The sequence below is a fragment of the Dendrobates tinctorius genome, unplaced genomic scaffold (genome assembly GCF_039654945.1).
Source record: "Dendrobates tinctorius isolate UK_male_01 unplaced genomic scaffold, ASM3965494v1 ptg000237l, whole genome shotgun sequence".
NCBI lineage: Eukaryota > Metazoa > Chordata > Amphibia > Anura > Dendrobatidae > Dendrobates > Dendrobates tinctorius.
This window is the reverse complement of record NW_027361904.1, coordinates 3,499,563-3,643,741: the sequence shown is the minus strand read 5'-3', so window position 1 is coordinate 3,643,741 and position 144,179 is coordinate 3,499,563. Positions and strand designations below refer to the sequence as shown.

The window sequence follows — 144,179 nt, the reverse complement described above, 5'->3', positions numbered from 1 at the left end:
ATGCATACCAGGATAGGGGGGTGAGGGGACCATGCATACCAGGATAGGGGGGTGAGGGGACCATGCATACCAGGATAGGGGGTGAGGGGACCATGCATACCAGGATTGGGGGGTGAGGGGACCATGCATACCAGGATTGGGGGGTGAGGGGACCATGCATACCAGGATAGGGGGGTGAGGGGACCATGCATACCAGGATAGGGGGGTGAGGGGAGCATGCATACCAGGATAGGGGGTGAGGGGACCATGCATACCAGGATTGGGGGGTGAGGGGACCATGCATACCAGGATAGGGGGGTGAGGGGAGCATGCATACCAGGATAGGGGGTGAGGGGACCATGCATACCAGGATAGGGGGTGAGGGGACCATGCATACCAGGATAGGGGGTGAGGGGACCATGCATACCAGGATAGGGGGTGAGGGGACCATGCATACCAGGATAGGGGGGGAGGGGACCATGCATACCAGGATAGGGGGTGAGGGGACCATGCATACCAGGATAGGGGGTGAGGGGACCATGCATACCAGGATAGGAGGGTGGCAGAACATACCAGGATGGGAGACCATATGCCAATAAAAGTGCTCGCCACCTGGGCGTAGAACGGGTTCATAGCTAGTGTATAATATAACACTGTAAGCGTCACTCTGTCCGAAGCCTTTATAGACTGGGCAAGCGCGACGCACCTGCGCAGTCTGGCTCCAGACAGAGTGGCGCACCCCCCTCGAGATCACGGTTGACACATTCCCCCCAGGATATCGCAATATGCGTAAGCACTGAATGCATACCGCGATCTCCGGCACAACACCTTACTGATTCGGTGTTGCCGTGGGGTCTTGCGTCTGGCGGTGATGACAGGAGAGGGCGGGTTGTTGGGCCGGAATCGGCGAATGCGCAGTCCACGCTTTCTGGCGCCATTTTGTAGAAGACACAAAATGGCGCCAGAAAGAAGAATGTGCAGGTGCCAATTCCGGCCCAACAACCCGCACAAAAGATTACCGATCGGGTATTCACCGTGAAGTCATTAGAGGGCGGGTTGTGGCGCCATGCATACCAGGATAGGGGGGTTAGAGGACCATGCATACCAGGATGAGGAATGGGGTGCCATGCATACCAGGATAGGGGGGTGAGAGGACCATGCATACCAGGATAGGGGGTGAGGGGACCATGCATACCAGGATTGGGGGGTGAGGGGACCATGCATACCAGGATTGGGGGGTGAGGGGACCATGCATACCAGGATTGGGGGGGTGAGGGGACCATGCATACCAGGATTGGGGGGGGTGAGGACCATGCATACCAGGATTGGGGGGTGAGAGGACCATGCATACCAGGATAGGGGGGTGAGAGGACCATGCACACCAGGATTGGGGGGTGAGGGGACCATGCATACCAGGATTGGGGGGTGAGGGGACCATGCATACCAGGATAGGGGGTGAGGGGACCATGCATACCAGGATTGGGGGGGGTGAGGGGACCATGCATACCAGGATAAGGGGGCGAGGGGACCATGCATACCAGGATAGGGGGGTGAGAGGACCATGCATACCAGGATAGGGGGGTGAGAGGACCATGCATACCAGGATAGGGGGTGAGAGGACCATGCATAACAGGATTGGGGGGTGAGGGGACCATGCATACCAGGATAGGGGGGTGAGGGGACCATGCATACCAGGATAGGCGGGTGAGGGGACCATGCATACCAGGATTGGGGGGGTGTGAGGGGACCATGCATACCAGGATTGAGGTGTGAGAGGACCATGCATACCAGGATAGGGGGGCGAGGGGACCATGCATACCAGGATAGGGGGGTGAGAGGACCATGCATACCAGGATAGGGGGTGAGAGGACCATGCATAACAGGATTGGGGGGTGAGGGGACCATGCATACCAGGATAGGGGGGTGAGGGGACCATGCATACCAGGATAGGCGGGTGAGGGGACCATGCATACCAGGATTGGGGGGGTGTGAGGGGACCATGCATACCAGGATTGAGGTGTGAGAGGACCATGCATACCAGGATAGGGGGGCGAGGGGACCATGCATACCAGGATAGGGGGGTGAGAGGACCATGCATACCAGGATAGGGGGTGAGAGGACCATGCCTAACAGGATTGGGGGGTGAGGGGACCATGCATACCAGGATAGGGGGTGAGGGGACCATGCATACCAGGATTGGAGGGGTGAGGGGACCATGCATACCAGGATTGAGGTGTGAGAGGACCATGCATACCAGGATAGGGGGGCGAGGGGACCATGCATACCAGGATAGGGGGGTGAGAGGACCATGCATACCAGGATAGGGGGTGAGAGGACCATGCATACCAGGATAGCGGATGAGGGGACCATGCATACCAGGATAGGGGGGTGAGGGGACCATGCATACCAGGATAGGGGGGTGAGGGGACCATGCATACCAGGATAAGGGGGTGAGGGGACCATGCACACCAGGATTGGGGGGTGAGAGGACCATGCAGACCAGGATGAAGAATGGGGTGCCATGCATACCAGGATTGGGGGGGTTGAGGGTACCATGCATACCAGGATAGGAGGGTGGCAGAACATACCAGGATGGGAGACCATATGCCAATAAAAGTGCTCGCCACCTGGGCGTAGAACGGGTTCATAGCTAGTGTATAATATAACACTGTAAGCGTCACTCTGTCCGAAGCCTTTATAGACTGGGCAAGCGCGACGCACCTGCGCAGTCTGGCTCCAGACAGAGTGGCGCACCCCCCTCGAGATCACGGTTGACACATTCCCCCCAGGATATCGCAGTATGCGTAAGCACTGAATGCATACCGCGATCTCCGGCACAACACCTTACTGATTCGGTGTTGCCGTGGGGTCTTGCGTCTGGCGGTGATGACAGGAGAGGGCGGGTTGTTGGGCCGGAATCGGCGAATGCGCAGTCCACGCTTTCTGGCGCCATTTTGTAGAAGACACAAAATGGCGCCAGAAAGAGGAATGTGCAGGTGCCAATTCCAGCCCAACAACCCGCACAAAAGATTACCGATCGGGTATTCACCGTGAAGTCATTAGAGGGCGGGTTGTGGCGCCATGCATACCAGGATAAGGGGGTTAGAGGACCATGCATACCAGGATGAGGAATGGGGTGCCATGCATACCAGGATTGGGGGGGGTGAGGGGACCATATATACCAGAATAGGGATGAGAGGACAATGCATACCAGGATTGGGAGATGAGGGGTACCATGCTTACCAGGATAGGAGGGTGAGGGGACCATGCATACCAGGATTGGGGATGAGGGGAATATACATCTGTAACGGGGTCTACCAAGCTGGGGTACCTCTTTCAGTACCACCCCATGTTTTCGGAGGTCCGCTCTGCGTTGGCTGGAGTCTGAATGAAGGACGCTGGCTGGAATTCCTTGGTTACATGGGCGCATATAAAAGATCACTGCTTCTCCATGTATTTCCAGTCTGACAACACTTTACTCACAGGACACAGAATATATCACACAGATACAGAGGGCAGGCCAATAGAAAAGCGGCAGGCCAGACATGCATTACAAAAGCCGCAGGTGGCCGGAGCCTGCCGATGTTTACTGTGGAAATTACAAAGGTGGGGGAAGGACGGACCAAAGGAGAATATCGTGTCCCCTCTGCCCGGGGCGCAGCCTGTGGGCTGATGCATTAGGGACATGCATCTCACATAGAACCTATTATACATACATATAACTGCACAACATATTCTGGGTGCTGAGCGGTTCTGTAACACGTAACACGGCTCCCCTTTTCAGCGACGCGATCGGCATACACAGTCTGATCCTCAACGGATCGGTTTGGGGATGACCGAAGTTTATGGGGTTGGTACAAGTTCCGTTTGTCGACTTAGTCCATCGGCGTTACCGTTTTGTTTGCCGGGTCTGTGGTGGATGGTGAAGTCCAGAGGTTGTAGGGCTAAACTCCACCGCAGCAATCTGGCGTTGTCTCCGGAGACCCGATTAAGCCAGACTAGGGGATTATGGTCCACTAGGAGGGAAAACTGTCGTCCATACAAATATGGTTGCAACTTCTTGAGTGCCCATACTACCGCCAGGCACTCCTTCTCGATGGCTGCATAGCTTACTTCACGGGGCAGTAGTTTCCGACTCAGGTAAGCTACCGGGTGTTCTTGGCCGTCCAGCCCGACTTGGCTCAGTACTGCCCCCAATCCAAACATAGAAGCGTCTGTGTGAACAAGGAAACGTTTAGTTGGATCAGGTGCGACCAATACAGGGGTATTGGTGAGGGCGTCCTTTAGTTGGCGGAAGGCTTCCTCACACTCTGAGGTCCAGGTTACCTGGCGGGGTTGATTCTTGTGGGTCAGATCAGTGAGGGGCTTGGCTACGCTGCTGTAATTGGGAACGAATTTCCTGTAATACCCCGCTGTCCCTAGAAACGCCATGACCTGGGTTTTAGTGCGTGGGATGGGCCACTTGGCTATGGCCTCAATCTTGGCTGGTTCTAGTCGCTGTTTCCCACTTCCCACCCAATGCCCTAAATACTGAACCTCTGCTTTGCCCACGTGACACTTGTTTGGGTTCAGGGTGATTCCAGCCTGGTGGATCCTGTCCAATACTGTTTCTAGGTGATTTAGATGCTCTTCCCATGTCGCACTGTAGATGGCGATGTCGTCCAGGTAGGCACAAGCATAGTCCTGGAGACCATCCAGAAGCCGGTCAGCCAGCCTTTGGAAGGTCGCCGGGGCATTCTTCATCCCGAATGGCATAACTCGAAACTGGAATAAGCCGAACGGGGTGACAAATGCCGACTTGGGAATAGCGTCAGGACTAAGGGGAATCTGCCAGTAGCCTTTGCATAGATCGATGGTGGTCAAATACTTTGCCCCTGCCAGCCGGTCTAACAACTCATCCACAAGCGGCATGGGATATGCATCTGTCACTGTTTTCTCATTGAGCCTACGATAGTCTACACAAAACCGTGTAGTCCCATCCTTCTTGGGCACTATCACTACAGGGGATGCCCAGGGACTATCTGACTTTTTAATGACCCCTAAACGCAGCATCTCTTGTATCTCTTGTCGCATCCCCTCTCGTACAAACTCAGGGACGCGGAAGGGGTTTTGTCGCAGGGGGGTCTGATCCTGGGTCTCAACCTTGTGTTGTGCCAGGCGAGTGTACCCTGGTGTCCCCGAAAACATCCTCTGTCGCAGCCTCAACAACGCCTCCGCCTGCTGTCTCTCCCGGGGGCCTAGGTCTTCACCCAAGTGTACCTGGTCCCATGTTTTAGACTGAGTCCTTTCCCCTAAGACATCTGGCAAGGGAAGTCCGGCTAAATCCTCTGCTTCAGGTGCACAGATGGCCACTACCTCTTCAGGGCGCTCCCGGTAGGGCTTCAGCATATTCACGTGGAACATGCGGATAACCCTGGGGTTGTCACAATCGGCGACATTATAGGTTGTGTCGGCTATTTTCCCGTCTACCTGGTAGGGCCCCTGCCATGCAGCTTGAAACTTATTCTGCTTAGTGGGCCCTAACACCAGGACCTTCTGTCCTATTTCCAAAGTGCGCTCTCTGGCCCTCCGATCGTACCATATGCGCTGGTGCCGCTGGGTCGCCTGCATGTTCTCACGTACAGCCTGGGTCAGCTCCTGTAGGCGGTCCCGGAATTCCAGCACATAGGGTACAATAGGTACCCCTTCAATGAGGCCCTCCCCTTCCCCGTGTTCCAGCACTAAGTCTAGGGGTCCCCTTACCTGTCTCCCGTATACCAGCTCGAACAGGGAGAACCCCGTGGATTCTTGGGGCACCTCCCGATAGGCAAACAGGAGGTGTGGCAAGAATTTCTCCCAGTCCCTGTATGTCCTGGTAAAAGTCCCAATGAGCTGTTTTAATGTCCCGTTAAAGCGTTCACACAACCCACTGGTTTGTGGGTGGTACGGGGAGCTTCTAATGGACTTTACGCCGCACAGTTTCCACAGTTGGTTGGTCACCTCTGCTGTAAACTGGGTATCCTGGTCCGAGATAATCTCCCGGGGAAATCCAACCCGTGAGAACACCTGGAGCAGGGCGGCCGCCACCGTCTCTGCCAGTATGTTAGGTAACGCAACCGCCTCTGGCTACCGTGTGGCATAATCTACCACTGTCAATATATACTTTTTCCCTGACGAACTGGGTTTGGCTAACGGCCCTATCAGATCGACCGCTACTCGGCTAAATTGTTCCTCCACAATGGGGAGGGGGCATAATTTGGCCTTGCATCGATCCTCCCTCTTGCCAATGCGCTGGCAACTGTCAGAGGTCTGGCAGTACTGACGAACATCATAGGTTACCCCCGGCCAAAAGAAGTTTTGTTTCAGACGATGCCTGGTGCGACTGACGCCGAAGTGCCCGGCCAAGGGTATATCATGAGAGATTCGCAGTAACTCCTGCCTATACTTCTTGGGAACTACCAGCTGTTGTTTTATAGTGGGGCTCGTCCCTGTGTGGTGCTGCTCTGTGATCCGGTAGAGGAGTCCCTGCTGCCATACAAACAGTTCCCCTTCCAGTACTCCTCTCCCCTCCTGTGCCTTCCCACGATATCCCTCCAATGAAGGATCCTCAAGTAACTCCCTCTTAAATTCATCTGGGGTGGCCCAAGAAATGTGTCTGGCAATGGGAATACGTGTAGGGCTGGGATGTCTTACCTGGGCCTCCTCTGAGTGTGATTCCGCCTCCGCAGCTCAAGCTTGTCTCCGGGTGGTCACAGGACATGTCTCAGCCAGAGGGGCCACCGAGAATGCAGACAACATGGGCCCGAAGTCATTTCCCAGCAAGACATCTGCAGGCAAATCCTCCATCAAGTCGACCTCAACAAAGCCATCCCCGACTCCCCAGTTCAGGTGAATCCTGGCAGTGGGCAGTCAATGTATGGCTCCCCCTGCTACACGGACTGCCACTGTCCGGTCCGTCTTCTCTTGGTCCCGGACGAGATGAGGCTTCACAAGGGTCAAAGTTGCTCCGGAATCTCTTTGTCCCTGCATACGTTTCCCGTTAACCCACACGACCTGTCGATGCTGTTGTCGATTATCTGCCTGGGCTGCCTGCACGGGGTCTACTTCATGCAGCACTTCCTCCAACTCTTCCACCCCTTGGTTAGTCGTAGCCCCCAATGCCGGGTCAGCTTCACCTTGGTAGCAGTGTACAGCAGCCCGGCTGAAGGTAGCTGTTCCCGTCTTTAGCCACTGGGTATGCTGAGTCCGGTTGGGACATTGTCTTTGCAGGTGGTCCATCTGACGGCAGGTGTGGCATCGCGCCCCAGGGGGACTGTGGTAGGCCAGGTTTCTAGCTGGTCCCCCTACAATCTTCGGTGGTTTGGGGCCCTCCAGGTCCATGGGCGGGCCCCTAGTGACCATCTTTGATCCGGACAACTGCGGCCTCCTGGCATCATGATGTTCATCGACCAGACGAGTGGCTTCCTCAAGAGACGTTGGACGCCTGTCCCAAAGCCATTCCTGTGTCTCGGGGGTTAGTCCATTAAAGAATCGTTCTAACAAGAAGAGCTGGAGACGTCCTCCTTAGTGGTTGCTTGGCTCCCTTGTACCCACTGTAGCAGTGACCGCCGTAATTTACAGGCCCATTCAGCGTGGGTATCGGTTACGCATTTTATAAATCCGCGGAACTTTTGGCGGTAGGCCTCTGGTGTCAGCGCATACCGGGCCAAGATCACTTCTTTGATCCACTCATAGTCCATACAGTCCTCATCAGGTACCGTGCGATAGGCGTCCACTGTTCGGCCTGTCATCTTGCTGGCCATAATCTGAACCCGTTCCTCCGGCTTTACTTTATGAAGGGCACACTGCCGCTCAAAGTCCTGCAGAAAGCCATCAATGTCTTCCTCTGCCTCCCCCAACTGTCGGAAGGCATTATACTGGATCTTTTTGTGGCTTACTGTTGAAGGTACCTGGTCGAAGGCCAGAGCTCCCCCTGCTCGCTGACTCTCCTCTCTCCGCTCTGCCATCTCCATCTTGGCCAGCTCCACTTTGGTCCGCTCTGCCATCTCCATCTTGGCTAGCTCTATCCTGGTCCGCTCGGCCATCTTTTCCTTCAGATCAGTACGCACATCAGCCATCACCTCTCGTATGATCTCTACCGCAGGGTTTGGGCCATAGAACGCCAATCTGTTCTTTACCTTCCTCTGGAATTCGGTCTCCTCCACGTTCCCATTGGGGGGCGCTGCACTGTCGTGTTCCATGATGTCTGCTATCAAATCCGCTTTTGTTTTGTTGCTGGCGATCAACCCTCGGGCTTCCACCAGATCTTTTAATGTAGTCCTCTTTAACTTCTGGTAGTTGTTTTCCATTCATTCCTTTCCTCCTGTAGAAGGGGTATCATATCCCGCCCCTGCCACCAGTGTAACGGGGTCTACCCAGGCTGGGGTACCTCTTTCAGTACCACCCCGTGTTTTCGGAGGTCCGCTCTGCGTTGGCTGGAGTCTGAGTGAATGACGATGGCTGGAATTCCTTGGTTACATGGGCGCATATAAAAGATCACTGCTTCTCCATGTATTTCCAGTCTGACAACACTTTACTCACAGGAAACAGAATATATCACACAGATACAGAGGGCTGGCCAATAGAAAAGCGGCAGGCCAGACATGCATTACAAAAGCCGCAGGTGGCCGGAGCCTGCCGATATTTACTGAGGGAATTACAAAGGTGGGGGGAGGGCGGACCAAAGGAGAATATCGTGTCCCCTCTGCCCAGGGGCGCAGCCTGTGGGCTGATGCATTAGGGACATGCATCTCCCATGGAACCTATTATACATACATATAACTGCACAACATATTCTGGGTGCTGAGTGGTTCTGTAACACGTAACAACATCCCACGATACAGATGAGGGGGGACCATTCATACCAGGATTGGGGGGTGAGGGAACTATGCATACCATGATTGGGGGGGTGAGGTGACCATGCATACCAGGATTGGGGGTGAGGTGACCACGCATACCAGGAATGGGGGGTGAGGGGACCATGCATACCAGGATTGGGGGTGAGGGGTACCATGCATACCAGGATTGTGGATGAGAGGACCATGCATACCAGAATTGGGGGATGAGAGGACCATGCATACCAGGAATGGGAGATGAGGGGTACTGTCAGAGACACCGCACTACACTTGCTCATAGAGCCAGTGCGCGTGTCCTGAGTACAGAAGCAGTGCTAAAAGTTACCTGGGGAGCAGGGCAGTAGAGGTTACAATGCGTGCTTCAAGCTAATAGTGTCAGGGTCCAGTCAGCGCCGGAAAGTAAAGAGGTATAGGACCTGCGGATACTGAAAATGAGCAAGCTGGCACAGGACCTATGGTCATGTGACTGCAAGGGGGCGGGGCTTAGCGTCCTGCTTTCAGATATGACAGGACACCATACAACAACTCGGAGTCAGGCAAAACGGATGTCACAACAGTACGGGCAAACGAGGCACAGGAGGGACAAACAGACGGGTAGTCAGACAAAGCCAAAGGTCATACACGAGGGCGACGTGGTACCAAGGGGACAAGCAGAGAGAAGTCGGGTCACAAGCAGAGAGTCATACACGAGAGGTAGCGCAGTACAAGAGGGTCAGGCAGAACTCGTAACAGGGACAGAACCAGATCAGAACCAAACAAGTTATCAGGCACAAGGCACACGTATACAAGAGGTCACTTAACTCAGCCGAGGACAGGAGTATAACTGACACCGGACCCAGGTCCAGTGAGCACTAAATAGCCTCCTTCTGCCAGAGAGAGGCAGCACAATTAACCCATAGTCTAACCAGGACGGGTAAAAGCAAAATCCCGTCCTGGATCATGACAGTACCCTCCTCTCAATGGGGGGCCACCGGACCCCCAGGTCTCTCAGGGTACTTGGTGTGAAAGTTTCGGATCAACCGATCCGCATGAACTGATCGAGCAGGAACCCACGAGCGTTCCTCCGGACCGTAGCCTTTCCAATATATCAGATACTGAAGGGCACGACGAACCAACCTGGAGTCGACAATTCGTTCCACCTCGTACTCAGCCTGCCCGTCTACCACATCTGGTGGTGGGGAAGATGAGGATCCCTCCCCACCGGACCTCACAGGTTTCAAAAGGGCCTTATGGAAAACATTAGGGATCCATAGAGATGGCGGGAGACTCAACCGAAAAGCCACCGGGTTAACTGCTTCGGTAATTTCATAGGGACCTATAAACTTGGGTCCAAGCTTCGCAGAGGGGACCTTGAGCCTTATATTTTTGGTGGATAACCATACCTTATCCCCGACCTGAAACACCGGTCCCGCGGATCGTTTTTTGTCCGCAAAAAAATTAAATTTGTCCTGGGCCTTCGTAATGTTATTCTGGACCTCCCGCCATACCTCCCCCAACCGCTGGATCGTCTCATCCGCCCCAGGAAACCTAGAATTCAAACGGGAAAATTCTCCAAAATGAGGATGAAACCCATAATTGCAAAAAAAATGGAGATGTCCCCATAGACTGGTTAATGCGGTTGTTAAATGCAAACTCAGCCAATGGTAACACAGAACACCAATTATCCTGTCAGGCTGAGGTCAAACAACGCAGAATTTGCTCCAGAGACTGATTGGTCCGCTCAGTCTGCCCATTAGTCTCTGGATGGTAGGCGGATGAAAAGGACAGACCAATACCCAACCTCCTACAAAAAGCTCTCCAAAATCTGGACACAAATTGCACTCCCCTATCAGACACCACATTCAAGGGTACCCCATGCAACCGCACCACATGCTCCACAAACAATCTTGGCAATGTTTCCGCATTAGGTAGAGCTGCTAAAGGTACAAAATGTGCCTGCTTACTAAACCTGTCCACTACAACCCAGACCACGGTATTACCCTTGGAGGGGGGAAGGTTGGTGATGAAATCCATGGACAGATGAGTCCATGGTCTCTCAGGAATTGGCAGTGGTACCAATTCCCCGGCCGGCCGGTTATGGGGAGTTTTCGCACGGTCACAAACCTCACACGCAGACACATACTCCCCAACATCAGAGGCTAAAGAAGACCACCAGAATATTCTAGAAATGGCCTTCCGGGTGGCTGAGATCCCTGGATGTCCACCCAGAACTGAGTCATGGAACTCCTGGAGGACCTTGAGGCGAAACTGAGCTGGCACAAAAAGTTTATCCACCGGCTTAGCTGGAGGTGCAAGAGACTGGGCTTCTCGAATCTCCCGTTCCAACACATTAGAAACATCTGCCACCACCACCCCAGGCTGAAGAATGAAGGATGGAGGTTCCGGGGGGGACACCGGATCTAGACTGCGTGACAACGCATCCGCTCTGATATTCTTGGATCCTGGCCGAAAAGTGATCGAGAAGTTGAATCGGGAAAAAAAAAGTGACCATCTAGCCTGTCTGGGAGTCAACCTTTTAGCTGACTCAATGTAAGCTAGGTTTTTGTGGTCCGTGATTACCGTTATAGGATGGACAGCCCCCTCCAAAAAATGCCTCCATTCTTCAAAGGCCAATTTTACGGCCAGAAGTTCCCGATTCCCCACATCATAGTTTCTCTCCGCAGGGGAGAACCTCTTTGAGAAAAAGGCGCAAGGTTTTAAATTGGTCAAAGTGGCGGGTCCCTGGGACAATACTGCCCCCACCCCCACCTCTGAGGCGTCTACCTCAACAATAAATGGTTCAGACGGGTCCGGTTGAATAAGAACCGGGACAGACATGAAACATTTTTTCAAAAACTGAAATACCGCTGCGGTTGACCAATTCTTGATATCGGCCCCCTTTTGAGTCATGTCTGTGAGGGGTTTAACCACCTGTGAGAACCCCCTTATAAATTTACGATAATAATTAGCGAACCCTAGGAAACGCTGCAGAGCCTTCAAATCACAAGGTTGAACCCACTCGACAATGGCCTGCACCTTATTAGGATCCATGCGATACCCTTCAGCAGACACGATGAACCCCAGAAAGGACAGTTCCTGAACAAAAAATAAACATTTTTCAAGTTTAGCAAAGAGACAGTTCTCCCGAAGCCTTTGGAGAACTGCCCGAATATGACCAATGTGAGCCTGTTTATCAGGAGAGTAGATTAAAATGTCATCCAAATACACCACCATAAAACGTCCAATCAAATCAGAGAACACATGATTTATGAAATTTTGGAAGACCGCTGGAGCATTGGTCAGGCCGAAAGGCATAACCAAATTTTCAAACAACCCTTCAGTAGTGAGAAAAGCGGTTTTCCACTCATCTCCGTCCCGGACTCAAATAAGGTTATACGCTCCCCGTAGATCTAATTTCGAAAACCACTTAGCTCCGGACAACTGATTGTATAAATCAGGAATAAGTGGAAGGGGATACGTATTCCTCACAGTTATTTTATTTAACTCACGGAAATCGAGGCATGGGTGCAAACCACCGTCTTTTTTCTTTACAAAAAAGAACCCCGTCGCCACGGGAGAAACAGGACGTATGTGTCCCTTACGGAGACTCTTGGAAATATATTCCTTCATCGCAGCCTGTTCCGGACCCTAGAGGTTATACAAGCGGGCTTTGGGCAATTTAGCACCTGGAACCAGGTCAATGGCACAATCAAATGGGCGGTGTGGTGGTAAAACCTCAGCCTCTTTTTCGGAGAAAACGTCCGTATAATCTATCAGGCACTCCGGAATACCTTCTAGACCCACGGACGACACAGACACAGAAACAAGACATTTCTCAGAGCAATAGGGACCCCATTTAACAATGTCCCGAGATTCCCAATTAATCACAGGATTATGCAGATGTAACCAGGGGAACCCCAACACCAGTCCCGCAGGCAGGTTGTTCATTACAAAACATGAAATACATTCCTGGTGCAAGGAACTCACTTTAAGGAGAAACTCTTCAGTACGAAACATAATGTCATTCTTAACCAGTGGTGTTTTGTCAATAGCAACAATGTGAATCAGAGTCTCCAACCTAACTGTCCCTAACTTACACCTGGCCACCAAGTCGGAGTCAATAAAGTTCAATGAAGAACCGCAATCCACGAAGGCAGAAGTGGACGTGGAGGCACTCCCACAACAAAGTTCCACTTGAAACAACATTTTAGAGAAGGCAGAAAAGGGTACCTGAGAGCCTGGGTGACCTCCACGATAATCACCCGGGCTCAGTCGCTTGTTGGTTAGTGGCCGGGAGGGGCAATCCTTTTTCCAATGTCCAGACTCGCCACTGTGAAAACAGCACTTTCTCACGCGCTGTTGTCTCCTTTCTTCCTCCTTAAGGTCGATGGTTCCCATCTCCGTGATTTTCAATGTAGAACTGACTCCCCTTCCTTGGGAGAATAATGGTGTCTCGGTTTGTATCACTCCCCTTGCCCGTAACCGGCGATCCATCCGGACGGCATGTGTCATAGCTTCCTCCAGGGAATCAGGTGGGGGGTGGCGAGCCAAGGCGTCTTTCAGATGCTCGACAGGCCGCTACGGAACAACCCCCGGAGGGCGGTGTCGTTCCAGCAGACCTCAGCAGCCCAGCATCTGAACTCTGAGCAAAACCACTCGGCTGAGTGCTTCCCCTGGCAAACATTCATCAACATGTCCTCAGCCATACGCATCCAAACAGGTTCATCATAAATAAGCCCCAGGGCTTCAAAAAATGCATCTACAGTCAAACGCTCAGGGGCCGTGGTAGGAAGGGAGAAAGCCCAAGCTTGGGGGGCTCCCCTTAACAGGGACATAATGACCCCCACTCTCTGACTTTCATCCCCAGAAGAGTGTGGTCGTAAGGAAAAAAAAAAGCTTACAGCCCTCCTTGAAAACTCTGAATTCATTTTTATCTCCAGAAAAGGTATCGGGTAATTTAACCGGAGATTCCGGGGAAATTAATGTAACATCCCGAGCCACCAATGTAAGAACCCCCTGCACAGTGACAGCGATCAGCTGCTGAGACTGAGCCAGGACTCTTTGTTCTCCAAGGAGTTTCTGAGACATCTGCGTCAGGTGCTTAACCTATTCAGAAAGAGTATCCATCACACACACAGGTGAATGAGAGCAGAGAGAAAAAAAAAATGGTATGGGTCAGTTATAATGTCAGAGACACCGCACTACACTCGCTCACAGAGCCAGTGCGCGTGTCCTGAGTACAGAAGCAGTGCTAAAAGTTACCTGGGGAGCAGGGCAGCAGAGGTGACCATGCGTGCCTCAAACTATTAGTGTCAGGGTCCAGTCAGCGCCGGAAAGTAAAGAGTCACAGGACCTGCAGACACTGAAAATGAGCAAGCTGGTACAGGACCTATGGTCATGTGGCTGCAAGGGGGCGGGGCTTAGCGTCCTGCTTTCAGATATGACAGGACACCATTCAACAACTCGGAGTCAGGCAAAACGGAGGTCACAACAGTACGGGCAAACGAGGCAAACGAGCCAAAGGTCATACACAAGAGGGCGACGCGGTACCAAGGGGACAAGCAGAGAGAAGTCGGGTCACAAGCAGAGAGTCATACACGAGAGGTAGCGCAGTACAAGAGGGACAGGCAGAACTCGTAACAGGGACAGAACCGGATCAAAACCAAACAAGCAAGATATCAGGCACAAGGCACACGTACGCACAAGGTCAACTAACTCAGCCGAGGGCAGGAGTATAACTGAAACCGGACCCAGGTCCAGTGAGCATTAAATAGCCTCCTTCTGCCAGAGAGAGGCAGCACAATTAATCCATAGTCTAACCAGGACGGGTCAAAGCGAAATCCCGTCCTTGATCATGACAGGTACCATGCATACCAGGAATGGGAGATGAGGGGTACCATGCATACCAGGATAGGAGGGTGAGGGGTACCATGCATACCAGAATTGGTAGGTAAGGGGTGCCATGTATACAAAGATTGGGGATGAGGGGACCATACATCCTACGATAGGGATGAGGGGGGACCATGCATACCAGGATTGGGGGGGTGAGAGGGCCATGCATACCAGGATTGGGGGGGTGAGGTGACCATGCATATCAGGAAAGGGGGGTGAGGGAACCATGCATACCAGGATTGGGGGGGTGAGGTGACCATGCATACCAGGATTGGGGATGAGAGGACCATGCATACCAGGATTGGGGATGAGAGGACCATGCATTCCAGAATTGGTAGGTAAGGGGTGCCATGTATGGTGCAGATATCAGAGTGTTATGAATGAGTCACCGTAGGAGGCAAAAACAGAAATACTAGCTAAGTCCAGAAAACCAGAGAAGTTGGCAGCTATCGGATTGCAGACCCCTGAACCTAACAACAACTAGCAGTAGCCGTGGGGGGTTCCTACGGTTCCCTAGACCCCTCGATCACAGCCGGAGAACTACATAGCCTAAAGACAGAAAGGGAAATCTAGACTGCCCCAGAGCAGACCCCAAAGCAATAGGCAGCCCCAACATATAATGACGGTGAAGCAAGAAGAAAAAACACTCACACAGATAGAAAGATAGGCTGAGCAAATGATGGGGCCCAAGCTAACTAAATAGGACAGAATAGAAAAGCTGCTGTCTGCAATCCGCCAAAACCCTCTCAAAAACAAGAGCCAACAGACTGATAGGGAAAAAAGCCCTGAAGACGCTAGGCTTCAAAAAGACTATATCAGTACTCAGGTATTATCTGAAGACAGAGCAAAAAGGAATTCAGCTCACCCAGCAGGGAAAGGCAGAAATCCAGAAAAACAAGGCAAAACAAAACCAAAACACAAATGCAAAAAGTAGAGCAGAAAACTTAGCTTTTGAGGAGCAGGAATCAGACTGGTCTCAAAGAATCCCTCAGAGTAATCACCCGCAAGGCAGAAGGGCGTCGGCTGCCTTATATCCAGTCAGCAATCCCAGGCACCCAGTCATCATCATTGTGCTCAGGTGCTTTGTAATCAGCCTCACTACCTTCCTTCACCAGAAGAGGGAGTTCATCAGACCTCAATGGTGAAGGGGAAAATGAACTCACAACAGTACCTCTCCCTTGAGGAGGGGTCACCGAACCCTCATCCACGCCACCAGGGCGATCAGGGTGAGCCAGATGAAAGGCACGCACCAATCTTTTGGCATGAATATCAGAGGCAGAGACCCAGGAATTATCCTCCTGACCATAACCCTTCCACTTAACCAAATACTGGAGTCTCCGTCTGGCCAGACGAAAATCCAGTATCTTCTCTACCTCATATTCCATGTTACCTTCAACTAATACAGGGTCCGGAGGTGCCACCCCAGGAACAACTGGTTCAACAAACCTCTTCAACAAGGACTTATGAAACAGGAAGAGCCAAACGAAAAGAGACCGGATTAATAATCTCCAAAATCTTGTAAGGTCCAATAAATCTAGGCTTAAACTTAGGAGAAGCCACCTTCATAGCGATATTTTTTGATGATAACCACACCATATCACCAACCTTAAACTGGGGACCAATGGTCCTATGTCGGTTGGAAAACCGCTGGGCCTTTTCCTGGGAGAGATATAACTTATCCACCACTTGGTCCCAGATCTGGTGCATTCTCTCCACCACAGTGTCAACACCTGGGCAGGCGGAAGGCTACACCTGCCCTGAAGAAAATCGAGGATGAAACCCAAAGTTACAAAAAAAAGGTGACATCAAAGTGGCAGAACTAGCTTTATTATTTAAAGCAAATTCGGCCAAGGGCAAAAATGAAACCCAATCATCCTGATCGGCGGAAATAAAACATCTCAAATACGATTCCAAGGTCTGGTTTGTTCTCTCCGTCTGCCCATTGGTCTGAGGGTGAAAAGCAGAGGAGAAGGACAACTGAATTCCCAGCTTGGAACAGAAAGTCCTCCAAAATCTAGACACAAATTGAACTCCTCTGTCAGATACAATGTTCTCAGGAATCCCGTGCAAGCGAACCACCTGTTGCAAAAACAGGGGCACCAACTCAGAGGAAGATGGCAACTTAGGGAGTGGTACAAGATGAACCATCTTAGAGAACGTATCACAAATCACCCAAATAACAGTCATTCTCTGAGAGACAGGCATATCAGAGATGAAATCCATTGAAATATGGGTCCATGGCCTCCTGGGGACCGGCAAAGGCATCAACAACCCACTAGAGCGAGAACAAGGTTTAGACCGGGAGCAAGTCCCACAGGACTGCACAAAATTCCTGACATCACGAGACAAGGTGGGCCACCAAAAAGACCGACTCACCAGATCTCTAGTACAAAAAATACCTGGATGACCAGCTAATGCAGAGCAATGAACTTCAGACATCACTCTCTTCTTCCACTGGTCAGGAACATACAACTTTCCACTGGGACAACGCTCAGGTTTGTCCTCCTGGAACTCTTCCAGAGCACGTCTCAAATCGGGCGAGATGGCAGAAAGAACTACCCCTTCGCCTAAGATGGTAGCAGGCTTGGTCACCACAGGAGAATCAGCAAAGAAGCTCCTAGAGAGGGCGTCTGCCTTGACATTCTTAGTGCCAGGAAGAAAAGAGACCACAAAATCAAAACGTGTAAAAAACAAGGCCCACCTAGCCTGTCTAGGGTACAAGCGTTTGGCCGACTCCAGGTAAATCAAATTCTTGTGGTCAGTGAGGACCACGACTTGGTGTTTAGCTCCCTCCAACCAATGTCTCCACTCCTCAAATGCCCATTTCATGGCTAACAATTCCCGATTCCCCACATCATAGTTACGTTCAGATGGAGAGAACTTTCGGGAAAAGAAAGCACAGGGATTCATTTTAGATGTTACAGGATCCTTTTGGGACAAAACAGCTCCTGCACCAATCTCAGAAGCGTCCACCTCTACCTGGAACGGGAGTGAGACATCGGGTTGCCGCAAAACCGGGGCAGAAGTGAATCTTCGTTTCAGCTCCTGAAAGGAAGAAACAGCCTCCGGAGACCAATTCAACACATCAGCACCCTTTTTAGTCAGATCAGTCAATGGCTTGGCAATACTAGAAAATTTTGCTATAAATTTCCGATAAAAATTAGCAAAACCCAAAAACTTCTGGAGGGCCTTCAAAGAAGTGGGCTGAACCCAATCATAAATGGCCTGTACCTTGCCCGGGTCCATTTCAATAGTTGACGGAGACAAAATAAATCCCAAAAATGAAATCCTCTGTACCCGAAAAAGGCATTTCGATCCTTTGACATACAGGGAATTCTCCCTCAAGATCTGGAACACAGTCCGAACATGTTCCACATGAGAATCCCAATCCTTGGAGAAGATCAAAATATCATCCAGATAGATAATCAAAAATTTATCCACAAAGTCTCGGAAAATGTCGTTCATGAAGCACTGGAAGACAGAAGGGGCATTAGTGAGCCCAAAAGGCATCACCAGGTACTCAAAATGTCCCTCCGGAGTATTAAACGCCGTCTTCCATTCATCCCCTTGCTTAATGCGGATAAGATTATACGCCCCCCTGAGGTCAAGCTTCGTAAACCAGCAAGCACCTTTTACTCTGGAGAATAGATCCGAAATCAGGGGTACCGGATACTGATATTTAATAGTAATTTTGTTGAGGGCACGATAATCAATACAAGGCCTTAATGAACCATCCTTTTTGGCCACGAAAAAAAAACAGGCACCTAAGGGTGAAGAGGATGGTCTAATATGACCCTTCTCCAACGCCTCCTTAATATAGGATCGCATAGCCTCGTGCTCGGGTACAGATAAATTGAAGAGCCGACCCTTAGGAAATTTACACCCCGGGCTCAGTTCAATTGCACAGTCATAACTCCTATGAGGAGGCAAAGACGCAGACTCATTCTCACTAAATACATCATAAAAGTCCGCCAAATAGTCAGGAACATCATGCGACTGGGGAGAGGTGGAAAAAAATGGAGCCTCACTAAGGGCACACCGACAATCCCAACTCACCACAGACCCAGATTTCCAATCCAAAACTGGATTATGAATTTGCAACCAGGGAAACCCCAGAACAATGGTATCATGCAAATTATGCAACACCAAAAATCTGCAATTTTCTTGATGGTCTGGGGCGACCCGTATTACCACCTGGGTCCAAAACTGAGGTTTATTTTTCGCCAAAGGAGTAGCATCAATCCCCCTCAAAGGGATAGGCGTCCGCAGAGGTGTCATCGGAAATCCACAACGTTTAGCAAAATCCAAGTCCATTAGATTCAGGGCTGCTCCTGAATCCACAAAAGCCTTGGCGGAAAATGTGGACAGGGAGCAGATCAGAGTAATTGCCAGAAGAAACTTAGGTTGAACACCACCCACAGAAAATGTGTGTGCAAAACGTTTCTCTCGTTTAGGACAGACAGAAATAATATGCGAGGTATCTCCACAAAAAAACCACAGCTTATTACGCCTTCTGAACTCCTGACGTTGCTCCCTGGACAAAACTCTATCACATTGCATAGGTTCAGACACTTGTTCAACAGGTGGCAACACCTCTCGTGCAGTCCTGCGTTCACGTAAACGCCGATCAACCTGAATGGCTAATGACATAGAATCGTCAAGACCAGAGGGAACAGGAAATCCCATCATAGTATCTTTTACGGCTTCTGACAAACCCTTCCGAAAGAGAGCTGCCAAGGCATTATCATTCCAGGTAGTAAGGACCGCCCACTTTCTGAATTTTTGACAGTACAATTCTGCAGAATCTCGACCCTGGCTCAATGCCCACAGGGTCTTTTCAGCCTGATCAATAGCATTAGGTTCGTCATAAAACAACCCCAAGGCTTGAAAACATGCGTTCACATTAGTCAGAATAGGGTCATCTGGTTTCAAAGAAAACGCCCAATCCTGGGGATCGCCACGCAGCAAAGAGATGACAATTTTAACCTGCTGCGCGGAGCTCCCTGACGAGTTAGACTTCAAGGCAAAAAATAATTTACAATTATTTTTGAAATTCAAAAATTTAGACCGATCCCCAAAAAACACATCAGGAGTAGGAATCTTTGGTTCAGCAGCATGTGAATGAGCAAGGTAGGTGGAAATTCCCCGCACTTCTGCAGCGAGCTGCTCCACATGATCAGACAATTGCTTTATCTCCATTGAGAGAAAAAAAAATTCCCCCTACGGCCTCAGAGATATAGAGGAAAAAATATACACACTTTTTTTTTTTTTTTACAATTCTTTCCTGCTATTGAGTACCCTAGGATCTGCAGTATGGCGGGTGATTCTGTTATGAATGAGTCACTGTAGGAGGCAAAAACAGAAATACTAGCTAAGTCCAGAAAACCAGAGAAGTTGGCAGCTATTGGATTGCAGACCCCTGAACCTATCAACAACAACTAGCAGTAGCCGTGGGGGGTTCCTACGGTGCCCTAGACCCCTCGATCACAGCCGGAGAACTACATAGCCTAAATACAGAAAGGGAAATCTAGACTGCCCCAGAGCAGACCCCAAAGCAATAGGCAGCCCCCAACATATAATGATGGTGAAGCAAGAAGAAAAACACTCACACAGATAGAAAGATAGGCTGAGCAAATGATGGGGCCCAAGCTAACTAAATAGGACAGAATAGAAAAGCTGCTGTCTGCAATCCGCCAAAACCCTCTCAAAAACAAGAGCCAACAGACTGATAGGGAAAAAAGCCCTGAAGACGCTAGGCTTCAAAAAGACTATATCAGTACTCAGGTATTATCTGAAGACAGAGCAAAAAGGAATTCAGCTCACCCAGCAGGGAAAGGCAAAAATCCAGAAAAACAAGGCAAAACAAAACCAAAACACAAATGCAAAAAGTAGAGCAGAAAACTTAGCTTTTGAGGAGCAGGAATCAGACTGGTCTCCAAGAATCCCTCAGAGTAATCACCCGCAAGGCAGAAGGGCGTCGGCTGCCTTATATCCAGTCAGCAATCCCAGTCACCCAGTCATCATCATTGTGCTCAGGTGCTTTGTAATCAGCCTCACTACCTTCCTTCACCAGAAGAGGGAGTTCATCAGACCTCAATGGTGAAGGGGAAAATGAACTCACAACATCAGAGTTACTCTGTAAGAACCTGGAACATGTCTCCAAGGATTTACTTATAAGGGTGTGTGCACATGTTGCGGATTGCTGTGTGGACTTTTCTGTGCGGAATCTGCATCTCTTGGCAGAATTCGCACGTCTAAATCCGTGCGGATTTTATGCGGATTTATTGTGGATTTTGTGCGGATTCCTATAATGGAATGGGTGTAAAAATGCTGCGGAATCCGCACAAAGAATTGACATGCTGCGGAAAATAAACTGCTGCGTTTCTGCTTGGATTTTTCCGCAGCTTGTGCACAGCGGTTTTTTCCCCCCATAGAATAGCATTGTACTGTAAATCACTTGTGGATCCGCAGCAAATCCACAACGTGTGCACATAGCCTTAGAATAATCAGTGCCGGCAGATGTCACCGCACCGTCTAATGTAGAACACATGGACAAATCTCAGATATTAGAGGAGAACCCAAAACAGCAATACGGACAGGAGTGAGGGCCTGATCCCAGGAGCTACAGTCTGAGAAAATGGCGAAAAAGCCTTCACTAGACCCCTGTACAGCTGTATAATGAGGCCCAGGCTTTATAGTGAAGGGATTGGAGTGATAAAAGTGGGGAAAGGAGCACTTTTTGCAAGAAGAGCCGCTTTTTGAGCCAAAAAAAGCTGGACTGCCCATCACTAATTTCCGGGGCGTGTCATACCAGGAGGGGGCGTGTTCTGACAGCAAAGGCAGGAAGAGAAGCCTCCATTTCGGTTGAACCTAGAGACTGTATGGAATGGAGTCACATGGGGAGGAGTCACATGATCAGGGGCGGAGCTCCAGGTGTCTCAGTGACTGCAGGACTCTGCTGTGCTGGATGATGTCTAGTATTAGGCCGGGGTCACACTAACCGACGCAAAATACGGTCAGTATTTTACATGCGTGATACGGATGAATGGCCCCTAAACAGTGCTCCGTCTGTCATCCGTAATCAAGGTGTGGTCGCGTATTTTGCGCATGTCAGCATCCGTATGTAATCCGTATGCCGAGATTTTCTCGCCGGCTTGCAAAATGGACATATAATGGAGCCCTATGACAGGGGTTCTAACAGAAACGAAATAAGAGATATAGACACATAGAATGTGCATATATATATATATATATATATGTATTCTATGTGTCTATATCTATTCTTTCTTTCTTTATTAAACCTGTCAGTGTGAGTTTACTGTATCGCGCACTGAATTGCCGGCTTTGCTAAAAGACACCTGGTGCGTATTTCTCGCAAGTCACACGTGTGGTCCGTGTGTAATCCGTATTTTTTGCGCACCCATAGACTTGCATTGGCGTATTACGGGCGTAGTACGCTGACAATCGCAGCATGCTGCGATTGGCACGGACCGTAGAATACGGATGAGAAATATACGGCTGTTGGGAGCAAACCCATAGAGAATCATTGGTCCGTGTCTAATGCGTGCTCTTAGCGCCTCTCACTCAGCCGTATTCCTCGCCAGTGTGACCCCGGCCTTATAGAGGAGGATGGAGCGGAGCCGCGTGTGTAATGTGCGCGGAGCGGAGCCGTGTGTGTAATGTGTGCGGAGCGGAGCCGCGTGTGTAATGTGCGCGGAGCGGAGCCACGTGTGTAATGTGTGCGGAGCGGAGCCGTGTGTGTAATGTGTGCGGAACGGAGTCGCGTGTGTAATGTGTGCGGAGCGGAGCCGCGTGTGTAATGTGTGCGGAACGGAGTCGCGTGTGTAATGTGTGCGGAGCGGAGCCGCGTGTGTAATGTGCGCGGAGCGGAGCCGCGTGTGTAATGTGTGCTGAGCGGAGCCGTGTGTGTAATGTGTGCGGAACGGAGTCGCGTGTGTAATGTGTGCGGAGCGGAGCCGCGTGTGTAATGTGCGCGGAGCCGCGTGTGTAATGTGTGCGGAGCGGAGCCGTGTGTGTAATGTGTGCGGAACGGAGTCGCGTGTGTAATGTGTGCGGAGCGGAGCCGCGTGTGTAATGTGTGCGGAGCGGAGCCGTGTGTGTAATGTGTGCGGAGCGGAGCCGTGTGTATAATGTGCGCGGAGCGGAGCCGCGTGTGTAATGTGTGCGGAGCGGAGCCGTGTGTGTAATGTGCGCGGAGCGGAGCCGCGTGTGTACTGTGCGTTGAGCGGAGCCGCGTGTGTAATGTGTGCGGAGCGGAGCCATGTGTGTAATGTGTGCGGAACGGAGTCGCGTGTGTAATGTGTGCATAGCGGAGCCGCGTGTGTAATGTGTGCGGAGCGGAGCCTCATGTGTAATGTGTGCGGAGCGGAGCCTCGTGTGTAATGTGTGCGGAGCGGAGCCACGTGTGTAATGTGCGCGGAGCGGAGCCGTGTGTGTAATGTGTGCGGAGCGGAGCCGTGTGTGTAATGTGTGCGGAGCGGAGCCGCGTGTGTAATGTGCGCGGAGCGGAGCCGCGTGTGTAATGTGTGCGGAGCGGAGCCGTGTGTGTAATGTGTGCGGAACGGAGTCGCGTGTGTAATGTGTGCGGAGCGGAGCCGCGTGTGTAATGTGTGCATAGCGGAGCCGCGTGTGTAATGTGTGCGGAGCGGAGCCTCATGTGTAATGTGTGCGGAGCGGAGCCGCGTGTGTAATGTGCGTGGAGCGGAGCTGCGTGTGTAATATGCGCGAAGCGGAGCTGCGTGTGTAATGTGCACGGAGCCGCGTGTGTAATATGAGCGGAGCCGCGTGTGCAATGTGTGCGGAGCGGAGCCGTGTGTAATGTGCGCGGAGCTGCGTGTGTAATGTGTGTGGAGCGGAGCCGCGTATGTAATGTGTGCGGAGCGAGGCCGCGTATGTAATGTGTGCAGAGTGGAGCTGTGTGTGTCATGTGCACAGAGCCGCGTGTGTAATGTGCGTGGAGCGGAGCCGCATATGTAATGTGTGAGGAGCGGAGCTGCGTGTGTAATGTGTGCAGAGCCGTGTGTGTAATCTGTGAGGAGCGGAGCCGCGTGTGTAATGTGCGTGGAGCGGAGCCGCGTGTTTAATGTGCGTGGAGCGGAGCCACGTGTGTAATGTGCGCTGAGCGGAGCCGCGTGTGTAATGTGCGCGGAGCGGAGCCGTGTGTGTAATATGCGGGGAGCAGAGCCGTGTGTAATGTGTGCGGAGCGGAGCCGTGTATGTAATGTGTGCGGAGCTGCGTGTGTAATGTGCATGGAGCCGCTTGTGTAATGTGTGCGGAGCGGAGCCGCGTGTGTAATGTGCGGAGCGGAGCCGCGTGTGTAATGTGCGCGGAGCGGAGCCGCGTGTGTAATGTGTGCGGAGCGGAGCCGCGTGTGTAATGTGCGCGGAGCGGAGCCGTGTGTGTAATGTGCACGGAGCAGAGGGGCCTACTGAGACTCTGGCCCGAGGCCCATGAAAACCTGGAACCAGCTCTGGGTCCAAATATACCAGTCTGGCTGAACGGAGACGTTTGGTGGGCTCAGTCCTGTGTGTTGGTGACTTGGTGTGGTTGTCCTTGAAGAACATTACGTTGAAGGTTCCTTCTTGGAATCTGGGACCCAGGTTCATCGGTCCATATAAGATTATGGCCGCCATCAGTCCAGTAGCATTTCCCTTTTGCTTTGCGATCCACTTTTAAAGGGAATCTGTCACCCCATTTTAGCCCTATCAGCTGCCGGCACCGCCATCAGGGGCTTATCTACAGCATTCTGTAATGCTGTAGATAAGCCCCCGATGTAACCTGAAAGATAAGAAAAACGAGTTATACTCGGCGGGGGCGGTGGTCGTCCGGTTCGGCGCCTCCCATCTTCATACGATGCCGTCTTCCTTACTTCTGACGCGGCTCCTGCGCAGGCGCACTTTATCTGCTCTGTTGAGGGCAGAGTAAAGTACTGCAGTGCGCAGGCACCCGGAAAGATCAGAGAGATCAGTTAGTCAATGTGGGCATCTCACAGTAACCAATGCACTGAATAACAAATCAAAAACCCTGTCCCAAGCCCACTAATGTATGACCAGATACAGCAGGACTAGACCAAGCACAGAAGCGTTGCGTTGTAATTGTGAAAAGCCTATACGTGTGAGCAAACAGCAGGAACGCGGGATGCAGTGACAAGCAGGAGGCAAATCGAGGGTTAACGGGTATTTAATACAGGTGTTACTCCATGCAGGGAGATAGGTGAAAGAGGGAGTTTGGGATTCAACATAGGAATAAATATTCAACATAATGGTAAACTTAGCAGTCTGATGTTTTCAGAGGGTGGAGGCTTGAAGATCCCATGGTGGCATCGCATACAATGCGTGAAGTCTCTTGCCTGGTCCTGGAGAAACGAGAGGCACTGTCTCCTGACAGCCGTTATGTGTCCTGACTCTCCTGCACGTGGCTTTGCAGTCCTGGAGCAAGGTGTCTGTGGAGGAAACATGACCCGTTCCTCCCACGTCACCAATGTGACGTAACTACACAGGCACAGCCCTCCGGCGCCCCCTTTGTCTCTCAGGTGAGTAAGGGAACTGCACCTAGAGCAAATGGCCGCTGGGGAGGATGTCCTGTTACCCGCTTGGTATTCTAAGATTCGTAATCAGAGTAAAAGCATCAGCCCAAGATTAATTTTATGGTTTAACTGCCTTAAGGGCGCACTAGATAATTACAGAAATATACAGTAAGCTATGCAATGGAATTACAGTGGATTTGCAGTCAGAGTAAAATATAACAATAAGAGTACAAGAATTAGAGATATTAAGCTGGAGGTCAATTTACCAGATTGTAGGTTGCATGTGGGTGCTGGGAGCTCTGCAGCCAGCAGGTACAAGAATCTTAGTTGCCGGACAGACCGCAAAGCACGGGCCACTGCTCCCCTTGGCAGCTGTCTCCAGTTCCTTCTTAGATCATCATCGTCTGTTTTTTTTCGGTGAGAGAGACCCTCTGCCATGGGCTGCTAGTTCTTAAGCACGCTAGGTCCCTCCCCCTGTTAGAGAGTGGGCTAATAATCTCCACCCTGTAGCTCCCTGCAGAACTTATTCCCAATATCTAAGAAAGGGGGTAACTTTCAACAGCATGATCGGATCAGGACATGAGACGTACCAGTGAATGTGGTTTGTTTTGCCTGTCGTGTGGAGAGCAAATATGGCCCCATTGGGTCGCTGTGGAGGGCCAATCTATGTGTCTTAGGCCCCAGAACCCTCACCGCCTCAGGAGTCGCACTGCCAGATGCGCGATTTCCTCAGGGTCACTCGGATATTTTCCATGAGTCCATAACTCGAAAGATGTGCTCATAATCCATGATCCTAGGATGGAGCAGAAGCGGCTGGGAGAGACAATGGATGTGTATTCCTGTGTCTAGCTGACAGGTACAGAGGTACAGTATATTCTAATTGAGGCCCCCAGGCGCCTCCCTACCCCATGCTGACGTGGCTCCTACTCAAGCTTTGAAGTTCTGTTTTGGGCCTTATCTCATTATCATACTAAAAGGCCTGGTTAGGTTATTCAACATTGGAGCCCTATATCCTGCTTTGTTCAATATGCTTACAGGCCCTGGGGGGGTAGGAGCAGTTAACCCCTTCATCGCAGTGTCGATGGAGAAGTAGCCTGCGGGGCCTCTTTGGATGGACAGAGTTCAACGGTGGAGATCGGGTGTACACTGTCTGTCCCTGCGTGATCCCCCTGGTCGAGCCTGCAGCCCACTCCGTATACAGTCAGCGGTGTGGTACGTGAGGGAATGCTCGTGATCGTCGGCGTCTGGAATGGCAGAAAGCAAAACGGCCTGGCATTCTGGTATGGTGCTGCGGGAAGTGAGCAAATCTTCCCCTGCTGCGCACGCTTCCTTCCTGCCAAAGACCTTGTCTTCCCATGCTCAGAGCTTTTTATCCCTGACCCGCCCCCTGCAGTCAGGTGTCCAGGACTGTCCTTGTCAGAAAGTCTCCTGGCAACAAGGGTGACAGACCCAGTAGTTCCGGCCCTGAAAAGAGAGAAGCACTGCCGGATGTATTTCTCGGGATGTTACTGTCCCGGTCCATCTCCCTACGCTCCCCCTCCCCTTTTGCTCGCCATTCCACGGGCGAGTGTTTCAATGAAAAGCATGAACAGTCTTTCTCTTGAACAGTCTGCCGCCAAACAAATTGATCTTGATTGTAGCAACTGGGGGGTATTCCAGCTGTAGTTCGCTCGGAGCGCCTTAAGTCAGAAGGAATAGTTGAGTCTCCTAGAGTGGTTGAGTCTGGTTGCATAACAGCAGGTGAGGGTGTGTCAGTTTCCACCGAGGTAATTTCTTCGAGAACTTCAGGTACTTGTCTTTCCTGTAAATTTCCAGGTGGTTGCTCGAAATCATCTTCCTCTTCACATTCTTCTACAACTGATGGCGAAACTTCGGGAGTATCTGTAGTTTCCTCCTGTTGAACGGGATCCTTGGACAGACAGGGCCGAAGCATATTACGGTGGACCCCTCGAGTAGTGGGATTCTCCTTTTCGTCAAATTGAATCTCATACACTGGGCTTTCAGCTCTAATTTGCCGTCTTATCCGATACAGATTTTTCTCCCACCGGGGTTCCAGTTTGTCCCAAGGGCGTTTTTCCAGCACTAGCACTCGGTCACCCATCTGAAGATCTGTTCCCCGTGGCGGGGCCCGTTCTGCATGCTGCAAGAGCTGGAATTTGGTCTGCACCAGACGATGTAAAGTCTGTAACGGATGGCGATGTTCTCAAACCCAGGTGGACACCCCTGTCAGTGGGTAGTCCTCTTCTGGGTCCAGCTCCAGTTCGGCTATCCCTTTTCCTGCTCGACCAAATAACAAGGTGTAGGGGGTGTACCCGGTGGTTCGGTGCACCCAACTATTGTACACCCACATCAATTCCACAACATACTCCGGCCACCAGGCCTTTTGGTCTTCCTCCAGAGTTTTTAGCATTTGAATTAACGTCCGGTTGAACAGTTTGCATGCTCCATTGCCCTGCGAGTGATATGGCGTGGTACGGGATTTCTCGTTTTGGTACATTCGATGAATTTCTTCCATTACTTCTCCTAGGAAGCGGGCCCCCTCGTCCGAATGAATACGCTTTGGGAACCCGTAAATCTGGATTAAATTTTTGCAGAAGGCATGTGCAGCGGATTCCGCAGTCTGATCTCGAGTAGGGGTCACAACAGCGAACTTCGTGAAGTGGTCCACCATTACTAAACAATGGTCATACCCCTGACAGGCCGGTCCAATGGTCAAATAGTCTGTCATTAACAGTTCTAGCAGGGCAGATGACATGATTGTTTGAATGGTAGCTCTCTGTTCTGGCAGTTTAGCTACTTCACAAGTTCTGCAGAGTCGGCAAACCTCTTCCACCACAGCCTTTAGTTTAGGATGGTAAACAAACCACTGTAACCACTGAAAGGTTTTCTCCAGACCGAAATGTGCACCGCTTTCATGCGCCTCGGTGGCCACCTCAAGTAGTAGTGTTTCTGGGATTACTACCTGCCTGGTGGCTTCCAAGTACTTCTGTAACTGGATTTTATGGTACAACAACCCATTCCTCATTCGGAGGCGTTCCCACTGTCGAAGAATCTGTAGGGTCTCTGATAACAGGGCATTTCTTTCCTCTAGACTGGGAAGTTTCTGGGATGTTACCCATTGTCTCACGAGGGCCAGCTCTGTATCGCATGTACGCCCTAAGGCTGGTTTCACATTTGCGTTTTTTAGCGCTGGAAAAAAACGCATACCTGCGCATGCGTTTTTTCCCCTATATTTAACATGGGTGCGCATACCTGCGCGCTGGTAAGCGCATGTATGCGATTTTCATGCGCTGCGTTTTTTTGGGGTGTGCGTTGGTATTTTCCAGACGCAGCATGTTGCATTTTTTGGCCCTGCAAAAAAGCGCATGCGCACATATGCGCATGTTTTGCGCTAAAAATGGCCATTATAGCCTATGGATGCGCATATGTGCGCACTGGCATGCTCATGTATGCGTTTTTTCGCATATGCGTTTTTTTTTTTAACCATGGAATTTAGGGGTTTGGGTTAGAGTTAGGGTTAGTTAAGGGGGTTTAGGGTTAGGGTCAGGGTCAGGGTTAGGGTTGGGGTTTGGGTCAGGGTTAGGGTTAAGTATGGTTTGGTTAAGGGTTAGGGTCAGGGTTAGGGTCAGGATTAGGGTTAAGTATGGTTTTGTTAAGGGTTAGGGTCAGGGTTAGGGTTAGGGTTAGGGTCAGGGTTAGGGTTAGGGTCAGGGTTAGGGTTAGGGTCAGGGTTAGGGTTAAGTATGGTTTTGTTAAGGATTAGGGTCAGGGTTAGGGTCAGGATTAGGGTTAAGTATGGTTTTGTTAAGGGTTAGGGTCAGGGTTAGGGTTAGGGTTAGGGTCAGGGTTAGGGTTAGGGTTAGGGTTAGGGTTAGGGTCAGGGTTAGGGTTAAAGTATGGTTTTGTTAAGGATTAGGGTCAGGGTTAGGGTCAGGATTAGGGTTAAGTATGGTTTTGTTAAGGGTTAGGGTCAGGGTTAGGGTTAGGGTTAGGGTCAGGGTTAGGGTCAGGGTTAGGGTTAAGTATGGTTTTGTTAAGGATTAGGGTCAGGGTTAGGGTCAGGATTAGGGTTAAGTATGGTTTTGTTAAGGGTTAGGGTCAGGGTTAGGGTTAGGGTTAGGGTCAGGGTTAGGGTTAGGGTTAGGGTTAGGGTCAGGGTTAGGGTTAGGGTTAGGGTCAGGGTTAGGGTTAGGGTTAGGGTTAGTTAGGGTTTAGGGTTTGGGTTAGGGTTAAGTATGATTTGGTTAAGGGTTAGGGTCAGGGTTAGGGTTAGGGTCAGGGTTAGGGTTAGGGTCAGGGTTAGGGTTAGTAAAGTCATGGTTTGGGTAGTGTGAGGGGCCACCTAAAAATGTTGGAAAAAAACGCAAACGCGGTAAAAACGCACTAAAAACGCATACAAACGCGCAAAAACGCTGCGTTTTTTTCCTGCATGTGCATAAAAATGCTTGAAAAAAACGCAGCGTTTGTATGCATTTGTATGCGTTTTTTTAATGCGTTTTTTTGCGGGAAAAACGCGCTGCAAAAAAAAGCAAGTGTGAAACTAGCCTAAGATACGTTCCCGCGCCTGAACTTGTGTCTGCTCCTGCGTCGCCTCCATTGTCCTGACAGGGTCCCAGAACTTGGGGATTCCCTCATCTTTCAACTCCTCATCTCTGTCTTGACCTGATTTCACATGTTTCACCCTAGATAAGGCGTCGGCATGAGTATTTTCAGCCCCTCTTTTATGAGTGATTTTGTACCGAAACGTTGCCATTCTGGCTACCAATTGTTGTCCAGAGCTCCCAGTTTCACGTTTTCCAGGTGGGCCAGTGGATTGTTATCAGTACGCACCAGCAGTTCAGAGCCAGCCAAGTAATCCCGAACCTCTCTGTCATAGCCCACACCAACACCAGCAGCTCCAACTTGAAGGAACTGTAGTTGTTCGGATTTCGTTCGGAATCGTGAAGGGACCGACTTGCATAAGCGATCACCCTCTCTCTCCCATCCTGTATCTGTGACAACACAGCCCCAAGTCCCTGCATGCTTCTGTCAGTGTGGAGAATGAACGGTTGAGAGAAATCCGCGTAAGCCAAGACCGGGGCTTTTGTCAGCGCTCTTTTCAGTTCCTGAAAGGCCTTTTCTTGTTGTTCTCCCCAACAGATGGTCCTATTCTTTGCGCCCAAGGGCACTCCTTTCAAAAGTTCTAGCAGTGGATTTGCTATGCGAGTAAAAATTCTTCATGAAACGCCGGTAGTACCCAGTCAGTCCCAAGAAGACCCGGACGTCTTTCACCGTTTCCGGTGTGGGCCAGTCCTGTACCACAGCAATTTTCCCTCGGGATGGTCTTACTCCTTCAGCAGAGACAACATGGCCCAAGTACTCAATCTGGTTGTGGAATAAGTGACATTTTTGAGGTTTCACCTTTGGTCCATGTCTCTGAAGGCTGCTCAACACCTGCTCCAGTCTGTGTAAATGATTCTCAATGGAAGAGGCGTATACTATAATGTCGTCCAGATAGATTAGAGTGGCATTAAAGTTTAGGTCAACTAAGCACCTTTCCATAAGCCGCTGAAACGTTCCAGGGGCAGTGGCTAATCCAAACGGCATTCGATTGAATTCAAACAAGCACATCGGGAGTATAAAGGCCGTTTTGGGCCGATCTTATTCCGACATTGGTGCTTGCCAGTATCTACTGGCGAGGTCCAAGTGTCACGTGGACCCGTCCTGTGTGACGCGACCCGCAGGCCGGTAACTGTAAACAACAAGATGCGGCACGTGATACAGTCCTGTGTGACACGGCCCGCAGGCCGGTAACTAAAACAACAAGACAAGGGGAAGGGAAAACAGTTACAACGGTGGGCCCTGCGATAGGGAAAGGGGATGTGGAGACCTCCTGCACTCCTCTGAGTCAGTGTCCCTAACGCTCCTAACGTTCCCTATGCCGGTTCCGCACCGGGCGCCGCTCAGGATACCTGTCGCCCTAGCACACCCTACACCTATCTCTTGCTAGGGATCTGGGTGGCGCAGGCACTGGCCCCACCGCTGTACTAATACACGCGAAGGAAAAACACAAACAGGTGAACACCACTTAGGTTTACTCTGTTGCACTTGCTCCTGGCAACAGAGTCCACCACCAGAATGCAGGTCTCCTCCTGAAACGCTGCCACCAAGCTCTGTCAGAGCTACAAGGAAATCCCCTATGACTCCTTCCACACCAGGGCTAAGACAGTGCTGCAAGGAACATTCTCCAGCTCCTTCCTCCACCAAGGATGGTTGAAATGAATATTGTCACCAACGCTGATTGCAACACCTGTGACTCTTTTATAGCAGAGCCAGCAATCACACCTGCATTATAAACATGTACACTTAACTAAAGAAACACAGTGCAATGACGCTTACCACCACTGGGGGCAAACTTAGAACAAACAACACCACAGTGCGATAAACCAAATGGCCACCGGGGGCAAAAACATCTCTAAGCACAGCTTGAGAAAAATAAAAGGTTACCTGTGCTTTTTATCAGTCCTGATCCAGCATGGATCATGACACCAAGGTTGAAAAGAATTTGGCTTTCCCCAACGTCGATAAGGACTCTTCAATTCTGGGTAGCGGGTACGCATCTTTCACAGTACAGGCACTGAGCTTCTGATAGTCCATGCAAAAACGTAGTGTGCCATCCTTCCGCATTAGTAGTATAGGGGCAGGCAACGGACTTTGACTCTCCCGTATGATGCCCGTCTGCAGCATTTGACTAAGCATACTTTTCACCTCTTGGTACAGCTGTGGAGGAATCTGTCAATACCGCTCTCGTATGGGTGCAGTATTTCCCATTGGTATTTCATGGGTTATGGCGGTAGTGCAGCCAAGTCCTTATTGCAGATGGTTATCTGCATCCATACCACTACTGCGACCGGAATGGGCAAGTGATTGGCGACTGCTGTCAACTTTATCACTGGGCCGCATTCGGGCCGCACGGCTTCCGGATAGTGCCGACGGTAATAGGCTTCCAGCATTGTGATTACCTGTGAGCCTGTGTCTACCAGACAATGAACTGCTCGACCAGAGCCTATTAGTTAAACGGACGGCGTTGTTGGGGCCTCCCCCGACAAGGACACTCTCTAGCCAAATGTCCAATCTCCCCACAATTGAAACAGATGGGCGGTCTCTATCGACGGAACATTCTTGTTTCTCGTCATGGGTCCGGACCATCTCTGCTCCCTGATGGGTTCGGGAGGTTTCCAGACTTCTTTACTTCAGCCAACTCCCCTCTTATATCCCGAAGCTCTTTCCACAGTTCTTCCACCCATTGAGGTTCGGTGATCTTATTTACGGTTACCTCTCCGCTCTGGACTTTCCCCTGTTCTTGTTCCCAGGTGCGAGATTCGCTCCCTATCTCAGAAAAGGTCAGACGGGGCTCACCTGCAAGCGCTCCTATAGGGCCTGTTTTGTCAGCACATCCCGCAAGCCCGTCACCAACTGATCCCGCAGCATTACGTCAGTGAGGCCTACACCCATGCCTTCCTTTCTAACAATAGAGTGTAACTCCTGGAGAGCATTCATGTACTGAGTCACCGTCTCCCCCCCACCTCTGCATATGGCTAAAGAGGCGCATCCTCAGCTCCCCTACGTCCGTGGGGTCAGCATGGGTCTCTTCTAAGATTTGCAGCACCTTACTAAAGGTAGTATCCCTGTTATGATTAGGTAACCGAGGAGGATAGCAGGGGAATAGGCTATGCAACCAGATAACCAGAGAGGTTGGTAACTTAGCAGGTTGCAGACCCCTAAACTGACAACACAACTAGAATTAGCTGTGGGACATACCTACGATGCCCTAGACGCCTCGGCACAGCCAAAGAATTAACTAAGCCTAAAGAGAGAAAGGGCAAAGCTAAACTGCCCCGGAGTAGAACCCCAAATGAATAGATAGCCCACGAACATATGTTGTCGGTGAGACAAGATGAGGCACAAAACACAGGTAGAAAATAGAGGAAGCAAATGATGAGGCCCAAACTGTCTAGATAGAACAGGATAGGAAGGGATACTGTCTGCAATCACGCAAAAAAACCCTATGAAAAATTCCAGCATGTCTGATGTGCAAAAATACTGAGGCCACACGACCTCTCCCCCACTAGATCAGAACTCTGGTGTGAACTGGGCGCAAAACAAAAGATACTGATATAACAGGGGGATTCAAAATACTGAAAAGACTGACATAAGCTGTGGCAAATGAAACAGAGTCCAGCACAGGTCCCAGCAGGGAACAAGGCTGAACTCACACCAGCAAGACAGAAATCAGAGAAAAGCAAAAAATGGATCAAATGCAAAAAGATTCAAGCAGACAAATAACTTATCTGAAAGATGCAGGACAAAGCAGGAGGCAAGCAGACTTCCAAAATGCTCAGGTAGAAAAGCAAATCACTGTCAACAACTGAGGGAAGGTTGCTCACTTAAATCTCTCCAGTCTGTAACACCTGACCTCCAATCAATCATCCTCCTCAGGTGATTGACTTCTGTCAGCCAGACCTGCTCCATTACCAGCAGCAACCACCAGAGGGAGCCCAAATTCAGAAGCCAGATCAAAAGTGTTCACAACGTATCCTGCTCTCTGGGGGTTCGTAACATGACTGAGTCTCTGGCCTCCCCATCTAATGCCATTATGGCCACTTCGGTCTACAAATCAAGGGTCATGGGATGCATCCTCATCATCCCTCTAATGTGTTCAGTCCATCGCCACAACATGGTATTTTTCCCCATGAACTTAGGGAGATTGTTCAACATCGCTCCCAGGGAAATAGTGGACCTAGGCCCAACCCCAACCACTTGATTTGCCACCTCCATGCCAGTAGACAGCATCCTGCCGACTACGCCAAATGTGAGCAAACAGCAGGAAATGGGATGCAGTGACAAGCGGGAGGGAAATCAAGGGTTAACGGGTATTTAATACAGGTGTTACTCCACACGGGGAGATAGATAAGTGAAAGAGGGAGTTTGGGATTCAACACGGGTAAATATTCAACAAAAAGGTAAACTTAGCAGTCTGATGTTTTCAGAGAGTGGAGGCTTGCTGATCCCATGGTGGCATCAAAGACGACTTGTGAAGTCTCTTGCCTGGTCCTGGAGAAACGAGAGGCACTGTCTCCTGACAGCCACGATGTGTCCTGACTCTCCTGCACGTGGCTTTGCAGTCCTGGAACAAGGTGTCAATGGAGATGTGACGAGGTCAGCTTACGCTGACGACAAAGGACGTGCAGGGAACAAGACAGGACAATATGTGAATTCAAGGTATCTTCATTAAGGCAAATTCAGGATAACATTAAGTGCAAAATGTGATAACAGGCAAACACAGCAAGGTGCGTGCGTGGCACGCCAAGGTCCATGGCATGGTATGTGCCAGAAAGTAAGCCCGGTTACCGGCAAGGATACGATGGCATCGGACTCCGGACAGCTGGCAAGGATCAGGGCATCAGGCTGCGGACACCAGCTCCGGACATCAGGCCGCAGTCTTCATGCTTACGATCTCTGGCAGTGACGGCAGGTTCCAGGAATCCAGCAGGCAAACCAGGGTACAGGCAAGGAGGCACGACAGATCTCCAGACGTGGTGCGTGTTAGGGAACACGCCGAGGTCCAAGGCAAGATTCCAGGCAGGGTGCGTGCTAGGGGCACACCAGGGTCCAGGGCAAGGTGCGTATGTAGGGGACACGCCAGGTTCAACATGCAAAGTACGGTGCATGTGTAGGGGACACGCCAGGGTTCAAAGTTCAACGTACGAGACAGGGTGCGTGTGTAGAGACACGCCAGGGTTCAAAGTCTAAGGCAAGGTCCTGCGCGTGCCAAGGGACACGCCAGGGTCAGGGTACAAGGCAAGTTCCTGCGCGTGACAAGGTGGCACGCAAGGGTCAGGGTTCAAGACAGAGTCCTGCTCGTGAAGAGGGCACGCCAGGGTCAGTGTTAAAAGCAGAGTCCTGCGTGTGCAGAGGACACGCCAGGGACAGAGTACAGGCTAGGACCTGTGCATGCGAGAGGGCACGACAGGGTACATGACAAGACCTGCGCATACTTTTACAGAAGCACGGGGAGGTATGCCACGGGGCAGGCGAGGGCCTGCGCGTGCTAAGAGAAGCACGGAGAGCACAGTGCAGAGACAGCGTAGGTGCAAGGAAGCACAGAGAGCACGGCTGGGGCACTGACTAGCTGGACGGGCTGCAGCACAAACAGGCGGGTAAGACTCCAGCGAACCCGACTGGGGCATAGCAGGCGACACAGCTGTCACTGACCGACGAGCACGGCTGAGGCACAAGCAGGCGGGCACGGCTAGGGCGGGCACAGCTGAGGCACAAGCAGGAGGCTAGGAAGGCCAGGCGCATGCAAAGGGCACACGGAGAAACAAGGCAAGGCAAAGCAAGAAACAAGGCAAAGCTAGGCAGGGTACGGAACAAAGAGCGGAACGTAGGCAGAAACACAGAGCCAGGTCAAAGTGAGAACAGAGCTAGCAGCGGAGCGTAGGCCGAAACACAGAGCCGGGTCAAGGGAGAACTTTGAGACTAGCGTGGAAATGTGCAAGAGAGCACCAGAGGTACGAGAGGAAGAATGGTGCGTGTGCCAGGAGGCACTACAGAGCACCATAGGTAAGAAAGGAGGAATGGTGCGTGTGCCAGGAGGCACAACAGAGCACCATAGGTAAGAGCAAGGAAGCACAAGCAAAGACAGAGAACGTAGGAAGGACCACAAGGCAAAGCATAGCAAAGGCAAGACATGGCAAAGCAGGCAAGGCAGAGAACATCGGAAGGACTACAAGTCCAAGCATGACACGGACAAAACATGGCGTGAGAGACAACACAAGACAAAAGGCATGAAACAAGAGGCAGAGTACAAGCACAGAGCATGTGCAGAGACGCATTACAGAGCAAAGTGCAGGGGCACAGAATACAGGGAGCGACCGAGCAGACCAAGCAGCTATGCAGGGAAGCAACACGATACTCAGGCCCCGACCATAGGAAGGGATGGTCTGATATAGCACCATAGCACCTGCAGTTCCGGGTCAGGATCAGGGAAGGACTTCCGGTTCATATCCTCCAGGATCATAGAGAGCGTTGCTAGATCAGACTGGGCAGAACCATAGAGAAGGTCACATGATCAGGGCTCCAGGAATACATAGAGGATTGCAGAATCAGACAGTGCTCGAACATAGGAAAGGTCACATGATCAGGGGCTCCAGGAATACAGAGGATTGTAGAATCAGAGCAGAGACGGATGGTTACCTAGCAACGGCGTGCAGCCATGAGGTAAGGTACGCGTGCACACCGCTCCAGGCATCTTGCAGCACGAGACATAACGAGCATGAGAATTCAGTACACGTGGACACCGCTCCAGGAGTCATGCGGCATACCAGACATGGCGGGCATGATAGTTCGGTGCACGTGCACACTGATCCAGGGGTCATGCGGCATAACAGACATGGCGGGCATGACAGGCATAACGGACATGGCGGGCATGACAGGAGAACTAGCCTGCTAGGCCTCTTTGGATGTACAAAGTTCAATGGTGGAGATTGGGAGAATACTGTCCGACCCCACGTGATCCCCCTGGTCGAGCCTGCAGCCCACTCCATATTTAGTCAGCGGTGGGGTACGTGACATCACTTCGGTCTCGAAGATGAGCGAGCCTACAATCTTAGGCTGCTCGCGGTCTGTCGGCGTCTGGAATGGCAGCAAGCAAAACGTCCTGGCCTTCTGGTATGGTGCTCCAGGGAGTGAGCAAACCCCCTGCTGTGCACGTTGCCTTCCTGCCAAAGACCCTGTCTTCCCATGCTCAGAGCTTTTTATCCCTGACCCGCCCCCTGCAGTCAGGTGTCCAGGACTTTCCCGGTCAGAAAGCCTCCCACCTGGTAACAAGGGTGACAGACCCAGTAGTTCCGGCCCTGAAACGAGAGAAGCACTGCCTGATGTATTTCTGGGGATGTTACTGACCCCGTCCATCTCCCTAATACACATAAGTAGAAATTGCAGACTCCCTCCTAGTCCCAGAGGAGAGCATGATAACCCCCTTCCTTACCCTTCTCCAGCAGGGGAGTCAGGGTCTCACTAGGAAAATAGCAAACCAGAGTCAATACCTGCATGTGTAATGTCCCTCAGTAATTTTGGCCCAGCACCCATTGTCCCCATTTCAGTTGCAGGCGGTGATCCCTTGATTTTTCTCATTGACACTGGTGCAGCCAAATCAGTAGTGCGCAGAAAAGTTTTAGATGCTTCTCCATGCAGTCTCTTCCTTGTGTTGGGGGAAAAAGGAAAAACCATACACACACCACTCACAAAACCCCTTACAGTTTTGTTCCAACGCTATAAGTCCACCCTCAGCAGACTCCTAGTCAGCGACACCCCCCTATGAATCTCCTTGGTGCTGACCTGCTTCAGAAGATAAGCGCCACCATATAGTATCAGGAGGATAGTACTGTGTCCCTTTCCGGTACCCTAAAGAAGGAGGCTGCCAGCAATTTGAACCCTTTGTCCATGTTTGTCATAGTATGCTCCAGTTTCTATCTGCTTTACCAGAATTCCTCTGGTCCTACGGGCCAGCAGATGTAGGCCGCCTCTCTGTGCCCCCAGTTAGAGCTGACCTTTGACAAGGAAACCACAGTACTCATTGAGCATAGCACACGCAGATGCAATATCCAAAACAGTGAAGGAATTCTTATCAAAAGGTGTTATTGTTGAAATTACATCACCATGCAATTCCTCACTGTTCCCAGTCAAGAAAAAGGTAGAGAAAGGTCAGCCTGCCCAGTACCGCATGGTCCATGACTTGCGGGCTGTTAATGAGGCCACTGTCCTCAATACACCCATTGTGCCTAACCTGCATACCTTATTGGCACAAGTCCCTCACATGTTCACCCATTTCAAGGTAATTGATCTAGCCAATGATTTCCACGAGAGAACCACAAGGAACCACCGCTGTCAGCAGGATCCAGGACGCCATCTTCTCCCGGACAACGCCGGACCCCACACACGCCACGGCCTTGGCGCCAACGTTTACACCCAAGACTCCAACTGCTGAAGTTGCTGGTTTGATAAGTTTATTACTACTGAACTGCTTGCCTTGTTTACCTAAATCTGTTTTTCTTAGTTATAATATCCCCGCTGAAGTAAGCCCTTCCTTTCCCCACTTCTCCCTGCATGGAGTATCCACTGTATAATTAAACCCCCTTTAACCCTTGCTCTGCCTCTGCTCCGTTACTGCATCCATCATTCCTGCTCAACCTTATACCACCAGCAAGGAAACTGACATTAACCCTTGCTGGCCCAAAAGTAAAAACCACCTTTAAATTAGAGCATAACCAGAGCCGTCACGACTTCGACAAAATGAGTCGTGACAAGAGGTTACTGAATGAAAATGCCTAATAGGGGCACAAGGTGTACGGTAAAGTAAGTAAGAAAATGTGGAATGTGTGAAGATGAATGTAAGTAAGTGCTCAGATATGGGAAAGTGTAATGATAATTAAAAAATAGAGTTGTAACAAAGTAAGTGAATGGAAATTAATGTGTTATATGACCCTGCAGCGATGAACTCACTGAGGTCAACGCAGTTCATTGGCCTGGATCATAGTGAAGTGAGCTGGGATCGCAGCCTCAGTGGCCTGCGGTAACCTCGATGATGTCACCACTAGTCACTGAGGCTGTGCTCAAAGCGCCTCATTCTCCAAGGTTTTCAGCCTGGACGGTCGCATCTTGGCATTGTTTAGGTTGAAAACATCGTATTGCAGGCCTGGATTACGGCATGGGGCAGTAACAGGAGAAATTGCACAGTACAAATTGTTGTGCAATTGCTCCTGAGTACGCTGATACCTCAACTCCTGTGGCAGGGCTCAGAAGGGATGGAGCGTCAATTGACTTTTTGAATGTAAAATTTGCTGGAATCATTAGTAGACACCATGATGCCACACCATGTAAACAATGGAAATTCCCTCACAAGTGACCCCATTTTGGAAACTAGATCCCTCAATGAATGTATTTAAAAGTGTGGTGAGCATCTTGAACAAGGAAATTTATAGGGTTTAGCCGTGAAAATAAAATCACATTTTCCCCACAAAAATGTTATTTTAGCCAAAACATTTTGCATTTTCATAAGGGTAACAGGAGAAATTGCACCATACAATTTGTTGTGCAATTTCTCCTGAGTACACTGATACCACATATGTAGGGGAGTACTACTTCTGAGGCACAGTGCAAAGCTCAGAAGGGAGGAGGCGCCATATTGGAGTTCAGATTTTGCTGGAATGGTTTCAGGGTGCCATGTCACATTGGCAGAGCCCCTGAGGTGCCAGAAAAGCAGAACCCCCTATATGTGACCTCATTTTACAAACTACACTCCCCAATGCATTCATCTAGGGGTGCAGTGATCATATTGACACCACGGGTGGGTCACAGAATTTTATACCATTGGGCAATGAAAACAAAATAACTACATTTTTACCATCAAAATTTTGTTTTAGCCCCAGATTTTACATTTTTACACAAGAACTGGGTAAAAATGGCACCAAACCTTGTCCCGCGATTTCTACTGAACGTGGAAACACCCCATATGTGGCTGTACAGTACTTCCTTGCCATACGGAGAGACTCGAGAGGCACAGAGCGCTATTTGCCTCCTGGAGCACAGATTTTTCTAGAATGGTTTGTGGACTTCATATACAGATCCCCTAATTGCTAGAAGTGCAGAACCCTCTCTTATGTTTCCCCATTTTAGAAATTATACCTCTTTTGGGAACATATCTATAGGTGTAGTGACGATTTTGACTCCGTGGGTGTTTTACAGAAACAAGCAATGTGTTTTGCCGAGTGAAAATTGCAAACTGCTGCTGTAGTGACCAGTACGTTGCAGTCATCAGTATGTTATGCCCAGCCAGTGATTCTGGAGACTTGTACCCATAAGTCAGGCAGGTTCTCATCGCTTCAGAAATGCCAAACATGTGGACGTTAAATGTGGTTTAGGTACACTGTGGGGCTCAGAAGTGAGGGGGGCATTTGGATTTGGAAGCACAGAATTTGCTACATTTCTTTTTGAGGGTCGAGGAGCCATTTTGATTTTCCAGAGCCTTTGTCACAATCCATTTTTGGATTTGTGGCAACTCTGGTTCCACTCACATTAAAACTTTTTTCCTTTCAGGCCAGCGTGGGTTAAATGCAGTTTTTCCCGCTGGCAAGCTGTTGATACTGCAGTGCTGCTGGGTCAGCTGATGTTGCTGTTGACCACTCCCAAATCCTTTAAAAGGTCACCTGATGCATCAGCTGACTGTTGGTGATAGTTTCTCTTTGGAGACCAACCTTTGGAGAAGCAGCTCTGTGGTGTCAGCCAAGTCTGGTGTTTGGAGTCCTGTTGCTGTGCTATCTGTGGTGTGGAGTTAAGCAGCGGTGTGCACAAGCTAAGTGTTGTATTTTTGTTACCTTGTCCCTTTGGTGTCTGTCACTTCCCCGTGTTTTATCTGTAGAGGTGAGGCTAGAACTCCTTGTCGGTCTGTGTACTAGCCAGGGCAGAACTAGATGACAAATAGGGAAGAGGTATCCTGACGTCGGCAGGGGGAAGGACCTGCATGGGGTGTTAGGTGAGGACAGGGACAGGCTCAGGGTGGCGCTCAGGAGGTGACCGTCCCTGATTCCCTATTGTCAGGGCCTTCCCCTCCCCTTTTCCATCGGCATTGTGTTATCCTGCCGTTTGGTGACCAACCAACCATTGGGTCGTGTCACACTGGTCAGTCACTCCATAACATTATCACCAACCACATTTTTTTTTCTGGTGAGCCATGGCTCAGATGCAGGCCTTTGCTCAACTACTCTAGACCCTCACCGATGAGCTCAAGGTGCTGCGTGGTGAGGTGGTGCAGCAGCTACAGCAGTTGATGGTGTTCTGGGCCTCGGCTCAGAGGCAGGCTTAACCAAAACCCAAGATATCTCTCCCTGACCAGTTTTCTGGAGGGAGAAATAAATTTTTGGTATTTAAAAAAGCCTGCAAGTTATACTTCAGGCTCTGCCCTCGTTCATCAGGGAATGAGGATCAACAGGTGGGGATTATAGTCTCCCTTCTTAAGGGTGATCCCCAATCCTGGGCCTTCTCCCTGCCGACCGATTCGCCATCTCTACAGTCAGTGGATGAGTTTTTTGCGACTCTGGCGCTGGTGTATGGAGATCCTGATGGCGTCTCCCTGGCGGAATCCCGACTCCGTAATATCAAACAGGCGGGGCCAGCCAGCTGAGTACTGCTCAGAGTTCAAGAGGTGGGCCACTGACATACAGTGGAATGACCCTGCCCTTAGAAGCCATTTTATTCAGGGTCTGTCCCCAAGGTTGCAGGATGCTCTTCTGCAGTACGCTGCCCCCAGGTCGTTGGAGGCCGCTTTGTCCTTTGCCATCCGGGTTGATAGACGCTTGAGGGAGAGGCATACACCAAATGTGCCCCCTGTAGTCCTTGCTAGGGAGGAGGACACACCTGAGGAGGTGGACAAACCCATGCAGGTGGGAGTTGGTTCCCAGATGGGGTTGCCTGCAGTTCACTGTGGTGTGGGGGCATGATTTTTCAGTGGGCAGACGGGTCATTTTACCGGTGTCTGCCCAGCTCGTGCCAAGGTATCTACCCCCATGTAAAAAGCCGCGTCCTCCTGGTCTTGTCGAGGGAGGCAACCATGGTGTGTATATATTCTCCATTTTTCACCTCAGTGTACGTTAACTGCTGAAGTGGTGGTTGGTGGGGTAACTGAGAATATACCGGTGCTGGTGGACACTGGAGCGGGAATCAATTTGGTGGATACACACTTTTTCCAGACCCATGGCCTGAGGAGTAGGACGCTAGTGAGACCCCTAAGCGTCCAGGCCATTGACTCCGTCCCACTCAGCCAGGAGAGGGTGACCCAAGTTATGGATGATATAAACCTGTGTATAGGGACTCATCATGAGTCCCTGCCGTGCTACGTCTTGGGGGGAATGCCAACGCCCATTGTTTTTGGCCTCCCTTTGTTGAAAAAACACAACCCGGTGATAGATTGGAGGTCCAGGGAAGTGGTCAGCTGGAATCAGTTATGTGAGGGCTGCTGCCCAAGAGCTACTATCTCTGCCGTCCTTCTACAACCTACCCCTTCTTCTCCGGTGGGGGCAGCAGAGGTGCTGTCAGGGAGTAGGGGCAGGTCTCAACACTCACAACATGCTAACCCTGAGTGTCAGAGTCCTCTTAAGAGGAGAAGTCAGTGGAGGGTGGTGGTTCCCTCTGAGCATAGTGGGGGGTGAGTGTGGTGACACAGGGGGACGCCTCTGTTGTCGGTTCCTCGAAGAATTCACTATCTGGTGGCAAACGGATGCGTGGCAATAAATGTTCAGGTCCGGACCTGTGTGTGAATGAGTATGTGTGGGTGTCCACCAAAGACATCCGGTGGAAGTGTGCTACTGGGGCCTGGAGTTCTAGGGTGATGGGGCCGCATCGGGTGTCGGCCATTCTCGGCCCAGGGACTTTCCAGTTGGAGTTAGCCCCAGTAATGCAACAGGTACACAACTCATTCCCCAGGTCAGCGCTTTGGAGATTTGTGGCACCTCCGGAGCCTACGTTGTTGTCATTTCTAGATAGATAGATGATGGACCTGAGTAGGGACTTGCTTTTTTTGTGGATTGAGTTGAAGATTTTATTGGGAACATTTTATATAACATTTATTACCACATTTATCCGGCGCTCTCCACTGAGCACTTGCTTTCGGGTTTCCATCTAAATCTCTGAGTGACGTGATTCAGATTAAATCTCTGAGTGACGTGATTCAGATTAAATCCCCGAGGGATCTATTCACTATAATGAGGCAGCAGAGTTACTCTGGATTCCATCTGACCTCTGTTTAGCGGTGTCCTTTTCAGAAGTGCACAAAACAGTGGCCAACGGCACTTTTATGCAATCCTAAAAAGAAAGACACCACCAGATCACAGGTCCTATTACATCCACAGTGCCTCTATCTGCCTCATTATATCATTATAGGGGATCTTCCGCCAGAGGTTCCGTCTGAATCATGTATTTCAGAGATCTACACCGAAACCTTGGTGCAGAGCGCAGGATAAATGTGCGCCAAGCCTTACTGCGATCATTGGGAGACAGAATGAACAAATCAGCAAAGCAGCAGGTTAAGAATTGGTTTTATTTTTACAAGGTTCCCCGTGTGGTATAAGTTATTAGACAACTTTATTTTTCGGGTCAGTGCGATTACAGCAATACCAGATTTATCACACACTAAAAGACTTTTTTTATTGCATCACCACATTTTGAGAGCCATAATTTTTCCATATTTCAGTCCACAGAGTCATGTGATGGCTTGTTTTTTGCAGGACGACTTTTTTATTGGTACCATTTTAGGGCACAAGACATTTTTTTATCACTTTCTATTCCGATTTTTGGGAGGCAGAATGAACAAAAGACAGCAATTCAAGAATCTATTTTTTTTTGTCGTTCCGTGTGCGGTAAAATTGGTAAGGCAGTTTTATGCTTCGGGTCAGTACGATTACAGCGATATAACATTTATATCGCTTATTTATGTTTTGGTGCTTTTACACAAAAAGTTTTATAGAGGTGTGCAGAGCAGAGCCGCGTGTGTACGAGGTGTATGGAGCGGGCCGCGTGTGTATGAGATGTACGAACCAGAGTCGTGTGTGTACGTGGTGTATGGAGCAGAGCCACATGTGTGCGAGGTGTATGGAGCAGAACCGTGTGTGTACGAAGTGTACGGAGCTGCACTTGCCCAGGGTGTACGGAGCGGAGCCCTGTGTGTACGAAGTGTACGGAGCTGAGCCATGTGTGTACGAAGCGGAGCCACGTGTACGAGGCGTACGGAGCGGAGCCGCATGAGTACAAGGTATACGGAGCAGAGTCATGTGTGTACAAGGTGTACAGAGCGTGGCTGCGGGTGAATGAGGTGTATGGAGAAGAGCCAATTTGTATGAGGTTTACAGAGTGGAGCCGTGTGTGTGTGCGAAGTGTACGGAGCGTGGCCACTTGTGAACGAGGTGTATGGAGCATAGCCACATTTGTACGAGGATTATGGAGTGGAGCCATGTGTGTGTATGAGGATTACGGAGTGGAGCCATGTGTGTGTACGAGGTCTTCGGAGCGGAGCAGCATGTGAACGTGGTGTATGAAGCAGAGCCGTATGTGTACAAGGTTTACGGAGTGGAGCCATGTGTGTACGAGGTGTACCGAGCGTGGCCGCGTGTGAACGAGGTGTATGGAGCAGAGCCGCATTTGTACGAGGTTTACTGAGTGGAGCCATTTGTGTGCGAGGTGTACCGGTGCGGAGCCATGTGTGTACGAGGCATACAAAGCGGAACCGTGTGTGTATGAGGTGTGCGGAGCTGTGCGTGTACAAGGTGTATGGTGGGGAGCATTCATACCTCCCAACTGTCCCGGATCCAGTGGGACAGTCCCGATTGAGATTCTGCCCCGCTGTGCCGGCAGGGAGCTTACTTTTCCCGCGGACGCAGGAGTACACGGCAGAGCCCCAAGGAGCACTTTAAAACTCGTACAGGACATTCCACCGGAAGTGATGTGCTGGAAGCTGACCGGAGAGGAGGTAATTTCGGGAGGAGATTGTGACGGAACCATGGAGGGACTTCAGGGAATGCTTCAGATCCAGCACCGTGTCCTCCGACAGCGCGGACAGCGGGATCGCCTTGGAATCGGGTATCCCAGCCATGTGAACGGATCATGATACTGTATGTCCTGCACCAGAGGCTCAGGTGGGAACTACAATGGAAGCCGGGCTACTATAGTATCTTTATAGAATCTTTCTTTCTCTGTTTCTTTGTCTCTCTCTCTGTTCTTTCTTTCCCTCTCTAATCTTTCTTTCTCTCTAATCTTTTTTTTCCTTTCTCTGTTCTTTCTTCCCCTTTCTCTGTTCTTTCTTTCTCTGATCTTTCTTTCTTTCCCCTCTTTCTTTCAATCTCTCTCTGCTCTCTGTTCTTTTTTTCCCTTTCTTTCTCTCTTTCATTCTTTCCCCTCTTACTTTCTCTCTCTATGTCCTTTCTTTCTCTATGTTCTTTCTTTCTCTCTGTTCTCTTTCTCTCTCTCCCTCCCTGTTCTTTCTTTCCCCTCTTTCTTTATTTCTTTCTCTCTATTCTTTCTTCCCCTCTTTCTCTGTTCTCTTTCTCTCTGTTCTTTCATTCTTTCCCCTCTTTCTCTCCCTCTGTTCTCTTTTTCTCTCTTTGTTCTTTCTTTCCCCTCTTTCTCTCTCTGTTCTTGCTTTCTTTCCCCTTTCTCTCTGTTCTTGCTTTCTTTTCCCTCTCTTTCTCTCTCTCCTTTCTTTCTGTTCTTTTTTCTCTCTGTTCTTTCTTTTCCTCAGTACCAGCCACTGTGCCCATAATGCCAGCCACTGTGCCCTCAGTACCAGTCAGTGTGATCAGTAGTACTAAATGGGTGTGTATGGGTGTATGGGGCGTGGATATGGGTGTGATTAGTTGTGAAATGGGTGTGGCCTGGGCGTGGCCTAAAATTTGCCACTCGCCCGACCATGGCTTGCCCCCTTCCCCAGTTTTGATCCGGGGTATGCCCATGCTTTGTCCCACTATGGGATTTTAATTTTTTGCAGGTTGATAGCTGCTATAGCATAGATATGCAGGAGCATTCCTATGCTTTACAAACTGTCAGCTCTGCACTGACAGATAAAGTTACTGATTATACTCTGAGTATGATCAAGCAACTTTGCTAGTTCTGGTGACCCGGATGTCGCCATGAGAACATTGTGTCACCGTGGCAAGAATTGGGACCCCGTGAGGCTATTTTTTCTCTGCCTGCTCCCAAAATTCTTGCAATCGAGCTTGATCGCAGCATTTAGGGGGTTAAAGTGCCGGGAGTGGTGCGGGACCTCTCCTGGCACTGAGTGCTGGGTATCAGCTATCAGAATCGGCTGTCACCCGGCGACGATCGCGCATGCACAGCCTCAGTGCACGCAAAATCCTCATGACGTATCCATATGGCATAGGTCAATAAGTCACAGGGACATATGGACACGTCTCAGGTGGGAAAGGGGTTCAAATCGTGAAATGCTCGACCACAAATATATTAACAAAACCCCAGAAATCATCACACAGGCTGACAAGAAAGAGATTATTGTAAGATAGAAAACGTATCAACTTCCATTTAATGAAGGAAAGATGCTGGCGAGGCCAACAGAGTCAGAGGTGAGAGGAGGAAGGGAGAAATCTACTGCTACCCTCTATAGAAGGATTACACAAGGGTAAAAGAGCAAATAAAATGCCATACATATTTTACGCTCATCAACAATAGTAATAAATGAGAACGTGTTGTTTGAAATGATCCTGACCAACAGAGGAGCAATATTCAAAACATTCTATAAAAGGGATTGGTCACAACTTTATACTTTTCATGTGAACTAACTGCAATAGAAAAGCTCTTCTGCTGTTCTGATCACATGATCTCTGCCTGAGAATCTCCTGACTTGTGATGTTGCATCATGGGAACTGGCATCTGGGCGTGGCTTAATGTGGTGGGCGTGGCTCCATTCAGAAGAGCTCTCACAGATCCTGTGCATGCGGCTCGGCATACAACTCTCTCATATCTGTGTGTATACAGCTGGGTGTATATACGAGTGCATCTCACAAAATTAGAATATCATCAAAAAGTGAAACTCGTATATTCTATAGAGTCATTACACACAGAGTGATCCATTTCATGCGGTAATTTCTGTTAAAGGGAGCCTGTCACCTCGTTTTGCCGCTATAAGATGCAGCCACTGCCATTCGGAGCCGATATACATTCTATAATGCTGTAGATAAGACCCCGATTAGACCTACAAGATATGAAAAACAAGTTTTATTATACTCACCCTGCAGGGCGGTCTGGTCGGATGGGTGTCGCAGGTCAGGGTCGGCACCTCCCATCTTCATTCGACGACGCCCTCCTTCTTGTATCGTCGCTCCCGGGCCATCGCGCTCCTGCGCAGGCGTACTGATCTGCCCTGTTGAGGGCAGACCAAGGTACTGCAGTGCGCAGGTGCTGGGCCTCTCTGACCTTTCCCGGCGTCTACACACTGCAGAACTTTGCTCTGCCCTCAACAGGGCAGAGAAGTACGCCTGCGCAAGAGCGCGACATGAAGCAAGCAGGATGACAACATCGCATGAAGATGGGAGGCGCTGGACCCCGACCTGTGACACCCATCGTACTGGACCGCACAGGACCGCCCCCCCGGGGGGTTAGTTTGGGGCTTATCTACAGCATTATAGAACGCTGTAGATAAGCCCTGCAAGGCAGCGGCCGCATCTTGTAGCGGCAAAATGAGGTGACAGGTGCACTTTAATGTTGATCATTATGGATTACAGGCACTGAAAATTCACAATCACTGATGGTTTGGGGAGCCATGTCATCTGCTGGTGTAGGTTCACTGTGTTTTATCAAGGCCAAAGTCAGAGCAGCCGTCTACCAGGACATTTTAGAGCTCTTCATGCTTCCCTCTGCCGACAGGCTTTTTGGAGATGGAAATGTCATTCTCCAGCAGGACTTGGCCCCTGTCCACACTGCCAAAAGTACCAATACCTGGTGTACACACAACAGTATCACTGGGCTTGATTGGCAGCAAACTCGCCTGACCTTAACCCTATAGAGAATCTATGGAGTATTGTCAAGAGGAAGATGAGAGACACCAGACCCCACAATGCAGACGAGCTGAAGGCTGCTATCAAAGCAACCTGGGCTTCCATAACCCCTCAGCAGTGCCACAGGCTGATCGCCTCCATGCCACGCCGCATTGATGCAGTAAATGATGCAAAAAGAGCTCGGACCAAGAATTGAGTGCATTTACTGATCATACATTTTCAGTAGGCCAACAGTTCAGAAGTTAAAATTATTTTTCAAGATTGTGTTATAAAGTATTCTAATTTCCTGAGATAATGACTTTTGGGTTTTCATTGGCTGTAAGCCATAATCATCAACATTACCAGAAATAAACCCGTGAGATATATCACTCTGTGTGTAATGACGCTATAGAATATAGGAGTTTCATTTCATTCTAATTTTGTGAGATGCACCTGTATATGCACACACTTTGCACACTTATAACGTTCTCCCCGTCCATCCATTAGTCACTGAGGAGCAGTACGGGATAATCTTTATTGCCAGAGCTGCTGTTCTGGTGCTTTGTACATTGTTCTATACAGGAGATCGGGCCGATGTTGTGTCTAATGCGAGTGGAAAAGCGAGAGAGGTTAAGGAAAAATTCCAGGGTGTATGCTCACCGTGGGCCTGCAGCCCAGCATGAAGGCTATGGAGAAATGTAGTCAGAAGGGAGCAGAGGAATCTTGAAGAGGAAGCAGAGCTGTGACAGCAGAGCTGATGCCAGGGAAGAGGAAGCAAAGCAAAAAGGCTTAAAACTGGCAGAAACAGTTTTGGGGTATTTTTAGGGGCATTATACTTCTGCATTTATGGTAAAGCAGTAACCGAGTCATGGAATTAGACAATAGTGTGTGACATAGGCTCTGCCTCGGAGGAGCTGTGAGGGACTGGCATCACACAAATACTATACAGGGATATTGTGCCAACCATAAAAAAAATTATGTGAACAAGGAGGACGTGACGCTGCAAGGCACTAAAACATCCAAAATAATGAATATAAGAAAAATAGGAAAATTAAGAATAATTGAAATCAGTCAAAAAACATTCCTTTCTATTAATCCCAAAACATGATAAAAACATGAGAAAGAGGATAACCTCCATCAGGACTCAGAGAACTACACACCCTAAGAGTATGTCTTTGGAGTATGGGAGGAAACCCACACAAACACAGAGAGAACATTCAGACTCCTTGTAGATGTTTTCCTTGGTTGGATTTGACAGAAAAAATATTTCCCGTAAGTGAGTTCCATGACATCTAAAAAGAGTTGACTGAAGAGACTTTCTTTTAAAACACTTTCCACCAGAGTAGGTGAAAATGGATTCTACCCTGTGTGAATTCTGAGATGTCTAACGAAAGCGAATTTATCAACAAAACATTTCCCACATTCTGATCAAGAAAACGGCTTCTCCCCTGTGTGAGATTTTAGATGTACAGTGAGCTGTGATTTCCAATAAAAACATTTCCCACATTCTGAACATGAATATGGCTTCTGCCTGGTGTGAGTATTTTGATGGCTAAGAAGATTAGATTTGGTGATAAAGCATTTTCCACAATCTGGGCAAGAAAATGGTTTTCCTGTGTGAATTCTCTGATGTACAATTAGGGTTACCTTTTGGGTAAAACATTTCCCACATACGGTACAACAAAATGGCTTCTCCCCTGTGTGAGTTTTTAGATGTACAGTAAGTTGTGATTTCTGATTAAAACACTTCGTACATTCTGAGCATGAAAACGGCTTCTCCCCTGTGTGGGTTCTTAGATGTGTAACAAGCTGTGATTTCCGATTAAAACACTTTTTACATTCTGAACATGAAAACGGCTTCTCCCCTGTGTGGGTTCTTAGATGTACAGCAAGATGTGATTTACTGCTATAATATTTGCCACATTGTAAACATAAAAATGATTTAGCACTTGTGTGAATTCTCATGTGTCTAACCAAAGTAAATTTGTGAACAAAATATTTTCCACATTCTGAACAAGAAAATGGTTTCTCCCCGCTGTGAGTTTTTATATGTGTAACAAGCTGTGATTTCCGATTAAAACACTTTTTACATTCTGAACATGAAAACGGCTTCTCCCCTGTGTGGGTTCTTAGATGTTCAGCAAGAGGTGATTTACTGCTATAACATTTGCCACAATGTAAACATAACAATGATTTAGCACTTGTGTGAATTCTCATGTGTCTAACAAATGCAAATTTGTGAACAAAATATTTTCCACATTCTGAACAAGAAAATGGCTTCTCGCCGCTGTGAGTTTTTAGATGTGTAACAAGCTGTGATTTCCGGTTAAAACGTTTCTCACATTCTGAACATGAAAACGGCTTCTCCCCTGTGTGAGTTCTTTGATGGTTAAGAAGATTTGATTTCTGGATAAAACGTTTTCCACATTCTGGACATGAAAATGGTTTTCCGCTGTGAGTTCTCTGATGTACAATTAGAGTTGAATTTTGTTTAAAACACTTTCCACATATAGTACAAGAAAATGGCTTCTCCCCTGTGTGAATTCTTAAATGGTTAACAAGATATGATTTCCAGGTAAAACATTTCTTACATTCTGGACATGAATATGGCTTCTCCCCTTTGTCAGCTCTTTGGTGTTGAACATCCTTCCTGTGGCTTTTATTTTGCTCAACATTCTGGGGTGAATCAGCAGACAGGACTTGTTTAAATGCATCAGATGACAAATCTTGGATGTGAAAGTCTGAGGGTATATCTGGGACAACAGGATGATCTTCATATATATTCTGTATATAACCAGAATCATCTGTCAAAAGGATAAAATAGATATTGAAAATTTTAAACCATATAACATTAAAACTTTCCACTGGTAAATTCAAATCCCTGACTGCAAGATCGGTTGCACTGCACAGATAATGATGGTGTTATTGACAAAACGACCCTACAACAATACCAAAGTCGAATCACATAGACAGTTACTTAATATGGATTATATCCAGAATCCTATACCACAAGACCAATATCCATGGCTACTTCAGGTAAGGCGACATAAGAAAAAAGTCAGAATATAGGAATATTTTATCCTTTTTCCTAATTTTAAATTTGTATACTGCACATTTCCCTGATGAAATTACTTTAGTAGAACAATTGTTTAAGAATTTCATGATTAAATTGTTGGGCCCCAGACATCATATCAGGACACAATGGGTTCTATCTAAGAGATGATACTTCCATGTAACCATGAAATTTGGGTGTGATAATATCAATCTCCACATCTATCACTTACGAGTCTGTGGTGAGCTGCGTTACTGACCCTCAGAGCAGTAATCTTCCATTCTCTCCTGTTATTTGGGTGGATGTTGACTACTGCAACCTCCTGCTCTGTGGCCTCCCCTCTAACACTCTCGCACCCCTCCAATCTATTCTAAACTCTGCTGCCCGACTAATCCACCTGTCCCCCCGCTATTCCCCAGCTTCTCCCCTCTGTCAATCCCTTCACTGGCTCCCCATTGCCCAGAGACTCCAGTACAAAACCCTAACCATGACATACAAAGCCATCCACAACCTGTCTCCTCCATACATCTGTGACCTCGTCTCCCGGTACTTTCCCACACGCAACCTCCGATCCTCACAAGATCTCCTTCTCCACTCCCCTCTTATCTCCTCTTCCCACAATCGCATACAAGATTTCTCTCGCGCATCACCCCTACTCTGGAACTCTCTACCACATGTCAGACTCTCACCTACCATTGAAACCTTCAAAAAGAGCCTGAAGACCCACCTCTTCCGACAAGCCTACAACCTGCAGTAACCACCGATCGACCAAACCGCTGCACGACCAGCTCTACCCTCGCCTACTGTATTCTCACCCATCCCTTGTAGATTGTGAGCCCTCGCGGGCAGGGTCCTCTCTCCTCCTGTACCAGTTATGACTTGTATTGTTTAAGATTATTGTACTTGCTTTTATGTATACCCCTCCTTACATGTAAAGCGCCATGGAATAAATGGCGCTATAACAATAAATAATAATAATAATAATAATAATGTGTCTTAGTTCAAAGCCTCTAGCCTGTGCTTTGTGGTTGGCTTCTCTGTCCGCCGAGCCACAGCAGATACACCTTTGCTCCGGGAGTTTAGGTTCTGTTATCCTTGCTACAATCTTTTTAGGGTACCAGGTGTTTTCATTTGTCTGCCCTATCACCTTTCGGGTACAGCTTTCTATACTTTACCCCTGCTGGTTATGGTATCATTTGGAAGTCCATCCATATTGCTATTGTTTAAGCCAGTCAATGAAAGACCATCTAGGGTTTATCTCTTCATTATTTATCCTGGACCTATCTTATGTTTCTTGTTAAGAAGTAGGTGGTTTATTTTCTAACAGTAAATTAATTTATTTGATATTGTACAAAAGAGAAAAAAAAAGTGATGGCACTCACCGTTCTGTCGTGAAAATTCTTTATTAATTAAAAGGCATTGGCACGGGAGGAACGTACAGAGAGTGGACAACGGCCGTTTCATGCACTTGCGTTTCAACGGGTCCCGTTGAAGAGCAAGTGCGTGAAACGGCCGTTGTCCACTCTCTGTACGTTCCTCCCGTGCCAATGCCTTTTAATTAATAAAGAATTTTCACGACAGAACGGTGAGTGCCATCACTTTATTTTCTCTTTTGTACAAAATCAGATTACAAGTTTGCTTTTCTGGATTGAGCACCCGTTCTGACGGTATATTGGCGGTTGGTCCAGGTGTGTGATTTTCTACTTGAATAGCAGTCATGGAACTGCTTTGGGGTTAAGGAGCAGTGCCGAATCTTCTGTCTCTCTTATGTATTAAATTAATTTATTTAATGCTTTATTTTACTGACTCTGAGATCTTTTTCTATTTCAGCACATTTTACCTTCTGTAGGTAATTTTCACTCTGCTCTGCCTTCTGTTTCTTTAGGAGAAACATGACATGCTTGACGGCCTTTCAGGCAGCATTGGTCCAAATTGCTATTGTCTAGTCTGTGGTTAGGGATAACTCGGCTCATGCAGTAACCACTACAGGATCTCTAGTCTGTACAGGAACTGGCTGGGGCAGTTGAAGTTTTTAGCTTTACCTTTTTTACAGAGTAGTAACTACACAATTATAACAGATTTCTCCATGTTTTGGATTCTGTCACACAATGAGATTAGCTTTTATTAAACTTATGGTTTCTTAGTCCCTAAATTTGGTAAATACCTTTACCTCATCAGTACTGACAGCAGATAATAGGAAACAGAACTCTGCCTCGCTCATACGGGCAGAATTCATCTCCAGCTGTATTTTCATCTATAATATGACTGCACATCCTGTTATCACCTGCATCGGTATCACAGATTCATTGATATTTAATTTGATTTTATGAAGGGTTAAGGGATCAATATACAGTACTGCTGAAAAACTGATGGAGTGAAGAACATTAAAAAAATCGTATTCGGTGACTTGTTTTCTTATCCCGCGGTCACCACTCACCTTGACGGTTATCTATAGGGGTCTCCTCTTTACACCGCTGATCGCTCCTCACATTAGGGGTCTCCTCTTTACAATGCTCATCGCCCCTCACATTAGGGGTCTCCTCTTTACACCACTGATCGCCCCTCACATTAGGGGTCTCCTCTTTACACCACTGATCGCCCGTCACATTTCTCCCTGGACCATTAAAATTGTTGAGATCTTTATCCGGGTACAAAAGCTGCAAAACACATATTGTAAAAGTCCCTGATGGTCAGAGAAGTCCCCGGGAAAAATGGTAAGAAGATCTGGACATGTGATGTCTGTGGTCAGCTGTGATCCTGCCGTCTCCACCACTCTCATTACACAAGTATAACATATAATACTGGAGGAGAAAACAAGACTGAACACAAGGACGTCACAGCCGTCTACACATCATAGGGAGATCTCCATCTACCTGATGGTCCTGTGGAGGAGGAGGAGCGGGACATCTCTCTGGGGTTGTCCTCTTACTGGAGAGAACTGAGGAGACACAGACAGGACTGACATCATTATTACATACAGAGAGTTATAGGCCGTGTGTATTTAGTCCTATTACCTGGTGATGTGCGGGGCCGCTGCTCCTCCATCATCACCTCCTGGTACCGATCCTTGTGTCCTTCCAGATACTCCCACTCCTCCATGGAGAAATAGACTGTGACGTCCTGACACCTTACAGGAACCTGACACACAATGATAACGTCATCACCCAGAATCCTCCAGTGCTGTCCTGTATAATGTCCCAGCATTCCCAGCAGTGTCACCTCTCCAGTCAGCAGCTCAATAATCTTGCTGGTGAGTTCTAGGATCTTCTGGTCATTGATGTCCTCATGTATACGGGGCTGAGGTTGAGGCCCCGGGATTGGGCTCAGGGTTCCTCCCCGTCCTTCAGACACAGGGACCTGACAGCGATCACTAGAGGTCTTCACTACTGTGTAATCCTGAGTGTGGAGACAATAATATCACTACAGACATCTCCAGAGTATATCACCTCTCCGGTCATATCCCGTTATTCCCATAGATAATGAGGTCATGTGATGACATCAGAGCCTCTCAGCTCTCTGGTCATATCCCCTGTTATTCCCATAGATAATGAGGTCATGTGCTGGCATCAGAGCCTCACCTCTCCGGTCATATCCCCTGTTATTCCCATAGATAATGAGGTCATGTCATGACATCAGAGCCTCTCACCTCTCCGGTCATATCCCCTGTTATTCCCATAGATAATGAGGTCATGTGATGACATCAGAGCCTCTCACCTCTCCAGTAAGGTGGAAGATTATCTCCAGCGTGAGTTTTAATATTTTTTCCGCCATCTTGCCTCTGTCCTTATTCATCTTTCATAGGTCAAACAGGGAAAATCTCCTATTTAAAAAAAAAAAAAAAAATACCTGGAGATAATAAGGGGAAATCATTTGATAGGATTTAAAAGTGCAGATGTTGTATACTTTCTTCTTTTGAACAGAAGAATAACTTGGGGTCTGTCACTCTCTCCTCCATGTGTAGTGCGGGATGTTATGAATGGGTCACCGAGGAGAAAAAAGCAAAACAAGCTAAGTCACAGAAAACCAGAGAGGTTGGTAACTATGCAGATTGCAGATGCCTGATCTTACCACACAACCAGCAGTAGCCGTGGAGCGTGCCTACGATGTTCCTAGACGCCTCGTCACGGCCGGAGGACTAAATAAGCCTAGAGCAAGAAACGGGAAAACTAACTGCCCCAGAGCAGACCCCAAAGGAATAGATTGCCCCCACACATGTATTGACGGTGAAAACACAGGCAGGAAAATAGGCTGAGCAAATGATGGGGCCCAAACTAACTAGACAGGAAAGGAAAGACACTGTCTGCAACCTGCAAAAAACCCTACAAAAATCATGTCCAACACTTCTCATAGCAAACTTAACCCTGAAGTCACTAGACTTCTCCCACTATATCAGCACTCTGAAATATTCTGAGACAGAGCAAAAAGAGACCGAACTAGTAAGGGACAAAAAAACAATTGGCAAAATACTGATAAATAAGAATGGAAATAAAGCACAGCCCCCAGCAGGGGCTGGCTGACCACACCAAAAAACTGAATAGACCAACAAAATCAAGTGTGAACATTAGCAGAAAAATTTAGCTTTAGATGACTGGAACAGAGCTGAAAACCAAGAGCTGACAAGCCAGAAGGAATCACCAGCAACTGAATAGGGCGTCGACTGTCTTAAATCCAATCTGAGACTCCTGAGATCCAATCGTCATCCTCATTCTCAGGTGGCAGATCTCCACCGATCAAATCAGCCTCTCTACCTCCTGTTACCACCAGAGGGAGTCTGGAAGGAGAACTGACAACTGGTGAACCAGAGAATGAACTCACAACAGTACCCCCCCTTGAGGAGGGGGTCACCGAACCCTCATCCATGCCACCAGGCCGATCAGGATGGGCCCGGTGAAAAGCACGAACCAATCTATTGGCATGAATATCGGAGGCAGAGACCCAAGAATTATCCTCCTGACCATAACCCTTCCATTTGACCAAATACTGGAGTCTTCGTCTAACCAAACAAGAATCCTACCTCATATTCCACATTGCCTTCAACCAACACAGGGTCAGGAGGTGCTGCCATAGGAACCACTGGCTCAACAAACCTCTTCAACAGAGATTTGTGAAATACGTTATGGATCTTGAACGTAACTTGAAGAGCCAATCGAAACGAAACAGGATTAAGAATTTCCAAAATCTTATAAGGACCAATAAATCTTGGCTTAAATTTAGGAGATGCAACCTTCATAGGAATATTCTTAGACGACAACCAAACCATATCACCCGCTTTAAACCGGGGACCAATGGTCCTATGCTGGTTGAAAAATCGTTGGGCCTTTTCCTGAGAGAGTGACAACTTATCCACCACTTGGTCCCATATCTGCTGCATTCTCTTAACCACAGTGTCCACACCTGGGCAGGACGAAGATTCCACTTGCCCTGAAGAGAATCGAGGATGAAACCCAAAATTACAGAAAACGGGTGACATCAAAGTGGCAGAACTAGCTCTATTGTTTAGAGCGAATTCGGCCAAGGGCAAAAATGAGACCCAATCATCTTGATCAGCAGATATAAAACATCTCAAATAAGACTCCAAGGTCTGGTTTGTTCTCTCAGTCTGCCCACTGATCTGGGGATGAAACGCGGAGGAGAAAGATAACTGAATCCCAGATTGGAACAAAAGGCTTTCCAGAATCTGGAAACAAACTGGACTCCTCTGTCGGACACAATATTCTCAGGAATCCCATGTAACCGAACCACCTGTTGTAAAAACAAGGGCACCAACTCAGCGGAAGATGGCAACTTTGGGAGTGGTACAAGATGGACCATCTTCGAAAATCTATCACAAATCACCCAGATAACAGTCATTCTCTGAGAGACAGGAAGATTAGAAATAAAATCCATTGAGATATGGGTCCATGGCCTCTTGGGCACCGGCAAGGGCATCAGCAACCCACTAGAACGAGAACAGGGTTTAGACCGAGAACAAGTCCCACAGAACTGTACAAAATTCCTGACGTCACGAGACAAGGCAGGCCACCAAAAAGACTGACTCACCAAATCTCTGGTACCAAAAATACCTGGATGACCAGCCAATGCGGAGCAATGAATTTCAGACATCACTCTCTTTCTCCACTGGTCAGGAACATACAATTTTCCCACAGGGCAACGCTCAGGTTTATCCTCCTGAAATTTCTCCAGGGTGCGTCTCAAAATCGGGCGAAATGGCAGAAAGAACTACCCCCTCACCTAGGATGGTAGGATGGTAGTAGGCTCGGTCACACTAAGAGAATCGGCGAAGAAACTCCTAGAAAGGGCATCTGCCTTAACATTCTTAGTGCCCTGAAGAAAAGAGAACACAAAATTAAAACGTGTGAAAAACAAGGCCCATCTAGCCTGTCTAGGATTCAAGCGTTTGGCCGACTCCAGATAAATCAAATTCTTGTGATCGGTGAGGACCACAACTTGATGTCTAGCTCCCTCCAACCAATGTCTCCACTCCTGAAATGCCCACTTCATGGCCAACAATTCCCGATTCCCCACGTCATAGTTGCGTTCAGATGGGGAGAACTTTCGAGAAAAGAAGGCACAGGGATTCATCTTAGAAGTCACAGGGCCTTTTTGGGACAAAACAGCTCCCGCACCAATCTCAGAAGCATCTACCTCCACCTGAAATGGAAGTGAGACATCAGGTTGCCGTAAAACTGGAGCTGAAGTAAATCTCTGCTTAAGCTCCTGAAATGCTGAGACAGCCTCAGGAGACCAATTCAGCACATCAGCACCCTTCTTGGTCAGATCAGTCAGTGGTTTGACAATACCAGAAAAATTACCTATAAATTTAAGATAGAAATTAGCAAAACCCAAAAACTTCTGGAGGGCCTTCAAAGAAGTAGGCTGAACCCAATCATAAATGGCCTGTACCTTGGCCGGGTCCATTTCAATAGTCGATGGAAATAAGATAAATCACAAAAATGAAATCCTCTGTACACCAAAGAGGCATTTCAATCCCTTAACAAACAGGGAATTCTCCCTCAAAATCCGGAAGACAGTCCGGACATGTTCCACATGACAATCCCAATCACTAGAAAAGATCAAAATATCATCCAGATAGATGATCAAAAACTTATCCACAAGGTCATGGAAAATATTCATAAAGGACTGGAAGACAGAAGGGGCATTAGTGAGCCCAAAAGGCATCACCAGGTACTCAAAATGTCCCTCCGGAGTATTAAACGCCGTCTTCCATTCATCCCCGTGCTCGATGCAAATAAGATTATACGCCCCCCTGAGGTCAAGCTTAGTAAACCAGCAGGCACTCTTAACTCTGGAGAATAAATCAGACATCAGAGGTAACGGGTACTGATATGTAACCGTCATCTTGTTAAGGGAACGATAATCAATACACGGTCTTAATGAACCATCTTTCTTGGCCACAAAAAACCCCCCAGCACCTAAAGGGGAAGAGGATGGTCTAATATGACCCTTCTCCAATGCCTCCTTAATATAGGATCGCATAGCATCATGTTCGAGTACTGATAAGTTGAAAAGCCGACCCTTGGGAAATTTACAACCAGGCATCAACTCAATTGCACAGTCATAAGTCCTATGAGGAGGCAAAGACGCAGACTTGCTCTCACTAAATACATCAGAAAAATCGGCTAGATAATAAGGAATATCATGAGACTGAGGAGAGGTGGAAAAACAGGAGCGTCCCTAAGAACACACTGACAACCCCAACTCGCCACAGACCCAGATTTCCAATCCAAAACTGGATTATGAGTTTGCAACCAAGGAAAACCCAGAACAATAGTATCATACAAATTATGCAGCACCAAAAATTTACAATTTTCTTGGTGGTCTGGGGCAACTCGCATCGTTACCTGGGTCCAAAACTGAGGTTTATTCTCCGCCAAAGGAGTAGCATCAATACCCCTCAAAGGAATAGGCATCCGCAGCGGCGTCATGGAAAAACCACAACGTTTAGCAAAGTTCAAATCCATCAGATTCAACGCTGCTCCTGAATCCACAAAAGCCTTCGTGGAAAACGTGGATAAAGAGCAGATCAGAGTAATTGCCAAAAGAAACTTAGGTTGTACACTGCCCACAGCAAATGTGTGTGCAAAACGTTTCTCTCGTTTAGGGCAGACAGAAATAGTATGAGAGGCGTCTCCACAGAAAAAACACAGCTTACTATGCCTTCTATACTCCCGACGTTGCGCCCTAGACAAAACCCCATCACATTGCATAGGTTCAGACGTTTGTTCAAAAGGTGGCAGCGCCTCTCGTGTAGTTTTACGTTCACGTAAACGCCGATCAACTTGAATGGCTAATGACATAGAATCATCCAGACCAGAAGGAACAGGAAATCCCACCATAACATCTTTTTCGGTCACTGATAAACCCTTCCGAAAGAGAGCTGCCAATGCACCATCATTCCATGTAGTAAGGACCGCCCACTTTAGGAATTTTTGACAGTATAACTCTGCAGAATCCTGACCCTGGTTTAATGCCAACAGGGTTCTCTCAGCTTGATCAACGGCATTAGGTTCATCATACAACAACCCCAAGGCTTGAAAAAATGCATCCACATCAGTCAGAATAGGATTTTCAGAGAAAATTGGGATTGGGATTGTCAGAGAAAAAGCCCAATCCTGCGGATCGCCGCGCAGCAAGGAGATGACAATTTTAACCTGCTGCACAGAGCTCCCCGATGAGTTAGGCTTCAAGGCCAGAAATAATTTACAATTATTCTTAAAATTCAGAAATTTAGACCGATCCTCAGAAAACACATCAGGTTTAGGGATCTTAGGTTCAGCAGCATGTGACTGAATGAAGTAGGTGGAAATTCCCTGCACTTCAGCAGCGAGCTGCTCCACACGATCAGACAATTGCTTAATCTCCATTAGGAAAAAGAAAAAAAAAATCCTCCTACGGCCCCAGGGAAAAAATATAAGAAAAAAAAAATTTGACACTTTTTTTTTTAACAACCTTTTCCTGCTTTTTAGTAGTCTAGAATCTGCGGTATGGCTGGTGATTCTGTTATGAATGGGTCACCAAGGAGAAAAAAGAAAAACAAGCTAAGTCACAGTGTAACGGGGTCTACGAAGCTGGAGTACCTCTTTCAGTACCACCCCGTGTTTTTGGAGGTCCACTCTGCGTTGGCTGGAGTCTGAATGAATGACGCTGGCTGGAATTCCTTGGTTTCATGGGCGCATATAAAAGATCACTGCTTCTCCACGTATTTCCAGTCTGACAACCCTTTACTCACAGGACGCAGAATATATCACACAGATACAGAGGGCAGGCCAATAGAAAAGCGGCAGGCCAGACATACATTCCAAAAGCCGCAGGTGGCCGGAGCCTGCCGATGTTTACTGTGGGAATTACAAAGGTGGGGGGAGGACAGACAAAAGGAGAATATCGTGTCCCCTCTGCCCAGGGGCGCAGCCTGTGGGCTGATGCATTAGGGACATGCATCTCACATGGAACCTATTATACATACATATAACTGCACAACATATTCTGGGTGCTGAGTGGTTCTGTAACACGGCTCCCCTTTTCAGCGATGCGATCGGCATACACAGTCTGATCCTCAACGGATCGGTTTGGGGATGACCGAAGTTTATGGGGTTGGTACAAGTTCCGTTTGTCGACTTAGTCCATCAGCGTTACCATTTTGTTTGCCGGGTCTGTGGTGGAAGGTGAAGTCCAGAGGTTGTAGGGCTAAACTCCACCGCAGCAATCTGGTGTTGTCTCCGGAGACCCAATTAAGCCAGACTAGGGGATTATGGTCCGTTAGGAGGGAAAACTGTCGTCCATACAAATATGGTTGCAACTTCTTGAGTGCCCATACTACCGCCAGGCACTCCTTCTCGATGGCCGCATAGCTTACTTCACGGGGCAGTAGTTTCTGACTCAGGTAAGCTACCGGGTGTTCTTGGCCGTCCGGCCCGACTTGGCTCAGTACTGCCCCCAATCCAAACATAGAAGCGTCTGTGTGAACAAGGAAACGTTTAGTTGGATCGGGTGCGGCCAATACAGGGGTATTGGTGAGGGCGTCCTTTAGTTGGTGGAAGGCTTCCTCACACTCTGAGGTCCAGGTTACCTGGCGGGGTTGGTTCTTACGGGTCAGATCAGTGAGGGGCTTGGCTACGCTGCTGTAATTGGGAACGAATTTCCTGTAATACCCCGCTGTCCCTAGAAACGCCATGACCTGGGTTTTAGTGCGTGGGATGGGCCATTTGGCTATGGCCTCAATCTTGGCTGACTCTGGTCGCTGTTTCCCACTTCCCACCCAATGCCCTAAATACTGAACCTCTGCTTTGCCCACGTGACACTTGTTTGGGTTCAGGGTGATTCCGGCCTGGTGGATCCTGTCCAATACTGTCTCTAGGTGATTTAGATGCTCTTCCCATGTCGCACTGTAGATGGCGATGTCGTCCAAGTAGGCACAAGCATAGTCCTGGAGACCATCCAGAAGCCGGTCAGCCAGCCTTTGGAAGGTCGCCGGGGCATTCTTCATCCCGAATGGCATAACTCGAAACTGGAATAAGCCGAACGGGGTGACAAATGCCGACTTGGGAATAGCGTCAGGACTAAGGGGAATCTGCCAGTAGCCTTTGCATAGATCGATGGTGGTCAAATACTTTGCCCCCGCCAGCCGGTCTAACAACTCATCCACACGTGGCATGGGGTATGCATCCGTCACTGTTTTCTCATTGAGCTTACGATAGTCTACACAAAACCGGGTAGTCCCATCCTTCTTGGGCACTAACACTACGGGGGATGCCCAGGGACTGACTCTTCAATGACCCCTAAACACAGCATCTCTTGTATCTCTTGTCGCATCCCCTCTCATACAGACTCGGGGACGCGGAAGGGGTTTTGTCGTAGGGGGGTCTGATCCTGGGTCTCATCCTTGTGTTGTGCCAGGCGAGTGTACCCCGGTCTCTCTGAAAACATCCTCTGTCGCAGCCTCAACAACGCCTCCGCCTGCTGTCTCTCCTGGGGGCCTAGGTCTTCACCCAAGTGTACCTGGTCCCATGTTTTAAACTGAGTCCTTTCCCCTAAGACATCCGGCAAGGGAAGTCCGGCTAAATCCTCTGCTTCAGGTGCACAGATAGCTACTACCTCTGCAGGGCGCTCCCGGTAGGGCTTCAGCATATTCACGTGGAACATGCGGATAACCCTGGGGTCGTCACAATCGGCGACATTATAGGTTGTGTCGACTATTTTCCCCACTACCTGGTAGGGCCCCTGCCATGCAGCTTGAAACTTATTCTGCTTAGTGGGTTCTAACACCAGGACTTTCTGTCCTATTTCCAAAGTGCGCTCTCTGGCCCTCCGATCATACCATACGCGCTGGCGCCGCTGGGTCGCCTGCATGTTCTCACGTACAACCTGGGTCAGCTCCTGTAGGCGGTCCCGGAATTCCAGCACATAAGGTACAATAGGTACCCCTTCTATGAGGCTCTCCCCCTCCCAGTGTTCCAGCACTAAGTCTAGGGGTCCCCTTACCCGTCTCCCGTATACCAGCTCGAACGGGGAGAACCCCGTGGATTTTTGGGGAACCTCCCGATAGGCAAACTGGAGGTGTGGCAAGAATTTCTCCTAGTCCCTGTAGTTCCTGGTAAAAGTCCCAATGAGTTGTTTTAATGTCCCGTTAAAGCGTTCACACAACCCATTGGTTTGCGGGTGGTACGGGGCGCTTCTAATGGACTTTACGCCGCACAGCTTCCACAGTTGGTTGGTCACCTCTGCTGTAAACTGGGTACCCTGGTCCGAGATAATCTCCCGGGGAAATCCAACCCGTGAGAAAACCTAGAGCAGGGCGGCCTCCACTGTCTCTGCCAGTATGTTAGGTAACGCAACCGCCTCTGGATACCTTGTGGCATAATCTACCACTGTCAATATATACCTTTTCCCGGACGGACTGGGTTTGGCTAACAGCCCTATCAGATCGACCGCTACTCGGCTAAATGGTTCCTCCACAATGGGGAGGGGGCGTAATTTGGCCTTGCATCGATCCCCCCTCTTGCCAATACGCTGACAACTGTCACAGGTCTGGCAGTACTGACGAACACCATAGGTTACCCCCGGGCAAAAGAAGTTTTGTGTCAGACGATGCCTGGTGCGACTGACGCCAAAGTGCCCGGCCAAGGGTATATCATGAGAGATTCGCAATAACTCCTGCCTATACTTCTTGGGAACTACCAGCTGTTGTTTTATAGTGGGGCTCGTCCCTGTGTGGTGCTGCTCTGTGATCCGGTAGAGGAGTCCCTGCTTCCATACAAACTGTTCCCCTTCTAGTACTCCTCTCCCCTCCTGTGCCTTCCCACGATATCCCTCTAATGAAGGATCCTCAAGTAACTCCCTCTTAAATTCATCTGGGGTGGCCCAAGAAATGTGTCTGGCTATGGGTATATGTGCAGGACTGGGATGTCTTACCTGGGCCTCCTCTGAGTGTGATTCCGCCTCCGCAGCTCGAGCTTTTCTCCCGGTGGTCACAGGATAGGTCTCAGCCAGAGGGGCCACCGAGAATGCAGACAACATGGGCCCAAAGTCATTTCCCAGCAAGACGTCTGCAGGCAAATCCTCCATCAAGCCGACCTCAACAAGGCCATCCCCGACTCCCCAGTTCAGGTGAATCCTGGCAGTGGGTAGTCGATGTATAGCTCCCCCTGCTACACGGACTGCCACTGTCCGGTCCGTCTTCTCTTGGTCCTGGACGAGATGAGGCTTCACAAGGGTCAAAGTTGCCCCGGAACCTCTTAGTCCCTGCATACGTTTCCCATTAACCCACACGACTTGTCGATGCTGTTGTCGATTATCTGCCCGGGCTGCCTGCACGGGATCTACTTCATACAGCACTTCCTCCATCTCTTCCACCCCTTGCTTAATCGTAGCCCCCAATGCCGGGTCAGCTTCGCCTTGGTAGCAGTGTACAGCAGCCCGGCTGAAGGTAGCTGTTCCCGCCTTTGGCCACTGGGTATGCTGAGTCCGGTTGAGACATTGTCTTTGCAGGTGGCCCAGCTGACGATATGTGTGGCATCGCGCCCCAGTGGGACTGTGGTAGGCCGGGTTTCTAGCTGGTCCCCCTACAATCTTTGGTGGTTTGGGGCCCTCCAGGTCCATGGGCGGGCCCCTAGTGACCACCTTTGATCCGGACAACTGCGGCCTCCTGGCATCATGATGTTCATCAGCCAGACGAGCGGCTTCCTCAAGAGTCGTTGGCCGCCTGTCCCGAAGCCATTCCTGTGTCTCGAGGTTTAGTCCATTAAAGAATCGTTCTAACAGGAAGAGCTGGAGGACGTCCTCCTTAGTGGTTGCTTGGCTCCCTTGTACCCACTGTAGCAGTGACCGCCGTAATTTACAGGCCCATTCAGCGTGGGTATTGGTTACGCTTTTTATAAGTCCGTGGAACTTTTGGCGGTATGCCTCTCGTGTCAGCGCTTACCGGGCCAAGATCACTTCTTTGATCCACTCATAGTCCATACAGTCCTCATCAGGTACCGTACGATAGGCATCCGCTGCCCGGCCTGTCAGCTTGCTGGCCAGAATCTGAACCCGTTCCTCCGGCTTCACTTGATGAAGGGCACACTGCCGCTCAAAGTCCTGCAGAAAGCCATCAATGTCTTCCTCTGCCTCCCCCAACTGTCAGAAGGCATTATACTGGATCTTTTTGTGGCTTACTGTTGAAGGTACCTGGTCGAAGGCCAGAGCTCCCCCTGCTTGCTGACTCTCCTCTCTCCGCTCTGCCATCTCCATCTTGGCCAGCTCCACTTTGGTCCGCTCTGCCATCTCCATCTTGGCTATCTCTATCCTGGTCCGCTCGGCCATCTTTTCCTTCAGATCAGTACGCACATCAGCCATCATCTCTTGTATGATCTCTACTGCAGGGTTTAGGCCATAGAACGCCAGTCTGTTCTTTACCTCCCTCTGGAATTCGGTCTCCTCCACATTCACATTGGGGGGCGCTGCACTGTCGTGTTCCATGATCGCTGCTATCAAATCCGCTTTTGTTTTGTTGCTGGCGATCAACCCTCGGGCTTCCAACAGATCTTTTAATGTAGTCCTCTTTAACTTCTGGTAGTTATTTTCCATTCATTCCTTTCCTCCTGTAGAAGGGGTATCAAATCCCGCTGTCTGCCACCAGTGTAACGGGGTCTACCCAGGCTGGGGTACCTCTTTCAGTACCACCCCGTGTTTTCGGAGGTCCGCTCTACGTTGGCTGGAGTCTGAGTGAATGATGCTGGCTGGAATTCTTTGGTTACATGGGCGCATATAAAAGTTCACTGCTTCTCCACGTATTTCCAGTCTGACAACCCTTTACTCACAAGACACAGAATATATCACACAGATACAGAGGGCAGGCCAATAGAAAAGCGGCAGGCCAGACATACATTCTAAAAGCCGCAGGTGGCCGGAGCCTGCCGATGTTTACTGTGGGAATTACAAAGGTGGGGGGGAGGGCGGAAAAAATGAGAATATCGTGTCCCCTCTGCCCAGGGGCGCAGCCTTTGGGCTGATGCATTAGGGACATGCATCTCACATGGAACCTATTATACATACATATAACTGCACAACATATTCTGGGTGCTGAGTGGTTCTGTAGCACGTAACACACAGAAAACCAGAGAGGTTGGTAACTATGCAGATTGCAGATGCCTGATCTTACCACACAACTAGCAGTAGCCGTGGAGCGTGCCTACGATGTTCCTAGACGCCTCATCACGGCCGGAGGACTAAATAAGCCTAAAGCAAGAAAAGGGAAAACTAACTGCCCCAGAGCAGACCCCAAAGGAATAGATAGCCCACACATGTATTGACGGTGAAAAAAGATGAAGGCAGAAACACAGGCAGGAAAATAGGCTGAGCAAATGATGGGGCCCAAACTAAGTAGACTGGAAAGGAAAGACACTGTCTGCAACTTGCAAAAAACCCTACAAAAATCATGTCCAACACTTCTCATAGCAAAATTAACCCTGAAGTCACTAGACTTCTCCCACTATATCAGCACTCTGAAATATGCTGAGACAGAGCAAAAAGAGACCGAACTAGTAAGGGACAAAAAACCAACTGTCAAAAATCTGAAAAATAAGAGTGGAAATTCAGCACAGCCCCCAGCAGGGGCTGGCTGACCACACCAAAAAACTGAATAGACCCAACAAAATCAAGTGTGAACATTAGCAGAAAAACTTAGCTTTAGATGACTCGAACAGAGCTGAAAACCAAGAGCTGACAAGCCAGAAGAAATCACCAGCAAATAAATAGGGCGTCAGCTGTCTTAAATCCAATCTGAGACTCCTGAGATTCAATAGTCATCCTCAATCTCAGGTGGCAGATCTCCACCGATCAAATCAGCGTCTCTACCTCCTGTTACCACCAGAGGGAGTCTGGAAGGAGAACTCACAACTGGTGAACCAGAGAATGAACTCACAACAGCGGGGTTTGTCACTCTCTCTCCTCCATGTGTAGTGCGGGGTCTGTCACTCTCTCTCCTCCATGTGTAGTGCGGGGTCTGTCACTCTCTCTCCTCCATGTGTAGTGCGGGGTCTGTCACTCTCTCTCCTCCATGTGTAGTGCGGGGTCTGTCACTCTCTCTCCTCCATGTGTAGTGCGGGGTCTGTCACTCTCTCTCCTCCATGTGTAGTGCTGGGTCTGTCGCTCTTTCTCCTCCATGTGTAGTGCGGTGTCTGTCACTCTCCTCCATGTGTAGTGCGGTGTCTGTCACTCTCCTCCATGTGTAGTGCGGTGTCTGTCACTCTCCTCCATGTGTAGTGCGGGGTCTGTCACTCTCCTCCATGTGTAGTGAGCGGTCTGTCGCTCTCCTCCATGTGTAGTGCGGGGTCTGTCACTCTCTCTCCTCCATGTGTAGTGCGGGGTCTGTCACTCTCTCTCCTCCATGTGTAGTGCGGGGTCTGTCACTCTCTCCTCCATGTGTAGTGCGGGGTCTGTCACTCTCTCCTCCATGTGTTGTGCGGGGTCTGTCACTCTCTCTGCCATGTGTAGTGCGGGGTCTGTCACTCTCTCTCCTCCATGTGTAGTGCGGGGTCTGTCACTCTCTCTCCTCCATGTGTAGTGCGGGGTCTGTCACTCTCTCCACCATGTGTAGTGCGGGGTCTGTCACTCTCTCTCCACCATGTGTAGTGCGGGGTCTGTCACTCTCTCTCCTCCATATGTAGTGCATGGTCTGTCACTCTCTCTCCTCCATGTGTAGTTCAGGGTCTGTCACTCTCTCTCCTCCATGTGTAGTGCAGGGTCTGTCGCTCTCTCTCCTCCATGTGTAGTGCGGGGTCTGTCACTCTCTCTCTCCCCCATGTGTAGTGCGGGGTCTGTCACTCTCTCTCCTCCATGTGTAGTGCGGGGTCTGTCGCGCTCTCTCCCCCATGTGTAGTGCGGGATCTGTTGCTCTGTCTCCCCCATATGTAGTGCGGGGTCTGTCACTCTCCTCCATGTGTAATGCGGGGTCTGTCGCTCTCTCTCCCCCATGTGTTGTGCAGGGTCTGCCGCGCTCTCCCCCATGTGTAGTGCGGGGTCTGTCGCTCTCTCTCCCCCATGTGTAGTGTGGGGTCTGTCACTCTCTCTCCTCCATGTGTAGTGTAGGGTCTGTCACTCTCCTCCATGTGTAGTGCGGGGTCTGTGTTACAGAACCACTCAACACCCAGAATATGTTGTGCAGTTATATGTATGTATAATAGGTTCTATGTGAGATGCATGTCCCTAATGCATCAGCCCACAGGCTGCGCCCCTGGGCAGAGGGGACACGATATTCTCCTTTTGTCTGCCCTCCCCCCACCTTTGTAATTCCCACAGTAAACATCGGCAGGCTCCGGCCACCTGCGGCTTTTGTAATGCATGTCTGGCCTGCCGCTTTTCTATTGGCCGGCCCTCTGTATCTGTGTGATATATTCTGTGTCCTGTGAGTAAAGTGTTGTCAGACTGGAAATACGTGGAGAAGCAGTGATCTTTTATATGCGCCCATGAAACAAAGGAATTCCAGCAAGCGTCATTCATTCAGACTCCAGCCAACGCAGAGCTGACCTCTGAAAACACCGGGTGGTACTGAAAGAAGTACCCCAGCTTGGTAGACCCCGATACACTGTCACTCTCCTCCATGTGTAGTGCGGGGTCTGTCGCTCTCTCTCCCCCATGTGTAGTACAGGGTCTGTCCCTCTCTCTCCTCCATGTGTAGTGCGGGGTCTGTCACTCTCTCTGCTCCATGTGTAGTGCGGGGTCTGTCACTCTCTCTGCTCCATGTGTAGTGCGGGGTCTGTCACTCTCTCTGCTCCATGTGTAGTGCGGGGTCTGTCACTCTCTCTCCTCCATGTGTAGTGCGGGGTCTGTCGCTCACTCTCCTCCATGTGTAGTGCGGGGTCTGTCGCTCACTCTCCTCCATGTGTAGTGCGGGGTCTGTCCCTCTCTCTCCTCCATGTGTAGTGCGGGGTCTGTCGCTCTCTCTGCTCCATGTGTAGTGCGGGGTCTGTCGCTCTCTCTCCTCCATGTGTAGTGCGGGGTCTGTCGCTCACTCTCCTCCATGTGTAGTGCGGGGTCTGTCGCTCACTCTCCTCCATGTGTAGTGCGGGGTCTGTCCCTCTCTCTCCTCCATGTGTAGTGCGGGGTCTGTCACTCTCTCTCCTCCATGTGTAGTGCGGGGTCTGTCACTCTCTCTCCTCCATGTGTAGTGCGGGGTCTGTCACTCTCTCTCCTCCATGTGTAGTGCGGGGTCTGTCACTCTCTCTCCTCCATGTGTAGTGCGGGGTCTGTCACTCTCTCTCCTCCATGTGTAGTGCGGGGTCTGTCACTCTCTCTCCTCCATGTGTAGTGCGGGGTCTGTCGCTCTCTCTCCTCCATGTGTAGTGCGGGGTCTGTCACTCTCTCTCCTCCATGTGTAGTGCGGGGTCTGTCGCTCACTCTCCTCCATGTGTAGTGCGGGGTCTGTGCCTCTCTCTCCTCCATGTGTAGTGCGGGGTCTGTCACTCTCTCTCCTCCATGTGTAGTGCGGGGTCTGTCACTCTCTCTCCTCCATGTGTAGTGCGGGGTCTGTCACTCTCTCTCCTCCATGTGTAGTGCGGGGTCTGTCACTCTCTCTCCTCCATGTGTAGTGCGGGGTCTGTCACTCTCTCTCCTCCATGTGTAGTGCGGGGTCTGTCACTCTCTCTCCTCCATGTGTAGTGCGGGGTCTGTCACTCTCTCTCCTCCATGTGTAGTGCGGGGTCTGTCACTCTCTCTCCTCCATGTGTAGTGCGGGGTCTGTCACTCTCTCTCCTCCATGTGTAGTGCGGGGTCTGTCACTCTCTCTCCTCCATGTGTAGTGCGGGGTCTGTCACTCTCTCTCCTCCATGTGTAGTGCGGGGTCTGTCACTCTCTCTCCTCCATGTGTAGTGCGGGGTCTGTCACTCTCTCTCCCCCATGTCATGATCCCAGTGCAGGTTTTTGAGCTGCACACCGGGGGTTAATGTCTGGAGCTCTGTGCAGGTTTTGATCTGCACACCTGGAGTTAATGATTGTGGCCTCTTTCTGGTTCTGGGAGAGCTTCTTAAACCCCTGGGTAGCTTCAATCCCTGCCAGTTATACTTTTGCCTTTGGCCTAGTGTGCTGACCCCCGTGTGCCTGTGTGTTGCTATAGCTTGTTTATATGGTTCTGACCCGATTCTGTTTCCTGTTGTGAGTTTGCCTGTTGATTTTGTACTGCTTTATTATCTGTGTATGACTCATTGCCTGTGACCTGACTACTCTCTGCTCGCCCCTCTTGTACCTTGCAGCTATCTCTGTGTGTGACTCATTGGCTACGTCCTGACTATTCTCCCTGTCTATGCCCCTTGGTAACTTTGTCTCGCAGTTACTCTGCTAGGAATTGTCTTGCAGCTCCTAGCTCTGTGGAGTTTAGGCCCCGCCTCTAGCAGTCACATGCTTCAGGTCCTGCGGCTCTGAAGTACGCATCTATTCGGTTGTTGCCCGCTCCACAGGTAGCTTTGAGCACGCTTTCGCTTTACTCAGGACACGCGCACTGGCTCAGTGAGCAAGTTCAGTGCGGTGTCTTTGACATTATAACTGGCCTACAATTTGTTTTCTCTCCTCACTTCTGCAGCATGGATCCAATGTGTGCTTTATCTGAGCAGGTGAAATGCGTGACTCAGTCACTGCAGAAGCTTAGTTTGAAACACCAAGCTCTGGCCCAGTCCCAACGGCGGGTTGAGGACTCAGTTCAGTGGGTACTTTCCGCAGGCTTCCAGCAGGTTGGGAATAGAGATGTCATTTTAGTCCCACCTGAATCCCCGGTTAAATTGCCAGATATATTTTCTGGTAACAAGGATGAGTTCAGGGCATTTAAGGAGGGCTGTAAGCTTTTTTTTTTCTTTGAGACCCCGCTCCTCTGGGGATGAGAAACAGAGGGTGGGGGTGGTGATGTCCCTGCTTAGGGGGTCCCCACAAGCCTGGGCATTCTCGCTTTCCTCTTCTGCCCCTGAGAGAATGTCTGTGGATGCATTTTTTGAAGCCTTAGGGCTTATTTATGATGAACCTGATAGAGTGCGGTTGGCTGAGGACAAGGTGATGAGTGTCTGTCAGGGGGAGCACTCGGCCTAATGGTTCTGTACTGAATTCAGATGTTGGGCAGCGGAGATTTCCTGGAGTGATGCCGCCCTTCGGGGGCTGTTCCACAGAGGCCTGTGTGAACGTTTGAAGGATGCTTTGGCACTCCATCCTCCGCCTGACTCCCTGGAGGATGCCATGGTCCAAGCGGTTCGCATGGATCGCAGGCTGCAGGCTAGAGGCATTATGCAACGGGAATCGCCCTTATTCTTCAGTGGAGATGAGACCCGGACTCTTCCTATGGCTATGCAGCTGAGCGCTGTCACCTGTGAGGGAAAGGAAAGAAGCCGCCGCCGGGAAAAGCAGTTGTGCTTCTATTGTGGGAAATCTGGACATTGGAAGAAGGACTGCCTCTCCTGTCCATCATCCTCCAAGATGGCGGGAAACGACTAGGTCTGGGTAGTAGTAGAGGAGGCTACCCAGACCTTCAGGTACAATTTTCCTCATGTGCAAAAATGGTGCTGCAGGTGGAACTGGAACTTGGTTATGGTCCTGTTCAGACTACTGCTTTTATTGACTGCGGTTCGGCTGTGAACCTGATTGATACCAAGGTTATGACTCTTTATAAGATAGGGACAGTCAGGCTTCATGATCCTGTTAAACTTGTGGCAATTGACTCATCTCCTCTTACCCAAGATGGTATCTGTTGCAGGTCTGAACTTTTTTCTCTAAAAGTGGGTTCCACTCATGTGGAGAAACTAAGTTGTCTTGTGCTTGATAACTTGCCTGCAGGACTGGTACTGGGGATGCCTTGGCTTCAACGCCATAATCCTACCATTGATTGGGTTACAGGGGAAATCACTCAATGGGGATGCAATAATAAATGTGGTAACCGGGGACATCTTGTTAACGCTGTTAAATTCGTGTCTGTGTCGTCTGTCGATCTGGAAGGTATTCCGGAGTACCTGAAAGATTTCGAAGACGTTTTTTCCGAAAGTGAGGCTGAGGTGCTGCCACCACATAGACCCTATGATTGTGCCATTGATTTAGTACCCAGAGCCAAGTTACCTAAGGCTCGATTGTTCAATTTCTCTGGGCCTGAGCGCCAAGCCATGAAGGAGTACATAGCTGAGAGTCTCCGCAAAGGGCATATCAGGCCTTCTGTGTCACCTGTGGCATCAGGGTTCTTCTTTGTGAAGAAAAAAGATGGTGGTTTGCGGCCGTGCCTCGACTTTCGGGAACTGAACAAGATAACGGTTAGGAACTCTTACCCGCTTCCCCTCAACCCAGACTTATGTAACCAGTTAGCTGGGGCCCAATGGTTATCCAAGTTAGATCTGCGGGGGGGCCTACAATCTGATAAGGGTTCGGGAAGGGGACGAGTGGAAAACTGCATTCCTCACATCAGAAGGACTCTTTGAGAACCTGGTAATGCCATTTGGGTTAACTAATGCACCCGCTATTTTTCAAAATTTCATCAATGTTGTGTTTTCTGACCTGATAGGCCGTTTTGTTATTATTTATTTGGATGATATTTTGGTGTATTCCCCGGACAGTCAATCTCACTTGCAACATCTAAAGACAGTTCTCCAGAGACTCAGGGAGAACCAATTGTTCGCCAAATTGGAAAAATGTTCGTTTTTTGTACAGGAGCTGTCTTTTTTGGGGTTGATTGTGTCCTGTGAGGGGTTTCGTATGGATCCTAAGAAGGTGCTGGCGATCGCTGACTGGGTTCAGCCTCGAGATCTCAAGGGGCTCCAGCGCTTCATAGGATTTGCGAACTATTACCGGAGATTCATTAAAGGTTTCTCACAAGTGGTGAAACCACTCAAGGATCTTACCTAGAAGGGAGCTGATGTAAAAAATTGGTCTGTACTCGCTAAGGAATCCTTCTCAGCGATTAAGAAATGTTTTATGTCTGCCCCGGTGTTGGTGCAACCTGACCCGTCCAAACCATTCATTGTGGAGGTGGATGCTTCTGAAGTGGGGGTGGGGGCTGTGCTGTCCCAGGGTCCGGCCACCCTTACCAATCTCAAACCCTGTGCCTTCTTCTCCAAGAAGTTCTCTTCAGCTGAGAAAAACTATGATGTAGGCAATAGAGAACTTCTTGCGGTCAAGCTGGCGTTTGAGGAATGGAGGCACTTTTTGGAAGGGGCGGCTCACCCTATCACGGTTGTCACGGATCACAAAAATTTGGCATACCTTGAATGTGCTAAGAGGCTTACTCCTAGACAGGCCCGTTGGTCACTTTTTTTTTTCACGATTTCAGTTCTCAATTACTTTTCGACCGGGGTCCAAAAATGTTAAAGCGGATGCCCTGTCCAGAAGTTTTGATCCAGTGTCTCCCCCTGAGCCGCCGTCCTCCATTCTTCCCCCAGGGGTGGTAGTGGCGGGGGTCTCAACTGAGTTGGAACAAGAAATCCTAAGGGCTCAGGCCCTAGCTCCGGCAACCAGGCCAAGCGATAAACTGTTTGTTCCAGATTCATTGCGGCCTAGACTTCTGCAGGAGTTTCATGATTCTAGGCTGAGTGCTCATCCAGGTATCACGGCCACTAGAGAGGCAGTAGCCAGAGGTTTTTGGTGGCCTTCATTAAGGTCCGATGTCAAGGAATTTGTTTCTGCTTGTGACATATGTGCCCACTCCAAAAGCTCGCATAACCGACCGGCTGGGGAACTCATACCTTTACCGGTTCCTGATAGGCCATGGACTCATCTTTCCATGGATTTTATTACCGGCCTTCCACCTTCCAGGGGCAATACCGTGATCTGGGTGGTGGTGGATAGGTTTTCTAAACAGGCCCATTTCATTCCCTTGGCAGCATTACCTTCAGCAGAAACGTTGTCAAGATTGTTTGTGCAGCATGTGGTCCGATTGCATGGGGTACCCCTGAATGTTGTGTCTGACAGAGGTGTGCAGTTTGTGGCCAAATTTTGGAGGGCGTTCTGTATGAAATTGGGCATCTCACTCTCCTTCTCATCGGCATATCACCCGGAGAGCAATGGTCAGACAGAACGCACCAATCAATCCCTGGAACAAATTCTCAGATGTCTGACCTCCGCCAGACAGGAGGATTGGTGTGATGCGTTACCGTTGGCTGAATTCGCTTTTAACAACCGGGTGAGTCAGTCCACCAACATGTCCCCATTCCTGATTAACTATGGCTTTAATCCGCATTTTGGGGAGTTTTTTCGGGTGGATTCCGGTTGTCCAGGAGCAGAGGGGTCCGTTCAACGGTTAAAAAACCTCTGGGCTGAAGTCCGGCGTAATATCTCTCGAGCCCAGGGGAGATACAAATATTTTGCGGACAAAAAGAGAGCCTCGGGAGACATGTTTCAGGTGGGAGAGAAGGTTTGGCTCTCCACGCGTAACATCAACTTAAAGGTACCATCAGTTAAGTTGGGACCAAAGTTCATTGGTCCGTACGAGATTATGGAGATAGTCAACCCTGTGGCATATAGGTTGCGTCTCCCCGCCTCCTTAAAAATATCTAATATGTTCCATAAGTCTCTGTTGAAACCAGCAGGATCTGTCAAAGAGAACTCTGAGACTGTTGTTCCTCCAGTGCTGGTGGAGGGTCAATTGGAGTATGAGGTCGGACATATTGTGGACTCTCGGCGGGTGCGCCGCTCTTTGCAGTACCTGGTCCACTGGAAGGGATATGGACCAGAAGAGCGCTCATGGGTCCCTGCTCGCTCGGTACATGCAGATCGCCTGGTTCAGGCGTTCCATGCCAAGTACCCGGGAAAGCCTGGGGTCCAGAGGCCCCCCGTTGAGAGGGGGGTACTGTCATGATCCCAGTGCAGGTTTTTGAGCTGCACACCGGGGGTTAATGTCTGGAGCTCTGTGCAGGTTTTGACCTGCACACTTGGGGTTAATGATTGTGGCCTCTTTCTGGTTCTGGGAGAGCTTCATAAACCCCTGGGTAGCTTCAATCCCTGCCAGTTATACTTTTGCCTTTGGCCTAGTGTGCTGACCCCCGTGTGCCTGTGTGTTGCTATAGCTTGTTTATATGGTTCTGACCCGATTCTGTTTCCCGTTGTGAGTTTGCCTGTTGATTTTGTACTGCCTTATTATCTGTGTATGACTCATTGCCTGTGACCTGACTACTCTCTGCTCGCCCCTCTTGTACCTTGCAGCTATCTCCGTGTGTGACTCATTGGCTACATCCTGACTATAATCACTGTCTATGCCCCTTGGTAACTTTGTCTCGCAGTTACTCTGCTAGGAATTGTCTTGCAGCTCCTAGCTCTGTGGAGTTTAGGCCACGCCTCTAGCAGTCTCGTGCTTCAGGTCCTGCGGCTCTGAAGAACGCATCTATTCGGTTGCTGCCCGCTCCACAGGTAGCTTTGAGCACGCTTTCGCTTTACTCAGGACACGCGCACTGGCTCAGTGAGCAAGTTCAGTGCAGTGTCTCTGACACCACATGTGTAGTGCGGGGTCTGTCGCTCTCTCTCCTCCATGTGTAGTGCGGGGTCTGTCGCTCTCTCTCCTCCATGTGTAGTGCGGGGTCTGTCGCTCTCTCTCCCCCATGTGTAGTGCGGGGTCTGTCGCTCTCTCTCCCCCATGTGTAGTGCGGGGTCTGTCGCTCTCTCTCCTCCATGTGTAGTGCGGGGTCTGTCGCTCTCTCTCCTCCATGTGTAGTGCGGGGTCTGTCGCTCTCTCTCCCCCATGTGTAGTGCGGGGTCTGTCGCTCTCTCTCCCCCATGTGTAGTGCGGGGTCTGTCGCTCTCTCTCCCCCATGTGTAGTGCGGGGTCTGTCGCTCTCTCTCCTCCATGTGTAGTGCGGGGTCTGTCACTCTCTCTCCTCCATGTGTAGTGCGGGGTCTGTCGCTCTCTCTCCCCCATGTGTAGTGCGGGGTCTGTCGCTCTCTCTCCCCCATGTGTAGTGCGGGGTCTGTCGCTCTCTCTCCCCCATGTGTAGTGCGGGGTCTGTCACTCTCTCTCCCCCATGTGTAGTGCGGGGTCTGTCCCTCTCTCTCCTCCATGTGTAGTGCGGGGTCTGTCGCTCTCTCTCCCCCATGTGTAGTGCGGGGTCTGTCTCTCTTTCTCCTCCATGTGTAGTGCGGGGTCTGTCGCTCTCTCTCCCCCATGTGTAGTGCGGGGTCTGTCGCTCTCTCTCCTCCATGTGTAGTGCGGGGTCTGTCTCTCTTTCTCCTCCATGTGTAGTGCGGGGTCTGTCGCTCTCTCTCCTCCATGTGTAGTGCGGGGTCTGTCGCTCTCTCTCCTCCATGTGTAGTGCGGGGTCTGTCACTCTCTCTCCTCCATACACAGTGCAGGGTGAGGCCGGCGATAAATAGGGCGATTCCTCAGGGTGAGGAGACAGCACACACACACATACCTCCACAGAAGAGCGGCACCGCTGTGGGTGAAAAGGACCTGTGTGACGTCACAGTCATGTGAGAGTCACATGATCAGAGGCGGATCTCCAGATTTCTCAGCTCAACCTGGAGCTCCACCCCTGATCATGTGACTCCTCCCCATGTGACTGATCACATGACTGTGATGTCACACAGGTCCTTTTCACCCACAGTGGTGCCGCTTTTCTGTGGAGGTATGTGTGTGTGTGCTGTCTCCTCACCCCGAGGAATCGCCCTATTTATAGCCGGCCTCACCCTGCACTGTGTATGGAGGAGAGAGAGTGACAGACCCCGCACTACACATGGAGGAGAGAGAGCGACAGACCCCGCACTACACATGGAGGAGAGAGAGTGACAGACCCCGCACTACACATGGGGGAGAGAGAGGGACAGACCCCGCACTACACATGGAGGAGAAAGAGAGACAGACCCCGCACTACACATGGAGGAGAGAGAGGGACAGACCCCGCACTACACATGGAGGAGAGAGAGGGACAGACCCCGCACTACACATGGAGGAGAGAGAGGGACAGACCCCGCACTACACATGGAGGAGAGAGAGAGCGACAGACCCCGCACTACACATGGAGGAGAGAGAGGGACAGACCCCGCACTACACATGGAGGAGAGAGAGCGACAGACCCCGCACTACACATGGGGGAGAGAGAGTGACAGACCCCGCACTACACATGGAGGAGAGAGAGCGACAGACCCCGCACTACACATGGGGGAGAGAGAGCGACAGACCCCGCACTACACATGAAGGAGAGAGAGTGACAGACCCCGCACTACACATGGAGGAGAGAGAGCGACAGACCCCGCACTACACATGGAGGAGAGAGAGTGACAGACCTCGCACTACACATGGAGGAGAGAGAGTGACAGACCCCGCACTACACATGGAAGAGAGAGAGCGACAGACCCCGCACTACACATGGAGGAGAGAGACAGACCTCGCACTACACATGAAGGAGAGAGAGTGACAGACCCCGCACTACACATGGAGGAGAGAGAGAGCGACAGACCCCGCACTACACATGGAGGAGAGAGAGGGACAGACCCCGCACTACACATGGAGGAGAGAGAGGGACAGACCCCGCACTACACATGGAGGAGAGAGAGGGACAGACCCCGCACTACACATGGAGGAGAGAGAGAGCGACAGACCCCGCACTACACATGGAGGAGAGAGAGGGACAGACCCCGCACTACACATGGAGGAGAGAGAGCGACAGACCCCGCACTACACATGGGGGAGAGAGAGTGACAGACCCCGCACTACACATGGAGGAGAGAGAGCGACAGACCCCGCACTACACATGGGGGAGAGAGAGCGACAGACCCCGCACTACACATGAAGGAGAGAGAGTGACAGACCCCGCACTACACATGGAGGAGAGAGAGCGACAGACCCCGCACTACACATGGAGGAGAGAGAGTGACAGACCTCGCACTACACATGGAGGAGAGAGAGTGACAGACCCCGCACTACACATGGAAGAGAGAGAGCGACAGACCCCGCACTACACATGGAGGAGAGAGACAGACCTCGCACTACACATGAAGGAGAGAGAGTGACAGACCTCGCACTACACATGGAGGAGAGAGAGTGACAGACCCTGCACTACAAGTGGAGGAGAGAGAGTGGAAGAGGGAGAGCGACAGACCCCGCACTACACATGGAGGAGAGAGAGTGACAGACCCTGCACTACAAGTGGAGGAGAGAGAGTGGAAGAGGGAGAGCGACAGACCTCGCACTACACATGAAGGAGAGAGAGTGACAGACCTCTCACTACACATGGGGGAGAGAGAGTGACAGACCCCACACTACACATGGAAGAGAGAGAGCGACAGACCCCGCACTACACATGGAGGAGAGAGACAGACCTCGCACTACACATGAAGGAGAGAGAGTGACAGACCCTGCACTACACATGGGGGAGAGAGGGACAGACCCCGCACTACACATGGGGGAGAGAGAGACAGACCCCGCACTACACATGGAGGAGAGAGAGAGACAGACCCCGCACTACACATGGAGGAGAGAGCGACAGACCCCGCACTACACATGGAGGAGAGAGAGCGACAGACCCCGCACTACACATGGGGGAGAGAGAGCGACAGACCCCGCACTACACAAGGAGGAGAGAGAGCGACAGACTCCGCACTACACATGGAGGAGAGAGAGCGACAGACCCCGCACTACACATGGAGGAGAGAGAGCGACAGACCCCGCACTACACATGGAGGAGAGAGAGCGACAGACCCCGCACTACACATGGAGGAGAGAGAGCGACAGACCCCGCACTACACATGGAGGAGAGAGAGTGACAGACCCTGCACTACAAGTGGAGGAGAGAGAGTGGAAGAGGGAGAGCGACAGACCTCGCACTACACATGAAGGAGAGAGAGTGACAGACCTCGCACTACACATGGAGGAGAGAGAGTGACAGACCCTGCACTACAAGTGGAGGAGAGAGAGTGGAAGAGGGAGAGCGACAGACCTCGCACTACACATGAAGGAGAGAGAGTGACAGACCTCTCACTACACATGGGGGAGAGAGAGTGACAGACCCCACACTACACATGGAAGAGAGAGAGCGACAGACCCCGCACTACACATGGAGGAGAGAGACAGACCTCGCACTACACATGAAGGAGAGAGAGTGACAGACCCTGCACTACACATGGGGGAGAGAGGGACAGACCCCGCACTACACATGGGGGAGAGAGAGACAGACCCCGCACTACACATGGAGGAGAGAGAGAGACAGACCCCGCACTACACATGGAGGAGAGAGAGAGACAGACCCCGCACTACACATGGAGGAGAGAGAGCGACAGACCCCGCACTACACATGGGGGAGAGAGAGCGACAGACCCCGCACTACACAAGGAGGAGAGAGAGCGACAGACTCCGCACTACACATGGAGGAGAGAGAGCGACAGACCCCGCACTACACATGGAGGAGAGAGAGCGACAGACCCCGCACTACACATGGAGGAGAGAGAGCGACAGACCCCGCACTACACATGGAGGAGAGAGAGCGACAGACCCCGCACTACACATGGAGGAGAGAGAGCGACAGACCCCGCACTACACATGGAGGAGAGAGAGCGACAGACCCCGCACTACACATGGAGGAGAGCGACAGACCCCGCACTACACATGGAGGAGAGAGAGCGGCACACCCCGCACTACACATGGGGGAGAGAGAGCGACAGACCCCGCACTACACAAGGGGGAGAGACAGCGACAGACCCCGCACTACACATGGAGGAGAGAGAGCGACAGACCCCGCACTACACATGGAGGAGAGAGAGCGACAGACCCCGCACTACACATGGAGGAGAGAGAGCGACAGACCCCGCACTACACATGGAGGAGAGAGAGCGACAGACCCCGCACTACACATGGGGGAGAGAGAGCGACAGACCCCGCACTACACATGGGGGAGAGCGACAGACCCCGCACTACACATGCGGGAGAGAGAGCGACAGACCCCGCACTACACATGCGGGAGAGAGAGCGACAGACCCCGCACTACACATGGGGGAGAGAGAGCGACAGACCCCGCACTACACATGGGGGAGAGAGAGCGACAGACCCCGCACTACACATGGGGGAGAGAGAGCGACAGACCCCGCACTACACATGGGGGAGAGAGAGCGACAGACCCCGCACTACACATGGGGGAGAGAGAGCGACAGACCCCGCACTACACATGGGGGAGAGAGAGCGACAGACCCCGCACTACACATGGGGGAGAGAGAGCGACAGACCCCGCACTACACAAGGAGGAGAGAGAGCGACAGACCCCGCACTACACATGGAGGAGAGGGAGCGACAGACCCCGCACTACACATGGAGGAGAGAGAGCGACAGACCCCGCACTACACATGGAGGAGAGAGAGCGACAGACCCCGCACTACACATGGAGGAGAGAGAGCGACAGACCCCGCACTACACATGGAGGAGAGAGAGCGACAGACCCCGCACTACACATGGAGGAGAGAGAGCGACAGACCCCGCACTACACATGGGGGGGAGAGAGCGACAGACCCCGCACTATACATGGGGGAGAGAGAGCGACAGACCCCGCACTAAACATGGAGGAGAGAGAGCGACAGACCCCGCACTACACATGGAAGAGAGAGTGCGACAGACCCCGCACTACACATGGAGGGGAGAGAGCGACAGACCCCGCACTACACATTGAGGAGAGAGAGCGACAGACCCCGCACTACACATGGAAGAGAGAGAGCGACAGACCCCGCACTACACATGGAGGAAAGAGAGTGACAGACCCCGCACTACACATGGGGGAGAGAGTGACAGACCCCGCACTACACATGGGGGAGAGAGAGTGACAGACCCCGCACTACACATGGGGGAGAGAGAGCGACAGACCCCGCACGACACATGGAGGAGAGAGAGCGACAGACCCCGCACTACACATGGAAGAGAGAGAGCGACAGACCCCGCACTACACATGGAGGAGAGAGAGCGACAGACCCCGCACTACACATGGAGGAGAGCGACAGACCCCGCACTACACATGGAGGAGAGAGAGCGACAGACCCCGCACTACACATGGGGGAGAGAGAGCGACAGACCCCGCACTACACATGGAGGAGAGAGAGCGACAGACCCCGCACTACACATGGAGGAGAGAGAGCGACAGACCCCGCACTACACATGGAGGAGAGAGAGCGACAGACCCCGCACTACACATGGAGGAGAGAGAGCGACAGACCCCGCACTACACATGGAGGAGAGAGAGCGACAGACCCCGCACTACATATGGAGGAGAGAGAGCGACAGACCCCGCACTACACATGGAGGAGAGAGAGCGACAGACCCCGCACTACACATGGGGGGGAGAGAGCGACAGACCCCGCACTACACATGGGGGAGAGAGAGCGACAGACCCCGCACTAAACATGGAGGAGAGAGAGCGACAGACCCAGCACTACACATGGAAGAGAGAGTGCGACAGACCCCGCACTACACATGGAGGGGAGAGAGCGACAGACCCCGCACTACACATTGAGGAGAGAGAGCGACAGACCCCGCACTACACATGGAAGAGAGAGAGCGACAGACCCCGCACTACACATGGAGGAAAGAGAGTGACAGACCCCGCACTACACATGGGGGAGAGAGTGACAGACCCCGCACTACACATGGGGGAGAGAGAGTGACAGACCCCGCACTACACATGGGGGAGAGAGAGTGACAGACCCCGCACGACACATGGAGGAGAGAGAGCGACAGACCCCGCACTACACATGGAAGAGAGAGAGCGACAGACCCCGCACTACACATGGAGGAGAGAGAGCGACAGACCCCGCACTACACATGGAGGAGAGCGACAGACCCCGCACTACACATGGAGGAGAGAGAGCGACAGACCCCGCACTACACATGGGGGAGAGAGAGTGACAGACCTCGCACTACACATGAAGGAGAGAGAGTGACAGACCTCGCACTACACATGGAGGAGAGAGAGTGACAGACCCCGCACTACACATGGAAGAGAGAGAGCGACAGACCCCGCACTACACATGGAGGAGAGAGAGAGACAGACCTCGCACTACACATGGAGAGAGAGTGACAGACCTCGCACTACACATGGAGGAGAGAGAGTGACAGACCCCGCACTACAAGTGGAGGAGAGAGAGTGGAAGAGGGAGAGCGACAGACCCCGCACTACACATGGAGGAGACAGACCTCGCACTACACATGAAGGAGAGAGAGTGACAGACCTCGCACTACACATGGGGGAGAGAGAGTGACAGACCCCGCACTACACATGGAAGAGAGAGAGCGACAGACCCCACACTACACATGGAGGAGAGAGACAGACCTCGCACTACACATGAAGGAGAGAGAGTGACAGACCCTGCACTACACATGGGGGAGAGAGGGACAGACCCCGCACTACACATGGGGGAGAGAGAGAGACAGACCCCGCACTACACATGGACGAGAGAGAGCGACAGACCCCGCACTACACATGGAGGAGAGAGAGCGACAGACCCCGCACTACACATGGAGGAGAGAGAGCGACAGACCCCGCACTACACATGGGGGAGAGAGAGCGACAGACTCCGCACTACACATGGAGGAGAGAGAGCGACAGACCCCGCACTACACATGGAGGAGAGAGAGCGACAGACCCCGCACTACACATGGAGGAGAGAGAGCGACAGACCCCGCACTACACAAGGGGGAGAGACAGCGACAGACCCCGCACTACACATGGAGGAGAGAGAGCGACAGACCCCGCACTACACATGGAGGAGAGAGAGCGACAGACCCCGCACTACACATGGAGGAGAGAGAGCGACAGACCCCGCACTACACATGGAGGAGAGAGAGCGACAGACCCCGCACTACACATGGGGGAGAGAGAGCGACAGACCCCGCACTACACATGGGGGAGAGCGACAGACCCCGCACTACACATGCGGGAGAGAGAGCGACAGACCCCGCACTACACATGCGGGAGAGAGAGCGACAGACCCCGCACTACACATGGGGGAGAGAGAGCGACAGACCCCGCACTACACATGGGGGAGAGAGAGCGACAGACCCCGCACTACACATGGGGGAGAGAGAGCGACAGACCCCGCACTACACATGGGGGAGAGAGAGCGACAGACCCCGCACTACACATGGGGGAGAGAGAGCGACAGACCCCGCACTACACATGGGGGAGAGAGAGCGACAGACCCCGCACTACACATGGGGGAGAGAGAGCGACAGACCCCGCACTACACAAGGAGGAGAGAGAGCGACAGACCCCGCACTACACATGGAGGAGAGGGAGCGACAGACCCCGCACTACACATGGAGGAGAGAGAGCGACAGACCCCGCACTACACATGGAGGAGAGAGAGCGACAGACCCCGCACTACACATGGAGGAGAGAGAGCGACAGACCCCGCACTACACATGGAGGAGAGAGAGCGACAGACCCCGCACTACACATGGAGGAGAGAGAGCGACAGACCCCGCACTACACATGGGGGGGAGAGAGCGACAGACCCCGCACTATACATGGGGGAGAGAGAGCGACAGACCCCGCACTAAACATGGAGGAGAGAGAGCGACAGACCCCGCACTACACATGGAAGAGAGAGTGCGACAGACCCCGCACTACACATGGAGGGGAGAGAGCGACAGACCCCGCACTACACATTGAGGAGAGAGAGCGACAGACCCCGCACTACACATGGAAGAGAGAGAGCGACAGACCCCGCACTACACATGGAGGAAAGAGAGTGACAGACCCCGCACTACACATGGGGGAGAGAGTGACAGACCCCGCACTACACATGGGGGAGAGAGAGTGACAGACCCCGCACTACACATGGGGGAGAGAGAGCGACAGACCCCGCACGACACATGGAGGAGAGAGAGCGACAGACCCCGCACTACACATGGAAGAGAGAGAGCGACAGACCCCGCACTACACATGGAGGAGAGAGAGCGACAGACCCCGCACTACACATGGAGGAGAGCGACAGACCCCGCACTACACATGGAGGAGAGAGAGCGACAGACCCCGCACTACACATGGGGGAGAGAGAGCGACAGACCCCGCACTACACATGGAGGAGAGAGAGCGACAGACCCCGCACTACACATGGAGGAGAGAGAGCGACAGACCCCGCACTACACATGGAGGAGAGAGAGCGACAGACCCCGCACTACACATGGAGGAGAGAGAGCGACAGACCCCGCACTACACATGGAGGAGAGAGAGCGACAGACCCCGCACTACATATGGAGGAGAGAGAGCGACAGACCCCGCACTACACATGGAGGAGAGAGAGCGACAGACCCCGCACTACACATGGGGGGGAGAGAGCGACAGACCCCGCACTACACATGGGGGAGAGAGAGCGACAGACCCCGCACTAAACATGGAGGAGAGAGAGCGACAGACCCAGCACTACACATGGAAGAGAGAGTGCGACAGACCCCGCACTACACATGGAGGGGAGAGAGCGACAGACCCCGCACTACACATTGAGGAGAGAGAGCGACAGACCCCGCACTACACATGGAAGAGAGAGAGCGACAGACCCCGCACTACACATGGAGGAAAGAGAGTGACAGACCCCGCACTACACATGGGGGAGAGAGTGACAGACCCCGCACTACACATGGGGGAGAGAGAGTGACAGACCCCGCACTACACATGGGGGAGAGAGAGTGACAGACCCCGCACGACACATGGAGGAGAGAGAGCGACAGACCCCGCACTACACATGGAAGAGAGAGAGCGACAGACCCCGCACTACACATGGAGGAGAGAGAGCGACAGACCCCGCACTACACATGGAGGAGAGCGACAGACCCCGCACTACACATGGAGGAGAGAGAGCGACAGACCCCGCACTACACATGGGGGAGAGAGAGTGACAGACCTCGCACTACACATGAAGGAGAGAGAGTGACAGACCTCGCACTACACATGGAGGAGAGAGAGTGACAGACCCCGCACTACACATGGAAGAGAGAGAGCGACAGACCCCGCACTACACATGGAGGAGAGAGAGAGACAGACCTCGCACTACACATGGAGAGAGAGTGACAGACCTCGCACTACACATGGAGGAGAGAGAGTGACAGACCCCGCACTACAAGTGGAGGAGAGAGAGTGGAAGAGGGAGAGCGACAGACCCCGCACTACACATGGAGGAGACAGACCTCGCACTACACATGAAGGAGAGAGAGTGACAGACCTCGCACTACACATGGGGGAGAGAGAGTGACAGACCCCGCACTACACATGGAAGAGAGAGAGCGACAGACCCCACACTACACATGGAGGAGAGAGACAGACCTCGCACTACACATGAAGGAGAGAGAGTGACAGACCCTGCACTACACATGGGGGAGAGAGGGACAGACCCCGCACTACACATGGGGGAGAGAGAGAGACAGACCCCGCACTACACATGGACGAGAGAGAGCGACAGACCCCGCACTACACATGGAGGAGAGAGAGCGACAGACCCCGCACTACACATGGAGGAGAGAGAGCGACAGACCCCGCACTACACATGGGGGAGAGAGAGCGACAGACTCCGCACTACACATGGAGGAGAGAGAGCGACAGACCCCGCACTACACATGGAGGAGAGAGAGCGACAGACCCCGCACTACACATGGAGGAGAGAGAGCGACAGACCCCGCACTACACATGGAGGAGAGAGAGCGACAGACCCCGCACTACACATGGAGGAGAGAGAGCGACAGACCCCGCACTACACATGGAGGAGAGAGAGCGACAGACCCCGCACTACACATGGAGGAGAGAGAGCGACAGACCCCGCACTACACATGGAGGAGAGAGAGCGACAGACCCCGCACTACACATGGAGGAGAGAGAGCGACAGACCCCGCACTACACATGGAGGAGAGAGAGCGACAGACCCCGCACTACACATGGAGGAGAGAGAGCGACAGACCCCGCACTACACATGGGGGAGAGAGAGCGACAGACCCCGCACTACACATGGAGGAGAGAGAGCGACAGACCCCGCACTACACATGGAAGAGAGAGAGCGACAGACCCCGCACTACACATGGAGGAGAGAGAGCGACAGACCCCGCACTACACATGGGGGAGAGAGAGCGACAGACCCCGCACTACACATGGGGGAGAGAGAGCGACAGACCCCGCACTACACATGGGGGAGAGAGAGCGACAGACCCCGCACTACACATGGAGGAGAGAGAGCGACAGACCCCGCACTACACATGGAGGAGAGAGAGCGACAGACTCCGCACTACACATGGAGGAGAGAGAGCGACAGACCCCGCACTACACATGGAGGAGAGAGAGCGACAGACCCCGCACTACACATGGAGGAGAGAGAGCGACAGACCCCGCACTACACATGGAGGAGAGAGAGCGACAGACCCCGCACTACACATGGAGGAGAGCGACAGACCCCGCACTACACATGGAGGAGAGAGAGCGACAGACCCCGCACTACACATGGGGGAGAGCGACAGACCCCGCACTACACATGGGGGAGAGCGACAGACCCCGCACTACACATGGGGGAGAGCGACAGACCCCGCACTACACACGGGGGAGAGAGAGCGACAGACCCCGCACTACACATGCGGGAGAGAGAGCGACAGACCCCGCACTACACATGGGGGAGAGAGAGTGACAGACCCCGCACTACACATGGGGGAGAGAGAGCGACAGACCCCGCACGACACATGGAGGAGAGAGAGCGACAGACCCCGCACTACACATGGAAGAGAGAGAGCGACAGACCCCGCACTACACATGGAGGAGAGAGAGCGACAGACCCCGCACTACACATGGAGGAGAGCGACAGACCCCGCACTACACATGGAGGAGAGAGAGCGACAGACCCCGCACTACACATGGGGGAGAGAGAGCGACAGACCTCGCACTACACATGAAGGAGAGAGAGTGACAGACCTCGCACTACACATGGAGGAGAGAGAGTGACAGACCCCGCACTACACATGGAAGAGAGAGAGCGACAGACCCCGCACTACACATGGAGGAGAGAGAGAGACAGACCTCGCACTACACATGGAGAGAGAGTGACAGACCTCGCACTACACATGGAGGAGAGAGAGTGACAGACCCCGCACTACAAGTGGAGGAGAGAGAGTGGAAGAGGGAGAGCGACAGACCCCGCACTACACATGGAGGAGACAGACCTCGCACTACACATGAAGGAGAGAGAGTGACAGACCTCGCACTACACATGGGGGAGAGAGAGTGACAGACCCCGCACTACACATGGAAGAGAGAGAGCGACAGACCCCACACTACACATGGAGGAGAGAGACAGACCTCGCACTACACATGAAGGAGAGAGAGCGACAGACCCCGCACTACACATGGAGGAGAGAGAGCGACAGACCCCGCACTACACATGGAGGAGAGAGAGCGACAGACCCCGCACTACACATGGAGGAGAGAGAGCGACAGACCCCGCACTACACATGGAGGAGAGAGAGCGACAGACCCCGCACTACACATGGAGGAGAGAGAGCGACAGACCCCGCACTACACATGGAGGAGAGAGAGCGACAGACCCCGCACTACACATGGAGGAGAGAGAGCGACAGACCCCGCACTACACATGGAGGAGAGAGAGCGACAGACCCCGCACTACACATGGGGGAGAGAGAGCGACAGACCCCGCACTACACATGGAGGAGAGAGAGCGACAGACCCCGCATTACACATGGAAGAGAGAGAGCGACAGACCCCGCACTACACATGGAGGAGAGAGAGCGACAGACCCCGCACTACACATGGGGGAGAGAGAGCGACAGACCCCGCACTACACATGGGGGAGAGAGAGCGACAGACCCCGCACTACACATGGGGGAGAGAGAGCGACAGACCCCGCACTACACATGGGGGAGAGAGAGCGACAGACCCCGCACTACACATGGGGGAGAGAGAGCGACAGACCCCGCACTACACATGGAGGAGAGAGAGCGACAGACTCCGCACTACACATGGAGGAGAGAGAGCGACAGACCCCGCACTACACATGGAGGAGAGAGAGCGACAGACCCCGCACTACACATGGAGGAGAGAGAGCGACAGACCCCGCACTACACATGGAGGAGAGAGAGCGACAGACCCCGCACTACACATGGAGGAGAGAGAGCGACAGACCCCGCACTACACATGGGGGAGAGCGACAGACCCCGCACTACACATGGGGGAGAGCGACAGACCCCGCACTACACATGGGGGAGAGCGACAGACCCCGCACTACACATGGGGGAGAGAGAGCAACAGACCCCGCACTACACATGGGGGAGAGAGAGCGACAGACCCCGCACTACACATGCGGGAGAGAGAGCGACAGACCCCGCACTACACATGGGGGAGAGAGAGCGACAGACCCCGCACTACACATGGGGGAGAGAGAGCGACAGACCCCGCACTACACATGGGGGAGAGAGAGCGACAGACCCCGCACTACACATGGGGGAGAGAGAGCGACAGACCCCGCACTACACATGGGGGAGAGAGAGCGACAGACCCCGCACTACACATGGGGGAGAGAGAGCGACAGACCCCGCACTACACAAGGAGGAGAGAGAGTGACAGACCCCGCACTACACATGGAGGAGAGGGAGCGACAGACCCCGCACTACACATGGAGGAGAGAGAGCGACAGACCCCGCACTACACATGGAGAGAGAGCGACAGACCCCGCACTACACATGGAGGAGAGAGAGCGACAGACCCCGCACTACACATGGAGGAGAGAGAGCGACAGACCCCGCACTACACATGGAGGAGAGAGAGCGACAGACCCCGCACTACACATGGAGGAGAGAGAGCGACAGACCCCGCACTACACATGGAGGAGAGAGAGCGACAGACCCCGCACTACACATGGAGGAGAGAGAGCGACAGACCCCGCACTACACATGGGGGAGAGAGAGCGACAGACCCCGCACTACACATGGAGGAGAGAGAGTGACAGACCCCGCACTACACATGGAGGAGAGAGAGCGACAGACCCCGCACTACACATGAAGGAGAGAGAGCGACAGACCCCGCACTACACATGGAAGAGAGAGTGCGACAGACCCCGCACTACACATGGAGGGGAGAGAGCGACAGACCCCGCACTACACATTGAGGAGAGAGAGCGACAGACCCCGCACTACACATGGAAGAGAGAGAGCGACAGACCCCGCACTACACATGGAGGAAAGAGAGTGACAGACCCCGCACTACACATGGGGGAGAGAGTGACAGACCCCGCACTACACATGGGGGAGAGAGAGTGACAGACCCCGCACTACACATGGGGGAGAGAGAGCGACAGACCCCGCACGACACATGGAGGAGAGAGAGCGACAGACCCCGCACTACACATGGAAGAGAGAGAGCGACAGACCCCGCACTACACATGGAGGAGAGAGAGCGACAGACCCCGCACTACACATGGAGGAGAGCGACAGACCCCGCACTACACATGGAGGAGAGAGAGCGACAGACCCCGCACTACACATGGGGGAGAGAGAGCGACAGACCCCGCACTACACATGGAGGAGAGAGAGCGACAGACCCCGCACTACACATGGAGGAGAGAGAGCGACAGACCCCGCACTACACATGGAGGAGAGAGAGCGACAGACCCCGCACTACACATGGAGGAGAGAGAGCGACAGACCCCGCACTACACATGGAGGAGAGAGAGCGACAGACCCCGCACTACACATGGAGGAGAGAGAGCGACAGACCCCGCACTACACATGGAGGAGAGAGAGCGACAGACCCCGCACTACACATGGAGGAGAGAGAGCGACAGACCCCGCACTACACATGGGGGGGAGAGAGCGACAGACCCCGCACTACACATGGGGGAGAGAGAGCGACAGACCCCGCACTAAACATGGAGGAGAGAGAGCGACAGACCCCGCACTACACATGGAAGAGAGAGTGCGACAGACCCCGCACTACACATGGAGGGGAGAGAGCGACAGACCCCGCACTACACATTGAGGAGAGAGAGCGACAGACCCCGCACTACACATGGAAGAGAGAGAGCGACAGACCCCGCACTACACATGGAGGAAAGAGAGTGACAGACCCCGCACTACACATGGGGGAGAGAGTGACAGACCCCGCACTACACATGGGGGAGAGAGAGTGACAGACCCCGCACTACACATGGGGGAGAGAGAGTGACAGACCCCGCACGACACATGGAGGAGAGAGAGCGACAGACCCCGCACTACACATGGAAGAGAGAGAGCGACAGACCCCGCACTACACATGGAGGAGAGAGAGCGACAGACCCCGCACTACACATGGAGGAGAGCGACAGACCCCGCACTACACATGGAGGAGAGAGAGCGACAGACCCCGCACTACACATGGGGGAGAGAGAGTGACAGATCTCGCACTACACATGAAGGAGAGAGAGTGACAGACCTCGCACTACACATGGAGGAGAGAGAGTGACAGACCCCGCACTACACATGGAAGAGAGAGAGCGACAGACCCCGCACTACACATGGAGGAGAGAGAGAGACAGACCTCGCACTACACATGGAGAGAGAGTGACAGACCTCGCACTACACATGGAGGAGAGAGAGTGACAGACCCCGCACTACAAGTGGAGGAGAGAGAGTGGAAGAGGGAGAGCGACAGACCCCGCACTACACATGGAGGAGACAGACCTCGCACTACACATGAAGGAGAGAGAGTGACAGACCTCGCACTACACATGGGGGAGAGAGAGTGACAGACCCCGCACTACACATGGAAGAGAGAGAGCGACAGACCCCACACTACACATGGAGGAGAGAGACAGACCTCGCACTACACATGAAGGAGAGAGAGTGACAGACCCTGCACTACACATGGGGGAGAGAGGGACAGACCCCGCACTACACATGGGGGAGAGAGAGAGACAGACCCCGCACTACACATGGACGAGAGAGAGCGACAGACCCCGCACTACACATGGAGGAGAGAGAGCGACAGACCCCGCACTACACATGGAGGAGAGAGAGCGACAGACCCCGCACTACACATGGGGGAGAGAGAGCGACAGACCCCGCACTACACAAGGAGGAGAGAGAGCGACAGACTCCGCACTACACATGGAGGAGAGAGAGCGACAGACCCCGCACTACACATGGAGGAGAGAGAGCGACAGACCCCGCACTACACATGGAGGAGAGAGAGCGACAGACCCCGCTCTACACATGGAGGAGAGAGAGCGACAGACCCCGCACTACACATGGAGGAGAGAGAGCGACAGACCCCGCACTACACATGGAGGAGAGAGAGCGACAGACCCCGCACTACACATGGAGGAGAGAGAGCGACAGACCCCGCACTACACATGGAGGAGAGAGAGCGACAGACCCCGCACTACACATGGAGGAGAGAGAGCGACAGACCCCGCACTACACATGGAGGAGAGAGAGCGACAGACCCCGCACTACACATGGGGGAGAGAGAGCGACAGACCCCGCACTACACATGGAGGAGAGAGAGCGACAGACCCCGCACTACACATGGAAGAGAGAGAGCGACAGACCCCGCACTACACATGGAGGAGAGAGAGCGACAGACCCCGCACTACACATGGGGGAGAGAGAGCGACAGACCCCGCACTACACATGGGGGAGAGAGAGCGACAGACCCCGCACTACACATGGGGGAGAGAGAGCGACAGACCCCGCACTACACATGGAGGAGAGAGAGCGACAGACCCCGCACTACACATGGAGGAGAGAGAGCGACAGACTCCGCACTACACATGGAGGAGAGAGAGCGACAGACCCCGCACTACACATGGAGGAGAGAGAGCGACAGACCCCGCACTACACATGGAGGAGAGAGAGCGACAGACCCCGCACTACACATGGAGGAGAGAGAGCGACAGACCCCGCACTACACATGGAGGAGAGAGAGCGACAGACCCCGCACTACACATGGAGGAGAGAGAGCGACAGACCCCGCACTACACATGGGGGAGAGCGACAGACCCCGCACTACACATGGGGGAGAGCGACAGACCCCGCACTACACATGGGGGAGAGCGACAGACCCCGCACTACACATGGGGGAGAGAGAGCGACAGACCCCGCACTACACATGCGGGAGAGAGAGCGACAGACCCCGCACTACACATGGGGGAGAGAGAGTGACAGACCCCGCACTACACATGGGGGAGAGAGAGTGACAGACCCCGCACGACACATGGAGGAGAGAGAGCGACAGACCCCGCACTACACATGGAAGAGAGAGAGCGACAGACCCCGCACTACACATGGAGGAGAGAGAGCGACAGACCCCGCACTACACATGGAGGAGAGCGACAGACCCCGCACTACACATGGAGGAGAGAGAGCGACAGACCTCGCACTACACATGGGGGAGAGAGAGTGACAGACCTCGCACTACACATGAAGGAGAGAGAGTGACAGACCTCGCACTACACATGGAGGAGAGAGAGTGACAGACCCCGCACTACACATGGAAGAGAGAGAGCGACAGACCCCGCACTACACATGGAGGAGAGAGAGAGACAGACCTCGCACTACACATGGAGAGAGAGTGACAGACCTCGCACTACACATGGAGGAGAGAGAGTGACAGACCCCGCACTACAAGTGGAGGAGAGAGAGTGGAAGAGGGAGAGCGACAGACCCCGCACTACACATGGAGGAGACAGACCTCGCACTACACATGAAGGAGAGAGAGTGACAGACCTCGCACTACACATGGGGGAGAGAGAGTGACAGACCCCGCACTACACATGGAAGAGAGAGAGCGACAGACCCCACACTACACATGGAGGAGAGAGACAGACCTCGCACTACACATGAAGGAGAGAGAGTGACAGACCCTGCACTACACATGGGGGAGAGAGGGACAGACCCCGCACTACACATGGAGGAGAGAGAGCGACAGACCCCGCACTACACATGGAGGAGAGAGAGCGACAGACCCCGCACTACACATGGAGGAGAGAGAGCGACAGACCCCGCACTACACATGGAGGAGAGAGAGCGACAGACCCCGCACTACACATGGAGGAGAGAGAGCGACAGACCCCGCACTACACATGGAGGAGAGAGAGCGACAGACCCCGCACTACACATGGAGGAGAGAGAGCGACAGACCCCGCACTACACATGGGGGAGAGAGAGCGACAGACCCCGCACTACACATGGAGGAGAGAGAGCGACAGACCCCGCACTACACATGGAAGAGAGAGAGCGACAGACCCCGCACTACACATGGAGGAGAGAGAGCGACAGACCCCGCACTACACATGGAGGAGAGAGAGCGACAGACCCCGCACTACACATGGAGGAGAGAGAGCGACAGACCCCGCACTACACATGGAGGAGAGAGAGCGACAGACCCCGCACTACACATGGGGGAGAGAGAGCGACAGACCCCGCACTACACATGGAGGAGAGAGAGTGACAGACCCCGCACTACACATGGAGGAGAGAGAGTGACAGACCCCGCACTACACATGGGGGAGAGTGACAGACCCCGCACTACACATGAGGGAGAGAGAGTGACAGACCCCGCACTACACATGGGGGAGAGAGAGCGACAGACCCCGCACTACACATGGAGGAGAGAGAGTGACAGATCCCGCACTACACATGAGGGAGAGAGAGTGACAGACCCCGCAGTAAACATGGAGGAGAGAGAGCGACAGACCCCGCACTACACATGGAAGAGAGAGTGCGACAGACCCCGCACTACACATGGAGGGGAGAGAGCGACAGACCCCGCACTACACATTGAGGAGAGAGAGCGACAGACCCCGCACTACACATGGAAGAGAGAGAGCGACAGACCCCGCACTACACATGGAGGAAAGAGAGTGACAGACCCCGCACTACACATGGGGGAGAGAGTGACAGACCCCGCACTACACATGGGGGAGAGAGAGTGACAGACCCCGCACTACACATGGGGGAGAGAGAGCGACAGACCCCGCACTACACATGGAAGAGAGAGAGCGACAGACCCCGCACTACACATGGAAGAGAGAGAGCGACAGACCCCGCACTACACATGGAGGAGAGAGAGCGACAGACCCCGCACTACACATGGGGGAGAGAGAGTGACAGACCCCGCACTACACATGGGGGAGAGAGAGTGACAGACCCCGCACTACACATGGAAGAGAGAGAGCGACAGACCCCGCACTACACATGGAAGAGAGAGAGCGACAGACCCCGCACTACACATGGAGGAGAGAGAGAGACAGACCTCGCACTACATATGAAGGAGAGAGAGTGACAGACCCTGCACTACACATGGGGGAGAGAGGGACAGACCCTGCACTACACATGGGGGAGAGAGAGACAGACCCCGCACTACACATGGAGGAGAGAGACAGTCCCCGCACTACACATGGAGGAGAGAGAGCGACATACCCCGCACTACACATGGAGGAGAGAGAGCGACAGACCCCGCACTACACATGGAGGAGAGAGAGCGACAGACCCCGCACTACACATGGGGGAGAGAGAGCGACAGACCCCGCACTACACAAGGAGGAGAGAGAGCGACAGACCCCGCACTACACATGGAGGAGAGAGAGCGACAGACCCCGCACTACACATGGAAGAGAGAGAGCGACAGACCCCGCACTACACATGGAGGAGAGAGAGAGACAGACCTCGCACTACATATGAAGGAGAGAGAGTGACAGACCTCGCACTACACATGGGGGAGAGAGAGTGACAGACCCCGCACTACACATGGAAGAGAGAGAGCGACAGACCCCACACTACACATGGAGGAGAGAGACAGACCTCGCACTACACATGAAGGAGAGAGAGTGACAGACCTCGCACTACACATGGGGGAGAGAGAGTGACAGACCCCGCACTACACATGGAAGAGAGAGAGCGACAGACCCCACACTACACATGGAGGAGAGAGACAGACCTCGCACTACACATGAAGGAGAGAGAGTGACAGACCCTGCACTACACATGGGGGAGAGAGGGACAGACCCTGCACTACACATGGGGGAGAGAGAGACAGACCCCGCACTACACATGGAGGAGAGAGACAGTCCCCGCACTACACATGGAGGAGAGAGAGCGACATACCCCGCACTACACATGGAGGAGAGAGAGCGACAGACCCCGCACTACACATGGAGGAGAGAGAGCGACAGACCCCGCACTACACATGGGGGAGAGAGAGCGACAGACCCCGCACTACACAAGGAGGAGAGAGAGCGACAGACCCCGCACTACACATGGAGGAGAGAGAGCGACAGACCCCGCACTACACATGGAGGAGAGAGAGCGACAGACCCCGCACTACACATGGAGGAGAGAGAGCGACAGACCTCGCACTACACATGGAGGAGAGAGAGCGACAGACCCCGCACTACACATGGAGGAGAGAGAGCGACAGACCCCGCACTACACATGGAGGAGAGAGAGCGACAGACCCCGCACTACACATGGAGGAGAGAAAGCGACAGACCCCGCACTACACATGGGGGAGAGAGAGCGACAGACCCCGCACTACACAAGGGGGAGAGAGAGCGACAGACCCCGCACTACACATGGAGGAGAGAGAGCGACAGACCCCGCACTACACATGGAGGAGAGAGAGCGACAGACCCCGCACTACACATGGAGGAGAGAGAGCGACAGACCCCGCACTACACATGGAGGAGAGAGAGCGACAGACCCCGCACTACACATGGAGGAGAGAGAGCGACAGACCCCGCACTACACATGGGGGAGAGAGAGCGACAGACCCCGCACTACACATGGGGGAGAGAGAGCGACAGACCCCGCACTACACATGGAGGAGAGAGAGCGACAGACCCCGCACTACACATGGAAGAGAGAGAGCGACAGACTCCGCACTACACATGGAGGAGAGAGAGCGACAGACCCCGCACTACACATGGGGGAGAGAGAGCGACAGACCCCGCACTACAGATGGGGGAGAGAGAGAGCGACAGACCCCGCACTACACATGGAGGAGAGAGCGACAGACCCCGCACTACACATGGGGGAGAGAGAGCGACAGACCCCGCACTACACATGGGGGAGAGTGACAGACCCCGCACTACACATGGGGGAGAGAGAGAGTGACAGACCCCGCACTACACATGGGGGAGAGAGAGCGACAGACCCCGCACTACACATGGAGGAGAGAGCGACAGACCCCGCACTACACATGGAGGAGAGAGAGCGACAGACCCCGCACTACACATGGAGGAGAGTGACAGACCCCGCACTACACATGGATGAGAGAGCGCGACAGACCCTGTATTGTATAGTGGGGAGTGACAGACCCCGCACTACACATGGAGGAGAGAGGGTGACAGACCCCGCACTACACATGGAGGAGAGAGTGACAGACCCCGCACTTCACATGGGGGAGAGAGAGTGACAGACCCCGCACTACACATGGAGGAGAGTGACAGACCCCGCACTACACATGGGGGAGAGAGAGCGAAAGACCCCGCACTACACATGGAGGAGAGAGAGCGACAGACCCTGCACTACACATGGGGGAGAGAGAGCGACAGACCCCGCACTACACATTCAGGAGAGAGCACGACAGACCCTGTACTGTATATTGGGAAGAGAGTCACAGACCCCGCTCACACAGGCTACTTTTCTGTGCTGTGTCTCCCGGACCTCTGCCATACATTCAGCTACTGTGTGGTTTGTCTCTTTGTCTTGCATTCTTACCATTCGTCTGTTTAACCCCTTCTGCTCTGATCCGCTGTCTCCTGGCACTCTGACCTCAGACTCCTTGACTGTCCCATCTCACAGCTTGTCCTTCAGAGGTGACTCAGCATCACATTACTTCTGGCCCATACTTTTTTCTTTTTCTCCAGTGTAGAGTCTGTTCACACACTCTGTCACCAGGTGGTAAAATTGATGCAGATGATTAATGATGTGGCGAAGAAATGTCAGAGTCTGGAGTTTTCACAATTCCAGTTGAAGGGTCAGATAAATATTTGAGGACAACCTCCTACTGCCGGCAGTGGCTGTGACGTCAGTACCCTCTGTGCAGTACGGGTGGACTCTCCCAAACCTGCAATAGTCCTCCCTGATAATTTTTCGGGAGAGAAAGACCAGTTTACAGTATTCAGGGAGAACTGCAGGTTATTTTTTAACCTGCGACCTTGGTCTTCGGAGGATGAGTTCCAATGGGTGGGAATAATTATGTACCTACTGCGAGGGGGTCCACAGTCTTGGACATTTTCCTTGTCCCCACAAGCCTCAGAATGGTTTTCTGTTGATGCCTTTTTTGACAGTTTAAGTCTCATATATGAGGAACCTGACAGGATCCAGGTCGCTGAGGCTGAGGTCATGAACCTGGCACAGGGGGGTGGCACAGCTGAGGGTGACTGAACTGAGCTTCCGCAGTGGTCCACTGAAGTTCTGTGGAAGAATGCTGCTCTCAAGTGCCAGTTCCACAAAGGCCTTTCCAAAACTCTTAAGGACACACTGGTCCTTCAAGATGTCATTTGTTTTCTGGTGGAGGACATGACCCAGGCCATAAGAATGGACCGCAGAATCCGTGAGACACATGATGAACAATGGGCTACTCGTTATACTTCTTCAGAGCAGGTCCATTTACTGGAGGTGGAGTCATTGGAGGTTAGATTTGCCAGTTTTTTTGTTGTGGAGAAAAGATGTAGACAAGCTCTTGAACTCTGTCTGTACTGTGGTCTCTCTGGACATTTTCTGAAGAACTGCCCAACTCTGCCTCAGGCTAGCAAACCTTTGGGAGAACATCTGAGTCTGGTTGACGGCTGAAGGAGGTCACCCAGCCTCCCAGGTACCTTTTTCTTCCTCTGATGAAGTACTGATAAATATGGTGGTGTCCAATGAGAACCAGGTGTTATCAACACTGGTGTTCATTGACTATGGTTCTCCTGCTAATTTTATTGATTCAGGACTGGTTCTGAAGTTAGGATTAGGGACAGTTAGTTTAGAAAGACCCATTCAAATTGTTGCCCTTGATAAGACACAGTGAGCTCCAAGTGGGAGCTCTCCACTCTTAATCCATCTCCTGATTAGTGTGGATAATTTTCCTGCTGGATTGGTATTGGGGCTTCCATGGTGACTGATTCACAATCCTGTTATTGATCGGTGTCAAGAGGAAATTGTTAAATGGAGCCCCAATTGTTGCAAGAACTGTCTGAAATCTGTACAAATATGCTCCGCTAGTCTGAAGGGTCTGCCGGGTAACCTGAAGGACTTCTGAGATGTATTCTCGAAAAAAGAGAAGATACTACCACCCCGTCGTCCTTATGATTGTGCTATTGATCTAATTCCTAACCCCAAATATCCTAAAGCTCTCCTTTACAACTTGTTTGGGTCTGAAAGGACCGCTATGAAAGAATATGTTAATGAACGTTTACGGAAGGGTCAGATCCGTCCTTACACCTCCCATGTAGCTACGTCATTTTTCTATGTCTCCGTCCTTGCCTGTATTTTCGAGAACTAAACAAAATCACGGTTAATAATACTTACCTACTTCCTCTCATCCCCGACCTACATAATCAGCTTCTGGGGGCCAGGGTGTTTTCTAAACTTGATCTTAGAGGCGCTTATTATTTGATACGTGTCCGAAAGGGTGATGCGTTTGTAGCGTCTGAGGGTCTATGAAAACCTTGTAATGATGTTTGGATTATCCAATGCACCAGCTGTATTTAAAAATTTTATGAATTATATATTTTTTTATTGTATCGGAAGATATGTTGTGATTTACCTGGATGTTATTCTAATATTCTCGCCAGATTTGGACTCTCACCAGGAACATGTCCTTGTTGTGTAACGGAAATTGAGGGAGAACTCTTTGGAGAAATGTGCTTTTTCTGTTCAGGAAATTTCATTCTTGAGGTTTATCTTGTCAGCAGTAAGCGGGAGAATCTCAACGTTTAGTCGACAGTAGTGATGTGTCGTTCGCGAACGATCCGACACAAAGAGCCGGCACCCCAGTGAGAGCCACCAAAATCCCTGTGTTACGTGTTACGGAACCACTCAGCACCCAGAATATGTTGTGCAGTTATATGTATGTATAATAGGTTCCATGGGAGATGCATGTCCCTAATGCATCAGCCCACAGGCTGTGCCCAGCCGCCCCCCCCACCTTTGTAATTCCCACTGTAAAGATCGGCAGGCTCCGGCCACCTGCAGCTATTGTGATGTATGTCTGGCCTGCCGCTTTACTATTGGCCTGCCCTCTGTATCTGTGTGATATATTCTGTGTCCTGTGAGTAAAGTGTTGTCAGACTGGAAATATGTGGAGAAGCAGTGATCTTTTATATGCGCCCATGTAACCAAGGAATTCCAGCCAGCGTCATTCATTCAGACTCCAGCCAAAGCAGAGTGGACCTCCGGAAACACGGGGTGGTACTGAAAGAGGTACCCGAGATTGGAAGACCCCGTTACACCCTGAATGGCTCTCACTGGGTGTAAAATCCCCGTGTTCTGCAGATGAAACTCCGCCCACCCGAACAAAACTCCGCCCACTCAGTGATTTAATTTGTTCCTAGAAACTGGGCGGGGTTTATGCGGTAGGTGGGTGGAGTTTCGGATACCTGAACACGGCTGCAATAGGGATCCATTTAAGATCCAAAAAGAGCCGGCTCTTTTTGGTGAGCGGAGCCATGAGCGCTGGATAACCAAAAAGAGCCGGACTGCCCATCACTAGTCGACAGGTGCTATCAGGGCTTTCAAAAAATTAAGTGTTTCGTGTCTGCTCCTGTTGTAATCCAACCCAATCTCCAAGAACCATTCATTGTGGAGGTGGATGCTTCTTTGAAGATTGTAATAAGGCCAGGGGCCAAAAATGCTGACTAATCGGTGTCCATGTGCTTTTTTTTTTTTCTAAAAACTTTTCGTCTGCGGAAAGAAGTTATGATGTTGGGAATCGTGAATTACTTGCTGTCAAATTGGCCTTTGAGGAATGGAGGCATTTTTTGAGGGGGTGGTTCATCCAGTTACTGTGGTCACTGATCACAGGACTCTAGCTTACATTAAATCAGCTAAAAGGTGAACTCTGAGACAGACCAGATGGTCTTTGTTTTTCTCTAGGTTTAATTTTTCGATTACATTCAGGCCGGAGTCTAAGGCTAAGTGCAGACGTACTTTTTAGCACTGCGGATTTTTCCGCGCAGAATTGAAGAAATCCGCAGGTCAAATGACCTGCATTTTTCCTGCGGATTTCTTCCTTTTTTATTGCGGTTTTTGTGCGGTTTTCCCCTGCGTATTTGGAGAATGGAGCAGGTGGAAAACCGCACAAAACAAGTGACATGCTGCATATTTTGTACCGCAAGAAAACCGCGCGGAAAAATCCGCAGCGTTCTGCACAGCGGTTTTTTTTTTAAATTGATTTACATGCTACTGTACATCACAATGCGGATATGCAGTGTTTCTGCGCGGAAAAATCCGCTGCGGATCCGCTGCAAATCTGCATCGTGTGCACATGGCCTAATAATGTGAAAGCTGATGCGGTATCTCGTAGTCTCAATTCATTTTCTCTTCCAGAACCTCCATTATTCTTCAGGATATTGTAATTTCCATGGTAACCTCGGAATTGGAAGAGGATATCCGTAAAGTTTCATCGTTGGTTCCTTTCGCTACTCCAGAGTCCAGATTATTTGTGCCTGTCTGTGAACTTAAGTGTCACGACTATTGTCGGGTGTCAAGGGACCAGGGGCTCTCCTTCTTTATCCCTAACACTAGGGGCACCCTAGCTTGCCCTGTTTTCCAGATTACTTCTAATGGTGAAGATGCCAGGGCCACGTCCCTTACATTAGCTCCTGCATTTGCCCTCAGTTTGTACCCCACTCAGGGAAGAAGGGAGTAGTAGTATACCATAATACAGCAAACAGACTAACAAGGTAATACAAACAGGGATAACGAAACATACCAAACATGCATTTATACTCACACAGACAACAGAGGAATGCATCAGGGAGTGGAGGATGTGGTGAAGCCAAAGTAGGAGAAGAAAGGGAATTATCACACACTCAAAACCTAGCAAGAGTCACAGATAAATCCACCAAACGCCTTCCCCAATAACAACCACCAGCCATGTGGCATAAGCTATCCTCTGACAATGAGTGCTAGCCAGGACCAGCTGAGGGCCTTAATGCAGGAAAGCTTCCAGGAGCTCTCAAATGAGCATATTAACCACTGCACTGCTAGAAGAAACCTGCACCATCTAATATGAAGGTGAAGGGCTTCTAATGAGTGCAGGAGTAAGAGAAATCAGATGCTGTCGTCATCTGTCTCCTCTCTGTCACAGTACACCTGTGACACTAAGATTGTGAGTTTTACAAGAATTTCGTGACTCGGTGTTGAGTGATCATCCTGGGGTTACTGCTACACGGGAAGCCATTGCAAGACTTTTTTGGTGGCCGTCCATGCATAATTCTAATAAAGATTTTATATCTGTTTGTGAAGTGTGCACATGCGGTAGAGTCAGTCACAGGCGTCCGTCCTGGGAATTGGCACTATTGCCAATTCCAGAAAGACCATGGACTCATTTGTCCATGGATTTCATTTCAGATTTACCTATGGTGGGAAAACTGCTTTATGGGTGGTAGTTGACTGATTCAGCAAACAAGCTCATTTTGTTCCTTTGTCAGGACTAATTAATGCAGAGTCACTTTCCAGGTTATTTATTTCTCATATTGTAAAGTTACATGGGATGCCTCTGCTTATTGTGTCTGATAGGGGAGTACAATTTGTCTCTAAATTCTAGAGAGCTTTCTGTAGTAAACTTAGGATTCACTTGTCATTTTCATCTGCTTAACATCTTGAAACTAATGGTCAGATGGAGAGGACACATCAAACTTTGGAATAAATATTAATATTCTTTGTGACAGCTCAGCAGGAGTACTGGTCTTTGTTTTTACCTCTTTGCAGTTGAGTAAATCAGTCTACCGGAGCCTCACCGTTTTTCTGTAATTACGGTTTTCATCACCATTTCAGTGAATATTCTAGGATTAGTTCTGAATGTCCTGGGGTGGAGTACGCTGTATAGAGACTTGGAGATGTCTGGAGAGAGGTTCAAAAGAATATTGGGATTGTGCAGATTCTTCAAAAAAGAAAGGCAGATAGAAGACGTTCAGTGGGTCCTGTGTTTAAGATTAGGGATAAGGTTTGGTTGTCATCCAGGAACATTAAACTTAAAGTGCCATCGGCAAAGTTGGGTCCAATGTTTATTGGTCTATATAAGATCCTGGAGGTGGTCAATCCTGTGGCATTCAGATTAAAGCTTCCTCCATCCCTGCGCATCCCTAATGTGTTTCATAAATCCTTATTAAACGAGTTGTTTGTATCTTCGGCATTGTCTCTCATCCCTGCCTCCATCGGTTTCAGTCGACGGTGGCTTAGAGTATGAGGTTCAGAGGGTTGTGGATTCTCACAGGGTCCGTAATTCTCTCCAATACCTCATCCACTGGAGGGGATATGGCCAGAGGAGAGATCCTGGGTACAAGCTCAAGATGTGAAGGCTGAGTGGTTAGTCAGGGTCTTCCTTCTAAAATTTCCTGGGAAGCCTGGGGTCCGTTGGCCCCCCTAGAAGAGGGGGTACTGTAACAGTTCCACCCCTCAGTGTGACTGGGACGCACTAACTGACAGCTCAGCCATCCAGTCTCGTGCAGGGTTGAGCTGAGCTGTCGGTGTGTTGATTGACAGCTCAGTCATCCAACCTGAGACTGGGAGGAGCTGGCTGTCTCCAGGTGTCCACTGTCCCAGGTGATTGCCAGGCTATTTAACTGGGTCTGTTTCTCCTAGACCTCTCACAAATGTACATTCAGCTATTGTGTGGTTTGTTCTTTTTGTGCTTTGCTTTCTGTTTGCTGATCTTTTGTTACCTGACTTTGAACCTTGCTCTGACCATCCGTCTGTTTAACCTCTTCTACCCTGATCTGCTATCTCCAGGTATTCTGACCTTGGAACATTACCCGACTATGCCTTTGTCTATGACATACCCTCCTGGCTTCCGACCTCGGACTCCTTGACTATCCCATCTCACGGTTGTGCTTGAGAGGTGACTTAGCGTCACACTTATACTCGTCTCCTGTGCCGGCGCCTTTCCAGCAATGTCTGCACTCGTGGTCTTGGGGACTTTCATGCAGTTGTGATGACACATGGTGCCTGGCACCCAATCAGCACTGGCATCACAGTCCCCGTCTTCTGCCGAATTGAACATGAAGAAGTCAGACAGGAGCTGATCTGACTTCCTCTTCATGTTCATTTTGTCTGAATGGGGGGACAGTAACACCACCATGTGTCATACAACTGCACAAGATCCCCAGGACGACGAGTTACGACATCTAAAGAATGGCGCCGACACGGGAGGTAAGTATAAGCTTTTTTATTTTATCGGGGCCAAGTGTGTGGAATGAGAAGGTATTGTCCTACTAGTGGAGAACCCCTTTAAGTTTCAGGTAAGAATGACTGAGGGAAGTTTCAGTGACTGCCTTTATTTTTACCTAAACAGTTGAAACTTTGCGCAGTCCCGGTCACTTAGAGTTCTGTCATCACATCTGCGGTGTGAATCTGTGTATGACTTATTTTATCACTTATCAGAGATTAGCAGATTAATAACTCTACCAAAAACAGCACAGATGTCCATTTTATAAATTTCTGTCTTTGTGACTAGGCGATTGTTATGTGTTCCTATAAACAAATACATGAGATAAATGTGTATTTAGTTATCAAAAAACACTTGTAAATCCTACAGCATTTCCACACTGATTACCTGTGGTAATTTTCAGTCTTAATTTACATAATTTGCAAGAGCAATATTAGTGGTTGTAAATTCATTATGTTACTCATATAATCAATGCCGCCACTGATTGGCTGCGGCTGTCATGTGAACAAGTGACATCATTTGACACAGCTTTTATCTCACATGTGGAGGAGCTACCCTGTCAAGTTATTCATCTCCTCAGCACATGCAGAGAGAATACAACATCTACACTTTGTATATTTACTTAGATATCTCCCCTTATTATCTACAGTTAATTTGTGTTTTTCATTTTTCTTTTTTTTAAAAAAGCATCATCTCAGCCACTTTTTCTCTAAATAGATTTTTCCTGATTGACCCATCAAGGATGAATAAGGATAGAGAAAATATGGTGGAGAAGATATTAAAGCTCACTCTAGAGATAATCTTTCATCTTACTAGAGAGGTGAGAGGCTCTGATGTCATCACATGACCTCATAATCTATGGGAATAACAGGGGATAGGACCGGAGAGGTGAGAGGCTCTGATGTCATCACATGACCTCATAATCTATGGGAATAACAGGGGATATGACCGAAGAGGTGAGAGGTTCTGATGTCATCACATGACCTCATTATCTATGGGAATAACGGGATATGACCGGAGAGGTGAGAGGTTCTGATGTCATCACATGACCTCATTATCTATGGGAATAACAGGGGATATGACCGGAGAGGTGAGAGGCTCTGATGTCATCACATGACCTCATTATCTATGGGAATAACAGGGGATATGACCGGAGAGGTGAGAGGCTCTGATGTCATCACATGATCTCATTATCTATAGGAATAACAGGGGATATGACCGGAGAGGTGAGAGGCTCTGATGTCATCACATGACCTCATTATCTATGGGAATAACAGGGGATATGACCGGAGAGGTGAGAGGCTCTGATGTCATCTCATGACCTCATTATCTATGGGAATAACGGGGGATATGACCGGAGAGGTGAGAGGCTCTGATGTCATCACATGACCTCATTATGTATGAGAATAACAGAGGATATGACCGGAGTGGTGAGAGGTTCTGATGTCATCACATGACATCATTATCAATGGGAATAACAGGGGATATGATCGGAGAGGTGATGGACTCTGGAGATGTCTGTAGTGATATTATTAATGTCTCCACACTCAGGATTACACAGTAGTGAAGACCTCTAGTGATCGCTGTCAGGCTCCTGTGTCTGAAGGACGGGGAGGAACCCTGAGCCCAATCCTGGGGCCTTCACCTCACCCCCGGATACATGAGGACATCAATGACCAGAAGATCCTAGAACTTACCAGGAAGATGATTGAGCTGCTGACTGGAGAGGTGACACTGCTGGGAATGCTGGGACATTATACAGGACAGCACTGGAGGATTCTGGGTGATGATGGTATGATTGTGTGTGTCAGGTTCCTATAAGGTGTCAGGACGTCACCGTCTATCTCTCCATGGAGGAGTGGGAGTATCTAGAAGGACACAAGGATCTGTACCAGGAGGTGATGATGGAGGAGCACCGGCCCCGCACATCACCAGGTAATAGACTGGACTAAACACACACAGCCTATAATTCTCTGTATCTAATAATGATGTCAGTCCTGTCTGTGTCTCCTCAGTTCTCTCCAGTAAGAGGACAACCCCAGAGAGATGTCCCGCTCCTCCTCCACAGGACCATCAGGTAGATGGAGATCTCCCTATGATGTGTAGACGGCTGTGACGTCCTTGTGTTCAGTCTTGTTTTCTCCTCCAGTATTATATGTTTTATACTTGTGTAATGAGAGCGGTGGAGACGGCAGGATCACAGCTGACCACAGACATCACATGTCCGTATTTTCTCACCATCGTTCCCGGGGCTTCTCTGATCATCGGGGACTTTTACAATATTTGTTTTGCAGCTTTTGGATCCGGATAAAGATCTGAACAATATTAATGCTCCAGAGAGAAATGTGAGGGGCGATCAGCGGTGTCAAGATGAGACCCCAAATGTGAGGGTCAATCAGTGGTGTAAAGAGGGGACCCCTACAGGTAACCACCCAGGTGAGTACTGACCTGTGGGTAACAGATTCTTCTCATTCTCCATATAAAACTATTTATTTCAGCTGTTACATTTTTTCAAGAAGAAGGAGAATGTCAAGTAGAAGAATTTGAGGTAGCAGGACCATCTAAGAATCGGAAGAAGTGCCAAATTGGTCCCTGCAAAGGCAATAAGACAAGTGATTTCTGCGAGAAGTGCCACAAAGTTGTCTGTGGAAAATGTACAAGAAAAGTGCAAATTTTAGTGTAAAAAATGTCTTTAGTCGACTCAGTCGATAGAAAGATAATATTTAATAAAAAGGTTATTGCAATTTAATTCCAATTTGGAAGATTTTAGTGCATTTCCTATGAGGGTCAAATTGACCCTTTCCAGCTGTTATAGATATGTCAAATTTTTTGCGGTTCTAGTGTTAACCCCCTGTGGTAGGTCGACTCAGCTGGACACAGAGGTAGAAATGGAACACTGTCTTTTTAAGAACGGGCTTGGTTTAAAATGCAGCATAAACCAAGCTGGAAAAAAGTAAACACGGCTCTCTGGGCAAAACAAAACACAGTCCTTCTCCTAGCAGGGATCAGCCCACTCACGGTTAGCAATCTCCACGGTTCAGGTCCTTTGACACAGGCACAAACACTTACCTTCAGTGCTTCCTCTCCAGACACTGATTATAGCTGCCTTTGGAGGCCAGCTACTTAAGCCCCAGACCATGTGACTGATCACATGACTGTGACATCACACAGGTCCTGTCAGCTCACGACAGTGCTGGCTCTGCAGGGGGAAATAAGGTGGACATCTTTCCACCCACTCTATGGATGTCCACATAAATTCCAGCCAATTATGCAACGTAGCTTAATTTAACCATCACAACACTTGGTGTGCCGGAGGAAAAAGATCTGGGTTTTATATCACTGACGCCATTAGGCATAATGAAAGATAACTCCCCTCCAGCACTTTACCAATGACTTCGTCACATATTCCCCCTTCCCAAAGCTGGGGGTTTTGGCACCTTCAAGAGCAAAGCAGGGGACTCTAGATAGGGCATCTGCATTCCCATGCAAGTTCCCTGGACTGTGCTCCGCATGAAATGTAAAGTCCTGGAGCGCCAGAATTCACCTAGTCACCTCTTCCTCTTGTTTTCCATCATCCATCTCATGGGGGTATGATCTGACACTAGCCTGAACTTTCTGCCTAACAGGTAGTATCTCAGGGTGTCGATTGCCCACTTGATGGCCAAGCACTCTTTCTCCACGATGGCATAGTTCTCACAGGAGGAGAATTTCCTACTCAGGTATAGGACTGGATGTTCATCTTCATCTATTTCCTGGGACAACATAGCTCCCAAACTGACCTCGGAGGCGTCCGTCTGGAGCACAAACTCCTCCAGGTGTCTGCACAGCACGAGCCTCAATGACTGGAATGCCATCTCCGCTTCATAGGACCATTTGAATATTGACAATTTTGTGCCCTTGAGAAGGTCCGTCGGGGGGGCGGCTATCATGGCGAAATTCGGGATAAATCGCCACAATTCCCAGAAATGCCCTAACCTGCTTTTTGGAGAACGTCTGAGGCCACTTCTGGATTGCCTTGTCAATTTGTGGCTTTATCTCACCCCTTTTAATGACGTAGCCCAAATAATTTGCCTCTTCTTTCCCGAGAGTACACTTCTTTGGGTTTATGGTAAGTCGTGCCTACCTCAATGCATCCAGTACTTCCTGGACCTTCTGCAGGTGACTTCCCAATCCCGGCTGAAGCTCACAAGGTCATCCAAGTAAGCAGTGGAGTACTTCTTGTGAGGGGCTAGGATGTGGTCCATAGTCCTCAGGAAGGTAGTTGGGGCTCCTTGTAGTCTGAACAGCATGCGGGTAAACTGGAAGCACTCGTCAGGTGTAGAGAAGGTCATCTCCTTGACACTTGGAGACAGGAGAATTTGTCAGTACCCTTTCTTTAGGTCCAGGGTGGTGATATATCTGGCTGACCCTACCCTCTCAATAAGCTCATTGACCCAGTACATCGGATATGCATCGCATTTGGAACATCTCACCGAGCTTCCTGTAATTGTTACAGAAACACCACTCTCCATCCGGCTTTGGCACAAGGACAATAGGGCTGGACCAGCCCCTCTTTGACTCCTCGATAATGCCCAGGCTCAACATTCTTCTCACCGCCTTAGAGATCACCTCGCAGCGGGCTTCGGGAATCCAATATGTCCTTTGGTTCACCCTCACATGCAGTTCAGTCAGGATTTCTTGCTCCACAACCTGTGTACATCCTGGTAACTCCGAAAACAGGTCTCAGTTCCGCTGAAGTTCATGGCACTGTTGTTTCTGGTCCGGCGACAGTGTCTCTGCCACTGTGACATCCTCAACCTTGGTTTCAGGATGGGCCCCTAGGCATGTTGCTTCTACCGGATCCCTGTCTTGCCATGGTTTCAGCAGGTTAATGTGGTACACCTGGTATGGTTTTCTTCTCCCTGGTTGGTGGACCTTGTAATTGATGTCACTCAACTTTTTGACCACCTCGTATGGCCCTTGCCACTTAGCCAGGAACTTACTTTCAACGGTTGGGATCAACACCAACACCCGGTCTCCTGGGCTAAACTGTCTGTCTTCTCTGTCTTTCCAACTGATTGTAGACCAATGCCTGGGCCTCTTGTGCTTGGAGAAGACTCTCCCTCACAATCGGCATCACACTCACGATCCTGTCCTGCATCTGGGCCACTTGTTAAAAACGATCGGGGGGGGTGTTACCTCCGCTTTCCAGATCTCCTTTGAAATGTCCAGAAGACCCTGAGGGTGCCGTCCTTATAAAAGCTCGAACAGCGACATCACACAGGTCCTGTCAGATCACGGCGGAGCCGGCTATGCAGGTGAAGATAAGGTGGACATCCTCCCACCTGCTCTATGGATTTCCACATAAAAGCCATCCCATTATGCAACTTAGCTTAACCCTCACAACACTTAGTGTGCTGGAGGAAAAACTCTGGGTTTTATATCACTGACGCCATTAGGCGTAGTGAAACATATCTCCCCTCCAGCACTTTACCAGTGATTTTGTCACACCCTTCATTTGAAATAATGTTATATGTGAGGTCACAGGTCGTCATTTATAATATGGGTGATAATATACAGCTAGAGATGAAGAAATCGGCGACTCACATAAGTATAATTTATCATCTGATGTCATTTCTGACTAAGGAAAAGAATTTTAAAAAATGTAGGGACAAAAAAAGCAAAAAGATTAAAAAATACAAAACATGGAGACTTGACACCTAAAAACAGAAGAGGATGGGAGATAACTGCTCTGAGTGTCAGTAATGCTGCTCACCAGGGACTCGGAGGAGGAGACCTAGAGGTAGATCGTCATTAGCAGTGGATTGATTGCCAAGGCCCCACCAGTAACATTGACTTAGGGGGCCCACTTTTCATCTGCATGCAAATTTTCCACTTCCCTCGTTCACAAATGTACCTGTGGTTTGATATAATAGTTAACTGGATAGTCTGGTTAATGAGCGATGATATGCTGCTTTTTGTGTAAAGAGTAAATCAAGTGAATTATACCATGTACTGCCCATACAATGGGGTTTGGGGGCACATATCTGCACAAGGGCCCACCGACTCCAAGCCTGTTAGCACATAAACTACTAAACTAAATACCTCTAAATTTTTACTCTTGTTTTATTCTTGATGCTCCCCTGAGTATTATTATTAATTTATTATTTTAAGGGTGAGTTCACACGTTGCATTTTTTTCGCGTTTCCGCGGCGGTTTTAACCGCGCGATTTTGCAGCGAAAACGCGAAAAATAAGCATCCCATGCATTCCTATGGGATTCCGCAATGCTGTGCTAATGCTGCGGTTTTTACCGCGGCGGAATCGCTTCGCGGTAAAAACCGCAGCATGCTCATTAATTTGCGGAATCGCGGCGATCCCGCACCCATAGGAATGCATTGTTCCGCTTATTTCCCGCATGTGGCTGTGCACACCATGCGGAAAGTAAGCAGAACAATTGCCGATGGTACCCAAGGTCCGGAGGAGAGGAGACTGTCCTCCGGGCTTTGGGTACCATATCCCTGTAAAAAATAGAATTTAAAATAAAAAATATTGTTATTCTCACCCTCCGACGTCCCGCGCAGCCTTCCCGCTTCTCTTCACGCTCCGGTCCCAGTAGTCCTTTGCGAAAATGCTCGTGATGACGTCCGTTCTCGCGGGATCGCGAAGTCTCGCGGTCATTCGCGCGACGTCATCGCGAATGACCGCGAGACGTCGCGATCCCGCGAGAACTGACGTCATCGCGGGCATTTTCGCAAAGGATTACTGGGAACGGATGCGCGGGACGTCGGAGGGTGAGAATAACACCGTTTTTTATTTTTTTTTTACATTCTATCTTTTACTACTGATGCTGCATAGGCGGCCTCAGTAGTAAAAAGTTGGTCACACTCGTCAAACACTATGTATAACGAGTGTGACCAACCTGTCAATCAGTTCTCCAAGCGATGCTACAGATCGCTTGGAAAACGCTAGCATTTTGCAAGCTAATTCCGCTTGCAAAATGCTAGTTTTTCCGCGGGAAAATCGCGGGAATTTAAAATGCGATTTTCCCGCGGACTGGAATTCCGGAATTCTCGCGGTAATTTCCGCGAGAATTCCGGTACGTGTGCACTTAGCCTTAATCCGCCATACGGTTCCAGAGATACAAGCCTTTTTGATAAGGGTTAAATTGTATTTTGTTTACTAAAGGGGTGTGGCTCCCAGTATCCTCTGGGGCGTGTCTTTAGGCTGCAGAGCCAGGCAAGGGAAGGTAGAAAGTAATTCTGGATTTATTTATTTATTTTAAACTGAATGTGTCAGCATATCTTAAAGTTATTAGGTTCCTTAGAAGGACGTAGATCTGAGGATTTATTCTGACAGAATATAGGCTGAACTGGATGGACAAATGTCTTTTTTCGGCCTTGCTAACTATGTTACTACGTTAGTATGTGTTTGCTATGTAATCTGAGAGCAGCATGACGTAGGCACAGACAGCCTAATTTCAGCGATGTGTCACTTTCTGCGCTGCTTCCTGTAGTTTTGATAGAATCCCTGTTTTCTCTGCTGAAGATGTAGCAGGGCTCAGAATGCTGAATTGTGTATTACCCTGCCGACACCACTGATTGGCAGGTTCCTGAGTACACTGTCAGCAAACTGCCAATCAGTGGTGGAGGCAGGCGTTACACAGATTAGCTGGACTGCCTGGCATGTGACAGTCATCTAATGATCAGCTCCTGCTGATAAAACACTGATTGTATTGAAACTACAGCAAGCTGCTGAGAAAGAGACACATCGCTAGAATCAGGGTCTCAGCCCCTAGATCAGGCTGCTCTCTCAGATTAAATAGCAAAAACACGATGACAGATTCCCTTTCAACAACATGTATATTAACAAGCTGTTTTTGGTGTCGTTGCAAGATAAGATATAAAGAATTGCACATTTAGTTTTTTTGGTTACTTTTTGGTTACTATTTTTGCTTTACAGAAAAGAAATGAAAAAAAAAAACCTGTCAATATTATTTTAAACTTTCATTTTTTTTTAGAAAAGGAAAACTTCTTATTTTTATATGATCCACAAGCTGTAGTTTTCACTGAAATATTACTTTTTATCAATTTTTTTAATATGATCAAAGTGACACCTTATTGATCATTTCTAAATGTTTTACTACTTTTCCATAAGAAAACCACAGTAAAAAAATAAACTTTTGTTTGCATCATATTTAGAGAACCATAACGTTTTCATGTTTCCAAAGAAATATCAGGGCTTGTCTTTTTCCTTAATGATTTGCATTTTTACTAATATTTTGGGGTCCATTTGTCTTTTTGATCATTTTTTTTAATTTAATGTGAGGCAGAAATAATTGTTCTAAAGAATATAAATATTGATTTCAATCTTCTATTATTTCAAAATAATAAACACAGTCTTATTTTTTGGCAGACAGTACTTGGAGCTCAGAGGGATATCTATCTTCAGATATTAAAGAAGATAATTATGATATACTTCATAGCTATGAAGAGCACGCCATTATCTCGGATGTATATTCAGACCTTCACATGCAAGATCAGTCATCTAATCCTTTCATACAAGTTCTATCTCCTGATTCATCAGAAAATGTTAAACAAAAAGAAAGTCTCAGAAAAGATGTTCAACAGCACAGAACTCACACAGGGGAGAAGCCATATTCATGTTCAGAATGTGGAAAATGTTTTACTTGGAAATCACGGCTTGCTGCACATCAAAAATCGCACTCAGGGGAGAAGCCATTTACATGTTCAGAATGTGGAAAATGTTTTACACAGAAATCAAAGCTTGCTGCACATCTAAAAACTCACACAGGGGTGAAGCCATTTTCATGTTCAGAATGTGGAAAATGTTTTACTTGGAATTCTCAGCTTGTTGCACATTTAAAAACTCACACAGGAGAGAAGCCATTTATATGTTCAGAATGCGGTAAATGTTTTACTTGGAAATCAAAGCTTATTGTACATCTAAAAACTCACAAAGGGGAGAAGCCGTATTTATGTTCAGAATGTGGAAAATGTTTTACTCAGAAATCGGATCTTGCAAGACATCATAGAATTCACACAGGAGAGCCATATTTATGTTCAGAATGTGGAAGAAGTTTTACTTGGAAATCACAGTATCATGCGCATCTAAAAAATCACAGAGGGGAGAAGCCATATCCATGCTCAGAATGTGAAAAATGTTTTAATTGGAAATCACATCTTCTTGTACACTTAAAATCTCACACAGGGGAGAAACCATTTTCGTGTTCGGAATGTGGGAAATGTTTCACTCAGAAATCAGGTCTTGCTAGACATCAAATAATTCACACAGGGGAGAAGCCATTTTCATGTACTGTATGTGGAAAATGTTTTAACGAAGGGTCACTTCTAAATGCACATCAAAGAACTCACATAGGAAAAACATTTTCATGTCTAGAATGTGGAAAATGTTTTATGCTCAAATCAAATCTTTTTAAACATCAAAAAACTCACACAATGGAGAAGCCATTCTCATGTTCAGAATGTGGGAAATGCTTTTCCAAAAAATCAGTTCTTGCTAGACATCAAATAATTCACACAGTAGAGAGGCCTTTCACATGTACTCTGTGCGGAAAATGCTTTAAACAAAAGTCAGTACTAATTGTACATCAAAGAACGCACAAAGAAAAAACATTTCCATGTCCGCAATGTGGAAAATGTTTTAGTCACAAATCAAATCTTTTTAAACATCAAAAAAACCACACAGGGGAGAAGCTATTCTCATGTTCAGAATGTGGGAAATGCTTTGCCAAAAAATCAGTTCTTATCCGACATCAAATAATTCACACAGGGGAGAAGCCATTTACTTGTTTTGATTGTGGGAAGTGTTTTACACAAAAATCAATTCTCATTAGACATCAGAGAATTCACACAAAGTAGATGCAAGTGTATTAATTTTTTAATAGAGAAACGGTACAAGATAAAATACAATGGTCATTTTCACCGCTCAACCACACATTAATTTGGCAGCTATAAAGTACATTTGAATGCTCTGCCGACACAGTTGTATCATGCTGATTGGTGGAGCAGCAGTCACAAGAGGCTGCAGTGTGCTCCTACTCTCTGATTGGTGGAGCAGCAGTCACAAGATGCTGCAGTGTCCTCCTTCTCTCTGATGGAGCAGCAGTCACAAGAGGCTGCAGTGTGCTCCTGCTCTCTGATTGGTAGAGCAGCAGTCAGAAGAGGTTGCAGTGTGCTCCTGCTCGCTGATTGGTAGAGCAGCAGTCAGAAGAGGTTGCAGTGTGCTCCTGCTCTCTGATTGGTGGAGCAGCAGTCAAAAGTGTTTGCTGTGTGCTCCTGCCCTTTGGTGGAACAGCAATCACTAGAGGCTGCAGTGTCCTCCTGCTCTCTGATGGAGCAGCAGTCACAAGAGGTTGCAGTGTGCTCCTGCTCTCTGATTGGTGGAGCAGCAATCACAAGTGTTTGCTGTGTGCTCCTGCCCTTTGGTGGAACAGCAATCACTAGAGGCTGCAGTGTGAATTTCTGCTCTTTGGTAGAACAGCAGACAGTAGAGGCTGCAGTGTGCTTCCAGCGCTCTGCAGGAGCGCCTCACCATTTGGAGAGCAGGAAGCCAACAGTGCTCCTCCGCTGATGAAGCTACTGCTGGCTGCTCTACATCATGTAGAAGGACCTTCATACAGGAATGTGAATAGCTGCACACAATCACAGAGGCTATAATAAGCGGTCTCTTAAATATTTGGGGAGAAACGGGATAAACTCAGCTAGAAGAGAGAAGGTGGAGCACATATCCTGGGTCAGGAAAAAATGGGAGGGTAATTTTCAGTATGTCTCATTCTGTGAGATTAACCCCTGAAAGGAGCTGTGCCCACACAATCACTACTGGAAGCTCAGCATAAAGTTATAGACAAGACTTGGTTGTCACTGCCAGGTCCGGTAATCACACCGCTCTAGGCTATTTAACTCCCTAAATGCCACGATTATAGCATTTAGAAGGCTGGGAGAAGGGAGTAGGCTCGTCTTGACAACCTCTGGGTCAGAGAGCTAGAGCAAGCCTATTAGGCCTTGCCAGGAGCATGGTCTAAGAGGATTTTGTCAGTGTCACACTGCAATGCATTATATCAGCGAACAGATAAAGTCCCAGAGTGGGACTAAGTAAGAAAAAACCTTGTAAGAATATTTTGAAAAAATCATTAAATAAACCAAAAAATATTATTCCAGTAAATGGGTGTATTTCTGTAAAAAAATAAACAAAAAAATACACATAATTGGTGTCATTGCGTCCAAAATGACCCAACCTATAAAACTGTCATGCTAGTTAACCTTTTCAGTGAATTTCATAAAAAAATAATAAAAAACGTGGCAAAAAAGTATTAAGTTACGTACCGGTAACGGTATTTTTTGGAGGCCCATGACAGCACCACGAGAGAGGGGATCCGCCCTATAGGAACAGGAAACCTACAGATACAAAAGGGCGGCACCTCTCCCACGCATCAGTTGGATTACAGAGCTTGAGAGGCTACCATGGTTAGTACACAACATATGATATATACAACCTATCTACCCTATTTAACAGAATTATTTCATACCATCTCCCACATAAGGTGATTCTATGAACAATCTTCTAAGGAGTGCACCCCTATATGTGAGCAAGGGAGGGAACTAAGGGTGCTGTCATGGGCCTCCGAAAAATACCGTTACCGGTACGTAACTTAATACTTTATTCGGACTCCCATGACAGCACCACGAGAGAATTACAGAGATGTAAACTAACTTAGGGAGGGACTACAGCCTGCAGCACCCTTAGCCCGAAGGTGAGGTCTGAGGAGGCACCCATGTCTAACCGATAGTGGTTAAAAAAGGTGGAAGATGACCAGGTGGCCGCCTTACATATTTGATCAATTGATACTCCAGATCTCTCCGCCCAGGATGATGCCATGGCCCGAGTGGAATGTGCCCTCAGGTTCTGTGGAGCCGGACCGCCACCTGCTGTGTAGGCAAGAGAGATAGCCTCCCTAATCCACCTTGCTAATGTGCGTTTTGATACTCTGTATCCTTTCCTGGAACCTTGGAAGGATAGGAATAATGCGTTCTCCTTCTTCCAAGGATCCGTGGCTGCTAAATATGTCAGTAAGCATCTTCTAATATCTAACGCCTGGAGTTTCTGCTCTTTAGGGTTGGTTGGGTTAGGGAGGAAGGAAGGCAGAACTATCTCCTGTGTCCTGTGGAATTGTGTTGCTACCTTGGGAAGGTATGCTGGATCTGGCCTTAGGATTACTCTATCCTGTAAGAACTCTGTGTAAGGAGGCAATCTGGAAAGTGCCTGTATATCGCTCACCCTACGCGCGGATGTTATTGCTACCAGGAATGCTGTCTTAAGAGATATAATCTTTAGTGAGGCGGAATCTAAAGGTTCAAACGGACTTTCTGTCATGGCTGTAAGGACTAAGTTTAAGTCCCACGGTACGCATCTGTCTTTGTGTATAGGTCTCGATCTGGCCGCTGCTCTGATGAACCTTGCTACCCAATAATCTTTTGCAATATCAGCTGCAAACAGGGCCCCTAAGGCTGAAACTTGTACTTTTAGCGTACTTGTGGAGAGACCCAATTCGAAACCTTTCTGGAGAAATTCCAGAATATGTTTCGTGGGAATTCCATCTCTGATGTCAAAGTGAAAGGTGGACAGGAAGCGTTTCCAGGTCCTAGCATAGATATTAGTGGTGGTTAATTTTCTGCTTTTTAGGAGGGTGTCAATTAAGTTCTTGGAGAACCCTCTATTTTTTAATAGTGACCTTTCAAATACCACGCCGTCAAATGAAGTCCCGCTACTTGTGGGTGGCTGACTGGCCCCTGGTAGAGGAGATCCGGAAGGTTCGGCAGTACCCAGGGATCGCCTACCGACATGGTCCTCAACCACGCGAACCAGGTCCTCCTGGGCCAAAAGGGGGCAATCAGTATGACTCTTGCCTGATCCTCTCTGATCTTCCTGACTACCAGAGGAAGAAGATTCAATGGTGGGAAGGCGTATGCCAGAGAAAAGTCCCATCTTATCAGTAGGGCATCCACCGCCAGGGGATTTTCCCTGGGGTTCAGAGAGCAGAACAATCTTTCTTTTCTGTTTTTTCTGGTGGCAAAGAGGTCTACCTCTGGCTGGCCCCATCTGCGGACAATCTGGCGGTAAATATCTTTGTTCAAAGCCCATTCTCCTTGTCTTAGAGCCTTGCGGCTTAAAAAGTCTGCTCTTACATTGTCCTTTCCGCTGATGTGGAGCGCGGTCAAAGATAGACAATTTCTCTCTGCTATCTGGAGGAGCCGTTCTGTTATCTGCATCAGAGCGCTGGAGCGGGTTCCACCTTGGTGGTTGACATATGCTACCGCTACCTGGTTGTCCGAGTGTATCCTCACATGATGGCCCTGCAGGTAGATAATGAGTTTCTTGACTGCCCGCTCTATCGCCAATAGTTCTCTCTGGTTGGATGAGATTTCAGAATTAGAATCCCACTGGCCCTGTACCACTATGTCCCCCATATGGGCTCCCCAACCGAAGGAACTTGCGTCTGTGGTTATAATACGGGTTATCTGTGTTATCCAGGGCACCCCTGACGCTAGGTTCTCGCTCTCAAGCCACCATCTCAGTGATGTAACAGTTGAGGGGCTTAGACACATCCGACCCTGTAAGGAGCCTCCAAGGGCCCTGCTATTAATCAAGACGTCATTTTGAAGGGTTCTGGTATGGAACTGTGCCCACCTTACTGCTGGGATGCATGAAGTTAGAGAACCTAACAGGGACATGGCCTGTCTGAGGGTCATAGATGGATTATCCATTGCCCGAAGAACCTGCTCCTGTATCTTTTGTAATTTATCTAGTGGTAGCAGGCACCGCTGAGTGTCTGAATTTAGTATCAACCCTAAAAATTTCTGTATTTTTAAGGGCTGGAGTCGGGATTTCTCGTAGTTTAAAATCCATCCCAGGTTTTCTAACCTGGATCTAGCTTTTTCTATCTGGGATTTACAATGACCCACCGATTTTCCTACAATCAAGAAATCGTCTAAATATGGAATGATTAAGACGTCAACCTCTCGTAAGTGAGCCATAACTTCGGCCACTAACTTTGTAAAAACCCTGGGTGCTGCTGAGAGACCAAAGGGAAGGGCTCTATACTGAAAATGACGTACTGTGCCCTCTACTGAAACTGCCACCCTCAGGAACTGCTGGAAGTCTGTATGGATAGGTACATGATAGTACGCGTCTTTCAAATCTATGACTGCCATAAAACAACCTTTAAACAATATTTTTATTGTTGTATTAATGGACTCCATTTTGAATGTATGATTAATCAAAAACTCGTTAAGGGAACGAAGGTTTATAATCGTTCTGAATGTGTTATCAGGTTTCTGGATTAGAAACAGGGGAGAGTAAAACCCTCTTCCCCTTTCAGCCTCTGGAACCTCTACCAGGACATTTTTCTGACATAGGCTCAAGACTTCCGCTTCTAAAGCCGCTTGTTCGAGATGAGAAGATCTTAAGGGGGTCAGTTTAAAGGTGTCCCGCGGGATCTGGGTAAATTCCAACCTAAGCCCGGTGGATATTACCTTACGCGCCCAGTCACTATTCGTAATCTGTGACCATGCCGGGAAGAAGGATGACAGTCTACCCCCCATGGGAACCGCTAGTCATTGATTTGGTTTCTTTTGATCTCTCGACGAGCGTGTAAACATATAGCCCGTACCTCGTCTCCTTCTGTCTTCCCATCTGGGTCGATCTCTAACAGGCGAAGAGTTGCGCCTTCTCCCCTGGCCAAATCTCCTTCTACCAAATGGGCGACGGTAGGACGCTGATGAAAGGTTTGGGAATCTTTTCTTGTCGTCCCCCGCCTTTTCAAGCAGCTCGTCTAGGACAGTTCCAAACAAATATTCGCCCTCACATGGAATCGCACAGAGCTTTGCTCTGGACTGGATGTCTCCCTGCCAGCACTTTAGCCACAGGGCTCTGCGAGCTGCGTTAGAGAGACCTGCTGCTCTGGCGACCATTCTCACTGCATCCGCTGAGGCATCTGCCAGGAAGGCTGCTCCCTCTTGGATGGTCGGTAGGGCCCCAAGAATTGTCTGTCTTGATGTACCCTGTTTTAGTTGTGACTCCAACTGGTCCAACCAGACCATCATGGACCTGGCCGTGCACGTTGAAGCCACTGCTGGTCTTAAGGACCCGGCCGCCATCTCCCAGGTGTTTTTCAGGAAAGTATCAGCTTTCCTGTCTAAGGGATCTTTAAGGGATCCCATGTCCTCAAAGGGGAGCAAGGATTTTTTTGATGCCTTCGCAATGGCAGCGTCTAATTTGGGGGCTCTGTTCCAAGAACTTACTGCCGGATCGTCGAAGGGGTATCTCCTTTTGAGGGCTGGTGGTAGCGACCCTCTTTTGTCCGGTTTTTTCCACTCTCTGTGGATCAGATCCTGTATCTTTTGATTTAACGGAAAGACTCTCAGCTTCCTCTGTTCCAGCCCACAGAACATGACATCCTGCATGGATAAATGGGGCTTAGGCTCCTCTACCTCCATTGTCCCTCTGACTGCTTTGACCAGCTTGTCTACCCGGTCAAGAGGCAGACAAAATCGCCCCGAGTCCTCTTCTCCTGAGGAGGACGAGGGAGATGAAGCCTGGGAGTCTCTGCTTTTTCTCCACTCTACCGAGGAATCAGACTCCGCCGGGACCTCGCCCCTTAGACTTTGCGGCTGAGACAAGGACTTTAGGGTTTCCCTCATTTCTACCCTGACAATGTCTCTCAAACTCGCCGCTACTGCGGGCGACTCTTCTGCCACTGTCTGCTGAATACAGGGGGGGCACAATCTTTTGAGGCACGCGTCCGGTAATGGGCATGCACAGAGTGCGCATTCCCTATGCTTATTTTTACTTGTAGCTTTTTTTCCCTAGAAAAAGAAAAACACAGAAGGGGGGTCCCGTCACTGAGTGAACTTTCACGAAGATCACTTACCAGTGCCACAATCAAGTACCGGAGAATGAGGGGGATTTCTTTCGGTCGATGCTCCTGTCTGCCTGGAGGAGCTCTTACGAGTGGACTGGTCACTTCGTCCCGCATTACTGTCACGGGACCCTTTCTTTTTCTGTTTGACCTGCCGAAGGTCATCCAGGGGCGACAGTGATGTTTGCCGCTGCTGCCCTTGCTTCTGCCGCTGCTGCTGCTGCTCTCGATCGCTTTCCATTACCACTGCTGCTGCTGCACACTGCTGCATGTAGTAATGTGGCCAAGGCAAGGTACCCTGCCCGGGTCCCGCCTAAATACCCCTCCTCCGGTCAGCAGTATCCATGCCGCGCCCCTCCCCCCCCTTAACGGAGCTCCCTACCCCTGCTGGCGCCCGACTCCGCGCCATCGGTGTTTCCGATGGGCGCCGCCATCTTGGAATCGCCGCGCATGCGCAGTGGCGCGCTGACCCGGAAGCGCCTCCTCCGCTCGCCCCCTGACGTCACCGCTACCCCGTAAACGCCGGAAGCCCCGTGGGACGCCCGGGCGCTCCAGAGCAGCGCCCGGTCGCAGCCCCCTGCACAGCGCTGCCAACATATCTGCGCCGCCGGGGGGGGTATACTTACCGGCGGCGGCTTAATTCTGGAGACGGACATCCTCCGGACGCCGCTCCCTGCTGTCCACGCCACCGCCGTGACACCCATCCTGGGCCACCGTGGCGCCTTCCAGGAGATCCGAACCAGGCCGAGGTAGGAGACCCCCTCGCTACCGGTGTCGGCTGGCCGGCCTGGGATCCAATTCTTCTGTAGGATCCCGTCCCCTCAGGAACAGGAAACCAACTGATGCGTGGGAGAGGTGCCGCCCTTTTGTATCTGTAGGTTTCCTGTTCCTATAGGGCGGATCCCCTCTCTCGTGGTGCTGTCATGGGAGTCCGAATAAACTATGCTTTTAATGTCATATTGCCAAAGGAATTGGAATAAAACGCGATCAAAAAGTCAACTGTAAACAAAAATGGTATAGCTGAAAATGACATCTTGTCCCACAAAAAATAAGCCGCCAATACAGCCATACTTATAGCTCTCAGAATAAAGTGATGCAAACATAATTCTTTATTCTAAAAAATAGTTTTTATTGTGCAAAGATGGCAAAATATGGAAAAAAAAATACAAATGTGGTATAGCCGTAATCGTACTGACCCGCAGAATAAAGCTGACTTATCAATTTTACCACACGATGAACAACATGAAAAAAATTCCTGGATTTTATTAATTCTGCTTCCCTAAAATTGGAATAAAAATTAATAAAAAAAAAAAAGTCGTGACCAAAAATGGTACCAATAAAAACGTCAACTCATCCCGCAAAAAACAAGCACTAACATGACACTGTTGGCAGAAATATAGAAATTATAGCTCTCAAATATGGCGATGCAAAACTTTACTTTGCAAAATAGCTTCTTTTAGTGTGTGACAGCAGCCAAACATAAAAACAAGATATAAATACGGTATCGCTATAGTCGCACAGACTCGAAGAATAAAATCGTCATATCACTTATTTCTCACGAAGAACGGCGTAAAAAAAAAATCTTCACCAGCTGTTGATTTTTTTCATGCTGCCTCCAGTAAGACTTGGCTCACATTAATCCTGCGCTCTGTGCTGAGCGCTTACACCGAGGTTTCCGTGTAAATCACTAAAAGCGTCATTCAGACAGAAACCTCAATGGAATATTCCCTATAATGAGGCAGATGGAGGCACTGTGGACGCCGTCTGACCTGTGATCTGGTGATGTCCATCGCTTTAGGATTACATAAAAGAGCTTTCAGCCACAGTTGTTTGCACATCTGAAAAGGATGACACCGCTAAACAGAGGACAGACACAGTCCTAAGTAACTGCTGCCTCACTATAGTGAATGGATCCCTCGGGGGTTTCACCTAAATCAAGTCACTAGGCTATTTAGATGGAAACACTGATGTAAGTGCTCAGCGTAAAGTGCAGGATAAGTGTGATCCCAAATGTTATGTAAAATGTTCCCAATAAAAGCTTCAACTCAATCCACAAAAAAAGTCCCTACTCAGGTCTGTCATCTGTTAACGGAAATATAGGGGGCTGGTAGTACAAAGGCTCTGGAAAAGCGCTATGGCTCCTCACCCTCTAAAAGAAATCCAGCAATTTCTGGGCTCCCAAAACCAAATGCCCCCCCACCTTCTAAGCCCCAGTGTGCCTAAACCACATTTAGCATCCACATGTTTGGTATTTCTGTAATGATGACTGCCTGCCTAATTTATGTATGCATGCCTCCAGAAGCATGTGCTGGGCATAATGTACCGGGCACTACAATGTACTAGTCACTACAATGTATTGGGCACTACACTGGCAGATTTGCAATTTTCACTCGGCAACATCCAGTGCTGTTTGTTTATGGAAAACACCCATGGAGTTAAAATAATCACTACACCTCTAGATAAATTCCCAGAGAGGTGCGATTTCCAAAATGGGGTCACTTGAGAGGAGATCCTGGTCTTCTGGCACTTAAGGTCTTTGTATATCTGCAAACTATCTTACGATACTTTGTTCTCCAAGAGTCAAAGAGCGCTCTGTCCCTCCCGAGTTTCGCCATGTGGCTAAGTAGCACTGTACAGCCAAATATGGGGTATTGCCACATTCACGATATTGTGTGACAAATTTTGGAATTTTGGTGTCTTTTTTTTGCATTTCTCCATGTGAAAATGTAAAATTTGGGGCTAAAACAAAATTTTGGTGGTAAAAATGTAATTATTTTTCTTCACTGTCCAATGGTATAAAAATTTTTGACACACCCATGGTGTCAATATGATCGCTGCACCCCTAGATGTATTCATTGACAGGTGTAGTTTGTAAAATGGGGTCACTTATTGGGAGCTCTATTCTGGCTACTCCAAAACCATTACAATAAAATCTGCACTATAATATGGCTCTCCTCCCCTTCTGAGCTTTCCACTGAGTCTAAAAAAGTAGTTCCCGATTACATGTAGGGTATTAGCGCAATGAGGAGAAATTGCACAACAAACTCTAACATTCATTTTTTTTCTATTAGCCGTTATAAAAATTAAAAACGTGAGGTTAAAACAACATATTAGTGGTAAAAATGTAATTATTCTTTCTTCACTGCCCAATAGTATAAACTTCTGTGAGGCATCTGTGGTATCAATATGATCACTGCACCCCTATATGAATTCATTGGGGGGTGTAGTTTGTAAGTTGATGTTACTTATGGTGGGGGGGTTCTGCTGTTCATGGCATCCTCAAACCATTACAGAAAAGCATGAACTCCAAAATTGGCGCTTCTTCCCTTCTGAGTTTGCACTGTGGCTCAAAAGTAATTTTTCCCCTTCCCTATGACCGCACCATGGATAGAAAGGATCTGCCCCCAAGGACAGGAAACTTACAGCTTTAAAAGGACGCTGCAGTGGTTACCTGTCCTTGATAGAGACCAACAGTTACTTGGTGTCTACTGGGGTTAATAGAAAGTCTTACCTAGGGCGGATGATCCTAGCACATCTGGGGCACGGTCTGGCGTGGCATGGCTTGGTGCAGCGGCAGGGTATGTCACTTCCGGCCATTGGAACATGGTCTGGTATGGCTCAATGTATCCCTAGGAGGAAACCGGTACGGCAGGAAACTTTAGAGCACTTCATGCTTCCCTCTACCAACAAGCATTTTAGAGATGACATTTCATTCTCCAGCAGAACTTAGCACCTGTCCACACTGCCAAAAGTACCAATACCTGGTTTAAAAACATACAAAAAGTGAAACTCATATATTAGAGTCATTACAGAGTGATGTATTTCCAATGTTTATTTCTGTTAATGTTGATGATTATGCTTACATCCAATGAAAACCCAAATGTCATTATCTCAATAAATTAGAATACTTTATAACACCAGCTTGGAAAATGATTTTAAAATCTGAAATTTCCTACTGAAATGTATGTTCAGTAAATGCACTGTGAGGCAGTGACCCCTGTTACAGCTAGGGGGCACTGTATGTTCTCCACAGGATGCGCACGTAGGCATATTGAGGCTATGGGAATGCACTGTGGTCACAAGGGTAGCTGGGATTGCAATGGTGAAGCAGTGACCGATGTCGCAGGTAGGGGTTGCTGTGTGTTCTCCCCAAGATGTGCATGGAGGTGTATGAAGTTCATAGGTGTGCATGGCAGTCACGGGCATAGCGGTGACTGCTATGCAGACAAGAAATAATAGAAATAAGTGTTAGTCTTGAACATGTTAGTGTCCAAGGTGGATGTAGAGAAAACCTGCTTTGGAAGTTGTGTGTGAAGCAGACTGCAGGATAGTAGTTTGTGCAGTCTGTTCCATTCCGGCCCCAGGTTTTCCATGTGGTTGTTATGATGAGTCACCGAAGGAGGAAAAAACAAAATACTAGCTAAGTCCAGAAAAAACAGAGAGGTTGGCAGCTATCGGATTGCAGACCCCTGAACCTATCCACAACTAGCAGTAGCCGTGGTGGGTTCCTACGGTGCCCTAGACCCCTCGATCACAGCCGGAGAACTATATAGCCTAAAGACAGAAAGGGGAAAAACTAAACTGCCCCAGAGCAGACCCCAAAGCAATAGGCAGCCCCCCACATATAATGACGGTGAAGCAAGATGAAAACACTAACACAGATAGAAAGATAGGTTGAGCAAATGATGGGGCCCAAGCTAACTAAATAGGACAGGATAGGAAAGCCGCTGTCTGCCATCCGCAAAAACCCTATCCAAAATGTGCCAACCGACTGATAGGAAAAACAGGCCCTGAAGTCGCTAGGCTTCAAAAGACTATATCAGCACTCAGGTATATTCTGAAGACAGAGCAAAAGATCAACAGATCAGAGACAAAAATGGAATTCAGCTCACCCCCGGCTGGGGATGGCAGAACTCCCCAAAAACAAGGCAAAACAAAAACAAAACTGAAGTGTACAAAGCAGAGCAGAAAAACTTAGCTTTGAGACGCAGGAATCAGACTGGTCTCCAAGAATCCAGCAGGATCACCAGCAAGGCAGAAGGGCGTCGGCTGCCTTATATCCAGTCCTCAATTCCAGCCACCCAGTCATCATCTAGCTGCCCAGGTGTTTGGTAATCAGCCTCACTACCTTCCTTCACCAGAGGAGGGAGTTCATCAGACCTCAACGGTGAAGGGAAAAATAAACTCACAACAGTACCTCCCCCTTGAGGAGGGGTCACCGAACCCTCATCCATGCCACCAGGGCGATCCGGGTAAGCCCGATGAAAGGCACGCACCAATCTTTCGGCATGAATATCAGGCAGAGACCCAGGAATTATCCTCCTGACCATAACCCTTCCACTTAACCAAATACTGGAGTCTCCGTCTAGCCAGACGGGAATCCAGTATCTTCTCTACCTCATATTCCATGTTACCTTCAACCAATACAGGGTCAGGAGGTGCCACCACAGGAACTACTGGTTCAACAAACCTCTTCAACAAGGACTTATGAAACACATTATGAATTTTAAATGTGACAGGAAGAGCCAACCGAAAAGAGACCGGATTAATAATCTCCAAAATCTTGTAAGGTCCAATAAATCTAGGCTTAAACTTAGGAGAAGCCACCTTCATAGCGATATTTTTTTATGACAACCAAACCATATCACCCACCTTAAACTGGGGACCAACGGTCCTACGCCGGTTGGAAAACCGCTGGGCCTTTTCCTGGGAGAGAGACAACTTATCCACTACTTGGTCCCAGATCTGGTGCATTCTCTCCACCACAGTGTCAACACCGGGGCAGGCAGAAGGCTCCACCTGCCCTGAAGAAAATCGAGGGTGAAACCCAAAGTTACAAAAAAAAGGTGACATCAAAGTGGCAGAACTAGCTCTATTATTTAAAGCAAATTCGGCCAAGGGCAAAAATGAAACACAATCATCCTGATCGGCAGAAATAAAACATCTCAAATACGACTCCAAAGTCTGGTTTGTTCTCTCTGTCTGCCCATTGGTCTGAGGGTGAAACGCAGAGAAGGACAACTGAATTCCCAGCTTGGAACAGAAAGTCCTCCAAAATCTAGACACAAACTGAACTCCTCTGTCAGATACAATGTTCTCAGGAATCCCGTGCAAGCGAACCACCTGTTGCAAAAACAAGGGCACCAACTCAGAGGAAGATGGCAACTTAGGGAGTGGTTCAAGATGGACCATCTTAGAGAATCTATCACAAATCACCCAAATAACAGTCATTCTCTGAGAGACAGGCATATCAGAGATAAAATCCATTGAAATATGGGTCCATGGCCTCCTGGGCACCGGCAAAGGCATCAACAAGCCACTAGAGCGACAACAAGGTTTTGACCGGGAGCAAGTCCCACAGGACTGCACAAAATTCCTGACATCACGAGACAAGGCGGGCCACCAAAAAGACCGACTCACCAGATCTCTAGTACCAAAAATACCTGGATGACCAGCCAATGCAGAGCAATGAACTTCAGACATCACTCTCTTCCTCCACTGGTCAGGAACATACAACTTTCCACTGGGACAACGCTCAGGTTTGTCCTCCTGAAACTCTTCCAGAGCACGTCTCAAATCGGGCGAGATGGCAGAAAGAACTACCCCCTCGCCTAAGATGGTAGCAGGCTTAGTCACAACAGGAGAATCAGCAAGGAAACTCCTAGAGAGGGCATCTGCCTTGACATTCTTAGTGCCCGGAAGAAAAGAGACCACAAAATCAAAACGTGTGAAAAACAAGGCCCACCTAGCCTGTCTAGGATTCAAGAACTTGGCCGACTCCAGGTAAATCAAATTCTTGTGGTCAGTAAGGACCACGACTTGGTATTTGGCTCCCTCCAACCAATGTCTCCACTCCTCAAATGCCCATTTCATGGCCAACAGTTCCCGATTCCCCACATCATAGTTACGTTCGGATGGGGAAAACTTTCGGGAAAAGAAAGCACAAGGATTCATTTTAGATGTCACAGGATCTTTTTGGGACAACATCGCTCCTGCACCAATCTCAGAAGCGTCCACCTCCACCTGAAACGGGAGAGAGACATCAGGTTGCCGCAAAACCGGAGCAGAAGTGAATCTTCAGCTCCTGAAAGGAAGAAACAGCCTCCGTAGACCAATTCAGCACATCAGCACCCTTCCTAGTCAAATCAGTCAATGGCTTGGCAATACCAGAAAAATTAGCTATAAATTTCCGATAAAAATTAGCAAAACCCAAAAACTTCTGGAGGGCCTTCAAAGAGGTGGGCTGAATCCAATCATAAATGGCCTGCACCTTGGCCGGGTCCATTTCAATAGTTGACGGAGACAAAATAAATCCCAAAAATTAAATCCTCTGTACCCCAAAAAGGCATTTCGATCCCTTGACATACAGGGAATTCTCCCTCAAAATCCGGAACACAGTCCGAACATGTTCCACATGAGAGTCCCAATTCTTGGAGAAGATCAAAATATCATCCAGATAGATAATCAAAAATTTATCCACAAAGTCTCAGAAAATATCGTTCATGAAGCACTGGAAGACAGAAGGGGCATCAGTGAGCCCAAAAGGCATCACCAGGTACTCAAAATGTCCCTCCGGAGTATTAAACGCCGTCTTCCATTCATCCCCATGCTTAATGCGAATAAGATTATACGCCCCCCTGAGGTCAAGCTTGGTAAACCAGCAAGCACCTTTAACTCTAGAGAATAGATCAGAAATCAGGGGTAACGGATACTGATATTTAACAGTAATTTTGTTGAGGGCACGATAGTCAATACAAGGCCTTAATGAACCATCCTTTTTAGCCACGAAAAAAAACCCAGCACCTAAGGGTGAAGAGGATGGTCTAATATGACCCTTCTTCAACGACTCCTTAATATAGGATCGCATAGCCTCGTGCTCGGGTACAGATAAATTGAAAAGCCGACCCTTGGGGAATTTACACCCCGGGTTCAGCTCAATTGCACAGTCATAACTCCTATGAGGAGGCAAAGACGCAGACTCATTCTCACTAAATACATCATAAAAGTCAGCCAAATAGTCAGGAACATCATGCGACTAAGGAGAGGTGGAGAAAACAGGAGCATCACTAAAGGCACACCGACAACCCCAACTCACCACAGACAAAGATTTCCAATCCAGAACTGGATTATGGATTTGCAACCAGGGAAACCCCAGAACAATGGTATCATGCAAATTATGCAACACCAAAAATCTGCAATTTTCTTGATGGTCTGGGGCGACCCGCATTACCACCTGGGTCCAAAACTGAGGTTTGTTCTTTGCCAAAGGAGTAGCATCAATACCCCTCAAAGGGATAGGCGTCCGCAGAGGTGTCATAGGAAATCCACAACGTTTAGCAAAATCCAAGTCCATCAGGTTCAGAGCTGCTCCCGAATCCACAAAAGCCTTGGCGGAAAATGTGGACAGGGAGCAGATCAGAGTAATTGCCAGAAGAAACTTAGGTTGAACACCACCCACAGAAAACGTGTGTGCACAACATTTCTCTCGTTTAGGGCAGACAGAAATAATATGCGAGGCATCTCCACAAAAAAAACACAGCTTATTACGCCTTCTGAACTCCTGACGTTGCGCCCTAGACAAAACTCTATCACAATGCATAGGTTCAGACATTTGTTCAACAGGTGGCAAGATCTCTCGTGTAGTTTTGCGTTCACGTAAACGCCGATCCACCTGAATGGCTAATGACATAGAATCGTCAAGACCAGAGGGAACAGGAAATCCAACCATAGTATCTTTTATAGTTTCTGACAAACCCTTCCGAAAGAGGGCTGCCAAGGCACAATCATTCCAGGTAGTAAGGACCGCCCACTTTCGGAATTTTTGACAGTACAAATCTGCCGAATCCCGACCCTGGCTTAATGCCAACAGGGTCTTTTCAGCCTGATCAACAGCATTGGGTTCATCATACAACAACCCCAAGGCTTGAAAAAATGCGTTCACATTATTCAGAATAGGATCATCAGGTTTCAAAGAAAACGCCCAATCCTGGGGATCGCCACGCAGCAAAGAGATGACAATTTTAACCTGCTGCGCGGAGTTCCCCGACAAGTTAGGCTTCAAGGCAAAAAATAATTTACAATTATTCTTGAAATTCAAGAATTTAGACCGATCCCCAAAAAACACATCAGGAGTATTAATCTTTGGTTCAGCAGCATGTGAATGAGCAAGATAGGCGGAAATTCCCCGCACTTCAGCAGCGAGCTGCTCCACACGATCAGACAATTGCTTCATCTCCATTGAGAGAAAAATCCCCTCTACGGCCTCAGAGATATAGAGGAAAAAATATGCACAAAAAAAAAAATTCTGACACTTTTTTTTTTCTTTTTTTACAATTCTCTCCTGCTATTGAGTACCCTAGGATCTGCGGTATGGCTGGTGATTCTGTTATGATGAGTCACCGAAGGAGGAAAAAACAAAATACTAGCTAAGTCCAGAAAAATCAGAGAGGTTGGCAGCTATCGGATTGCAGACCCCTGAACCTATCCACAACAACTAGCAGTAGCCGTGGGGGGTTCCTATGGTGCCCTAGACCCCTCGATCACAGCCGGAGAACTACATAGCCTAAAGACAGAAAGGGGAAAAACTAAACTGCCCCAGAGCAGACCCCAAAGCAATAGGCAGCCCCCCCACATATAATGACAGTGAAGCAAGACGAAAACACTAACATAGATAGAAAGATAGGTTGAGCAAATGATGGGGCCCAAGCTAACTAAATAGGACAGGATAGGAAAGCCTGTCTGCCATCCGCAAAAACCCTATCCAAAATGTGCCAACCGACTAATAGGAAAAACAGGCCCTGAAGTCGCTAGGCTTCAAAAGACTATATCAGCACTCAGGTATATTCTGAAGACAGAGCAAAAGATCAACAGATCTGAGACAAAAATGGAATTCAGCTCACCCCCGGCCGGGGATGGCAGAACTCCCAAAAAACAAGGCAAAACAAAAACAAAACTGAAGTGTACAAAGCAGAGCAGAAAAACTTAGCTTTGAGACGCAGGAATCAGACTGGTCTCCAAGAATCCAGCAGGATCACCAGCAAGGCAGAAGGGCGTCGGCTGCCTTATATCCAGTCCTCAATTCCAGCCACCCAGTCATCATCTAGCTGCCCAGGTGTTTGGTAATCAGCCTCACTACCTTCCTTCACCAGAGGAGGGAGTTCATCAGACCTCAACGGTGAAGGGAAAAATGAACTCACAATAGGTTGAAAGCCACAGGTTGCTATGTTAAAAACCCTGCAGGAAAGGGTTAGTTAGTGCTTAGTGAGTCTCAGGTGTTTCAGGGCCAGAAAGAGGCCTGGCAACCCACAGCATACACAGTGGTGCTGCTGTCCATAAAGATCACGGATGTGGACAGGTCTTGTGCCCGGAAGTGAACCAGAGGTAGATTGTCCTATGCCCAAAGGAAGCACCTTCGGGTGTCACAGCTGCAGACAGGAGGATGTCAAGGTCTGTGTACGGCTGTGAATAGAGACTGATACAGCGGTGCAGGACACCCACGGGATCTAGTCAGAGGAAGACTGGCATGTGTAGTGTTTGCAACACGAAATACTGTGTGAACAGAGACTGGGATACAGCGGTGCAGGGCACCCACGGGAACTAGTCAGAGGACTAGTGTGTGTAGTAACTGCAATCTAATGGATTCTGTGTACTGTGAAGTGCTATGAACTGGTGTCAACTGAACACTAATATTAGCTGCGCTTGTGTGAATTTGGACTTCTATATGTGAAGATAACACATTAAAGACTTTTGTGTTTGAATTACGGGGACCATGGATATTAACCCCCCCCCAGCCAAAAAATAGCAGCCCGCAGCTGCCAAGAAAAGCCACATCCATTAGATATGCCAATTGTGGTGCTTTGCCCGGCTCTTCCCACTTGCCCTGTAGCAGTAGCAAGTGGGGTTCATATTTGTAGGGTTGATGTCACCTTTGTATTGTCAGGTGATATCAAGCCCACTACTTAGCAATGGAGAAACGTCTATAAGACACCTATCCATTACTAATCCTATAGTTACATAGTAAACAAAGACACAGCCAGAATAAAACAGTTATACTCACCAAACACCTATTCCACCAAAGCCCTTGTTCTCCTGTAATAAAACAAAAATTAAAAAACAATATACCATACCTGTCTGTCGTTCTGTCCCACGTCGTAATCCACATCTAGGGGATAATTAGTTTTCAACCTGGACGGTGCCAAGATGCGACTGTCCAGGCTGAGAACCACTGGTGAATGAGCTGCTGGTAATGCAGCATTAGTGACCAGGGGTGACATCATAGAGGTTACATCCGGTCACTGAGGCCCCGTTCCCAGCTGGGCTGAGCTGCGGTGAGATCCCTGCTAGCACAGAGAGACTTGCTGATCATGCACTGCGCTGTCAGCCCTCTGTCGATTTCCGGAATGCTGAGATAGTGTTCGATCGCAGTATTTCTGGGGTTAAAGTGCCAGGTGTCAGCTATCAGAATCAGCTGACACAAGGTGGTGATCGCCTGCACATCCCCCGTGATCGCTGGCGATCGTGATCACGTAATGATCCATCCATGGTCAAATAGGCCCAGGTCACATTGACGGATCATTTCGTCTGATGTCTGAAAGGGGTTAAATTGTAGACTGTCATGTGCAACAACCAGGAAATGAGTAGTGAAGTTTCTACTGTTAGTGTACCAACATGCACACACCATAGGTGTGAATTTTATACTTTTTAATCCTAATATTGCTTTTTTACTGCACAATACTGAAAAATTTAGAATGAAATCTCCTTTTACCACCCAATACTCTTGTCAGCAGGTGTGAGCAGGGCCGCCATCAGGGCATTACTGCCCTTATTGGTGTATTGGGCCCGGTGAGCAAAGGAGTCTCTGACTGGACTCCAGGAATAGGATGATCCTGCCGATGCAGTAACTGAATGTGCGACTTTCAGACGCACGTTCAGTTAAAATCTATTGACATGTGGGCCCGCACAGCAATAGTTAAAATTCGCCAGCCAATCACAGGCGGCAGCTGATGTCTGCGCGAAAGTCACTGGCGAGTTTGTGCTTTAAATGGATGGAGGAGACGGCGCCGTTGGACTGCAGCCACTTAAAGAGAAAGTTGCTTTTTTGTTTGTTTTTTTTTACTGAAAGCGGCAAGCCTCAATATGTATTCAGACTTGGCAGGACCATGGGACAGCATGGGGACAGAAGAGGCAGAATCATGGGGCAGGATCATGGGACACAAGGGGCAGGACGGAGATGTCCTATGGGGCAGGATGGGACATCACATGGGGCAGAATGTAGACACATCGGGGTAGGATGGGAGAACATATGGGGCTAGGATGAGACAACATATGGCTGGAGCCAGGAATGAGACACAAAGGACTAGGAATGTGACACAAGGGAGCCTGAAGTCCAGCGCTGGAGATTCCATCCTCTATTATTACTGAAGGGGCTAATTAAGGGATATTACTACTGCAGTGATGTATTTTATTTATGAGGATAGTGTTTTCAATGTTGGGTCCTGTTACTGTGCAGGGTGACACAATGTCACCTTTTTTTCTACATTTGGTGTAGTCTAGAAGTTTTAAAAAAATTAAGTAATGTGCTCTGCAAGCGGTGCTCTAGATAACTGTTATTTCCTGCAGAGACGAGTCCTGGTTGGAAGAAGTGATGGCGATCTGTGCTGGTTAAAGAAGCAAAACGAAGATGAAGGACATCAACTACAGACGTCACTGGTGAGTCAGTGTGTTACCTGTACACTGTCACTATATACAGAGCTGCTGTGTATAATGTCACTGGTGATCACTGTATTACCTGTACACTGACACTATATACAGAGCTCCTGTGTATAATGTCCCTGGTGATCACTATTGCCTGTATACTATATACAGATCTCCTGTGTATAATGTCACTGGTGAGTCAGTGTTACCTGTACACTGACACTATATACAGAGATGCTATGTATAATATCCCTGGTGATCACTGTATTACCTGTACATTGACACTGACACTATATAGAGAGCTCCTCTGTATAATGTCACTGGGTATCTCTATTACCTGTACACTGACACTGTATACAGAGCTCCTCTGTATAATGTCACTGGTGATCTGTGTATTACCTGTACACTGACACTATTTACAGAGCTCCTGTGTATAATGTCACCGGTGATCACTGTATTATCTGTACACTATATACACAGGAGCTCTGTATATAGTGTATAGTGTACAGGCAATACAGTCATCACCAGTGACATTATACACAGGAGCTCTGTATATAGTGTATAGTGTACAGGTAATACAGTGATCATCAGTGACATTATACACAGGAGCTACAGTTAGGTCCATATATATTTGGACAGAGACAACATTTTTCTAATTTTGGTTCTAGACATTACCACAATGAATTTTATATAAAACAACTCAGATGCAGTTGAAGTTCAGACTTTCAGCTTTCATTTGAGGGTATCCACATTAAAATTGGATGAAGGGTTTAGGAGTTTCGGCTCCTTAACATGTAATCATGACCATTACAAAATTGATAAGTGATAGACAAGGCCACAGCTGCTTCCACTAATAGGCTGGTTATTGGGGAACTCCCAGCGAGCGTATGGTATATACACCTCCGATTACAATGCATGGAATATATATACCGATGAAACGGAATGTATTCAGACGCCTTTAAATTTTTCACTCTTTGTTTCATTGCAGCCACTTGGTAAATTAAATTTTTTTTCTCATTAATGTACACTCAGCACCCCATCTTGACTGAAAAACCCCCCAGAAATGTAGACATCTTTGCAAATTTATTAAAAAAGAAAAACTCTTTCCCTTTTCCATTTCAGTGGGGGCATGGTCCTTTACGATATCTCGGTATTCTTCTACCCTCCAACCCACATACTATTTACCAACTTAACATCCGACTCTTAATATCTGCCATTACTCGGGAAACACAATCTTGGACGTCTTTTAAATTATCTTTCGCGGGTAAAGCTCACTTTATTAAAATGGTTTCCTTTCCTAAAATACTCTTCCCTTTACAAACGCTACCTATTCTATTATCTAAAGCTGACGATCAACTCCTAACTAAGATTTTTCGACAATTTATATGGGGCTCGAGGGGGAGATCTAGGATCAGTATTTTTAAATTGCAACAGGCTAAATCTTTGGTGGGGCCTCAATTTTCCAAATTTAAGGTTGTATAGTGTTGCAGCCATTTTCAGACATTCTCTTGATTGGATTTGGGCCAATACTAAATTTACCAACACCCCATTAGATGAAGCAATGTCTGCACCGATCAGTCTTCCTGTCTTACTCCATGTACAACAAAATAGAGTTCCCACTGCAATCAGGGATAATCCTCTGCTATGGTCTGTGGTATTGGCATGGCGTCATGCTAGAAGGATCAGCGGACTAGACCCTTATACCTCAGTTTTCCTTCCCTTTCAAGGTAAGCCTTTCTTTTTAGAAGGCAGACCACCCCCAATTTACCGAGTGCTGGGGAGGAGAGGGTGCAGACTGGTCTGCCATCTTCTGACAGCTGCTCAATGTCCTCTTTCTCTGGAGGGTATTTTCTCCAAATATTCAATCTTAGTGGGTTATATTTTTATCACTACTCAGATTAAGCATTACGTTGACTCGGTCTTCCGAGGCATACCAGACAGTGTCAGAACCTGTCCTCTCCATCTCATCTCCCTTGGCGCTTGTGCAGTTTATTCGCTAAGTCTTATCTATAAATCAATCAAACCTTCTATTTCATGGTCAGATTCTTCACCAGGCCCGGGCAGATGGGTATCACAACTATCTAATTATAGACTGACTGATCTTTTGAAAGCCACTCTACGTTTAAACTCTTTATTGCCATATGACAGCTACTCAACTATGGCCCTCATGGTTTTCCATAGGGCTTACATCTCCCCGGAGGTCAAATCTAGGATGTCTCTATCGGCTAATCCCTATTGTCCCAAGTGTTTACACTCTCCAGCTGACATCTTTCATTGTCTCGGTGATTGTCCGAAGATACAGGAGGTTTGGGATATGCTTCTTCGCCATCTCACTAACACCTTCAACATTCGCTTTACATTATCTCCAGAATGGGCGTTATTTAATATTCTCCCACGGGATCAACTACTCGGACTCTCTGCTCAGCAACGACGTGTTTTAACTATTTGGGCGGCGGCTACCTGCAAAAGCATTCTGCATTTGTGGGCACAGGACGCAACCCCTTCACTAAATCTAATTTCTTCGAAGGTAACATATTTGTTTGAAATGGATTGGATTGAGTCCATACTTCATAAAGGAAGTCATACAGAACGCTTTTTCCTCACATGGTCCTCCTTTATTGATCTGCAGCCACTATCGGTGCGTCAAGCATTACATGGTTGCTTTCAATTCACCGATTGGTATATGAGAGAGCTTACATCTGGTAACCAACCTATTAGGCTTACCTGATTAAACCTGTAGGGTTTCAGACGTGCCTGGGGGGGGGGGGGGTTGGGTCTGACTGTTATACTGATTAACCCCGTCTTCCTTTGAGTCTTTCAAGCTACACTTTCTGGATATCATTATGTCCTTCTTTGTCTTTATGTGCTATGTATGTTACTGATTCTTATCTTGTTTGCAGATGGTTATAAATATTTAAAAAAATAAAAAAGAAAAACTGAAATCTCACATGGTCATAATTATTCAGACCCTTTGCTCAGTATTTAGTAGAAGCATCTTTTGAACTAGTACAGCCATGAGTCTTCTTGGGAATGATGCAACAAGTTTTTCACCCCTGGTTTTGGGGATCCTCTGCCATTCTTCCTTGCAGATCCTCTCCAGTTCCGTCAGGTTGGATGGTGAACGTTGGTGGACAGCCATTTTCAGGTCTCTCCAGAGATGCTCAGTTGGGTTTAGGTCCAGGCTCTAGCTGGGCCAGTCAAGAATGGTCACAGAGTTGTTCTGAAGCCACTCCTTTGTTATTTTAGCTGTGTGCTTAGGGTCATTGTCTTGTTGGAAGGTGAACCTTCGGCCAAGTCTGAGGTCCAGAGCACTCTGGAAAAGGTTTTCATCCAGGATATCTCTGTACTCTGTACAGGATATCTCTGTCTCCAGACCCCTGCAACCTTGAACCAAATAACAATCTCCCCCTCTCTCTTACCCCCCCACCTCGCTTCATCTGCAGACATACTCCTTAACCTCAGACCATTCCTACTAAAATACAATACCAGACGATCACTCTCCTTCACCCACCTGCTTTCCCTTTCTCTGCTTCTTCTCACTGCTGGTGACATATCCCCCAATCCTGGCTCCCCCCTGCCTCATACACCCCACTAATCCTCACCCCTATCTTTCTCATACTAAGAGAAACTACTGCAATCCCTCAAACTTAAAACCTGTGCCACTGACCCCCTCCCGCACCCTCTTTCTGAAGCACTTTGGAATGCTCGCTCCATCTGCAACAAGCTCCACGTGATCCACGACCTCTTTACCTCCCGCAAACTTTCCTTCCTGGCCCTCACTGAGACCTGGCTGACACTCCCTGACACGGCCTCCCCGGCCGCACTGAGTTATGGCCTCCACTTTACCCACACTTCTCACCCTGGCAACAGACAAGGTGGAGATGTGGGTTTCCTCCTTTATAAACACTGCTCCTTCAACCCTATCCACCCCCCAACCTCCCTTTGTTTGAGGTTCACTCTGTCCGTATTTACTCTGCCTCTAATCTCCAAATGGCTGTCATATACCGACCACCGGGCTCAGCCACTGCCTTCATCGACCAATTCTCCACCTGGCTCCTCCACTTTCTCTCTTCTGACATCCCCACCATCATCATGGGGGACTTCAACATCCCCATTGTCACCCACCAGCCTCCAAACTCCTGTCACTTACTTCATCCTTTGGACTTACTCAGTGGTCCTCCACAGCCACCCACACAGATGGACATACATTAGACCTCATCTTCACCCGCCTCTGCTCCCTACACAATCTCACAACCTCTCCCTTCCCCCTATCTGACCATCTACTCACCTTCTCATCCTTGTCCTCCTCACCTGCCCCCCATGTCCAGCCACTAGCACATCCTTGCAAAACCTTGCACCCCTAGACATCCACAGACTCTCAGACTCTCTTCTACCTCTGTCCTCCATATCTTCACGCCACAACACGGACAGTGCCAACTCTTTCGAAAAAGCCACCCTCACATCAGCCATAGATTCAGTCGCTCCTCTCATGCATGGCAAAGTGCGACAAACCAATAGGCAACCCTGGCACAACAACCTCACCAAAAAACCTCGACAAGCATCCAGGGTCGCGGAGCGGTGTTGGAAGAAAACACATCTGCCAGACGACTTCACTGCTTTCAAACAAGCTACACTTGCCTTTAAATCAGCCCTTACCTCTGCTAAACAGACCTATTTCACAAACCTTGTATCTTCATTATCCCATCACCCAAAACAACTGTTCAGCACAATCATATCTCTCCTCCGCCCACCACTACCACCTCCAACTCCACTCATCTCTGCTGAGGACTTTGCCATCTACTTCAAAAACAAGATTGTCCGAACAAGGCAAACTTTTACAGTTCCACCACCCCAACCGCTCCACATACTTGACCTCTGCCCTTCCCTAATAACCTCCCTCTCCAACATCACTGAAGGAGAGCTTACTCATCTCCTTTCCAAATCACACCTCACCACCTGTGCATTTGACCCCATCCCTTCCCACCTGCTCCCCAACCTCACTAACATGATCATTCCAGCCCTAACCCATCTCTTCAACCTATCCCTAACTTCTGGTACCTTCCCCTCTGCCTTCAAACATGCCACCATAACACCCATCCTCAAAAAAATCAAACCTTGACCCAACTGCTATGCCCAGCTATCGCCCCATATCACTACTCCCGTTTGCTTCCAAACTCCTCGAACAGCATGTCCATGGTCAACTTTCCTCCCACCTCTCATCTAACTCCCTCCTTGACATCCTGCAATCTGGCTTCCGCCCCTACCACTCCACTGAAACTGCCCTGACCTAAATTACTAATGACTTACTCACAGCCAAAGCTAACAGACAGTTCTCCATCCTCCTCCTTCTTGACCTGTCCTCTGCCTTTGACACAGTTGACCACTGCCTACTGCTACAGATTCTTTCTTCCCTTGGCATCAAAGACCTTGCCCTGTCCAGGATTTCCTCATACCTTTCTGACCGCACATTCAGCGTTTCACACTGCCACACTACCTCCTCATCCTGCCCCCTCTCTGTTGGAGTCCCCCAAGGCTCTGTCCTGGGGCCCCTACTTTTTTCCATCTATACACTTGGTCTAGGACAACTCATAAAGTCCCATGGCTTCCAGTACCACCTGTATGCAGATGACACTCAGATCTACCTCTCTGGGCCCAGATGTCACCTCTCTGCTGTCCAGAATCCTGGAGTGTCTATCAGCCATATCCTCCTTTTTCACCTCTCGCTTCCTAAAACTCAACGTAGACAAAACTGAACTCATTATCTTACCTCCATCTCACGTATCTTCCCTACCTGATCTATTATGGTAAACGGCATCACGCTCTCTCCCGCACCTGAAATCCGCTGCCTCGGAGTAACTCTCGACTCTGCCTTGTCCTTCAAACCACTCGTCCAAACTCTTGCCACCTCCTGTCGCCTCCAACTCAAAAATATTTCCCGAATCCGTCCCTTCCTCAGTCCTCAATCTACTAAAACTCTTGTACATGCCCTCAACATCTCCCGCCTTGACTACTGCAACACTCTCCTCTGTGGCCTCCCTGCTAACTCTCTTGCACCACTCCAGTCTGTCCTCAATTCTGCTGCCCAACTAATCCACCTCTCTCCTCGCTACACGCGTCTCTCCCCTCTGCAAATCCCTCCATTGGCTCCCAATTCCCCAACGAATCCAGTTCAAACTACTAACACTGACCTACAAAGCCATCCACAACTTGTCCCCTCCCTATATCTCTGAACTAATCTCCCAATATCTTACCTCACGTAATCTTCGATCCTCCCAAGACCTCCTACTCTCCTCCACACTTATTCGTTCCTCACACAACCGCCTCCAAGATTTTTCCCGAATATCCCCTATCCTCTGGAATACCATGCCTCAACACGTCCGATTATCCACCACCCTCGGATCCTTCAAACTGAACCTGAAAACCCATCTTTTCAGGAAAGCTTACAGCCTGCAATAACCATTCTGCCGCCTCACTACCGCCTGAGCTGCCGCCTCATCACCACCAGAGCTGCTGCACCCCCGACCTTCTGTCTCTTCCCCACTATCCCGTAGAATGTAAGTCCGCAAGGACAGGGTCCTCTCCCCTCTGTACCAGTCCGTCATTGTAAATTTGTTTACTGTTAACGATATCTATAACTTTGTATGTAACCCCCCTTCTCATGTACAGCACCATGGAATTAATGGCGCTATCTAAATTAATAATAATAATATAAATAACAAATATACACCGGCGCTACCAAGTAATGATGGATATGTGCAAAACAGCCGCTGCTGGTGAATACCCCGGGTCTGTGCACACCCAAGAAAAAGTGAATAACAAAAACCAAGAATAAAATACACCTGCTCTGGCTGACTATATCCTGCAATGATCACCAGAGTGGGTCATGAATGAATAATGTATAATGTACTTACTTCCCATGAACTGAGGGGCTGCAGATAAATCCAGCATATGCCATGTGAAAAATGGCTGTGCCCCAATGGAGACCGGAGACGCAGCACCTAGGAGGCGTCCCTCCTGTAAACAATGGTGCAGGAGCGTCCCTTCAGCTGACGGCCGCTGGACACGCTGAAAAGATGGCGGCGCACTCCGGCCGAGAGGCGCTGCCGGCGTGCAGCGGCAAGGGGGAAGAGATCAGGTGACGTCACCGGGGATAGAAGGACAGGGGCGCGTACAGGCCAAACTAGAAGCCAACGCGTTTCTAAGGTCTACGGACCTTCTTCATCAGGGCTAGCAGACCCTGCTGCGCCTATCCTTAAATGTGGCATAAACCACACCTCCCCCCCCCCTGTCAGCATAAGAGGCATGCTAGATGGCAATACATCTACCCACTGCCCTATTGAGGAAAATGTGATAATGTAAAAAATAATAATTTAAAACCAATTTTTAATATGATCCCATTAAAATATATATAATATGCAAATAAAGATAAAAATACAAAACATGAGTACCCATGTTCTCTAAAACAAAGCTCTCCCTAAAAAATGTATACTTTAAATACGTACAATGAAAAATTCCTGGCATGGGTAAACAAGGGTTTTTTTTTTTTTTTTAAATAAAAAAGAAACCAACAACATGAATGTTACAGAAAATGTGTTGGTAACCATTTGAATAAATATAAAATCCATCAGAAAAAGGCATATAACTCAACTTCTTGATTAAGGCCCCTAGGGGCCAAACAATCCAGAGTGAAAATCCACTGCGACTCAACCCGAGACATTTGCGCCAAATAATCACCACCTCTCACGTTTTTGTGTACTCGTTGGATACCACAAAACGATATTCCCTTGACAGATTTATTATGATAATCTTTAAAATGTCTAGAGAGGGGATGACCACTATAGCCTTTCTCTATATTATTAAAATGTTCTTTCACTCGATCCATAAGTCTGCGTTTGGTACGACCAACATATATTTTTTCACAAGGGCACCTGATTAGATAAATGACACCAGTGGTAAAACAAGTAATCGGGTCCTTAATCCTAAACGACAATTTATTATGAGAATCAGTAAATGCTGTCTGTAAAATTTTCTTGAAACTGGTACGACTGCAACAAGAGCACGTACCGCAGGGTATAAAACCTCTTGGACGTGCCCCTGATAAAATAGGCAGAAGCGGTTTAATAGTGGGGGCTACTAAATTGCCCACCGTTTGAGCCCTCCTGAATACAAATCTTGGAAGTTCCGGCAAAAGATTACCTATTATTTTATCACCCTGAAGGATAAACCAATGTCTACGGATAATATTCATAAATTCTTTATGACCAGAATGATATTGGGTGATAATAGGTAAATCATGAATTTGCTCAGTAATAGTGGGTACCTTAGCAACGTCGGAATCAGATTTGTGAATTAGAGCATGCCTAGATAACAGTTCAACTTTTTTTCTGTCTACATTAAGAAGATCTTCAGGATAACCCTTAGTGAGGAATTGCTTGGTTAAATTAATAGCCTCAACAGTATAATCCTCTATTTTAGAGCAGTTCCGTCTTAATCTCGTGAACTGCCCTTTAGGAATATTTAAAAGCCAAGCTGGTAAATGACAACTATTTAAATCAATAAAGCTATTAGAATCAACCTCTTTATGGAAACATCTAGTATATAAGTTATTTTCCTCCACATAAATTTCAAGATCCAGAAAATGAATATTGGTGGTACTGGTGGTGGCAGTAAACTCCAATCCAAACATGTTGAGATCTAAGTTTGAAATAAAGGCCTCTAGGTCCCCAAGAGACCCTTTCCAAATAAATAAAACGTCATCAATGAAGCGTCGCCACATCACCAAATCAGACCGAAGTTGTCCAGATTGAAAGATGTTGGTCTCCTCCCATTTGGCTACATACAGATTTGCGTAGCTGGGTGGAAAACGGGTACCCATAGCGGTACCCCATGTTTGTAAATAAAATTGATCCTCATAGAGAAAATAATTGTGTGTTAGAATGAAGGAAATACTCTCTAGACATTTTAAAGATTATCATAATAAATCTGTCAAGGGAATATCGTTTTGTGGTATCCAACGAGTACACAAAAACGTGAGAGGTGGTGATTATTTGGCGCAAATGTCTCGGGTTGAGTCGCAGTGGATTTTCACTCTGGATTGTTTGGCCCCTAGGGGCCTTAATCAAGAAGTTGAGTTATATGCCTTTTTCTGATGGATTTTATATTTATTCAAATGGTTACCAACACATTTTCTGTAACATTCATGTTGTTGGTTTCTTTTTTATTTAAAAAAAAAAAAAAAACCCCTTGTTTACCCATGCCAGGAATTTTTCATTGTACGTATTTAAAGTATACATTTTTTAGGGAGAGCTTTGTTTTAGAGAACATGGGTACTCATGTTTTGTATTTTTATCTTTATTTGCATATTATATATATTTTAATGGGATCATATTAAAAATTGGTTTTAAATTATTATTTTTTACATTATCACATTTTCCTCAATAGGGCAGTGGGTAGATGTATTGCCATCTAGCATGCCTCTTATGCTGACAGGGGGGGGGGGAGGTGTGGTTTATGCCACATTTAAGGATAGGCGCAGCAGGGTCTGCTAGCCCTGATGAAGAAGGTCCGTAGACCTTAGAAACGCGTTGGCTTCTAGTTTGGCCTGTACGCGCCCCTGTCCTTCTATCCCCGGTGACGTCACCTGATCTCTTCCCCCTTGCCGCTGCACGCCGGCAGCGCCTCTCGGCCGGAGTGCGCCGCCATCTTTTCAGCGTGTCCAGCGGCCATCAGCTGAAGGAACGCTCCTGCACCATTGTTTACAGGAGGGACTCCTCCTAGGTGCTGCGTCTCCGGTCTCCATTGGGGCACAGCCATTTTTCACATGGCATATGCTGGATTTATCTGCAGCCCCTCAGTTCATGGGAAGTAAGTACATTATACATTATTCATTCATGACCCACTCTGGTGATCATTGCAGGATATAGTCAGCCAGCGCAGGTGTATTTTATTCTTGGTTTTAATAATAATAATACTTTGCCGCATTCATGTTTCTTTCAATTGCAACCAGTCGTCCTGTCCCTGCAGCTGAAAAACACCCCCCCATAGCATGATGCTGCTACCACGTTTCACTGTTGGGATTGTAATGGGCAGGTGATGAGCAGTGCCTGGTTTTCTCCACAAATACCACTTAGAATTATCACCAAAAAGTTGTATGTTCATCTCATCAGACCAGAGAATCTTATTTATCATAGTCTTGGGAGTCCTTCATGTGTTTTTGTTAGCAAACTCTATGCGGGATTTCATATGTCTTGCACTGAGGAGAGGCGCCTATTGAACCACTCTGCCATAAAGGCCTGACTGGTGGAGGGCTGCAGTGATAGTTGACTTCGTGGAACTTTCTCTCATCTTCCTACTGCATCTGTGTAGTTCAGCCACAGGGATCTTGGGGTTCTTCTTTACCTCTCTCACCCAGGCTTTTCTCCCACGGTTGCTCAGTTTGGCTGGACGGCCAGGTCTAGGAAGACTTCTGGTGGTACCAATTTATTCCATTTAATGACTATGGAGGCCACTGTGCTCTTAGGAACCCTTTGCTCAGACACTCATACTACTGCAGAAGTTATAGTACTGCAGAAATTGTTTTGTAACCTTGGCCAGATCTGTGCCTTGCCACAAATCTGTCTCTGAGCTCCTTGGCCTGTTCCTTTGACCCCATGATTCTCATTTGGTCTGACATGCACTGTGAGCTGTGAGGTCTTATATAGACAGGTGTGTGCCTTTCCAGATGAAGTCCTATCAGTTTATACACAGCTGGACTCCAATGAAGGAGTAGAACCATCTCAAGGAGGATCACAAGGAAATGGACAGCATGTGACTTAAATATGAGTTTCTGAGCAAAGGGGCTGAATACATATGACCATCTGATATCAGTTTTTTTTAATAAATTTGCAAAAATTTCTACCTTTGTTTTTTTTCAGTAAAGATGGGGTAAAGAGTAAAGAGTGTACTTTAATGAGAAAAAAATAACTTTTTTGAATCTACCAAATGGATGCAGAGTGAAAAATTTAAAAGGGTCTGATACTTTTTGTACCCAGTGTGTGTGTGTGTGTGTGTATGTATGTGTATGTGTTCTGAACACATTCCACTATGCAATGAATAAAAATTTGCAATTGGAATATTTCATTCAGAGATATCTAGGATGTGGTATTTTAATGTTCCCTTTATTTTTTTAGCAGTGTATATATATTATACCCCAATATGATCACTGTAAACTCCACAACAACAAACGGAACTACTTGCTACTATCAACTGTTTATATAGTCCGATTGGACACCCGTTACAGGTAGCATATGGCTTCAGGGGTGCGGTTTACAGAGCAAGCATGGAGCTACTAAAGTTTATATATTTAATCCGGAAAGATAGGTAGTGTTTATAAACATATACAAAGATGATACAAAATGGGAACAAAACAATACGGCATATACAATTGCTTGAAATAAAAAGGAGTAACAAAAGATAATTACTATACCTGATGTTGCACAAATGGTTCTTAACTTTATGGAGGGAAGCAAATCGATTAGGAATATAAAACTCTTCAGCAAACTGTGTCTTCCAGAAAATGAACAATAACAGAAACCTAAACTTTGATTTTTATCAGGTCCAAGTTACGTCCACATACTTTCCTTTGATGAGTTCATGTGGAGGTTGGTCGGGGGATGTGCTAGGTCTTTTAGCAGATTATATCTCCATTCTTCAGGATATCTTCACCCCTGGAGGTCCCAGATATTGTCATGTTTCCAATAGCAATTTTACCTTTCTATAAAGATGAAACATGGCATGGATAGCATCATCCATCTGGCAATATTAAGTTGGAGAGGTTAGAATGGCCTTATGGTGATGTGAGTTAATACATTTTGCATGTCCCTTAGCTACAACACCAAAAATATATCCCCCCTAAATATCAGATCGATACAAACCCCATTATTCACCACTGACCACTGACTCCAGAAAGTCTAGGATCAGTTTTTGACCAGAGGAACCTCTTGCCTCGGAAGTGTACTTCTCCGCCTCTGAATATACGATTTCTAGGCTTAGTGTCTGGTTATCAGAGCAGATCTCTTGCTGTAATTACCTGATCACTGCAGGAGGTCTTACTTCAATTCAGGTTGAAGTGTCAGCTTGCTCTAATTTCCACAGTTACAATTAATTCCATATGTTCAATGTAAGGGTGGTATGTCCCCTCTCAGGAGATGTCTTCATGGATTTTAATTTTTCTTTACGATAGTCACCAGATCATGTACAATGTTTCCAGTCATCCGATATTGTCTTATCGCAGTATTCTTGCCTTTTGGACTACTTGTTTCTGTGATGATCAGATCTCTTGTACTAGGTATTCCTTGGTTATTGTAGATTTTTTTTTCAAACAGAATGGAAATGGCATACATTAACCTCCAACTTTTCCAAGCATGAAAAAACTATAGCAACAAAATGGTGCAAAAGGATAATTTAAAACAATGTGTTAAAAATTACCACAATGTGGTATTGTTATGCACAATCTGCTGACTGGCTGGCTTAAGTGCCCAGGCAATATTGTACCATCAAAATGACAACCCCAAATATACGTGTAAGTTTTAAAGCAAAAGCTCATTATCGATTGGTGACAAGTTTTAGAATACTTAGTTATCTATTAAAGTTTAATATTCGGTGAAGATAGTTCATCTGTTACTTGGATTCTGTTTGCTTTTTTGATAACATATTTAAATTCTCTTGCATGACATGGGAATTTTCCTTTTAATCCACTGTTGTATTTTTTCTGGTGCGGTTTCTGAAAGAAACAATAAACTGGCTTCTCCCCTGTTATTATTATTATTTATTCATTTATATAGCACCATTGATTCCATGGTGCTGTT

At 49.3% G+C, this 144,179-nt stretch overlaps 3 protein-coding genes across 5 annotated transcripts in view; 1 reads left to right on the top strand and 2 right to left on the bottom strand.

Moving 5' to 3' along the window:
• Positions 1-46,296: 46,296 nt before the first annotated feature.
• On the bottom strand, positions 46,297-75,873 carry LOC141060426 (uncharacterized). The gene is made up of 7 exons (XM_073556675.1): positions 75,751-75,873; positions 54,611-54,716; positions 54,116-54,292; positions 53,911-54,034; positions 53,770-53,834; positions 53,334-53,553; positions 46,297-50,648 (listed from the first exon to the last, which is right to left on the bottom strand). Exons 2-7 carry the CDS (start codon positions 54,686-54,688, stop codon positions 49,273-49,275), a joined length of 2,040 nt encoding a protein of 679 aa, XP_073412776.1. The 5' UTR covers positions 54,689-54,716; positions 75,751-75,873; the 3' UTR covers positions 46,297-49,272.
• LOC141060425 (uncharacterized) lies at positions 75,865-113,878 on the top strand. 2 transcript variants are annotated; one of them, XM_073556673.1, is made up of 7 exons: positions 75,865-75,963; positions 103,423-103,525; positions 104,257-104,433; positions 104,517-104,640; positions 104,721-104,782; positions 105,000-105,141; positions 111,099-113,878. In XM_073556673.1, exons 2-7 carry the CDS (start codon positions 103,448-103,450, stop codon positions 112,583-112,585), a joined length of 2,070 nt encoding a protein of 689 aa, XP_073412774.1. In that variant the 5' UTR covers positions 75,865-75,963; positions 103,423-103,447; the 3' UTR covers positions 112,586-113,878. The 2 variants fall into 2 exon arrangements, with proteins under 2 accessions (XP_073412774.1, XP_073412775.1); XM_073556674.1 differs by lacking the exon at positions 103,423-103,525 and having other exon boundaries at positions 75,912-75,963.
• Positions 113,879-142,661: 28,783 nt separating this feature from the next.
• Positions 142,662-144,179, bottom strand: part of LOC141060427 (uncharacterized) — a 26,390-nt gene continuing 24,872 nt past the window's right edge. For both annotated transcript variants that reach the window (XM_073556676.1, XM_073556677.1), the window contains exon 7: positions 142,662-144,179. This exon is cut by the window's right edge and continues 1,315 nt beyond it. The gene's annotated coding sequence lies outside the window, so the exon portion shown is untranslated.

Excerpts from the sequence above, each read along its gene's own strand:
- LOC141060425 (XM_073556673.1), top strand. The coding sequence starts at position 103,448 with ATGAATAAGGATAGAGAAAATATGGTGGAGAAGATATTAAAGCTCACT. Across the intron at positions 103,526-104,256 it reads TCTTTCATCTTACTAGAGAG|GATTACACAGTAGTGAAGAC; the intron begins GTGAGAGGCTCT and ends CTCCACACTCAG. Across the intron at positions 104,783-104,999 it reads CTCCTCCACAGGACCATCAG|CTTTTGGATCCGGATAAAGA; the intron begins GTAGATGGAGAT and ends TTTGTTTTGCAG.
- LOC141060426 (XM_073556675.1), bottom strand. The coding sequence starts at position 54,688 with ATGAATAAGGACAGAGGCAAGATGGCGGAAAAAATATTAAAACTCACG. Across the intron at positions 53,835-53,910 it reads GCGGCCCCGCACATCACCAG|TTCTCTCCAGTAAGAGGACA; the intron begins GTAATAGGACTA and ends GTGTCTCCTCAG. Across the intron at positions 50,649-53,333 it reads CCCTATAGATAACCGTCAAG|ATGATTCTGGTTATATACAG; the intron begins GTGAGTGGTGAC and ends TCCTTTTGACAG.